General features: G+C 42.2%; 8 protein-coding genes across 10 annotated transcripts; 3 read left to right on the top strand and 5 right to left on the bottom strand.

The window, feature by feature from the left end:
* Positions 1-7,332: 7,332 nt before the first annotated feature.
* Positions 7,333-19,309, bottom strand: qtrt2 (queuine tRNA-ribosyltransferase accessory subunit 2). Of its 2 annotated transcripts, none has more exons than XM_020645151.3 (8): positions 18,900-19,309; positions 18,764-18,819; positions 17,049-17,125; positions 16,170-16,379; positions 14,253-14,452; positions 11,433-11,584; positions 8,294-8,408; positions 7,333-8,142 (listed from the first exon to the last, which is right to left on the bottom strand). In XM_020645151.3, the coding sequence occupies exons 1-8, from the start codon at positions 19,115-19,117 to the stop codon at positions 7,899-7,901; spliced, it is 1,272 nt and encodes a 423-aa protein (XP_020500807.2). In that variant the 5' UTR covers positions 19,118-19,309; the 3' UTR covers positions 7,333-7,898. The 2 variants fall into 2 exon arrangements, with proteins under 2 accessions (XP_020500807.2, XP_020500799.2); XM_020645143.3 differs by having other exon boundaries at positions 11,415-11,584.
* Positions 19,310-19,472: 163 nt separating this feature from the next.
* On the top strand, positions 19,473-32,183 carry ccdc191 (coiled-coil domain containing 191). The gene is made up of 17 exons (XM_020646557.3): positions 19,473-19,928; positions 20,934-20,972; positions 21,237-21,372; positions 21,492-21,647; positions 22,698-22,876; positions 22,988-23,211; positions 24,570-24,714; positions 24,815-25,005; positions 25,226-25,478; positions 25,996-26,417; positions 27,376-27,467; positions 27,705-27,787; positions 27,895-27,996; positions 28,081-28,224; positions 29,473-29,625; positions 30,403-30,557; positions 31,443-32,183. The coding sequence occupies exons 1-17, from the start codon at positions 19,854-19,856 to the stop codon at positions 31,582-31,584; spliced, it is 2,691 nt and encodes an 896-aa protein (XP_020502213.2). The 5' UTR covers positions 19,473-19,853; the 3' UTR covers positions 31,585-32,183.
* zdhhc23b (zinc finger DHHC-type palmitoyltransferase 23b) lies at positions 31,707-38,098 on the bottom strand. Its single transcript, XM_020646547.3, has 5 exons — positions 37,833-38,098; positions 35,233-35,386; positions 34,139-34,825; positions 33,547-33,714; positions 31,707-32,920 (listed from the first exon to the last, which is right to left on the bottom strand). The coding sequence occupies exons 2-5, from the start codon at positions 35,364-35,366 to the stop codon at positions 32,647-32,649; spliced, it is 1,263 nt and encodes a 420-aa protein (XP_020502203.3). The 5' UTR covers positions 35,367-35,386; positions 37,833-38,098; the 3' UTR covers positions 31,707-32,646.
* Positions 38,099-39,098: 1,000 nt separating this feature from the next.
* On the bottom strand, positions 39,099-51,109 carry gramd1c (GRAM domain containing 1c). Its single transcript, XM_020646639.3, has 18 exons — positions 50,880-51,109; positions 50,104-50,212; positions 49,675-49,798; positions 49,007-49,107; positions 47,624-47,719; positions 47,453-47,533; positions 45,431-45,549; positions 45,180-45,330; positions 44,914-45,073; positions 44,668-44,811; positions 44,427-44,545; positions 44,176-44,318; positions 43,985-44,088; positions 43,507-43,674; positions 42,189-42,255; positions 41,861-41,980; positions 41,330-41,435; positions 39,099-40,180 (listed from the first exon to the last, which is right to left on the bottom strand). Exons 2-18 carry the CDS (start codon positions 50,197-50,199, stop codon positions 40,112-40,114), a joined length of 1,968 nt encoding a protein of 655 aa, XP_020502295.2. The 5' UTR covers positions 50,200-50,212; positions 50,880-51,109; the 3' UTR covers positions 39,099-40,111.
* A 136-nt stretch (positions 51,110-51,245) lies between these two features.
* Positions 51,246-61,266, bottom strand: atp6v1ab (ATPase H+ transporting V1 subunit Ab). Its single transcript, XM_065948965.1, has 15 exons — positions 61,109-61,266; positions 58,631-58,733; positions 58,375-58,503; positions 57,690-57,904; positions 57,092-57,229; positions 56,850-57,001; positions 56,598-56,760; positions 56,406-56,514; positions 56,199-56,321; positions 54,967-55,081; positions 54,808-54,871; positions 54,515-54,718; positions 54,287-54,381; positions 53,757-53,928; positions 51,246-52,161 (listed from the first exon to the last, which is right to left on the bottom strand). Exons 2-15 carry the CDS (start codon positions 58,710-58,712, stop codon positions 52,069-52,071), a joined length of 1,854 nt encoding a protein of 617 aa, XP_065805037.1. The 5' UTR covers positions 58,713-58,733; positions 61,109-61,266; the 3' UTR covers positions 51,246-52,068.
* A 1,009-nt stretch (positions 61,267-62,275) lies between these two features.
* On the top strand, positions 62,276-66,534 carry naa50 (N-alpha-acetyltransferase 50, NatE catalytic subunit). Of its 2 annotated transcripts, none has more exons than XM_020644838.3 (5): positions 62,276-62,464; positions 64,297-64,430; positions 64,548-64,667; positions 64,755-64,821; positions 65,083-66,534. In XM_020644838.3, exons 1-5 carry the CDS (start codon positions 62,457-62,459, stop codon positions 65,258-65,260), a joined length of 507 nt encoding a protein of 168 aa, XP_020500494.1. In that variant the 5' UTR covers positions 62,276-62,456; the 3' UTR covers positions 65,261-66,534. The 2 variants fall into 2 exon arrangements, with proteins under 2 accessions (XP_020500494.1, XP_020500486.1); XM_020644830.3 differs by having other exon boundaries at positions 62,277-62,464; positions 64,294-64,430.
* Positions 66,535-66,796: 262 nt separating this feature from the next.
* Positions 66,797-76,133, top strand: LOC109992965 (basic helix-loop-helix domain-containing protein USF3). The gene is made up of 7 exons (XM_020645762.3): positions 66,797-66,903; positions 67,394-67,511; positions 67,611-67,642; positions 67,770-67,852; positions 67,968-68,064; positions 68,211-73,099; positions 73,762-76,133. The coding sequence occupies exons 2-7, from the start codon at positions 67,468-67,470 to the stop codon at positions 75,586-75,588; spliced, it is 6,972 nt and encodes a 2,323-aa protein (XP_020501418.3). The 5' UTR covers positions 66,797-66,903; positions 67,394-67,467; the 3' UTR covers positions 75,589-76,133.
* Positions 76,134-76,776: 643 nt separating this feature from the next.
* On the bottom strand, positions 76,777-92,116 carry boc (BOC cell adhesion associated, oncogene regulated). Its single transcript, XM_065948948.1, is given in 18 exon segments — positions 76,777-77,865; positions 78,908-79,059; positions 79,909-79,997; positions 80,088-80,299; positions 80,380-80,565; positions 81,299-81,521; positions 81,646-81,821; positions 82,173-82,382; positions 82,691-82,750; positions 83,594-83,759; positions 83,860-84,128; positions 84,216-84,494; positions 85,693-85,986; positions 86,268-86,411; positions 87,251-87,397; positions 90,947-91,219; positions 91,999-92,039; positions 92,041-92,116. Coding segments are annotated over 18 exon segments (3,156 nt in total). The 5' UTR covers positions 92,106-92,116; the 3' UTR covers positions 76,777-77,695.
* Positions 92,117-131,965: the final 39,849 nt, after the last annotated feature.

Consider the following 131,965-nt stretch of genomic DNA (forward strand, 5'->3'; position numbering starts at 1 on the left):
CAAACGCACATCTGACCTTCTGTAACATTTAATTAACCAGTAATTAACTAAGCATTAGACTTCTTTCTTACTTTAATCTGTGAAAAGATTTTTTCATAAGCTCCCTGCATAGTAACGCCTACATTTCACAATAACCATGCATTTAGGAACTGGATAACTGTACAGATGGATTATACCGCCCACAATTTAAAGCTGCCAAAAATGAAAAATGCTTGTTACCTCTGCGTCCTCGTGTGAATCTTCCTGCTATCGATCGGTTTGACAAATACATGTCAGAAAAGGCATTTAATTTAAGTCTAAAAAGTCCAACCATTTTTCTTACTGCAGAGTACCACTTTGCTGACTCAGAGGCGAACACTTCTCCTCACAAAATATGACTAACCTACACTCAAGAAAACACCGCTGTACTTTTTCTTACTCTGGCAGTCATTGAATTAGTGTGAGCACAGACACAGGAGTATGTATGAGTCAAAATAAGAGTCGGTGGGATTAATCATTAAAGTCAAGATAGAAGCTCTTTAAATCTAGTTTTCTTTGGCTCCACAAATTTGTAATTTTCCTTTTCTGTCATTTGTAAATTGAGTTCTCACACTATTTTTACCATCAGACATGTCAGTTGTACTGATGTTTGGATGGCTGTCTATTGGTCGATCAATCATTCACCACAAAGACAAAAATATGTCAACATCTTTGGATAATATAAAAATGGATTTTAATTGACACAGTCCAATTTTAACAGATTAAAAACAGAAAATCAAACTCTTCTATCCCTTCAGCTATCAGGCTGTTAAATTAGGTACAATTCTAATTGATTTACTGTATGAACTGCTATTATACACTTAGGTAACCTGTCAGCTCCATTTATTTATGTATCTGTTACTGACATGGGAATGTAATTGTCTGAATGCTGCTGTGACTCTGTTTGTTTCCTTTATATTGGCTTGGCTTCATTAGAGTGAGAAACTGAATTGCCTTTCTTGGATTAATAAAGTCGTCTGAATCCAAATCTGAATAAAACATTTTCTTTGCTTTTTTGTGTGGTTGATGTTCTTTCAGTGCAATGAATCTATTTGTGGCTTTGAATCTGCAGTATCTCATCTCAATTCTCTTTCTTGACCATGGTACTGGATGTCAATAATTCATTATTGTCTCAATACAACCAATACCTAATACAGTGTTGTTTCCACCCCCCGCCTGAAAACTTCTTTTTCTCGTTCACCTTATTTGCACATGCACAAATACGGTGTGGGAGTTTATCCATATTGATGCTATCACCTTTTTTTTTGCACTAACTAACAAATCAAAGTGAATAAAAGTATCGATTTCAAAGGTGCTGCCAAATTTAGTACACTACTTGTCCTATACGTAAGAGTCACTGCACTAAAAAAAAGACAATTCTACAATACATTATAGATTTTTCTTTCATGTTTTACAAGATTTTTTAAAGTCCTCAGTTCAGACCTTTATTGCCCCTGGAAGGGAAATTTGATTTACAGCAGTGGACACAAAAAACGCAACTGATAAACAGACATAGGACAGTGCAACACTTCCTTATTTAATACAACCAAGAAATATAAAAAATGTCCTGGCTGCTCAAACCAATTCAAAAGCACATCTGGTGTGTGTACATAATCTTCATACAACATACGCTGTGATTGCATTGAGCACATTGGTTCCACAGGTGGTGTTGTGGGTATAAACTTGATTAAAAGTGGCCTGTCCACCAACGTATAAACGGCCTCTGTTATAAACAGATGCATGTAAGACTACTCTTGAATATTTAGTGAGTGTGTGTGCTAGCCATTTAGAGACAGAGTAGGGAGGGTCAGCCCTTCACCATAGAAAAAAAACTGCAGCATACTACTGAATGTTATCAATCAATCAGTGGTGTGAATCAGAGGAGATTTAGACGTGGGTAAACCTTATGGAGACTGAAAACTAAATGGGTTTACCCTGCACTACACCACTGGGTTCCAGTTAGACAAACTGGTGTCAAACCAAGAGTACTTGATGTTACACATCACCTATGGGATTCTCGAACCAAAATCCAGTGAGCCGATTCCAAAAGTGAATAAAAGGTTGCCCCTCTAAACACTTTTAAGTTAGGGTGGAGGACAAAGATACCCTAATTTCACTTGTTTGTTTCAGAGCAAAGTGAGCTGTAAGTGACACATGCAAGCCTAGTAAGAACAATGTGATGTTTTTTTCCTCTTTTACAAAAAGTCAAGTATAAGATCGTGGAAATAGAACATGATGAGCGTAGCAGAGTTGCGTTGTCAACCAGACAAAATAAAGTTTGATTTAAAAAAAAAAATTTTTTAAAAGAAGCACACAGTTCAACAAAGTGAAAACGATCCTGCCTTTACTAGTTTTATATCACATCCAATTAAATTCACACATGACACCGGGGCAGAAGGTCATGAGGTATGTTAACCTATAAGAGTGGCGCTTTAATGAAATATGACCTCTTCTCTGTATGCCGGCGCAGTACTTTAACCTACACTTACACATTGTATAAGTGCGAAGTCACAGACCTGATATAGTATTCACTCAGGGTCCCCTCTGATTTAACACACTGTCAGCTGATGATTTATGTGCATAAACGTGTTAGGAAATACAACTGGGAGGTAACAAGGAATTTGGCCTCCTGTTTAGCGATTATTTATAGCCGACAAAGTGGCAAGAGTCACGGCTGCTCCTCGCTATAGTGGCCTGAGGTTACCATGGGGACAGAGGAGAGGGTCACTAGCTGAAGGGAGAGTTGTTGATCTGCTTGTTTATGGTTGTCTGATTGATTAATGATTGGCTAAAATGACAGAACAATCTCTTGTGTAATGTGACTGTAAAGTGTTTCATGCTGAAAAGGTATAGTTAACAGTTAGACTAATGAGACAACAGACTCCTGAGCACAGACATGACGAATAAGAAGCAGACCCTCACCCATGCAACATTAAACCACAGAGACTGAATTTCCTCTGAAGTGGTTGTTTGGTGTCTTTGAGCTCATTAGCATCTCTTCACAGCCATTTAGTCTCTCTTTCTTGTTTTTGTCTCTTTTTGAAGTTTCTGAGTATTTTCTTTGTGACCCTTCAATCTTACAAAGACATTCTTGGCACTGTTCTTTGTCATGTGTCTGTATGTACTTGTTTCTGTCATGTTTTGTCTCTTTGAAATGCTTTTAATAATAATAATTTTTTTTTTATCCTGCGAGGGGAAATCCACTTTTAAACTCTGTTTAGGCTGAAATACACACACAGGATCCCATGGAGATGCATCTCCAGAGAAGTTTTGGGATCCGATGCCTTGCTCAAGGGCTCAGGAAATGGACTGGCACCTCTCCAGCTACCTGGCCAATTTCCGTGCCGAGGCTTGAACCGGTGACCCTCCAATTCCCAATCCAAGTCCCTGCAGACTGAGCTACTGCTGCCCCCCTTTTGTATTCCTTTGTAGTCATTTTGTATATTCTTGGTACTTTCTAAGTATTTGTTATGTTTTCCTGAAGTTGCTTTTGATTCTTTTTTTTATTTAGGTAACAGTATGGACTTATTATGCGTATTTGTGGGTGTTTTCTGTCCTTTGAAGTCTTTTTGCATTACTCGGAAGTTATTTTGTTTATTTGCTGTTGTTTTGTTGTGACACTTGTGTCTCATTGAAGTCGTTTTCCATATCTTACTTTTGTACATTAAGTGTCTGTACCTGTTTTGTTGTTGCCTTGTGTCTGAAGTCATTTTGCTTTTTGTTTGTTGTTTGTTTCCTGACACTGTCACTTTATCTTCCAGCAGTAACTTTGTCTTTGCTTTGCAGTTCTAGGTCTGTACTTGTTTTGTTGTCATTGTGTGTCTTTGCACTTATACTGCCTGTTATGTATGTTTGTCATTGTTCTGTCATTTTATTGACACATTGTTTTTAATATTTGCTTGTCAATGCTTGGTTGACTCTTTAGCCCTGTTCTGTTCAAGGTGCGACATTAACACCACTGTGACATCACAGATTTGGTTAGTTTTGTGTAAAGGGTCTGTTTCCAGTCATGTTGCTTCTCTTTGCAGATTTGAGTACATTTGGTATCTTTGTCTGCAGTGATAATTCCTTTGAACTCATTTGAAAGCATTTCCAACATGGGGCGATAAACATAAACTCTCAGAGGGTAATGTATACTATTTCTTAGAGGCCTTAGAGTAATCAATCAATGGCTGTTGCTACTGTCACACATATGACAAATATGTATTTTAAACCTTCACACATCACTGAAACTTGCCTCTTAAAAGTGACTGCCACTCTCTCACTATAAGGACTCTGGATGCCCTTCTCTGACAACACGTCCCTCCCTGATAAAAACTCTTCTCTGGAAATCATTTCCTCAGCGGAAAAACCCCGGCTGCACCTCACACCGCTGCCTTTATTAGGCTTTCTGTTGTTGTGGCAGAGCAGCTGAGCTTGTTCCTTTTTGCTTGTTGTGCAGCAGCAACAACAACAACAGCAGATAACAATCCTGCTGCCATGTGAAGTGTGAGACAAATGTGTGGCTTGGCTCACGCTGCAAAACTTGTCCAGAAGAGTGGAGAGACAGAAAAGCAGTTTGTAGTGATCCAGCCTGAATAGCGCTCTTCATCTTTATAATTAGATGAAATGAGCAGTGACGGCCCCCTGCTGACTGCGTCTTTTACATCGACATAGTGCCAATGTCACTGAACGCTGCTGAGAACCAGGCACTCAGAAAAACAATCTACTCCAGTCTACTTCTCATACATATTCGACTCTTGAATGGAAATTATCTCTCCATAGAATCAAAATCAAGGCTAATAAACCATTTCAAGTGCTACTTCAGACACTTTGGCGTTTTTGGTAAAAACTCTGCTTTCAGTTAATTCAGCATTCAAATGACATTTTGGAACTTGATCCTCATAAACAGGGTGTGAACTGGACAGAGTTTGTGAAAAGAGCTCTGCATTACATACAGAGCAACAAGGGGGGGGGGGGAGAACTGAAGTGACATCATCCAGAGAATAAACATGACTCCATGTGGATGACAGAGACAATTATTAAATACACACAGATTAAAGTGGTTTCCCTTGCAGCGCTGCCATTTGATTTGATTTGATTGGGGATTAAACTCCTCACATCTGTCAGGGTGTTGTGGTGCAGCCATGTTAACCTGCTGTAGGGAGTTGTGTATAGTGTACATAATATAACTATTTTATTTATGAAACACATGAGATGCTGCTGTGTGGAGTGCATGGAGGTCAGAGTGAACAACTATTGTGTTTGCCTTAATACAAAGCTGTATCTTGTTGGATTGCTTTGACATAAACAATCCCTCTTAGAGAATGATTAGCACAGAAGCCTGAAGCAGAAATGCAACCATACATTTCATTTGCTTTAATTCCCCATGATAAGGAGCCATAATTAGGATTGTTTTGCCTTCACGTAATAAATTCTTTTACATCTTATGCCATGTGCGATTCCTTTGTCTGTCACTTATTTTGAACCAGTTTGTGATAAACGGGGTCTTTTTTCTTTTCTTTGACTTTTCGCACTGTTGTTTATCTATTTTAAGCATGGAGCACAGGAGCACACTTGTTTGGGCTGTTATGGGGCTTCATTTTGACACTGTATGTCCAATAAATAATTGGTGTAAGTTTAAGGTTTTGAGATAAAGAGAAACTGTAATTTTGTCAAATGTATTATAAATAAAATGTTTCCCAAACTGGTGGAAGCGAAAAAAATGTTTAAGGCGGTGACTGATGTCCTGTCCTCTCACTTACTTTGAACCAGTTTGTGTCAACCTTTATTCAACAAACCTGCTCTAAGCACTATGTTAAAGCAGGTGTGTGAACACTTTTAAACAAAGCCGAAACACATTTAGTTTTTTTCGTTTTCCATAAACTAAACTTGCTGCCTGTTTGCTGTCGCCCTGCAAAAGTGTTCTAGTTCAACTTGTACACCACCACATCATACAGCTGTGGTCCACAGTGCTGCAGAGATCAACACAGAACAGCTGATTTCAGATCTATATGGCTTTAGTTCAATTCCTGAGGGAGCACATCTGACAAATGTCCCAGTATCAACTGGAAGATGCAATCTCACCTAAACAGATGAGTTTCATAAGAAAACATGACATTTTATAGCACATTTTTCCCTATAAAGGAACCCAAATGACTCTTTTTTGCATGATATATTTTGGAGTGTTTCTTTTTTAGAAAATAACTATAACCATTTGAACTCACATTCTCATCTTCCTGCTACACCCCTCCCCCTCCCTCCTCCTGCTATTCGCTTATTGATATTCAAATTCATCTTGCAGTCCTCCATCTTTTTTTTGCAATCACTTATATTCCACATTATCTTACAGTTGAAGGTCACAAGCTTGATGAATGTCACACATGTGGCTATAACCAACAGACATGTCCAAATGAAGAATAAGCAGGAGTGCAGTTATACACACTTGCGAGCAATTTTTACTCAACAATTGTCAGCTTTAATTGAGCCTAATTATTGATATAACCAGGAAATCTTTCTTTAAAGTGAATAATTCAAGAAGAGATTTTCTGTTTGCTGCTGAACAACAATAAAGAACTACGCTGAATAAAATATCACCAGCAGCTCTTCAAGTAAAGGAAGTTCAAATCCATTAACAACCTCTTCTACTTGTTTCTGCTCTTGGAGTTCGTTCTTACAACCTTTAAAATGACTACAATCACAATAAAAACAGAATCAGACTCCAGGTCACTCACTGCTTTAATTCAGAGTTTAATTTGTTCAATCTTTAGTCTTCATCTTTCAGACTTGTTTTACTAACATTATTCTCAAGTATTTATGCAGCTCACCTACAATCAACCCTCTTCTAGCTGTTTTTTGCTCAGTGTGGTAAAGGTAATCCACAAGTACCACTTAAATCCTCATTGCTACACCATAATCCCACCACACTCTCCAGTCCCTCTCTCTCCCCCACGTCCCCCATAAACATCCACATAGCCTGGCAGTCAATTATATCTCTTAACCTTCAAGAACCCTGCACAGGAGGCGGAAGAGACCCATATCTTTATTTGATCTTTATCCTTCCCCTTCCACCACAGCTGGAATAGTAGAGCTGTCAGCACGAGCCTTCACAGTTAACCCCCCCCTGAAACCCACCAGAGACACCGACCACGGCATCCGTGTGTCTGATGCGAACACAATCTCATCATACACACTGGAGTCAATCTACATGTGTGTGTGAGATGCTTTCTCTATTAAGGTATTCAACTGAGACATGGCAAATATTCCCACAGCACATCACAGAGGCGGATAAATAATGTATGAAATGACAACAAGCACATCAAAGCCAAAAATAAATCACATTACATATGATTGGATTTTTAATATAAAACAGGAGATGATCAGCATCTATCACTCAATTTTACGCTCTTTAAAAACTCAACAATATTTTTTACTTTGTCTTTGCTGTTATGCTAATGAGTCCGAAGGATGTTAGTCAGCCGCTGACCAGCAATCAGACAACAACAGGAGGCACATGGAGACCCGCTCGAAGTCGATATTCCACCACCATCCATCACATTGTTTCTTTATGCAGATTCCTCTCGACCTCTCACCCTGCTTCTTTCCCTCTCTGTCCCCAAAAAGCCGCTCTCTGATTCCTGGCTATCAGCTCAGATCAATACATAAGCCCTCCTCAAGAGACAATCATTTTTCTCTTGTTTTTATCTGTTCTCTATACATCCACTTCTTTATTTTTACTCTGTATGCGACATACAGAGTGACTCGGTCTCAAGGGATCTGCCGTATCACAGTTGATCCTGAATGAACTGGGAAGAGCGAGATAGAGCTTTGTTTGCCTCTGGCGGAGTGCAGTGATCTTTTGAGGAACAGCTAGATCAATCATTCTGCTATCGTTCTCTGATTTATCCGTCCAAGTCCTTTCTCTCCCTAAGTACCCGTCTCTTGAGGAGGTCCATTTCATCAATGGCCAGAGCGTTTCTGAGGGCGCCAAAGAAGCCGTGATAGTGGGCCGTGTTGTGGATCATGAGCAGGACTCCAGCCAGCAGTTCATTGGTCACCAGCAGGTGGTGTAGGTATGCCCTCTGGTGGTTTTTGCAGCAGTAGCAGCCACACCCCTCCACCAGGGGTCTGAAGTCGTCATGGTACCTGGAGAGGGGTTCAAAGAAAGTTCAAACACGATTTACAAACAGGAAGCCTTAATGTAAATGAATTGTGTTCAATAAACACATGAAAAGAGATATTCTGCAGAGACTGCTGATTAAAACGGCGATGGGGTTCTATTATAGCTGCAACAAACCTCTTGTCGTTGAGATTGATCTCAAAGGATGTCATCTGTGTTTGATCATCAAGGTTCAGATCTCCGTTCTGTTGCTTATCCTCCATGCTATTCCTCTCTTCGTCCAGCTCCAGCACTTCAAATAAAAAGCATGTACACATGTCATTAATCCCAGCATACCATTTGCTTTTCACAATATAATATAATCCTTCAGCAGGAATATGTCACTACATACAGAACCACAGTGCTTATTAAGCCCTGCTAAGCATGTTCCCTACAGGCTGAGAGTGAGGATGGAGAAATGTATGTGAAGGATGCCATTCTTGTTAGCTGGAGGGAACACCTAATTATCTGGCTGGCTAGGAACACATGGGATTCAGGAAACATGAAAAAAAAAAGGAGAAAAGGAGAAAAAATAAGAAAGAGTCCATAGCAATTCATTTAATTAACAATGTGGATTAAGAAGCAACAATGGACAAAAAAGGATTGAGTGCAAACTGAAACAGCTGAAGCAGGGGGCAACAAAGTGTATGAAAAAAGCATGAAACCGAGGTATTAAGGGTTTGTGTGGTGGTGTGTGTATGTGCCATAAGGAGGGGCTGATAAGAGGGAGAGTAAAAAAAGAGACAAAATGAGGCTTGACCAGGAAGCAGGAACTTTTGCAGGAATTCTGGCTCTCAGAAGACAGAGAGCAGTCAAACTACAAAAACAGAGAAGCTGAGAAAAAAGGGTTTGAAGTTTGAAGGCTATTTATTCAAACAAACCTGTTTTGTTTTTTGACTAATCTATTTCCACATTATTGCAGACTGTCATAAAGTAAACAATTAAAACAAAAACATGTGGACACAGAATTCAGTCACCGGTCGTCTAAAAGTAGGAATGAAAACACATTTCAATGTGATTCTGTTTTAATTTTTCCCATTTTGTAACAAATGAAAATGTAATAAAATGTAATAATTAAAGAGCTTAACATCTTGAAATCACTGATTCAACACAAGAGTTGCTGCTTCAGAACCTTTAATGTGTGAAGCTAGTTAGCTAGTTAAGATAAATTAAGGTAGTTAGCTTTGCAGTTTGCTCGTGCTTTATCAAAATTTTATAACACATTCAACTATTAAGAGGTAAAGGTATTTAATAGAATAGAAAACAGTAAAAAAATAACAGCTTTGACTAAGGCTATGTCACCTGCTAGCCTTTACTAGCCTGATTTCTGCTAGCATAGCACGTAATGCTTATCCGATGAGCTAGGCTAGTTAGCCAAACAAAAGTGATTTACACTGCTGCATTTTTTTTTTATTCTTATCGCAGCTAGCTCATTATTTATCTATGTTGTTAGAAATTCAACTATTGAGAGCTTGTTGTATCGAAAGTGTTTTTTTCAAATACAGAAAACAAAGTGGGAACATAGAAGGACAGACTGCAGCAGTTTCATTTCTCCTTAGTTTTCAAGATCCAATAAATGTGATTATCTCCAACAATAAACAGTGCTTTGGAATAAGCAGATGTTATGGAATAATTCATTTTATTATTCCTCTTTGTGTGTTGTGGTTTAGGCTGAATATGTGGAAGAAGTGCAGCAACAGGAGAAAAGAAGATTTGGAAAAATAAAACAAAACGTTGTTAAGAGCTATAAAGAGCGTTTAAACGGTTAGGTTGAGAAGGAAAGAAAAGAGGAATGGGCTGAATTGGAACGAGGTCTGATGTTTCAAAAAGGGTCTTAACTGGAAAGTGAGGGTGTTGACATCCCCCCATGAGGCCCTGTAATTGGCTGATTAGGGAATTAGAAGTTGCACTTCAGGTTTGACACCATCACTGCCCTCACCCCCATTGAACTCCATTATGCTCCATGTGCAGAATTGATTAGCGCTGCCTGACACTAGTTACTGCTGGATACCAAACTTCACTCAGTCTGTCAAACAACTTTTTAATGAAGCACAAAGTCTTCAGCGGGCCCAAGACCAAAAGCTCTTATCATTACACGTCTCCTGGGTTCACTTGGGACACCGATGAGAACAACGGGACTGGACTTAATTGTGAACTTATCGGCACTGCCATGAGATTTTCCATTGATTTCATTTCAGCAGATGAAAATCTTTCTTCCAATTATTTCAATTGACCTGGGGCTAGAATATATCAGCAACATTGGCAACTTCACGCAGTCAAACAAGCCAACACATACTTTGAATGCAAAAGACTCTTTACTATTCATTATATGACTAGAGACTGAAAAGGAAGCCTTTTCCTCATGCTCAACAAATGAAAGTAGATGAAGGGTTGTTCATCCATGGGCACAGTCGGCAAGGTCCCATTTAAGTCTGGCAGAGAACTCTGTAATTAGACTCTGCTGTGTGCTGTGTTATGAATTCCCTTTTACATTGTATAAGAACCAGAAAACTGTAAGCATATCCAGCTCAACATCACAGGCTCCTCTTATGGAAATGAACACAAGCGTGCCGAGCTGATGATTGAGCTCCAATCATCAGCTCTGTGTTTTGATTAGTTACCCTGCACCCTTACAAATATCAAAGTGGTGCCCCTTTTAGAACATTCATACCACTCTGTTCTCCATCTCTCTGCATATTGATCATTATCTTTTTTGTCTCTTTTATGCACCAGAAATGATGCTGTGTACTGTATTAGTCAGACGAATCATATTACCCCACCACATTTAATTTCCATTTCATTCTCATCCAAATGCATCTTTGTGAGAGAGACCCCTTATCCAAATGACATCGTGACATGCCAGTTTGCTCTAGGCTATTATCTACTGAAAGCTTCTTAAGAGAAACAGTGTTTTCCATCTGTAAGGGGCAATTTGCTACGTAATGCCTTAGTCTACAAAAAAGTCATTTTCAAAAAAAAGTTGGTGCAGCTCAAACGGGAATGTTGGAGAAGCAGAACAAATTTCATATGTATCTCATTTTTTGCTCCATAAAATCAGTAATTATAAATGATCTTGTTTTCAGATGGACTTTGGTCCTTGGGCAAAACATATTTAAATGTATTGTTTAATGTATGATGAACCTAAGCAAAGTTTTATTCAAATATCTTTGTATGCCTGCCTGAGATGTTGATTTACCCTCTAAATAACATAAAATTGGGAATTTGTTCAAGCGTTCTTCAGCACAATTATCTACCACACCTTTAGGGGGCGCTCTACCTGCGCGCTCTGGATCCGGGGAGATATCAAAGCTGAAGACGAGAGCGCAGCCCCGCTCCGTCACCTGGAAGGGGAAGAAACTCTCAAACAGGTCCACGCCGGCCTCCACGCACGCCAGCACCTCATCAGGTCGTCCTACGCCCTGCAGCAGTCTGAAGGGGGGCACGACAGCAACGAAAAGCCAGACACAGCATTAAAACCCAAAGTGACCATTAACATTCCCTTCAATCACACAAAAGGTTGATGATATGTACTGCTGGACAAGAGGAAAACACCAGCAGAATCATGTGCCGGTGTGTTTTTGTGCTTTCTGGCTCCCTCTGACACTTTGCCTAGTGGTGCCAAAGTCAGGTCCAGTTTACGAAATCAGTAGTGACTCCTCTTGACTTAGAAGGAAGAAGCGTCTCCTGACAGCAAGAACTTCTTGGCGGGGCAGTATTCGAGAAGAGCTTATTAAAAGGCAAGCTTAGAGAAGCCGGCATGGAGCTCGAGGATACAGACAATCTCTCTGAACGGGAACTCAGAGCCACAGCTCCCCCATCACGTCCAGTAGAGGAGCACTAACGTGGGACTCCTCCACTCAGAGGTCTCTTTAAGGCTGGAAGTGAACAGAGTCTGGGAAACGGCAGATTTGGGAGAAGAAAGGAACTCCTTTCAATATCAGCTAAAGAATTATTTTTGGCAAATCATTTCCACAGGCGAAAAAATTGGCAAGATATGATTTTTTTTGTTCAAAGTGTCTCTTCAATTATAACCCCTGTATATTTCAGTGTTTAAATCTTAATACAGATTTAAAATTGTCAATTAAATTGAAGTGTCAGATATCTAAAGCTCCCCTGTGAACTAAACGATACCTTTAGTCTCTTTGAGATGGTTCTGTACATTAACATCAGTAAATAATAGTGTCTAACATGAAACATGAAACATGAAACTGAGAATAAATCTTTGCTGTTGGACATTTCTTTTTTAAATGGCTGTATAAGCAACATGTCATTCATTTTGTGCTGCTGCCTGACACTCTTGAAAAAGAGATTTTTAATCTCAACCAGTTTCTTTCCCGGTTTAATAAAGGCAAAAAAAAAAAAGAGAACTACCTTAAGTGCCACCTTCTCTTTGTTAGTAGGTAAAGTTTATATAAATAACCAGTCTTGTTACTGATCATCTCCTTTGCTTTTGTAGATCCTAGAGATCTATCAGTCTAAAAGTCTGTTTTATGATCAGTTGTTAACTCTTCACATGAGCTTTCAAAACAACTGAGATATTGTTTTTGTTTTTTATACAATGAGAAAAATGAAGTCTTTCATACGCTCCCCAGAGCCAAACATCACAGGGCTTGGCCAATGTTGTTCAACCAGCATTCCAAAACCAAAAGATATTTCATTTAAAAACGATATAACAGAACATCTGTAGAATACAGACGCTGGAAGCAGAAATGACAATTAATCTGATTATTTTAAAAACTGCTAATTCATTTCTGATGATCAATAATCCACAAATCCTCTCAGCTCCGATTCATTCATTCAAAGAGAAGAAAGCAGAGAACTCTCGAAGATAATATCACGCTTTCTCTGCTGTCTGTAACGAGGCATAATGTGGAACTCAACAACATTTATTATTATATCAGTTTAATATTATTACACAATACTTGTTATTATTGTGTTATCTGTTAGCCTAACAGTTGATGGTTGATACATTTTGTTTTTTAAATTTGACAAATGTCATGAAATGAAAAAGAATGGTCTTTCTTTGTAGACAGGGTTTAATCCTCAATGACTTTGACTCTGTACCATCTTTAAGTTGAAGCAGAGATAATGCCTGCTGACGGGCTGCGTGTGTTTGTGTGTGGGGTGGGGTGGGGTGGGGTGGGGTGGGGTGGGGGGGTGCAGGCGCTTCTTCACTTGTAATCAATCAGGACGGATAATTTACTGATTGGGCAGGACCCACTAACTTGGCCCAATTAGTCTGTATCACACTGTGTTGCTCACATCCTGCCACGCTGACATCACTCGGTGCATTTTAATCGACACTGCTGCACCAGTTTGATAACTGACTGAAAACGAGAGGAATTCTAATGAATGAATACTTCATTAATGTGATGCTCAGGGCTCATGACTTATAGGTCCCATATTATGCTTTTTCTGGTTTTATATGCCCTTTAGTGTGTTTTCCAAGTGTCCTGTGCATGTTTAGGCACATCTATGTGCAAAACTTCAAAGTCCGCAGAAACGCGGCTTCTCCTATAAAAATAAATAACGATGTGGCTTTAGTTAAATTTTCATTACTGAATTATTCTGAAATTGACTTTTAGTTGTTCTACTTTTAATGATCATTAATTAATAATTGATAATTGATTAATGAATTGATCATTATTGAATTCATCTGTTTATGTGTTGTACATTTTACAGAACTCATTAAATAGTTAGTATCTAGAATGTGATCATCAGACTGGTACAGTAAATTCTGACAATAATCTTTAGCTGCAGATGTAATTGACCATGTAAGCTGTTAGAAGACATCACTTTAAACACATTTATTGATTTGAAAATCATTCATTTTATCCCAGCAGGCATGTTTATTTGCTCTCTCTATAGATCCACTGCAGGAAACCCTTTCAGGCTGATGTTGATCTGCTGAATAAGCACTGGGCCTGCCTTTGTGTTTCATGTTTTCATTGAAGTCAAGATGATAATGAATAACACAGCCCCACAGAGGCTCTGTTGTAGACTTTCTTTTAATCAGGGATTGCCTTTCAGTCAATCTGATGACCTCTCTCTCTCTCTATCTGTGATCAGTGAACACATGTTGACAAGCAGGACTCACCTGGGTTTGTCCTCAGGCAGCTCTTTGGTCACAGCTGTGATGAGCTGGGTCCTCAGGTTCTGCTCAATTGCCCCCATTTGAAGGCCATCCAGGCAGAATCCAGCCACAGGCCTCTTGGCAGTTTCTCTGGCTGAGCGCAGCCTCTCTTCCAGGATGTCTCCCCCCTCCACAACCCCGAACACCTCCACTCCCTCCAACTCCTGAAAGGAGAGACAGTTCTTTGATTAAACAGCTGACGGGAAGAAATGCTGAGAGATAGAAGGGAGAGCGAAAAAAAAAAAAAAAAAAGACAGGAGAGGGAAAGAAAATCTTGGGAAATTGACAAGCAACATCTTGCCTAAGTGTGTTTAATCTTTCAGGGATATATGTTCCCATGTGCAGAAAAAAATAAGTATGACAACTGCCAGAGCAAATCAGACTTTTTTGGTATTTCACATTTCAATATCACGCGGAGAGAGGAAACCGGTCTCAGCGGCAATCGAGCAGCTCATTGGGCACAAAGTCTCATAAAATGTCTAACAATAACCTGTTGAAGAAATGTCAATCCTCTTTCAGAGCTTGTTTTAGCACAGAAACAGCCTCCTCAAGGTGACTAATGACCTACTTTTAGCAGCAGATGGGGGGGGGGGGGGGGGGGCATTTTAATTCTTGGTTTATAGAAATCCTCAGGTAAGGTCCTTCTGGTGGTTCAAAAACCAAGGCGCCAAGACTTAAGGCTGGAGGAGATCATGTTTTGGTCATCACAGCCGCTCAGCTTTATTTGGGTGACGAGGCGTAAGGCGAGCAGAATCAGTGACGTCTCTTAACTCACTGTTATAGACTTCCTCATCTGTGATGCTGCCTTTTTTCCCCATTCTTATTTATTTGATGCTTCCCTAATATTCTCAAGTTCTTTCCCTGGTTTTATTTATTTCCATTCCAAGGTAACTGATTTGGGTTTGGGCTCTTTTTAATTCATTCATCTGTTTTATTGTTTTTACTACCATTTATCGCTGTAATGATGTTACCACATTGAACTGTTTTCACTCTTTTTTGTTCTATTTCATGCTTTTATCTTTTTTTCCCCCATTGTTTCTATCCATTTGTATTTCTTTTATCTCGTTTGAATGTTTTTCCTTCTTGTTATAGCTTTTCTATCTTTTACTGATTCTATCTCTTACATTATTTCACATCTTTGCTCCTCCTGGTCTCAGTGTATGCAGCTGTGTTGTCTTGTGTTAATTTCATTGGTTGATTCTTTTGCTACTGGCTTCTCGTGTTGTTATTGGTGTTTTGTTTTTGTTGTTTGGGTTCTTATGTATTCTTCTGCTTGAATGTCAAAGCACTTTGTAAACCTTTGTGTTCAAAGGTTCTAAATAAATAAAGTTATTGCAATATACTTAGTCAACTTGTTCTGCGGCAAGAGCAATAAAATACACTAAAGAGTGTCTCATAAATAGAGCATTTAGTTGAATAATAATTCATGTTAAGACACAAAAAGCTGACACATTCACAGATCTTTAAGGACTAGAATAATAGTTAGAATATATTATCTCCACTGAAGCATAACTTAGTTAAAGTGAAATATGTCTCGCTCATGATGCTTCTCCTTCACCTCTTCATGTTGGATCAGCGTTTTCCTCTCTATCATGAAATGAAGTATCAACTGAGTGCTTTTAAAACACAGTATCTCAGTTAATTTCATTTGTCATGCATGAAGCTGAACCTTAAAAAACACCTACTGATAACGCAAGTACGCACTGCTAATGTGTGCATCTTAATCTCACTGTGATTCCAGCCGAGGCAAAGCTGCACAACAACAACAACAACAACAGCAGCAAACATCAATCCTTGTCCTTTGAGCATGTGCCGTGCATGACTGATTCCCCAACGTAAGAGAAAAGTGTTTTGTGTGTAGGCTGCAGGTTGTGTGTGTACCTGTGATTTCTGGTGCACGAGCAGACACTCGTCCAAGTGAGCCAGAGTTCGATCCACCGACTTGCGGACCCTTTTCCGGGAGGTGTTGCTCTGCCAGGTCTCTCCATCTGCCATGCTCTGGTACCAGTCTGGCTTCACAGCCTTCTGGAGCGCCATGAACTTGTCCACTGTCAGCTCTATTCGCCCACCGCTGCCCCACACTGACACCGTCTATTAAGAACCCAAAGAGGAGATCAATATGAGACGACACCTGAGATGATACACAGGAACTTAAAAAACATCTATCGACTGTCACACTTAGCTTATCAAAGCGTAAAGACCAGGTAGAGAAGGGCAAGACTTGCTCTGTATTAAAGAGGGAAGATTCCCTCTCCAGTCTCTCCAGAGCTCACTTTCTGACAATATGGCTATGTAGAATATAACTGGGGCTGGTTTTCTGGCAATTGCTCCCTGGCAAAAAAAAAACATTGACGGTATAAAAAGATGGACGTCTTAACAGCTCCCTCGGAATGAAACCAAATTATTTAGAGGTCCCCAAACTAAAACCTTTGGAACATGGCATGTTAAAATGAACATGTTAACGTTTTAAATGTTAAACTAACATTAACATTGTTGAACTGAAATGGAGGGTATTAACTCATTGGGAAAATGTTTATTGAGGTATTCAATCATTTGAGAAGGAGGTCCTTTTTAATTAACTGGTTCTGTACAATAGGACTGTAACTAAGAGGCTACCTCCACTTCTAATTAAAAGTCAATTTGACAATAGGACTTATGCCTCCAACAGTTCATAGATATCCATATCTAATTCTTGACATCATATATACGATTATTACCTAAAATGTGTCAGTTTTGTATGTCTTTGAAAAAAGGTCTCACCTTATTTGTGGTGTAACCTGTCGGGCATTGGGTCGCAGGGTCGTGCAGAGAGCAATACAACACAGTGTCATGAAGACCTGCACAAAACATGAAACACAAATTTACAGCTCCAACTTTAACAGAGGAAAAAAAAAACACACACAATTTGTTACAACCTACACAGGCCGAGCACGTAGCAAGGTGATGGGGTGAAATGCTTCATTACTTCATGTTAATGTGGAGACTCTACGTCTGAGGAGAGGAATGAGGTGTGGTCTTATCAGCAAACACAGCTGCAGCAGATGATCAAAAGGTGCAGGAAACAAAAGGCTTCATGGCAGAAAATACTCGTATTAATTCTAATTATTCAATCAATGCCCTTCCCTTCAGGGACTTAAGAGACAGAACAGTAGTAATCCTCTGACAGTTTACCACAAGTGGCGTTACAGTGATTACATTTCTAATTTCTAATGTCTTTGCCTGAGGCAGAATAAAGCTTACCGTTGTACAGCAAAGCCGAATGAGGTCGCACTCTGGGGCATTTTAATATCACTCAGAACAGCAGCGCTAATCAGCTTGCCAATATTGAACGAAACACTGTACATTTGGAGGCAATTTGCTCCAGCCTTTTTAATTTAGCCAGTACAAATGTATTCATACATCTTGAGCTCTGAAGAGTAAATTTACACAGTGTGCATGAATGACATTTACATCAATCAACGAGTCACACAACTGACTCACAAATATGATTACCGCATGGTGTTAAAGAATAATCGTGAGGGGACACAACAGCAAAAAAGGTTCTTTCAAAACAGTCCTTCTCCTCAGTGACAGCAAATGATATGGTTAGGACTGATTCTGGGCAGATTTTACTTCTTGTTTGAACATATCTTTTTGAACTAATATGGAGTAACACAGCTTTGAGAAACGTACCCTTTCATAATCTAGAAATGTGGGAAATATAGGAATGTTAAATCTGCAAAACGAAATGTGAGCGTGTGTATCACAATCTGATGTAAGGGACTTTCCCTTTTTCCATTTCTAACATCGCGCCTTGAAATGTCTGCTTGGACAAATTAATTATTAGAAAACTTTGTATCTAATTAACACATCAAATGATGTTGAGCTTGAAAAGAAAAACACCCCACAGCGTCCACAAAGTTTTAAAGCTTTCAATTACACTTCGAACTTGCAATTAAGACTCTAGCCTTTTTATGGCTGTATAAAAATTCTGCTGCATTAATGTAAATACAACAATGTTTGATTATAAGTTAGACAAAGGCTCATAACGAAGTGTTATTTTACTATTAGAACATATTGGAATATCTTTAGGAGACTTTTTAAATCATGTCTAATCAAAGCTATTTAATCTGATAGAACCGTGGTTCTTATCTGGTCTAGCCTCAAGACCAACCATCAATGGCTTTCTGATGTTTTTTAACCAATCGGATTAACTGAATGAAAAGAAATGGTTTGGACCTCAGACGGTACAAAACAAGTGACAGAACAAAGAAAAGGGAACATAACAAAAATGTTTACAAAGAGCTTCACAGACAGTATTCACCACTGAAAACACATGTTAAGAAACACTGAGTTAGAATAAAACTTCTCCTGATTTGACTTCATACTGCACAATGACAATAAAAGGCTTTCTATTCCACTGCTGATTCCTCTCTGGAAAACACTGACAGGGGACAGAAAATGAGGGAAATGTAATTTAACTTTAACAAATGTACCTGAAAACTTGACGAATCCGTCCTTAAACTCCTCCATCACTTCCTGGTGTTCTGCTCTAGAGGAGGGAAACAAAAGTGATGAGGATGGACGCTGGATTTCAGAGATACTTTTGTGTGTGTGGTGACTTTAGCTTACATGTTGGACAGGGTGACCTGTGTGACGGACGGTAGGTTGCTGAGGCTGTGCAGTGTGTCCTGGGTAAGGTGGGGCACCGTCCCGAAGTGTGTGTACAACAGACACCCCGGGACGTCAAGAGCGTGCTGTCCCGTCCTGCCAAGCCCCTTCAACACACCCACACGACTACCTCCCTGAAGCACTCGGGAGAGCTCCAGCTTCATCCTGTTGCCGGCCATGCAGTCGATGTAACCCAGCCTACGTGAACTAATGTTGGAAGTGAACACGTGAACTCGCCTTCCCCTTCCCCACTCAACGTGTTACCACTCGAGTCTTCCTTTTTGCCGAGAAAACAATACGTATAAAAACCGGTCTTAATTTATTTTAACGTTAAAAAAAAAAACCATCTTTCTAGCTTCTCTAAAAAAAAAAACTAAACTGCACGACAGATCCGCAAGTCGAGGGAATGTGACGTCATCACCAACTGCCCATTTCTACAAAACTACAAATGGTGCTATCTTTTTTTTTTTTTTTTTTTTCTTTTAAATCAAAGCAAAAAGTTATTGACCTGCTTTGTTAATAAACGGCACCAACCAATTCGATTCTTTAAGTTAACTATTTTTTGTTTTTAGTAAATCTAAAACACAATTTGACTCGCCGTTGCTGTGGTTACCAGAGAAGCACATGAACGACAAAGAAAGCGTGGTGGGACATGTAGTCCTGACATTCTCCGATAAGTCTAGAAATCGGGTTAAGCCACTACATTACCCAGGAAGCCATGTAACGAGGAGGGCAGTTTGGTGTTCAATTCTTGTGTTTGCTTTGGCACTCTGTGGTGACTTATTCACATGTTACGTTTAAATACATTTGACCTGGTTTTCCCTCTAAACTTAGCGTTTGGGAGGAAATGTATCTTAATAGTTGGTATTTGATTATAGGCTCGTAGCGGAGAGTTAAAGCTCTGTCGTCAAACAGATGGCGTTCCCAGGTCATAATCCTCACCTGTTTAATTGGAGGAAGCTCGGCAAGAGTGAAACAACTGCACACAAGGTAAATTAAACCTTTAATACTAAATCAAGAGTTATAAAGCGTTTGTAATATCTCTGAGGTAAAATGACTTTTCTAAATAAATAATTATATGGGGCGCCGATTGTGAAGTTGCGCACACTACAAATAACAACAAAATCACTTTTTATTCACATTTAGATAAATATTTGTGAACTTTGTCATATCTACTTTTGTGAATAAAAATGTAAGATAATTTCATTGGCAAATATAAATGTTAACTATTATATCTAAATGTTGAATGTTTTATCTAAATGTTAACTGTTATATATAAATGTTAAAAAATACATTCTAAATATTTAGCGACGTTTCTAAACATTTAGTTTACATTCTATATATTTAGCTTTGATCCTATATATTTAGCTAAGATTGTAAATATTTATAATCAAAGCTAAATATATAGAATATAAACTAGATATTTAGCTAAGACTCTAAATATTTAGCTTTGATTTCTAAATATTTAGCTAAGATTTCTAAAGGTTCTCATTTGAGAAGAGAATTTTTTCTGCAAATGTTAACTATTTAAACATTTTTCCTGTGAATATCAAATCCCCTAGAAGATAAAAAAAACATGATTGTTAAAAGTTCCCTATAGGATTTGTGAATTCAGAAGAAGCACATCAGTGTTATGAAGGCATTGTTCATGACAGCGGACAACTGTCATATAAATGGCCTCTTTCAGATAAACTACATCATTCCTGCATGAGACAGAGATAGAAGAATCACTCCCAGCAAAGCACAGTCTTCTGGACATCTGGGATATGAATTTGAAGTAATCTGCTGATTACAACAGCTTAGCTGTCCTGTGAAATATTTTGCAGACATTAGGATTTGGCTTTACTATGCACACTAGGTTTACAGCTCAATGTGTCTGCAATCTACCTGAGCATTTTTAAAGTAGGGTGACCATGAGAAAAGCATTTCAGCTGTCCTTTACATGCCCTTGCAAACTTAGACATACTCTTGGATTTGTTTTTCTTTTATGGACAGATATATGTGAAAAATGGCGATATCGATCAGTGGAGGAAGGTGAGAAAACATATGTGCTTGTGCAGCTGTGAGCTGTTATATTGTCATAATATATGTTTTAGTATTACTGTAATATGCTTTACTTTGGATTTTGGAGGGTTAGTGGACAAAGAAAACATTGAAAAGATTTAATTCAACTTGAATTGAAGGATATTTTCTGTGTTTTATTACCATTTATGGACTGAACAGTAGTTTTAATAATTATCTGATTAATTAGTAATTAAAAGTAACCTCAAGTTCGTACGTCTGTTTTGTTCGATGCAGCGTGTGGAGACGGCTTCAGAGTTGGCTGTATCCGAAGTCTTCTCCCAAAAGAAACCTCATTCAGGCACCAACAGCCTCCCCGTGCCTCTGCAAAGCTCTGACCAGTTAAGAGACCATGATGACGCTTACAGTGAAGGTAGGTCAGCCCATGGAAAAAAATAACAAGGCGCCTCAGGAGAAGTGTTATGTATAATATAAAAGGTTCAATCTGGGCAGCAGCAGGGTAAAAAAAATGTGGTTGGTTTCTTTTTGCAGCTCAGGCTCTTCTTAGTGATTGGCTGAGCAGTAAGTTGCGTCTGCAGCTGGAGCTGGAGGAGGAGGAGGATGACATGATGTGCTCTGCTGGGACGAGAAGCCCTGTTGCATTGGCTAGACCTCAACCTGCTGACCTGAAATACAACAACTTTGATGGTATGAATCAAGGACAGAAACTGTGTCATGTCCAATCTATCTGTTGTTCTTTGTTTGAATTCATCGAGGCAAGTTTCAGCTTGACTTACTTAGCAGTATATTAGAAAAGGAGATTTATATTTGGTATTACAAGCCAACATAGATAAGGCTTAATTATTAACAGTAAGATTTGCACTACATACTTCTTCAGTGGGTGCATAATGTCCTGTAAGGACCAGTTTACTGCAAACAAAGTCATTTTTAAGTAACTCTGACTCCAAATAGTACTACCAACACAACAACAATGAAACCCCATAATCCAAGCTCAGGATTCTGTCGATCAATGTTGTATTCATAGATTTTTTGCTTTGATAATATTATGACTATTTTTCCAATAACTTGAGATGAAACAATAGGCCACACGTGCATTTAAAAGTCTCTTTTTGACCAAAGCCTAAACAATTTAAACATTAGATACTTTTCAAACTATTTACAGTTTTTAGCTGATTTTATCCTATCAGTTTATCACATTTTTTTGAAGATTGATCTCCTCTTTTTCCTCAATTCCTTTATTTGAGTATGGTTGGAAAATATACAAGCAGGGATGTTAAACTTGCTTCAAACAAAAATTAGTGATCATTCAATTAATTTTTCTTTCTTTTCTTTGTTTTTTTTTTTGTTTTTGGATAATGTGCTCGCTTTTGGTATTTTGAGTTCCATAGTCCTACATACAAAGGATGCATACTGTAATCTTGTCACTTTTTAACAAGTGACTGTGAAATCTGAAATGTTGCACTAATGCAGTTGAAAACCTATTACATTCTACTCATAGTTAACAAAAGTTTTTTGTGATTGATTATCTTTCTCAAACACTTGTTGACTCTTGTTTCGATGACTTTCACACTGTGGTGAAATGTCCTGAAAAGGAAATTACTTTAATCAACACCTTATTTGATACTTAATAATGTGCAGAAATAATTTAAAGCACAAAGAGTGACGTACATGGATTAAAAAATGTAAATCTCTCACAAGGCTCTTTCAGATGTAATATTACCCCTTTGATACCCATAGATCTATACAATTGCCTGACAGAGGAAGAAGAGCAGAGCGCTGTTAGCAGCTTCCTTCAAGACCTGATGGAGCGGGAGGCGCTGGACTCTGAGATGATGGAGGAACTGGCTCTAGATGTAGGACAAACAAGGAAGAGGTTCAGAGACCCGATTGTGACCATGGAAGCTCGACACTTGCAGGTACGTGATTTCCTAATTCCTCAAGACACAAATGAGAAGTGAAACAACTGAAACAATGTGTGAAGCATAGTTGTTCTTAATTAGACAAATTTTCTGTGATTTACACTGAAGGTGCGGGAGAATAGGGCGCGGCGGGAGGCTGAGAGGCACAGGCAACAGAGAGCGAGGGAGGCTCAGCGGGGGGCCAGAGAGGAGGCTAAGAGCAGGGAACAAGAAGTGGAGAGGAGGAAGAAGCAGGAGGTGCGGAGGCAGGAGGAGATGGTACAGCAGGAGATGTTGAGGCTGCGACGTCAGAGGGAGGAGAGGAGAGGCCTGGAGCAGTTGGTTCGACAGAGGTATGGCAACAGCTCCCCTCGGCTGAAGTGGTTTCAGAATTGCTCAAAGCTGTGATGACCCTCAGCCCCCCTTTCCTTGTTGCATGGTCTGGTATTTGCTCCAATGGTTGACAGTAATCTCTTCAAAAGTAAGTCTTTGATGTGCAAAATCCATGACCCAAACTATTATTGTAGGAGTGTCCCTGTAGAGGGAAAATAAGCCCAGGGCCGGAACAATGAGACAGACGTTTAAAAAAAGGGTGAAAAGGCTTTTTTCTATGTCTGGACAATAAAAATATGTCCTATAAACTATCAATTATATACTTAACTATTGTTTTTTTTAATGACTTGGTGAATTTGATGCTTAAGCCCTTCACAACTACAGACCTGGGTACAGTAGATTAAGAGGAAAACTGCAATTAAGTAAATGTTAAAGACAAAATAAGCATGCAATTCAAACTAGCATGAATAATTTTGAGGGCTGGCTAGGTGGGGGAATGGGCTGTGAGGACAATTGTGCTTGGGCACGGGGCTTCTGGGCATAGCGTGAGGGCACCCTCAGAGTATCTTGGAAGGGTATTATGGTCCAAAGCACACAAATTACCCACAGGGGTGCCTCAAGGGTCAGTGACTGGTCCCCTTCTCTTCTCAGTATCCACCACCTCTCTTTATACAGTCATCCGCTCCCATGGTGTCTCATTCCATTGCTATGCTGACAATACCCAGCTCTTGCTGTGATTCCCGCCAGATGACATTACAGCCTTGGCAAAAAATGTCATCAGGTCTTGCTGATATCTCTAAATGGATGAAAGCCATCTTCAACTTACCTTACAAAGACTGAGCTCCTTGTCATCCCAGCCAGTCCCCCAATGCAACCACAGATCAACATCCAGCTTGGACCAACTAAACTCATGCACACAGTCTGCCTGGAACCTGGGTGTCATGATTGATGGCCAGCTAACATTTAAGGTTCACGTGGCTTAAATTGCATGGCCATATCTATTTGCCCTGTACAGTTGACAGGAAGCTCATCAGACCCTTTCTGTCAGAGCATGCTACACAGCTCCTGGTACAGGCTCTTGTGTTATCACACATTGACTATTGCAACTCCTAACTGGGGGTCACTACATTCAGTACAAAATTTTAGTTCGACCATCCAAGAATGTTTGACACATTGATTTGAAGCTTGGCTGACTGACCTTAGCCCTCACAACCATCTATTAGTATGTATGCTGCTAGCATAACTTTATTCTACAGCCATTATTATGGTATTCATACTTATGGATTATTTTAGACTTTTTTTTCACTGCAACCTTTGGCTATAACTTTAATCCTCTATACACTGCCCTGGTCTACTACATGCATTTTATTGTCAACAGGGAGAGGGAGAGAGTGGAAGGGCAGAGGGCAGCAAGAAGCCTCCAGTCAGCTCCTCCACTTCCTTCAAAACAGCAGCAGGGGGACACAGAGCAACTACATAAAGAAGAGAAAATTATGACCAAGGTTCACATGCATGACCTCAAGGTAAGAACCTGTTACTGTGTGTGTCAGTTTACTTTACAGGTTTGTACAGCAATTGTAATATTTTAGATCTGCTAAAATTCATTAGCATTCATGTTTTTAGTGCCTGCAGAAGCATTTCTCTGGATGGTATTCTGTAGTGTTGGATCGAAGGCTGCGTTTGGGTAAGGCCATGGCCCTCTGTGACTGGAAGAGGCAACTGAGGGCATGGCGAGCATGGCGGGCAGTTTTGTGGGCTCAGCAAAGGCAGCGAGAAGTGGAAAGGACAGAGGAGGAGCTACGAGCTGAAAACAGGCAAGAGCTAAAAAAAAAAAAAGACATAATGCTAAAGAGCCCTTAAAGCTGTCATTCTATAAACCCTGCATTTGATAAATGACACACAAGTTAATTACTTGATATTCTAAATTAAATTCTCAATTATAGCAGTATTCTTAGTAGACATTTACTGATTTACAGCCTATTACCAAGCAATAACTAAGGGTTAAAAATGCAATCACATTTCCATTTACTTTAGACAATGCCAGCGGGCTGCAGAGAGTGACAGGAGGCGGTTGTTACGACAATGTCTGAATAATTGGCAACTATGGTGTCGGATGGAGAAGGAACAACGAGAGCTTTTGGCCCAGCAGCAGGAGACAAGACGCAAGATGACTTCCTTAATCAATGCAGCAACAACAGGCAAACTAAAGGCCACAGGAACCCAAAAATATCAGCACATAATGGCCCCACCTGAGGCTGTATCTACTGAGCCAGAGAGGACAAATAAGGTGAGAGATGAACTCCTCATAATGCCAAAAGGCTGGGTCCAAACTAAGAAAAAAATGTTGTCTTAACACTGCTTGGGATGACCTGAACATTTCTCAGAAAGTCTACAGTAACAAAAGAAACCTGCATTTCCCTCAGGGATTAATAAAGGATATCAAAATCAAACTTTTTCCCGCTGAAAAATTCACACTTCTGGAAAGAGGTAGTAAAAAAAGGTATAAGGGATGGAAAGCTATAGAGCAGATAGAAAGAATTGTAAAGCAGTATAAGAGGCGTAGTGCAGAGCCTGAGGGGCAAAAGAAACATGAGCAGAAGAAGAACTTGCAGGAGTTCATGTTGAAGGGGTCAAACAAGAGCATTGCTGCTTATATGTATTACAATTCCTGGGGCTTAGTTAAGATTAAGGAGCTTAATACATTATCCATGTTTCTCCCCTTCAGCTTTAACTGGACTTTAGTTTTTTTTTTTACATGTCTTAAAGACACAATCTCCATTTTTGCTCTGTTTCCTCCTCTGCAGGAAGATCACCACATGTCAGGCACTTTAACCCCTAACACCTCTGCACCACATCAGAGAAAGGCCCCTGTGGGTGCTCTGACACAGCCCACTCAGCCTTGGCAGGTGACCCGACATCATGCAGCACCGAGTGCTGCTGAGCTCCATGAGGTACAGCGGAGAGGTGAGGGTGATGGCGTACCCTGTTTAAGAAGCACAGGGCCTCTGGGCAGCAGGTTTGAGAACAGACATGCCGTCCAGCAGCAGATCATCACGCAGCAGAGGAATCTGCTGAAGGAGCAGCAGGAGCAGATCACTCGCCTGAAGGAGGAGCAGAGTGTGGTGAGCCTGGAGCTGGACATGGAGAGAACTGCACAACTTACCCAGCTCTCAATACTGCGAGGCCACAGACCCAAAAGCCACAGCACTGACCCCACAGAGCAGAGGTGGACTCACTGAATATTGTGACAATTCAAAGCAACCAACTTCTAGATTGTTCAGTTCAAATATCACATACAAATATGTTGACAAAAAAAGTTTGATGATTTTCCTTAACCAGAAGGTCAAATGGTCTCCATTTTGGAAGTTAAAATTGTCTACAACCTGGCAACCCTAATGTTTTCTTTAGTTATGTCTTAATAGGGTTTAGATAAAACAGTAGTAACTTACTTTTTAACTGTTAATAAAGCCACTTGTTAGAAGACTAGGGAAGACTTAAACCAGTCCAAGTCCATGTACATGCCCAGATTGTACTCCAAACTCTCTACAATGAAACTCACTGAGGCTAGCTCGCTCCACTTTCAGCACTGCTGACTAATGGAGAATGATTTGGCGCGTCATTGTCTGTGAAAATCTCAATGGGTAATGGAGGGTTGAAAGGATTTTAACTAAAAAACACCCATTTAGGGTGATATCTCATACAGTATGTATGGAATAGTAGAGATTTATTGATTTTCAGCAGCTACAGCGAGGTGAACCAAGGTAAAAGTCATTATCCGTTAATAACCTTCCCTTTTGAATACAACTCACATCGGAGCGGATACGAAGAGTATGCTACAGAGGGATTTTGAAGCGAGGAGAGAGCTGAAGTCAGGAGGTTGTGAAAAATGTATATTTTTTTCCACTCATTGTTCATTTAATCATATATAATTTATGAGATTCCAAATGAAACAGGCTTTTGCATAAGTCTGTACAAGTCTTTGTAACCGTTCCTTTAAGTGAAAAAGAAAAAGTTTTGCACCTCATTGGAACTCTTTTATAGATTTAGGCCATTCTAACAAGGTTAGCTAGGTCGATGCCTGTCTAAATTGTCAAGTTCCAGACAATAATGAGGTACAGGTGAGGTTGTAGACAGTGTTATGAGCAGCCTGTGTTTCTGTGTCAATGGCTTTGTTTCTGTTGCAGAGCACAGAGAGCTACTGGAGAACCTGAAGGTTTCTGTGCACCTCGGAGGAAAGCTGTTTCACAGCAGAGATGTCCACATCCAATCATCACGGGTCAGTCTGAAAATCCTTCACTTAAAAGCATACACATACGACCCTGACTCACAATAATGGGGAATAATTTGCATACATAAAAGCCTTTAGGTCTTAAGTGATTCAATAGTAGTGCATGTGTGATGTCTGCTCTGACTTTGACGTACGTGTTCAGAGTATAAAGAGCCGAAATATAAAGTTACAATCAAATATTCGCTTAATATTGTGCTACTCTCACCTCTGTCCCGCTCCCTGAAGCCATGGAGGCTCGTGCACATCAACGGGCAGAGAGGAGGAAGGAAATTGAGGAACTGAAAAGGAAGAAGGAAGAGGAAAAACTGGTACAAGTTGTTGTCTTTTTGAACCACCACACTGTTTGGAAAGACAAGCCTGAAGCAATAATGTGAGAATAACACAAATTTAACGGCCATAAATGCATCTTTTCCAGGCTGAGATGAAAGCTGCCGAGGAGCAGAGGCAGAGGGAGGAAGAGGAGGAGAAACACTTAGCAGCAGAGAAGAAGAGAGAGGAGAAAAGGCAGGAAAGAGAGGTATTTATATCTAAGACACTCTAAGTGGCATAAAATGTCGACAAATTACACATTTAAATCATGTCACTGTCTTTCTGTGTGTAGAGGGAAGAGGAAAAAATGAGGCAACTGAAAAGGCAACAGGAGCTCCTTCAGCTGGCACGTCAACACTACCACAGAAACGTACTTCTACGTCAAGGCCTGGCGCCATGGATACGCCTCCTACAGCTCAGACAATGCAACATACTGGTAATTTACCTGTCAGAGTGTTTTTTAGGTCCTCTAACCCACCCACTATTGACCCAGGAGGTGGAATCGAATTTGGCATTAACTTTGAAGAGTACATCAAAATCCTATTTGAGCGAGAAACTGTGCAAAGAGCATGTCAGGCTCTCCGTCATCACACACACTCCTGCAACAACTGAATTACAATAAGGGGGAGGGAAGAAATTTTGACCTTCAATTGTTGAGCCAAGTCTAGAACACACTGAGGTTAATTTTGAATAATAAAAAGCTTCCTGCATGTTGCTTATACACTAAAAAAATCGCATGTAGTTTTCTTTGCTATCTTTCTTGGAGGCACTCACTTAAAGAGATTGTTGAAGGCTCTTAATCATTTATGTCTCCACAAATTACTAGTTGTTGTTCTTCATTCAGAAACTGGGGAAGCACATCACTGAAGTTTTAAAGCCTGTTCAGATTTCTTTCAAAAGAAGGTTACAAAGTCTAAATCTGTTCAAAGCAGATTTAACCGTGTTAATGTTGCCTTGAAAATTGTATTGCAGTTGCTTAAACATGGATGGCAGGAACAGACATGTTCAAGATATTAAACATTAAACAGGATTTAACATTAGAATATTAGCTCTTTATATATCTCCTGTTTGCTTCAGCTGCCACTTTGTATGCGTTCGTTAATTTAGTCTGTATCTATGTTGTTTCTGCAAAGACTGTTCTTTATTATCATTTCTTTATTCGTACTGTCGCCTGGTTGTGAAGCAAGCTTTGGAATGTTATGTTATGTGAAGTTAACCATTATGATAATAAGGGACCACCCACCTAATGACACCCAATCTAAAACATCTAACATTGTATTATTGAAGAAATGGACATACTGGATCCAGTAGAAATACGGTACTCAGAATCAAATTAAGCATTCCAAGCCAAGGCTATGAAACTTGCTTATACTTCTGGACACTCAAACTCAAAGAAGACAGAGAGGAACATATCCAAAGCATGTGAAACAACTTTCTTGCCACATTCTCTGATAGAATCAAGTCTTCAAAATGTTTCTGTGTTCGAAACAATACCACACAAATTCTCCTGTGCATACATGTAACATAGATAATATATAAACCCTCTGTGCTGAATGTGCGATGCAGTCGGAGACAAGCGGCTTTTCATTTGACACCGCTCTATTGTTTTCAACCTGGCACATACGATTGAGTTTGGATGCATTCATCAGTGTGTATCGACGCTTTTCTTTTCAATCCTCGCCAGCTGGCAGACCGTCACCACAATCTCTTCCTCCTGAGGCGCTGCACACAAGGCTGGCTGCAATCAGCAAGAGAGTCCCTCTCTGAGAGGGAGGCTTCTGCTGACCAACTGTACCAGCACACTTTGCTGCAGAGGGGCTTAAGCTGCTGGAAAAGAGTGAGTATGCACACACAATCACACACTCACAATCACACACACAAATAAAATATGTCATTAAAAAAATACAACTTCGTAACTTGGATGAGATTGAAATACATATTAAAGATAATAAAGATATGTTTGGTAACATCGAACTGGCCTTATTTGTAATTTTTCACTTTCATTCGAGTCTTAACTTTAAAACTTGAGCCTTTCTCTGAGGGAAGCCGCTTTTTGTCCCCAAAGTAAAGAAATAGATTCTGGCTCAATAATGTGTTCACACAGGGGGGCAGTCTCCCCATCTACTACCAGAGGTGATTTCCTCCTTCCTCTCTAATTTATGTAACCTCCCAGGAGGAGTGTTTTACAGCTTGTGAAATTGGCTAAAATTAATAGAGACACCTCTTGATGACAAACCAGATCATAAGCAACAAGGCTGACTGTTTCTAACTACTATTTTACATGTTTGAAATTGTTCCTGGGCAGCAGGTGTCAGAAAAAGGTGATAAACTGCACACTGCTAAAACAGCTTTTATTTTTTTTACATTTTCCCCTGCATAATGGACAACATCAGCAAAGAAATAAGAAAATCCCAAAATCTAAACAGTTCTAAAGTTCCTTAAACCACTTTCCTCCTCATAAGTGAAGCTAACTTGGAAATAATTTGATGTGGATTCTACTGCGAAAATATGGTTTGCGTGTTTTTCAGCATTCCCAAGGTTTAAAATAATTATCAAGTTTAATTATTGTACTTCAAACTATACCTCTCCTAAGAGTGACTGTTGTCCGTTTCAGCTGAAGGACTGGCGGATGATTCAAGAAGAGAGAGCGGAGCGTTATTATCGCACTTGCACTCTGAGGAGGTTTCTGCTGGCACTGCTGGACCATGTGAGCCAGGAGAGGCTGCTGGAGTGGGACCGTCAGGAGCTGTCTCAGGAGCACAATAACAGGTTTGCTACCTGTGAATTTCCCATATGTTAACTGTGCATATGCTGCAGTGTGTCCCCAAACCCCCCCCCCCCCCCCTCCCCCCTCCCCCGAAACATAACCCACTAACAAGGTGTGATATCAAAAATTGACCCAGTGGCTTGTCAAAGTTTAACTACGTGTTGACATGAAATATCACATCAGTTTGCAAGGGCAATAAGCCCTGAGTGCATTTGTTCAGGGAGTATCACAATGCAAGCACATTATTTAGCATGTTTCATGTTTAGCATGTTCACCATCATACTGTGGTTTATCATATGTGTATAATGCAAACATTCACTCATCAGCACCAACATTACAGCTAAGGCTGATGTGAATGTTAAAGTAGTGACATATGAGCTCCATAGTTATTGAAATATTTCAACACAGACAGAAAGGATGGACAGACACATTGGAACTGTTATTCTAAAGATCCAAGTGGCCCGAATGAATTAAATAATGTCAGCTAGGTCACTCTTTGGGAACTTTCCTCATTTGCATCTAAATAGTTTAATAGTAGAAACACAATTTGTTTTTCTAATGATGCTTAATAACAGCATATTATTTTGTCATCCTTTTCCCATTGTGATCAAAATGAACGTTTACTTCAGCCCCAGTACAACAATGATTTCATACTTATTGCCAGAAAATGTGAATGTTAATCAAGTTGAGCTTTTAATGTCAGTTTAACTAAATGACCACAGCCTGTAGGTGTATTTCCACTGGCTGCCAAGCTGCCATTATCAATAAGCCTCCAGTGACACCGTGTGAAAACTCATTAGGCCTCATCAACCCAGAGGTCTCTATAATTCATTTTTTATTGCTCACTTGCTTGTTCCCGTCTGCCCCTTCATCTGCCTGCACTTCAGACGGGTGCTGCGGCGATGCTTCCTGGCCTGGAGGCAGCTTCCGTGTCAGCTGCGAAAGGAAAGAGAGAAGGAAGTGCGACGGGAGAGGCTGGGCCGGAGAGTGACTGAGGTCCTGCCTGATTTCTGCTCCCATCCGCTGTAAAGACAACTGGACACTGGAAGAAACCATGACTGTCAGAGGAAAACCTCAGGCCCACATGGACAACGTCTCAGTTACTTAGGAGAGGACACATGTATGCAAATGTTAAGAGAACACGCTGCATATTCCTCACATTTATTTATTATAAATAAAGAGAATCAACACAGATAAATCCATACACTGTTCAGGATACCAATAAAAGACTTTCAATCTCTTTGACAATTTATAAAAGCAGCTATAATGAAAACCACTGATAACTTCTATAGCTGACATTATGTGAATTGTTTGTACTTGTTTTTCCAGAGTTGTTAAATACAGTTTTATGTAGTTTGAGAGTAAAAGTGGCTATTCGTCTCCTCATAACAAGCAAATCATTAATTATGAGAATGCGATAACACACAGCAGAATTGAATGAGCCAGATTATGTGATTAGTGATGTGATGTTTGACATGTCTGTCACAGACAACCACAACACATTTCACAAGTGAAGTAAGGTGTCCTGCTTGGTGAAGACTGTTGTGAGGAGTTTGTAGATGTGAAACAAATGATGTGTGCAAAGAAAAGAGCGTCCTTGAAATAAAGCGCAGTACATGCTCTGTGCAGGATTGACCAACTCCAGGATTAAGAGCATCAACAGACTAACCGTTCTCTCATTTTTTTTTTTCTTGTATACTGTCTCCAAGCAAGGCACTAAAATGTATGGGAGACATAAAGACAATTTAGACCAGGGAAGACCATCAGTGTGACGGAAACAGTGATGTTTGCTGGGCATGAGAGGAAATGAGGCAGCAGTGAAAGGCAGTTCAAGTGTGAGTGGATAAAGCTGCATGGGGGAGATGCCAGTTATCAGTGACATTAAGAGGAGTGAATGTATCTCACTGAGGTGTGAAATTATTGCTATGTGTCAACGTCAGGGCTTCAGAAATCGGGTAATTTCAGTCCTGGGGGCTCTCAGCCAGCAAAGGAGCCACGCTGCCATCAAGTGGACATAAACAGAACAGCAACAATGAACTCCAAAGTCTTTCTATTTTTTTTTTTTTTAAATCACAGTTGCATTACAGTCTCTCACACCAGGTCTGTTGGGGCAGGAGAGGGAGGACTAAGGTTTTCCCCCATGGTCATGAACTCTGCCCAGTTGTCACGGAAACCTCGAGAGTAGATGCCAGTGTCCACGACGAGTCCCCAGCAGGCGCTGAGAGCGGTTTTGTCTCGCAGGGCAACTCGAGCCTCGCGCTCGGTCACATTGTAGCTGACATTGATGACCTGTACCACCAGCAAGTGGAGCAGGCCACCGGTCACAATACTACAGTACCAGGCACAGGTGAAGCAAAGAGCGGTGCTGGAAGAGCAACAAATATAAAAGTTACTCTATTCTGCAGGAGAGTCACAATGAAACACAGCGCAGATTGCATGTATCTGACATAAAAGGCAAAAAGTGTACACATGATGCTAACCAGCTTGAATGTACCGGTAAATGGTACACTTTAAATTAAACTACAATGTGTCATGTACTTTGCCTTGTAAATGATTATTAAAAAAAACGTATTGTATGACCAATTTAAAATCCCTTACAGTAAAAAAAATTATATATTTGGAAGTATGCAGGACATGATGACAATGAAGACAAGTTCTGAGTTTAGTAGTCTAAGGTTGATCTAACTGTGCTTTGAAGGTTGAAATTCACTTACAGTATAGAGCTACCAGAACAGATTGTACTAACTGTCTTAATTACACTCTCACATTGCTGAGAAAAAAAACAGCCAGTCTTTTTACAACAGCTTGAGCTTTCTAAGACGCTCTTAAACACAAATACAATTCAGGGATGTTTATTTTTCTCCAAATAAGATTAATCATGTATCTTCTTGCATAATAATATTGACAACAATAAGGTGTTTGGCAAAGAGGGAATACAGTAACCCAGCCCTGAGTGTACCAAGTGTGAACATGTTTGTTCTTAGTACCTACCTGTACTGGTTGTAGACCCCCGGGCAGTAGAGCAGGGCCGTGAATAGGCGTTGTTTGGGACACACACTCTGCAGCACCAGGCTGATCCCGTACAGGGACGTCAACAGGAACAGGACGAGTGTAAGCAGGAAGCTGCGGTGATTGGCCTGCCCCACACAGCTGTTTATCCTACTCAAGCACCGACAGGAGGGGACACACAAACACAGGTACACACACAGGTAGACAAAACATTGAACTGAGACCACAGGGTTACATTACTGTACACACATGCAGGACCAGACATATAAGTTTATGAACAGATATATATATGCACTTGTTGCTGTAGTTAATATGTCATGCTGACTCGACAACATACAAATAACGTCAATGAAGAAACCGGAATTGCTAACACTTAAAAAACACTTGTTTCCTGGAAAGAACCTAACTTGTTGGTATTGTTTTGAAATTTAAAGGCTGCTTTGTACATTTATTGAATAGTTTGTGTCGAAAAACAAGCATGAGACAAATAAGAACACCACAGCATTTGAGATGTGAGACAAAACAAAGGAACAGTGCTGACAAGTCAGGTGAGATGAGTTTTGATAGGACCCACCAGACACAGTGGTGGTCGAGACGCTGCACGCAGACGCCACAGATCCGACAGTGTCCGGCCCTCGGTGGCTGCACCACTCTGCACACTGGACACCAGTTCCTTTTGTTACTTTCCTTCAGCTCGTCCCCCACCTGCTCCATCAATCCTGCCCGATTGGATACCATCGTCACTTCCTGCCTCCCCCCGCTGACTGCCGGGTCTCTGTCTGCTGGAGGGGTGTAATATGTCACTGTGCTGTGGACTGCTTCCTGATTTGGACGCAAGATGCCGGGATCTCTTTTCGTGTAGATTAGGGCTACCAGGGTGAGTAAGACACCTACTGTTACCACCGTTAGCTGCACGAGGCCAAGATCCCCATTTGGGAACACCTCTGTGATGAAAAGGTAGTACATGTACGACAGGGAGAAGAGGGCCAGGCTCAAGAAGAAGAGCGTCTGTCCCTTCTTGCGGTGTGTGAAATAGTAGTACCACAACACCAGGCCAGGCAGAGCTGTCATCACCACCATGCCGAGCAGGTAGTGGAGAGCAGCAAGGCGCAGCAGGACAGGAAGGAGAACGAGAGGAGGGATGATGGACAAGTCCACTTTTCGGGCTCCACCCCACAGCCAGGGCACACGCAGGCGGTCTGTGACCACTTCAGCCACCTGTGACATGGATTCGGATTTCTGAGGCTCCCTCTTGAGAAACCTGAGGAAGTAAAAGAAGGTTTAATCCTTTTACTTTAGGGAAGCAACCTCTTAGATCACAGGTGTGTTGTCTTCAGCAGCATCTATGGCATTAAGCTGTAAATGCAGGGACTTTGTCTTACAGGGGTTCAAGCAGTGCACTGGCTGCATTCAAATATATCCTATACCTGTCTGTTTGACAACAGTAAACGGTTCACTACAACTCAGCGGTGACTTGAGAAAAGTGGTATACAAACTTAACTAAATAAACAAAGCTTGCAGCTCTGTGAGGCTGTCATTTTGTACAGCTGTGCTTTAATGACAAAGACTCTTTGAACACTAAAATGTATCGTGTACCTGCCTGGAAAGAAGAAAAATCGTCAATCAAAATAATCATCTATGCAGGTTTGTCAAATGATTGTTTCTCACCTGTCGCAGGCATCGTCCAGGTCCTCGCAGTCACAGAAGCAGGCGGCTACATGGCTGCGATCTCCATGTCTGTTCACATACTCACAGCAGCACAACCTCTCCTCCTCCAGCACCTTTTTGGATCTCTTCTTCATGGCAGACAGTCTATCTGAGTCTAAAAAAAAAACTGAACTTTAGTGAGCATTAGTGTGATGGATCAAACTGAGCTCAGTCTCAACTAATGCAGCAGATAAAATACTGCTAAAAGCCCATTTGCTGTAATGACCTTTTTCACACAGCAGCAGCTTAACAGCTCTGTGAGTGTGTTTTAGATGGTGGAGGTTTTCCAAATACATTCTCACATCCCAACACTGCAAAGTAGGCCCTGTTCATTTGACCATACCCAGTCCACCTCCCACCCTCACATCTGTCCCACATCTGTCAGGCCTTAATGATTTCACAGCAGCTGAGCTGTCTCAGCCTGCTGCTTGTTTAAAAGGGCACACATGGATTTGGGCTGAGGTCAGCTTGGTAGCAGCATTTATAACAACTGCAGGCTTTTTACTGTCCCCCTCATCAGAGACAGCAAGACTGAAAGATACTCTGTAAGGCACACAGGGTGAGATTAATCCTTCATTTAAATCTCACTCTGAAGTGAACTATCGCGGTTGAGGGCATTGAACTAGTCTCTGGTAGCACTAAATCATGGCATGACATGGTGTGTTGTGTTAATAACAATTTGCTAGCTGCTGATCTAATTGGCAGCATAAAAGCTTCATCAGGGTCAGGAAAGGTCACCAGCATCTAACCGGTGAGACACTTCGGGCTGGCCTTGTAGCCCAGTCTGTACGCTCATAAAGAGAGGGCAGATTGGGCTAAATGAACGGACATACTGCTGTGTCAGTGTGCGCAAGCAAAAAGCAGCACATCTGCTCCCTGACAGATAAAAGGAATAATGCAGCACGCATTCACAGCATGACTGTGGTGCTCAGCAGGCGTCCTGTGTCCTGTCCTGTTTTTACACAGAGAAGTTTCTGTCCTGCATATAGAACTGTTGACTTGCAACGTGCTGCAGGAAAATTGAAAAGGTTAACAAATAAACACTGCATTTCAAGGCAAATAGGTAGCAGCCATGATTACATGCATGTCCCGAAGCCATAAAACTTACAAGATAAAATCAGCAACAACATAAAGAAAAAGGTACAAATTGTTTTAAGTTGTTTAGCCAGCAACCAGGAGACTGTTAACTAACTGTAGCATAGCTTTAAGATTAAGATTTACATTATTGATCTCCGCAAGGGGAAATTTCTGTTTTTACACTCTGTACTCATGCAACACACACCTAGGCTGAAATATACACACACATGCAGAAACAGGATCCTATGGACATGCACTAATGGAGTGACCGAGGTGCCCACTGCGGGCGCTCCTGAGTTGATGGTGGGGAGGGGGTTTGGTGCCTTGCTCAGGCGCATCTCGGCGGTGCTCAGGAAGTTAACTGGCACCTCTCCAGCTACCAGACCAACTTCCATATTTGGGCCGCACCGGGACTTGAGCCGGCGACCCACCGGTTCCCAACCCAAGTCCCTACAGACTGCCCACTTTCTAAGACAAAGGAAACAGAGAAATAGCTAGCCCGGCTCTACTTTATTTTTTATTTTTTTTAAAGGCCCACCAACACCCCTAACACTTATGTTGGTTTTCTAATCATATCCAAACAGTGCAGAAGAAGCAACAGAGGTTTAAAATGAAATGGATTCCAGAGAAATCAACATTTTTAAGAAGACAATGCACAGGGTTAACATCAACACAGGTAGACAGTAACAACAATAATGTTCAGAACTGTTTAAGAGTTGGTAACACACGTTAACATTTCAAAAGGTGTCTCAACCATTCACGCAATGCGACTGACCTTGTATCACCTCACCATCAATTTTAATTGTCCATCTCACAGTAACAGCTATGATAATTTCTCATTCACCATGGAGGCAGTTTAATCACCAGAATAACTATTTTTTAGCAGAAGAAAAAAATAATCTATTGATTTAATATTTTCTGAAGGGGGGGGGGCACAAGGAACCCACTGTGAGCATCTTGGCACACTCCTGCTGTTTTATTTGCAATAACCTCCCCCAAAAGACCAGTCATTTGGGATTATTAATGGAGGTTATCAGATGTCATTGACATTTATTTTACAGTTCATTTGACAGGTTTTATTGGCGGGCATCAATACCGGATCTTTGAAAAAATATAATAATAATAATAATAATATTATAATAAATAATCTTGGACAGTAAAGCTCAGTTTAAGGATTTTAAAGGGACTTTACAATACAGTTCGCCCATAAACTACATGACTTGTTGTATTATTAATGTGGAAATAAAGTCTCACTGTCACTCGCGGATGTTTGTATGAAGTTAATTAGTCTTTAATTGGCTGTAATCTGTTGAACACTGCAGGTTGTTGGTCTTCTGATTCATCACCGACTCGCCTCAGTTCACCTACCTGCCATCAAACACCGCTCTCCCACGGGGGCAGAATACCGCATACAACCCTTAAATTAAGACTAAATTATATTACGGGATATAAAGAAGAGCTGCCGAAACACAGCCACGACATACCTGAACACTGAGTGGCTACATGCCGACTGTTTCCCTCCGCCTGGCTCCTGATCGGAAGTCTTCTCGCGGTGTCGTATCCGGTGTGTCTCACACCAGCGACTTAACGCCCTGTTTTCACCACAATAAAAGCATATGCACGTCAATAACTGTGTGTTTAACTTTCCGAGTTTACAGGAGTACGTCTCTGTAGGGGTCCGGGTCCGGGTTGTGCCGTCGAGGGAGACGTCCTGCGGCTCTGCCCCTAAACTGAGCACACAGTCCCCCCCCTCTCCTGACGTCAGCTGATGTGGACTGTCCCCGCCCAGGACACATTATACACCTTAAGGAAGCAAGCGGATATCTTAAGTCCTCTTTGTCAAATTACACAACTTTTTCTCACTCAAATGTAGGCATACATGTTATTTGTATATATGGATAGCCTACCTGTAATGATTTGTCATTTTGGATATCTCAAATGTAAAAGGTGTCTTGTAAAAACTAAATTTTAGGCTAGATATTTGAAAAAAACAATAGTGGAAAGGAGGCTAATTGTAGTCTAAATGTTGTGCACCAAAATACAGAGACTCGTTCCTTGTAGGCTTATGTGAAAACTTCATGAAATACCTCTTTGTGGTGGCTACATTGGGGAATTTTAATGTGCAAGGCATTAGTGCAATTTTATAATGTCACTTATAGCTATAATTGGCTCCTAAAGACTTTTTTGGGAGGATAACAAATGAAGAGAAGATTTTGAAGATTGTATTTTTACAAACAATCTTATTTGATAAAGTACCCAGGGACTAAACCTGTAGTGGAGTTAATAAAGTATTTACCTTCCAATTTTAGATTAGTAAATTATATATATTTCATAATATTAAAAAGTTAAATACTATTCCAATTATTTGGTATAGCCTATGTGGACTTCCTTTGCATCTCTACAGTATACAACAAGTAACAGGGTTATTTCAAAATTAACTACAAAGCTAACAATGTAATTCTCAACATCATCTAGTATAAGAATACTACAGAAGAAATCTACTGCTTTCTATTGAAGTAAAAACTGATAGACCACGAGTAAATAATTAAAGACAGTCCCAACAGTATTGTATTTCACCTTTGAAGAGGAACTAAGACACATGGCTTTACCTCCATTAAGTTTTCTGCTTCGGTTTCCAGCAGCAGCACACAGTGAACAGTTGCTACAAGTATTATCTGTAACCTTTTGTAGTCCAGCTCTTGAAGTGAAATCATTTTGCTCAGAATAATTCAAGCGTCATGAACAAAAAGGCACATCCCTGAGTACTTTATAGGTAAACATTTACATAAATACAATTTTAAACACATTGACGACTTAGCAAGAACATACTGTATGATCAATGCAAATATTCTTGGCAGCCCTGCATTTAAAGTTGGTAAAAACAGTACTGAGATAACCCAAGTGTCTCACTGACACAACAGAGAGGTAAAGTACTGAAAGTAAACCGTTTCTTACTAAGCTTAATATGAATTTAAAAGGAAGAGAGCATGAAAACACACGTCACTTATTTAAAATGTACAGCTGAAGAAGACAAATCATATGGCCTGCTTAAAACTACAAAACATTCCCTGATATCAGCCCCGGATAAAATCAACAGATGAATTCATCAAACATATGTTCAAGATGTCAGGGGCACTTTATCATAATTTGACCCTTAAATCTTGCAACCACTCTGGAGTTTACGAATGCAAAACAATTGTGTTTTCTCATTGTACACAACAGGACCAATGTGGAAATTTGAGTAACAGATCCTACCATATTTATTTGAAATAATAAATTCCATAAAGATATCTAAAAACACAGACTAACCTATGAGGCGCTTGTGCAAAAATTAAAACTGTGCAAGAAAATCCGACAGAAAATAGTCATTTTAAATAAGAGTTATTAATTTCCCTTCAATAATAATTTAAAAAAAAAAAAAACTATTTACAATAGCTCTTTTGGTCTGGCAAGAGGCTCATCTGGATATAGAAAAGGCACATCAGGACAAAGTTTTCGGGAAAAAACTCAAAGGGAACAACTAAGGGAGCAGACAATGGCACCCTACAAATATTTAAACCCGCGGCCCTCTTTGGGGCTGACTTAAATATAACTTTGTGCCAGCAGCAGTCAGTCCACAGCTTAAAAAACATGGCAATGTCACTGGATAACAGATATTTCCTCAGAGACTCTTCACAAGTGCAGTTTTCTCCACAGGTTTCCTCTGGGAGGGTTGTGGGTGGGGCGGGGGGGGGGGCACTCTGTGGTCGCCAGGTGTGGTGTGTCACTGTGGTGCTGCTGTACGATTGGCCAACGCAAAGTTCTTCTGCAGCACCACCAGAGAGTTGCGGAGCTGTGAGAAAAATCACAAACACAAACAACACCCGCTTTATGTTTTGAAACCTTTTGACAAACGAGATGAATTTATGTGTTAAAGGAGAAAAGTGATAGCAGAGGGGCTGTGCCGTCTTTGATGAATGACACTTCACGTCCTTCATCCTCTAAAGCATAAATAGATTGCACCCACTCCTGTTTTCTACAACACAGCACATCACTTATTTGCCCACTGTTGGAAAGTAAAAGGTATTTGTACATGAATTATAAGGTGAGCTTACATTTAGCCTAGCTAGACAAAAAGCAAAGTGTAAACACATTGGTTTGTATTTTTCGAGGATAACTTGCTAACTTGTTGGCTCTGAGCTGTAAGACTATACCAGCCAAGACTGAAGGAAGCCCAGTCACTCCCTGAAAGAAATAATTAAAAAAGACTTTGAGGAATTAAATCAACAAGATATGACCAAGCGGCAATCTCCAATGATGAAATGAAGCCAATGCGGAAGTGCAAAAAACTTTTCATCGAATGTCCACTTGAGGCCGGCTGCAGAAGCCCCGGACGTCACATACACACTCATTCAAAAAGACAATTTTTACAGCATAAATAATTGTGTTTACAGCCTGGTACAAAAAAAAAAAAAAAAAACGAAATTGTTCTTATAAGCTCTTGACTTTCGCTCTTGTGCTTTTTTAAATTATTACTCATCCATTTTGATTTTATGAAGAATAAGCGTTTAAATCCTTATCAGGTTTTAAGCCCCCACTTTAGAGATGCAGAAAACCTTCTGGCTCCCTACCAGCAGTGAAGCTCACAGTTGGCAGTGCCCACTTGAAGTGAAAGCTAGAAATCTACTGAAGATGGGAAACCAAGCATTAAATGACACAGTTCAAGGCACTTAAAGTCTCCTTCAGAACTTAAAAACCTGGCCGTGAAAAGACGCAGCCTTTGCGCTTGTCCTGATTTCTGTCCGTCTGATATGTTTAGTTTGTTTGGTCCAATTAATGTGTCAAAGATTTATATTGTAACTACCAACGCATTTTTTCTAAATATATGCAAACAGATCATGACGATGTACGGCACTCTGCACAAGTACAACAATCAGTGCTTGATTCAGAACATTTTTTTTTTTTTATGTAGTGCATTCCTGTTTTAAACAGCCCATCCTACCTGTTCTAAAAGGTTGATGGAGTCCTGCAGAACAGTTTTCAGCAGTTGCATGTCCTCTGTGGTTCTATACCCAGGTGCCTGTCTGGGGCCATATTCAGGGGTCCAGCTACCAAACAACAGAAAGAAGATTTTTTTTCTCATGTGCACATTTCAGCATTTATATTTAAGGCAAAAAGGTAGTAGAAGACATATAAACACAGACAGACACAAAGTCAAATTGATGTTAGACGGGGACTTAGAGTGGAGGAGCACTGATGTAAGACTGTCACTTACATAACCCTATTTACTGAGGCAGACAAACAGGCCGTTTCAGTATTGTGAGTCATTCACCAAGAGTTCTCTCGAACCCTATTTTATGTGGGCTGCTTGAAGGACAGACAAAAAATACCCAGAAGTACTGACCCCTTCACTCTCTCTCTCCACCCACACAAAGACTGCTGCTTTCTGAGCACTGAGCAACAGTACCAGTCCAAGACAGACAGTGATCAATAGACGATGTGCATGTTGCATAGGAAGAGAAAGTTATCCCACCTGGCCACACTCCTCTCCCTCAGCCGATGCTTTGTGGTCAGGTACATGCGGTTGGCTACATCTTCCATCGCCCACAACTTGAAGAACAGACCCAGGTTCATCATCGTCAGAATCAGCAAACTGAAAGAGACAGTTCAAATCTGTCAACATGGTTCAAACATTGACATGAGAGCATCATGGCTCCAGAAATGACCACTCATACTGTTCAAACATAATTACTTTTCTTTATAACTAAGGCAGTCTTCACCATGAACAACTGCACAATGGAATCCATTCTTATCACTCGGTACAAACCATGTTGTTTCACTGTTGTGTTTCAGAGACTTACATCACACTCATCCCAGCCACTATCTTTGTGGTGCTCCATCTGTGCGTGCCTCTAATTTCTATGGGGCCTGTAAGACAGCAGGACACATGAAATCAAAAGGTATGAGTCATTAAAAAAAATTCACCCTCCCATACAGTGTGTGCCCGTGAGGACAATAACTAATCGGACCAATATCGCTCTTTGTACCAGGCGATACTGATTTTTTGATTGAAATACAGATAGTTGCCTGGCTCCGGTTGAAGGTAACACATGTCTAACTAGCTGGCCATAATATGTAAAATAACCTTTGTACTTTAATTGTATACACTGCACAATAATAGGAGAACAAAACCAACATGATTTAATTTCTTACTATTACGAGTTGTGCCATTTCTTGCCAGGTCAACTGTTTTTCTAAAGTCTAATCTAAAATTTTCAGGCAGGCTGCCCCTGAAATCTTCCTGGCTTTGTTGTTTACACATGCCCCTCACAGCGTGAGAATATCCCTATCTGACAGGGGGAAGGTCTCAGGAAGTAAGACATGATGTAAAATGAACAATGTGAAAGTGGCGGATTAAACTGATGACAGTTTTTTTTTTGCTTTTACATCAATGCTCTGTGTAGATAGACGTCAACAAAAGCGCAGAGAAGAACATGCTGGCAGACAGAAAACATAATGAAAATGTTTCACTACGTGCACGGAGATCACATAGGTCACATGCTATACTGTCTATGGTCATGCTCCTGTTGCAGGATATAACATCATCACCTCCTAAATATTTCCTGCTGCATTCAGCGGCGTCAGCTCAACCCGACTTTACATCGTAAATTTACTTTGGGGCTTTTTTTTTTGGGTGAAGTAAGAGTGAAAAATTCAGCTTTTTGCATTCACACATACATCACACCCAAAATTTTATCAGGTAGATTCAGGACTTTTTTTTTTTTTTTTTGGGGCTTTTCATGCCTTTAATGGAGAGATAGGGCAGAGGAAGAAGCCACAGGTGGGATGTGAACCCGGGCCGCCTGCTTGAGACGACAGCCTCCATACATGGGGCGCGCGCACTAACCACTGCGCCACCAGCGCCCCGATTCAGGATATTTGTGCATGTGGGAAAGCAGCATAAGATAATGATTGGCAGGCTAGCAGTTTCTCCCAGCTTTTAAGCTACATGCTAAGCTAAACATTTCCTGGCAAAAGTTTACATTAAACAGAAACATTTCTGAGCAGGATAGATCTTTCAAAGTATGACGCAGTATAAGGGGAATCTGTGCATTCCCCAAAATGCTCTGTCAAACTATTCCTTTAAAGCTGTCATGTTATGGCAGTTATGTCATGTACCCATGATGCTGTCTCGGTCCTGCTCAGCGTCCTGCCCATACTGCGTGTTGAGGTTCATGTGCTCTGGCAGTGTCCTGCCAGTCCGCCTCCTCCTACGAAGCCCACTCATCTTCCCAGAGTCTCCACCTCCCTGGTTCATCTCTGCTTCCTCCTCCATCAGTTCAGCCTCTGTACAGGGTCAATACACAGTCACAAACAAACAAAACAAATACAAGTGTGAGCAGGGTGAGAAGGTGGGAAAAACACTTTTTAGCTAAATATATGTAAAAGGTTGGTGAAGGATTCCTGCAAAAAACTGAGTGCGCTGTGCACTTAAAAAGGACAAATCTGCCCTTTATATTCCGCCTCTTCTTCTTATAAATGCAGCTGTAACATGAGTCACTGTTGCACAGTCTGATGTGTGTTGGAGGAAACCATTCATATCAGATCAGGGGTAAAGACAAGCCACAGGCAAAGGAATGAAGACGGGGAAGCTTACCGAGCTGTCTGAAGTTATCCTCTATACCGCTCCAGGAGTTTTTGGTGATGAAGGATTTGATCAGACCCCAGGGCTGCTTCTTGTATTTCACATCAGTGTAAACCCTGGCAGAAGAACAAGGGAACATTCCCTCCATGAATATACAAAACTCAACAGACGATCCATCTGAAAAAAATGATCAAAACATTTACCTGAGTCGACACTTCCTCTTCGAGGTACGTATGATGTAGTATCGAGTCTGAGTGTAGAAGTAATCATGATAGGGAACGTCGTGAGTGAACACCTCAGAGTCCACAAGGTAGTAATGACCGTCCCTGGATTCTTTGTACAGCGTCTAAGAGGTAATTGGAGTACAAATAAGCATGCAGTCGTAAAACACACAAAAACGTGTTTATCCTGCCATTTGAGCATGCAAACAGCATTTACACGGATGTAAACACACCTGGTTCTCTGTAGCGGTGGAGAACTTGCCTATCAGAGGGTTGCTGATAGTTATTGTGTAGTTCAGACATCTTTTCATGTTCCCCGAGGCGTCTTTTTGCCAAGCAGTAAAACTAGAGTCTGATAATCGAAAGGAAAACATGAATTTGTTACATGGAAGTTTTTATGATTTAGAACAAGTAGACAATTGGTTTCAGAAATGTTGGAAAGGTACTAGATTAATTTACAGTTTTAATACTTACTGGTTGTTTTTCTGACATTCATGAACCTTCTGATGAAGCTGGAGTCCGTGAAGAGCATTTCAAACATCTTGCTAGCGCTGATGTGGAAGACCTTGTTTAGATAAAGTCGACCCTGCACCGTGGGCAAACCCACCCGCTCCTCCGCTGCGGAAGCAAAAAGAGGAGAATATTAATTCAACAATAATACCAAAAAAAATATATGAATTTAACCAATTCAATTAATTCTAAACCTGAGCATTCACCCACCTTCTTCGATGCTGTCTGAACCGCTCTGCTCAGACACACCGTTCTCGTTAGCGTTGAGGTCGAGAGAAAGTGTGGAGCGCTTGGAACCCCGTTCTGAGGCGAGGCGGTCCAGTAATTGAGCAGGACTGCGCCGCTGAGATGGGCTGCTACGGGAGTCATCCTGCATGGGGGGGGGGGGTGTGACACAAAAAGATAAACTTTTAAAAAGATAAGACTTGCACAACCAAAACAATGATGAATAAAAGAAGAAAAAAAAAATGTAGTACCGCATTGATCTGTAAGCCGTGTATGGAAGGCAAGTCCTCCCCCTGAGGCGTTGAGGTCTCTAAAGGCGCATGATCCACCCCAGGGAGGCGTACGGAGGAGGTCCGCTCTAGCTTTCCAACAACATCATCACCACCAGGCCTCACAGTCAGGCTGCAGACAAACAGAACAGGTGGTTATACATTACATAACAGTAAATTAAAGTGTGCATGTGTGTGTGTGTGTGTGTGTGTGTGTGGGGGGGGGGGGTTACCTGGTCTGCATGCTTGATTCTCCTGACAACTGTAAACTCTCCATCTCTTCATTGGTCAGGCCCAGATAATTCCCATAATGCTGTTTGACCATCTGCCACAACTCCAAACTGGTCAGAGGCTGAAAACATAAAGTGCAGGACCAGTTTGTTATCGTCTTCTAAAAGGGTTTCTGCTTTCATTGGCAGAAAAGTATCTGCAGGTTACTATAGGAGACCAGTAGTAAAGACGCAGAATGAGTCAGTCTTATCTCCATGGTTGATCCAAAAACATTTTTGTCTCGATATTTATCAGACTTTTTGTTAACCCTTGAGACCAGAGACAGATCATCCAAGAAATGTCACCAAAACAATAGATAACTGAGTTAAGTTATTCCTTGGGGGGGGGGTCACATTTATGGAGGCAGGTTCTTAAAGGAATTAAAGTGGTTAGTCGATTTTCATATAAAAAATAAAAAAAGAGGCAACAAAAACAACATGTTGTTTTGACAACACACTTCTTATTCTGTCAGGTAATTAACAGCAAGTCAAATGACGACCTGTATGCCATTTGGCGCTAGAGAAGTTGTTATAGCGCATATAAAACAGAGAGACAGGTCAAGTTTCGTTCAAGTTTTACTTACTTGACAGCGGACATTTCCCCGCAGCTGTGAGCTCTGACAGACCGTCCAACAGTGATCTGTAACCTGCACGCACTCACATTCAGGAAGTCCTGGATCTGAGCGCAGCGGTTGCGTAAAGAAAGCGCCGCCCAGATTTCACAGCGATTAAAAAAAAAAAAAAAGGTAAATAAAAGCTCGCACAACCCGTTGTTAGTCCGGTTTACTGACAATCCGGACACAGAAAGTTAGTTGTTATCGTGTGATTCCGTGGATAATAAGAGCTCCGGCTTCAAGTGCACTCTGTGTGGATGAAGGCAGAATGTAAACGAGCCCTCGTGGCCACACCTACAGCAGGGGTCAATGAACTTTCACGGTGATGTTGTCATACAGGTGTTTGTGCTCCGGATCCCTGCAGACTCGCAGCCCCGTGGGTAGACTACGCTGCTATGGTGCCTGTCTCCTACAAGTGGAGTCTGTAAGTAATTTAAAGGGGAAGTAAAACAACGTGTTTTTGCCTAAACTGAGTTATTAAAAATTAAAAGATGTACATAACACCTTGGTTTCTATATTGATCAAATGAATTACATCTATTTGTAGTTTAATGGTCAACCTCTGTATAGCAAATACATGTTTTAATAAAGATGGTGTCTAGATTTTCATGAAATCAAACCGAGTTTTCTTCCAATACCGAACCAGAATCACGATTGCCTGTTACTGACAGGCAACTATGTTACTAAGATTTTAAAGCATTCGCACTTTAATTATCCCCACATTTGATTAAAAAAATGAAAATTTCACATGCTAAAAACTTCCTAAAGGGAAGGTTTTCCATCTGTTTGCAATGTTTCTGCTGGAGATTTTGATATAAGCAAATAAATTAATAAATGCTAAGTTACCTAGTCTGATGGTCATGATCCCTTTAACTTTTAGACTTGGGTGAACTAAATAAATATAGCTGTCTGCTACTCCTGTCATACATGTATGTAAATTATTCCTACCTCTGTATGTGGAACAATAAACAAAAGCTTCCATCTGTCGTACTCCAAGGCAAAACCTGCTGCGCTGCTCTGTGCAGATCTTTACCCAACATGCACCAGGAGAAAACACTGATAACCACTGAGGAAGATAGTCTGTGGCTGGGCCGGCATGATATGTACTCTGGACCGATTAGATAAGTGCTGCAGGATGGGTTAAAGTCACACAGCTGCTTCAGTCACAGCATTAAAGTATGTTAGAGTTAATGACAGTCATTTGTGATACATGTGAAATGTTTGTCTTGAGGACATGTTTTTTTTTTCTTGACACATGTCACTGAGGTATGAAATGCATAACACATGGAGTATCGAGATTGTCCTGACGCAGCACGTGTTTGTAGTTTGGTGACTTTATAAAGAAACAGCAGGTGAGTGAAACAGGGCCTTACCTTGTCTAACAGCGTGTTCTGCCACATGCGGAAAACTCCCAGGTAACTTTTCTCTCTCGCCGAGAAGGAAGTGAAGAAGTACTGAAGGGGAAGATATCAAGAAATATGACTTAATCAGTCAGTTTTAATCAGGCTTTGAGTAAGCTCTTACTCTCTTCTAATACAACATACCTTGTCGGTGCTCGTGCACACCTGGATGGCGTTGGGAATGAGCCGAGCGGTTTTCTCTCTGGTCATAGTAACGACGTCTTTTAGTGTCAGTATAATCTAAAAAAGAAAAACACGGTGAAAAATAGTTAGTGCACATGAAGGAATGCTTTACAGAGAAATGCCATACAGAAGGCCCAACCCGACATGCATCCATACATTTTTATTGACTCCATTTTTTCTGTGAATTTTAGTTTTTCTGGGGTGATCTTGTCTTATTGATCACCTCAGCTCAACATAACTGTTCTTTTGTCCCTGAAAACGGATTCATTTTCCTTTTCACCTCAAGATAACAAAGCTAGTTTTACCAGAGAATTGGGATCATTTTCTGGTGATCTAGAAAACAAAGCAAAAGGGGCGCCGGATAAGCCGAGTGGTTTTGTGGTGTGCCCCATGTACAGCGGCTCTAGTCCTTGTCGCTCTTGGTTTCGAATTCGACCTCAGCCCTTCACTGCATGTCATCCCCCTCATTCTCTCCCCCAGAACATTCCCTGGCTGTCATCAGCTGCCCTATCCAATAAAGGCCAAAATATAACAAAAAAAAAGAAAAGAAAACAAAGCCAAAGGCTGGTCACTGGGATAGTTCAGACCACTACATGCCATGCTGCCATTGTCCACATAGTTCAGTTACTTAAGCCTACTGCAGTTTGTTTTGTGCTTCTGCAACTCTGGGGATACATGAAAAAGTCAAACTCCAAAGAAAACAACCAGAAACCATTAGTTATACTGGGAAATGGATGTAAAAAAAAAAAGGGAAATGTATGGATGCATGTTCAATAAGGACTCCAGTAGATTACATCAACAGGAGTTATTTTGTGATGAGGACTTTAAATAACTTCAGAAACTCCTCAAAAGAGTGTGAACTGACTTCTAGCAGGAGTGAATTAGTCAGACATTGTTGCATTTGACAAAAGGTCCAATGAGTCAGAATTACTGTAGCTTCCTCCTTATTGTTGTATCAAGTGTGTGTCTCTCTCTGCAATTGCAGAATTTCTTGCTGTTAATTTGCAAGGAATTGATATTGTCCAATTATTTATAAAAATTTAGCAAAATGTTTCTTTAGAATAGCAGAAAAACATCAAGAAATATAAGCCAATACAAGAAATGTAATCAATTCTCTTCAGAGTTTCCTTTAGGATTTTGGACTTCATTGATTAATATTCTAATGAGTGTGAGCACAGATACTTAAAAGCATTAGAGCCGTCACTGTCGACATGTTTAATGTCTCCAAATTAAAGAGAAAGAATACAAACAGTTCAAATACAAATATGAAGAATATATTTGCAGGAACATGAATGTACTTTTATGACTTTACAGCCTCCCATTTCCCTTTGTCGTTCTTATTACCTTGGTTCCCCGAAACACGTTGCTATAGAAACAGAGCCAGTTTTCTGAGAGGTAGAGGCGTCCCTGAAGGAGGATGTCCCGTTGGAGGGCACACGGGTAGTCTTAGAAAAAAATATAGAGCAGGAAAAGCATCCATACAAATTAGTTTGTTTCACTACATCGACAAAGCAGGTCATCGTAGAGAAGACGTCGTGATTTACGCTCTTTCAGTTCTCTTTGGAGACTGATGATAAGTAACAACTCATAATGCACCGCTTCAGTCTTAAACTCGTCAGAAACATTTTGTTTCCAAAGATGGTAATGTGCCGTGCTCACTCACAGGGTTGTATGTTTGAACATACAAACATGAACAATAAGAAATGTTGAAACTGTCTTAAAATGAATTTAAGGAGAAAGTTAAGATCCATTTGGGATCCTCAAATGTCACCTGATTATAAAATAATCCAGAGATGTTATCATGCTTAATTTGAGGGCTCTTCTTCCTCAGACCAGAACTGCATTAACACATCTTTTCTTTCTTTTTGTAAAATGATGACATCTTGGTTGAACTCCTGAACCCTCCCCTGTTACACAACCCTTATGGTTTCTTCCACCTGTGTCATAATTCAATAGAGGAAAAATGAAGCAAAAAAAGTCAAATCAAATGAGAAGCAGCTTTTAGGACTCACCCACTATGAGTCTTTCTGACTCCGGCAGTTCTTTGAACAACTTCTTGAATTCATCAAACCTTTGTTTGTAGGTCGGCAGAGGAGCCTGTGGGGCTGCAAGACACTGTGCCTGAGGGTCGGAGGCCTGGTGGGCGAGAAGTGGTCATTAGTGATTTAAAACTAAATACTCATATGGTTGGGCAAAATTAACAGCACATTGGCCTTGCACAAGATGACAAAAGGAAAGGATCATATCTGTGTGTCACTGACATCATAAAATGATCTACTGTGAGGTGAAGCAGATGTTAAGCAGCTTTGTGGGCCTGGTTTGGGTTTAAGGAACTCCAACGTGCATGAGGTGAAACATGGTGTGAGCAATCTGAGGAAAAGGTTTTGTGTAAGTCACACATTTAGGAAACTTTGGAAAGCATGGTGTTGTTGTCGTTTTACCTCTTCTTCAGAGGAGCTCCACCTGTCCTCCAACACTGATGCTGACTCATCTGTAATCTCATCACTGCCCACTGACCGGTACGACACCTGGTCCATCTGCTCTGCTGCGCTGCTCACAGGAACAAAACAAAACAAAAAAAAGACGTGCTTTAAGTAACTCTGCTGCAAAATGACTTTCGACTCATGTCATTGTCTACAGCCTTTCTCAGCAGAGACAGTAGGGAGTGTTAAAGACAGAAATTTTAAAAAAAAAAATAGGCCAGGCGTATTCGATTATTTTTAGTGCAACTTTAAAAACAACTTCTTATCCTCGGAGGCGGCAAACTTCATTCAAGCAGCTCCGCAGGTGAAGCCAATCTGAGTGCAACAGAACTGGTTTGACTGGGAGTGGGAAATGTAGTCTTAACAATCAACAGGAGCCTTTCCGCACTCGTGAATTACATTTCTGTAAATGTTTTTTTATGTGGATGAACGCGTTTGTGTCAAAACCTCCAAACATTTACTGCAATGTTTAGCCTGCATTAAATTAAACATAATGACGACAAGTTCACATCACTAGCAACACTTCCACACTCATTCTGGGCACTGTAAGATCGTTATGGCTGATAGAAACTATCACGATGTCAGATCTCGCAAATCAAGTTGAAACTGAATGTATCTGATTTGTTTAAACATGCGACTAAACACATTTACGCACGCCGCCAAAGGCGCACACGCGTCCTGCTCCATGAGCATGTGGGTGGTTTAAAACTTAGCTGGTTTATCAGTCCACTTACCTGACACGTAGTGGACCCAGGATCTCTGCTCCTTAATGCAACCCAGTTAAGAGAACACCCCGTGTTTAGGTTCCACTCAGCTCTGACGCTCTGTCGAGGACTTTTTAATGTTGTTCTCACGCGTCTTTGTTGCAGGTGAATCTCATCTCGGCCAGGGAAACATACCTTAAGGGAGTTGTCATCTCACTGGTGACGCTCATTGGTGTTCGCATTAGCAGCTAAGGACTCCTAAATGACCTCTCCCTCCAGTTACTCTTGAGTTCTCCTGAGAACGATCTGGTTTTCGTTTGCATGAATGGTGTGGTTTTTTTTTTCCTTCACGGAGTTTAACTTGTTTAAGTTACAAAATCATTTCAAGGCACTAAAGCGCATCAATATCATTCTTTATTAACTCAAACCCCTTTGCTTTAGCGTTGACCTTTAACCAAAACAAATGAAGAGGTTAACAGAATTTCCATGGAAGTAGGCAAGGGTGCTGAGGTATGCAGAGCGACCAGTTCAGCAGCACTGACAGCATCATCACAACTAAACACCAATCAAACAAAGACATCTTTCTTCCTCTTCCTTTTTTTTTTTTCCCCCCATGTTTTTAATTATTCAGGAGTCACATGATGAACGTATTGGACAGCATTCACACGGCAAAACTTTACAACACTGCACAGTGTGAAAACACAACCATAAAAACCAAAAAAAGAGAAGAAAAAAAAAGAGAGAGAACAACAAAGCCTTAACGTCAAAATGCTGGCAATAAATAGACTGATCTTATTAAATTTATATTCAATACTCTTCTGTACAGATGGTCTGTGAATTACAATACATCAACCCGAACAATCTCCTTCAGGAAGAGCAGCACGGCTAAACACGCACAGAAATCATGTAAACAGAGAAAGGAAAGAAACAGTGGGTAGAGATCCCTCTTTCACTCACTCACTCACACACACACAATCAGAGGTTCCAGAGTAGGCCGATATGAGGCAACAAATAATAATGAATACAGTACATCTTTTCTCTTTGCCCTCCACATTGAAATGCACACACACAGATACACACAATCACTCACACAAAAAAGGAGCACAGGGGAGCACGCAGGTTTCAGGGGGGGGGGGGGGATAGGAGGAGGTGGAATGTGGCTCTTCAGTGGAGGGGTCAGAGACAAAAACCCGGCAAAGGCTTGACGTGGTGGGGGAGCCTATTCTTCCAATGTGCGGAAGGCGTTCTGCATGTCCTCCACTAGCTGAGCGTACTCGGCCTTGATCTTGGCCTCGCCGTCCTTCACCGGGTCCTGTACAAGAAAAAAAAAAAAAACAGTTTAAAGAAGGTGAACTTCTGTATATAGGCTGCTGAAGAGCTTCAGAAATGACCCTAATCCTTCTGATTAATATCTGAACTATTTCATTCCTAGGGATGGGAATCGGTGGATTTAAATTCCTTTTAAAAAAAAAAAGTTAAAGTGCCGGATTGATTTAGTTATTAACTGCAGTTTGGTGTCTGTTCCACCACTTATCATGCTCCAATCTCAAAACTCCTTTTCATCGCTGCCTGATGTTATCGAGCCAACACCTACTTCTTCTGTTTTTCATCCCGCCTTCTTTGGCAAATTAACTTGCATTCATCATGGTACATTAATTCATGTCATAAGGGCCACCGAGGAGTCCTGAGGTAGCGATGCAGTGTCTGAATCCAAAACCCCACACTCACAGACTCTGAGGCGCGTTCCTGTGCGAGTTGCATAGCGCCGTCCCGTTGTGAAATCATCGTGTGTGTGTGTGTGTGTGTGTGTGTGTGTGTGTGTGTGTGTGTGTGTGTGTGTGTGTGTGTGTGTGTGTGTGTGTGTGTGTGTGTGTGTGTGTGTGTGTGAGTGAGGACTCTGACTCAAACTTCTCAATGGCAAATTACACACTTTCAGTGAGTCGGATATATGTGCAGACTTTCATTTGGGACATAAAGGACATGATCATCCAGCCCCAACAATTGTGAACAATTGTTTGCACAATTACGCAGTATGAAATAAAATCAGAAAAAGAAAATGACATTAAAATAATCAAAGGAAACATAGACATGGTGGGAAACCATTACTCATTTTTTTTTATACCATGTCGAGCCCTCGTGGACTCAACGCACCAACGCACTGCAGACCCGACGCTCACAGCTAATTACTTTAGATCCTGGACATGGAAAATAGTACTATTGCTGATTATATTTCCTTCTCAATATATTTGTTTTACTTTGTTTTAGTGATTTGGAATCTTGATAATTGATTGTAACTGGATATCATCTTTTCTACTTGAAGCATGTGACCCAGTCAAGGAAACGATCTTTCCACTCCCTTATTGTTACTTTTTTAAACTCTTATTGCATCCAGTGTAAATAAAAATATGTTCTAAAGATGTATCTACATGGACTACAAAATTTAAAATATTCCTCTCAAGATACGTAACCAGGTCACTCGTACCAACTCTTCTTACTTTACAGGCAGACTTCCTACCACACGTTACAAACAAAGACTACTGTTTGTGGATGAGTCACAGGTTACACATGACATACACGGAAAGTGTGAAAAAAAAATCCAAATATTTTTGTTTTTACAGAAAAGATAAATAAACAACTAATTTCTGCTTTTTTTTTTTTTTTAAACCAGAAAAAACACAAATATACCAAAGAGGACATTTATCAAAGCCTTAGCACACACACACACACACACACACACACACACACACACACACACACACACACACACACACACACACACACACACACACACACACACACACACACACACACACACACACACACACACACACACACACACACACACACACACACACACACACACACACACACACACACACACACACACACACACACACACACACACACCTTGAATTTCATTGAGCTGATCCTGTAGAGGATTTCTCCCAGGTGCTCCTTGATCATGGCCCAGGTGATCTTGTTGTCGCTCTGAGCTGTGGTCTCCACCGCGTGCCGTGCCATGTCATAGAAAGAGATCATGTTGGAGAGGATGCCCACCGTCTTGTAGAAGGGACAGAACCTGAGGACAAAAGGAAAAGCAACTTTATTTAAAACTAAGTTTGTACTGAACATGGAGCAAATCAAGGTGCTTTACAGAGTTCAAAAGAGAACATGAAGCAAAATAAACATGACGTCAAGCAAAAAGAATACATTAAAATACAAAATAAATGATAGTAGAAGATCAATAAAATAAATAAAAAGTGATTCAATCAAAAGAATGAAGTAACATCTTGGACAAATATTGTTATCAGCAACCATTAGATCAGATTCTCTTTACAGCCATTTTAGATATGACTTTAAACGTCACTGTGTCTGGTCCAGCATGTCTTTGAACTCAGTGGTCAGTGATTGAGTAACAGTGCTGAGGATGACGTTACCTGTCATAGGGAGTGTAACCATTCTGCTGCAAGAAGTCGTCTTTGATCAGTTTGGCCACCTCCAGTGTGATTTTATCTGTTTCAGCCAGCGATGCCTGATTAAAGGATGTGAAAAAAAAAAAGTGTTTTAAAAGGTTGGAAAATAGAATATAGAAGAAATAGGCATTTGTTTTATGTATTTCCAGCTCTGAAACTACAAGACAAATCAGCGTTTGTTCAAAAGGTTACCTTTCCGACGAGCTGCACAATCTCAGCCAGGTCCTCCTCCTCCTGCAGGATCTCCTTGGCCTTGGTACGCAGGGGTACAAACTCGGGGAAGTGCTTGTCGTAATACTCGTCCAGAGCACGTGTGTATTTGCTGTAGCTGATGAGCCAGTTCACAGAGGGAAAGTGCTTCCTCTGAGCCAGCTTCTTATCCAGACCCCAGAAGACCTGAGAGAGAAAACAACAGGAGCATTATGAAGTGAAAGCACCAAACATTTTACTAGAATGACAGTGAGATCTGAGTTTTAGTCATTTACCTGTACAATACCCAGAGTGGCTGAAGTGACAGGGTCAGAGAAGTCACCACCAGGGGGCGACACACTTGGGAAAAGAACAAAAAGATTTAATTTCACGCTCACTTACAATCTTCATGTGCAGAGAAATGTCTCCCCCTAGTGGTACGAAGCTGTACTCACGCTCCGACGATACTGACGCTGCCCTCCCTCTCAGGGTTGCCCAGACACTTCACCCTTCCAGCTCGCTCGTAGAAGGAGGCGAGACGAGCTCCCAGGTAGGCAGGGTAACCGCTGTCTGTGGGCAGAAAGAGAAAACACTTTTTGTAAGCAGTCGACTGGTGTCATGCATCCAAGTAGGTCAACAAGATTCCATGAAAAGAGGTAATAACATAGTACGCCTACACCGGCTCTATGTCAGAGGCTCTACTATAGTCATTTTAAAAGTGAGACAATTGTTCAAAACATAGGAATTCTTAAATTATGGTTAGCTTTTTTTACAAAGAAGAGATTCACAATGTATTCATTTTAATCGTCTCATAATTTCAGCTGTAGTTTGAAAAGCAGATTTTGTAATTTATTGGTAAATTGCGACTCAAATGTCTTCGATGGTTTGTCGCATGTTCGTCGTGTGAGGAATATTTGTTTTTTAATTCAATGTATGCGCCCCCCCCCCCCCCCCCCCCCCGTGGAGAATCAATCGTTCTAAACTCTCTACTTTTCTTGTACTGTACATGTGTAACCCTCAGGAGTGTGTTTTCTGATGGAAAAAATCTCCTCCTGCTTTAATATGAATGACTAAAATGAAACTCACAATGACTCTCTGGTGTGGACATTTTTCTAAGGAGGCTGTTTCAGCAACGTGCTGTTAATGTTTCCTGTGGCAGTAGTTACAGGCATTCAAAATAACTATATAGACGTAATCAGTCCTGTCCCTGATGGTCTTCTTGGCTTTGTAGTTTCCAGAGAGTCGCTGGTATATGGTCTGTTTCACAACCAGCTAAAAATTCTTCACAGGAGCTTTAAATAATTATCCAGCAAATATTACTTTCTTCTGAAATCGATGTAAAATGTAGAAGGCAGCCTATTCAGAAGCTCTGTTAGTTTGTTAAGCAGAAGATCGTTTACATTTTTGTTAAAGTGGCAGATTCACTCCTTCCTCTTTGAATAAACAAAAACATACAGGTCACTACAAAATACTTAAATTACAATCATTCTTTAATTTCCTGCAAAACCAGAGCATGACACTAGCCCTGAATTCCCCTTCAGAAAGTCAAACACTTCCTGCTTGATGTTCTCAAGCATAAACCAGTTTCCCCATTCACCCCTCAGTGTCCAAATAGATAAATACTGGGTTCGTTCAAAATGAGATTCTACAAGTTCTGTATAAAATCTCCAGCTGACTCGAAACTCACCCGCAGGCATCTCAGCCAGACGGCCAGAAATCTCCCTGAGAGCCTCGGCCCAACGGGAGGTGGAGTCGGCCATCATGCTCACATTGTATCCCATGTCTCTGAAGTACTCGGACAGCGTGATTCCTGCCAAAACAAACGGAGTCAGAAAGCAGTGCTACACGCAGGAAGTAATCAAAGAGACATTACAGTGTGTTTTTAAACAGATACCTGTGTAGATGGAGGCTTCTCGGGCAGCTACAGGCATGTTGGAGGTGTTAGCCACGAGTGCTGTTCTCTTCATGATGCTCTCTGTCTTACCATCTACCTCCATGGTTAGCTGTTGGCGAGAAAAAGCACGGTCAGAACAGCACTCAGACTTACTCCAGCTGTGATGCAACACGCGCCCTGATCGTCACCCACCTCCGGGAAGTCTCGCAGTACTTCTGACATCTCGTTACCTCGCTCCCCGCAGCCTACGTAAACGATGACATCGCTGTTGGAGTACTTCGAAAGGGACTGAGAGATGACAGTCTTTCCACAACCAAAGGCTCCTGGGATGGCTGTTGTTCCTCCCTGCACACATCTTCATGCAAAAAAGGAAAAGGTTCAAAGAAATACTCCCAAGGCAGAATAACACTGCGAGGAAGACATTTTTAAAAAAAGAGACTTTACGGGAAAAGGGCATCCAGCACTCTCTGTCCGGTCAGCAGAGGGTGATTGGCGGGAAGCTTCTCTGTGACAGGACGCACTTGTCTGACGGGCCACACCTGCACCATGGTGAACTTCTCCTTCACCCCCTCAAACTCCAGCTCCATCACCACATCCTACGACAAACGCATAACACCATCAGTAGAATGTAAACCCAGAGGCGTCGTCTCGTCACAGCTTTAGTTCCCGAGGCGTGGAAGACTCACGGTGACGTCGTAGTTTCCAGGTGGAGCCACGTAGGTGACGGTTCCTCTGTTTTTGGGAGGCAGCATGATCTTGTGCCTGATGAGGGAGTTCTCGTGCACCATGCCGTAGATGTCTCCTCCTGTGATGTGACTGCCAACCTAATATTGGTTCAGATTTTTAAAAAAAGGTATTAAATGAATCTGCTCATTCAAACAGGTTTATACTTATAGCTCAGTGGTCGCCTTCACCCGTCCTGACCTCTATATACTTGTGCATTGGTGTGTTTGTGTAGCTCTGCAATACTACGCCTAAAAACACTCGTTGGAAGTGCAATTTCTGTCCTAGGCATGTCACCAGTTTTCAGTTCTGTACCATTCTCTGCTTGTTTGTGTACAGGAAACCACGACGACTGAAACAAGAGCGTAAAAATGGATTTGGAGGGTGATAAGTGGCATTCTAGCTTTTTTCCTGATGCAGAATTTTGAATATGACAGCCAGATTGGAAATGTTGTGTTGCTGGAAATAGGACGCTACGCAGTGGACCAATCAAAAGGGCGTCGATTCAACGCAGAAGTATAAATCAGGCCTGAAGCTGAGGGTCTGAAGTCGGATACGCACCCGCAGGCTCTTGCTGGGAATAAACTCCCACTTGAGGTCTCGGTTGAGGGCGCCGATGTTCACGCCTCTGGGGATGTAGATGCTCTGTGTGAGGTCGTTAATGTCCTTCAATGGTCGCTGGATACCATCAAAGATGGAGCCCATGATTCCCGGACCCAGCTCCACAGAGAGAGGCTTCCCCGTCCGCAGCACAGGATCTCCGACGGACACACCGGCTGGACTCAAGCTCAGGGAAAGTTCAAGTTTTGCTGGAAAGAAGGGCTGTTTCTCTTTTTTTTTGTGTGTGTGTGTGTGTGTGTGTGTGTGTGTGTGTGTGTGTGTGTGTGTGTGTGTGAGAGAAGTATTTCATTTTTAACTTTAACCCTATTATCATGAAGAGATCACTTTAATCCCTATAATGAAGATTTTTCCTTTTTTCAGTTTTCAGAAGTTTGCTGTGATTGATAAAACATTTTTGGCTTGTAGTTTAATGCATCAAATATATCCACATGTATCTATTGACTCCATTTAATAGAGCTAGTTTTATGCAAAGTTCACATGAATGTTTAAAAAACAAAAACAAAAAAAAAACCTGATGGAGCAAACACAGATGTAACTGGTGATGCATGATCTCTCGTGTGTCTTTTTTTCCCACACCAGACTGTGACATTCTTTCGGTCAAATGATCACATAGTGGAAAGGATACATGTCTCCTCGTAGACCTGGATGGTGGCCATGTCTCCCTCCAGCCTGATGATCTCTCCCACCAACTCACTGTGGCCGACACGGACCAGCTCGTACATGGCCGCTCCTGCCATGGCCGTAGCCGTCACCACTGTCGAAACAAAAAAACATTAGCTATCTCAAATCAACAACCAAAAAGCAGTATATGAACTGCAGTCTGTTTCTTGTGTCCACATTTATATGGCAACTGTAGTGTTTAAGCCTGTGTGATAGCCAACCTGGTCCAGAGACTCCATGAACGAATCCAAACTCGCTCTCTCGCTCCTCATCCCGGATCTTGGGCAGCTTGGAAGTGTCCATCTTCACAGGTTTTAAATCTCACTGAAAGGAGAGGAGAGCAGAGCACAGAGGGTTCATGGGAAGCAGAGAAGAAGAAAAAAAAAACTCAAGAGAAGCAAAAAGGCGAAAAATGAACCTTATGGCTGCAGGAGAGACAAACTACTCCTCTGTCATGGTCACGCTGAAACAACATGACTTCTGGTACCACATTTTACATTTTGATAGTGTTTATTGCAGGCCCTAACAAGTGCTTTGATGACTGCTGTTACAGTTCTGTCTTATCCAAGAGGAAACAAATTACAAATCAGAAAATAGATAGATAAACAGTCAAGATTTGATTGTAAGAATCCCCTTGTTCACAGACAAATGTTGGACTGGCACTGTTCCCGGTATCTTGGAAGTGACTCCTCCTACTGTAACTATGGAAACCACCATGAAAATACAGCAACGTCCCTCCTCACGACTCAATATTTCTCAGCATCACAGGTCCTGATCTAGGCCATCTCCTCCTGCTCGGGATCAGGTCCAGTCTTACAGTCGGTGTGTGACGCGTCAGACACACATCAGAGGGGAATCCCACAGTGCAGCACGTTCCTCTTTTTCCTTTCACATTTGTAGTGCACAGCTCTTGATTGATTACCGAGGTGCAAATGTCTCTACTGCTTATTGTAGATGTTTTTCCACGTCATTTTTTTTTTTACAACACATATCTGCTGGAAACTACACTAAAGCCTTTGGGCTTCATGCAGGAGGGGAGAAAAAAGCTCAAGCTGTCATCAGTCGTGACATAAACCCATCTGACTGCAAAGGCTCTGCACACATTCAAGAGCAGCTTTTTCTGAATCATTCTTTTCTGTATGCATCAAACACACATGCTCACACTCAGAAGACATTCCTTATTTTCTACCAGACGATCCCATCACACATAGGGTGCTCTCTACATCCATGCCCTTTTCTTGTCCTTCTCACTGATACAGATCTTCCTGTTTACGCCAGGCTGCTTCGCCCATCAGTGCAGGAATATGCCAGCTCCACCAACAGGTCACAAAGAGAATTACATGTAAAAAATAAAAAATAAAAAAGCCTTCATCACCCTGCCAGGACATAACAAAAAATGACCTGCTTACAACCTCAGTACCCCTTTAACATTTACATGTATGCCTGAATCAATGTGTATCAGAGTGTTCCTGATGAAAGGCCTCAAAGAGGAGCATACAGAAGGAAGATAAGCTCTACTGTTCCAATGATTCGTTTACAGATCTTCTCTCTGCCTGCTTGATTAATCCTGATTCCACAAATGGCATGACACATGAGATATACAATGCAATAAAATAAATCACTGTGAATAAAGTTCAAAAGCTGTTCAGGTCAAAATCATAACTCTGGCCACTACAGCAGACATGAAACTTGGTCATATGATCCTGGCACATGACTGGCTCGCCTTGCTGTTTGAGTCTCTTTCAGGAAGTGGAAAACTAGCATGGTGCAAAACTGGGAAGTACAAATTAAAACTGTGTGTGAAACACTAGGTAGGAAAATGTATTCCATAAGCACTACCTTCAACAGAAAATCTGCATGGAGCATATTAAAGATATTTTACCCCCTTTGTTAAACTCCAGACCTTAGATCTTATGTGGGGATTGTTTTGGTAAAGCCAGTTGTGGATCACCATCTAGTGTCACAATAATTAAGAAATAAAAAATGAAATCAATTCAAATCAGACAGAGACATGTATGGTGCATCTGTATTTTCTGTAATTGAAGGCTGGGAGCTAACCTGTGGTCTGTCAGTGGTCATAATTTGCTATTTGGACGAATAGTGAAGACTGCAGGGTGAGGTATATGTAGTTTTGTCTGCTCAGACACAGGCTTGGAAATGTTACATGTAAGTGAGATGAGGACCAAAAACATACTGACACACTGATGTTAATTGCAAACCTACATTCAAGCAGCTTATCACATGAAACTCAGCCGTGTTACATTATTTTACAGGAGAAAAAAAAATAGTAGTAATTTAATGACACGATAATGACCAGGTAGTAGTCAGTAAATGGTGCATGATGACTCTGTGACATTGCTTTGAACCTGATCTCGTTTCATTTCAGTTCTACAGCTTTCATCGAAACTGTACAACCCAAGAGAGCTGACATGTCAAGGCAAGAAGAATCGGAAATCCAGACGATAAATCTTGACTTTTGATCTTAACTTCGCCTTGTTTTCACAGTGAACACGATGTTACCTGGCTCCGTGTGTGAGTCTGTATTAACAAATGATAGGTCTCTCGGCCTGGCTGTAATTTGATGGTTCTACAGCAACGATAGGAAGCTGATAGATTTCATAAACAACACAAAATACAGCCATTGCCTGTTTGGTATACAGAGAGTATGCAAGTCAGATGAAGAAAAGTAGAATAGTTACCGTCTGGTTGTGAAGAGGTGGTTTACAGCCTTGCCTAAAGAGAGAAACGATGAGGGCTGCGATGCGTGACAGCAGACTGAGAGATCAGCTGACTTCATTCACTCGCTGCTCGGTTTTTACTGCTGGGCCGCTGCAACTGCCGCCATTTTGGCTCCGCCCGGGGCTGCCGCAAAGATATTGAAGTGGCAAGCTGGATGATCTTTAACTCGGGACCTCGGTGTAGTCTACAGCCGTCACGACAACAAGGCTTTACACAATGATTTGTCATAACGCTTATGCATTTGTGAATGCTGATCTAACGCCATATTATGCTGAAATCATAATGTAAAAGGCATTTCATAGTTTAAAGTGATAAACGTATGGTATAAAGGTTAAATTGCATTCAATAGCAGTGACTGCATCAGCAATATTGTGGAAAATAGCAGACATATGCCATCGCATTTAATTAGCTTATGTCGTACAAAGCGGCTACTTTTTGATCAAGGGCAAATTAATTAGGTACTGCTGTCCCAGTCTTTAATTCTAAAATAAATCATCTTTTTTTAACCGTCCAGGTGAGGAGCCTATCTTTCACCACTCAAACATCTTTACAGCAACGTTTGCGCCCAAATGGAGGCGCTATGACAATTCTTCTGTGATTAATTATTTCCTTCTTCTAAGTATTATTCTCAACAAACATGATGTTATTTTGCGATGGAAAGAGAGGGGAAAAAAACCCCGAAATAACGATATCCAAAAGTTTTATAAGAGGTAGTACCCTTGTAAAGTGGACTGGCCATTAGTTTGATGGCAGTGTTTAGAAAATAAACAATAATTATTCAAATTGAATGCAATTTATTCAGTTCAATTTTGTTAAAAAAAAGGACAAATTTCTTAATAATATGTGATAATATTTGTGCCGCCAGTTTTGTGTAAAAAAAAAAAACAAAAAAAACGTAAAATTATGTATTAAACTAACAATTCGTGATTGAAGGATGCCAATATGGCCATCTTCATATTCTCATAGACTGTAAATATATTAATATATTAACATTCTAAATGTAACCAATAACATTTTCTTTGTGGATGTTGCTAGGTAACGTTAAGTCATCCTGAAAGACCAGACCCAGGGTACTAAAACCTCCGGCGACGTACGCAGCAGTGCTTGTGCGCATGCGGGGGTCAGGGTTGACAGTATCCACACAGTCGTGGAAGGAGTGCTAAGCTAACTGCGACCACCGCTACGAGCTACATGTGGAGGGTAACACGGGAGGCATCCCCAACCCTAACTCTGTCAAAATTCCTTTTTTTACCCAAAACAACTCTAAAGTTCGGCCTATTCGAAAATAAGGAATATTAACTGTATACAATGAAAGGGTGAGTGTAAGCTTTTGAGCCTCGAATAAGTAGCTTAGCACGAGTAAAGTTTTTCTTTTCAGTTTTTTTTTCTCTGTAAGGAGAGGCGGGGAGGAGACGGCGAGGCTAGCTAGCTGGCTAAGCTACGTCTATTTACGGTGTAGGGACTAAAGCAACAAACATCGACAGCTCATTCCTTGAATTATATCGTGAATGATATCCTCTCTCACTGAAGCAGCTTGTCGGGTCGTTTCGGTCGCGAATAGGTGAAGTTAAGTGGCTATCTTCAAGTGTGTGAAGCTGAGTCAGTAAACCTACTTTAGCTTTAGCTGGTAGATACTGGATGTCAAAAGAACCTGAGTGTTCACGCCAAACGAAGCTTAACTCAACCTCAGCTGCAGGTTCACAGAGTCAGTCAACTCCTTAAACAAGTTAGTAACGCGGAGATGTGAAGTTGGAGACTTTGTGTGAGTTGTTGTAACAACGTCTACAGTGACAAGAAGTCAAAGTAACACCAGCTCTGATGCTCCATGTTGTCAGGTCTCTGTGTTCAGATTATAATTTAACTTCATATAGTTCAGATAAGGTTAATGTCTGCAGTAAGGACTGACTGACTGACTGTGTTTGCTGATGAGCTTTTGTTTTAGATGTTTTGTCTTTCATAAATACCTCAGTGAATTCAACCTGACTCCTTATTTATGTTTATACATTTATTTTAGTTGATAAAAGGCTAGAACATGATAGATTAAAGTAACTCTTGTCAAAGGAAATACTGATGGCAGGGAACCTTGTGACATGTATAGTAATAATAATAATATATTGTTTTTTTTATTATTTATTATATGTAATTTATTATTATTATTATTATAATATAGTGTTTTTTATTATTTATTATTTTTGTTTATTATTATAAATGTTATAAGGTTCCCTGCTAACCTTGTGACATTTATAATAAATATATATTTGTTTTTCACTATTATAATTAATACATTTTTATATAAATTAGTATTTTCTTATTATTATTATTATAAATGTCACCAGGTTCCCTGCGAACCTGGTGACATTTATAATATGTTGTTTTCTTATAGCGCTTTTCTAGGAACTCAAAGACGCTTTGACAAAATATAAAACCGTTAAACAAAAAAAACGAAGAGGACAGTACAACGAAGAAGAAGAAGTAATGTAAGGGGGGAGTTAGTGGTTGTAGGCAGTGTTGAAGAGGTGAGTTTTGAGGGATTTCTTGAAGGAGGTGAGTGTCGGGGAAGTCTCTGATGTTATTTTTGGGAGTGAGTTCCAGAGGGTGGGAGCAGCAACAGAGAAAGCCCTGTTCCCCCCCCCCCCAGGACCGAAGGTTGATCCTGCAGGGGTCATTGGCACTGCTTGTTAACATCTGTAGTAGTTGTCCTTTTATTCAACTCGTCAGATGCAATTTTAGGAAGTTCAGATTTAAACTTTTTTAAGTTTCTCTTTCGGATTCTTTAGCGGGGAACTGGCAATGACTGGATGATGAATTTATGTTTAATGCTCACAGAAAGCTAACAGTTTGCCTCCAAACAGTGTTTTACTGTTGTTGCACTGGTGCTTTTGTCATATTTTTAACTATTTATTTGAGCAATGAAATACAAACATTTCACGAATAAATGGCAATCATCATTTGTATGGCAGAAGATAACATCATCTTCATTAGACATGTTTTTTTTTTTTTGGTTTTTTTTACCACTGTCCTTGACCAAAACATTGTGAGATTAATTTGACACCATAAAGCAGCACACCACTGTCACATTTCAGAAGCTTTAACTGAAGCACATTTCACATTTCTCAGCTGTTTGACCGTTCTGCTCTTGTTCCAGTAGCCGGATCGAGCTGGGGGACGTTACGCCCCACAACATTAAGCAGCTTAAACGCCTGAACCAGGTCATCTTCCCTGTCAGCTACAATGACAAGTTTTACAAAGATGTACTGGAAGTTGGAGAGCTTGCAAAGCTAGGTAAGAAGACATCCCTCATGCATCATACTCCCAGATACTCTATGTAAAATTAAATAAATAAAAAGCAGGAAGTAAGGATTCCTGTTTCCGGTATTTGCAACAAATGTCTTCTTCCAGCATACTTCAACGACATTGCAGTGGGCGCTGTGTGCTGCAGAGTGGACCACTCTCAGAACCAGAAGAGACTGTACATCATGACGCTTGGCTGTCTAGCACCCTACCGTAGACTTGGAATTGGTGAGAGCTTAGCATTTTTTGTAGAAGTAGCAGTGCACTCTTGTCTTCTGTGTTGCTTTTCAACTTTGGCTTTATCTTCTCCTCAAGGTACAAAGATGCTGAATCATGTACTAAACATCTGTGAGAAGGACGGCACTTTTGACAACATTTACCTGTGAGTGTCTAAATAAAGGAGCTGTATGAGGATATTTTCTACACTTCAAACACTTGTTTAAATTATCGTAAGGTGACTCCTTATAGGAAACGATTAGGAACAATAAAGTGTATTTTATCGTGTTGTTTATCAGATTGATAATTTGACAGATTCTTTTAGTTTAAGTTTAGACATCTATTCTATCAATCCATTGTTCCTTTTTGTGTCATTTTTTTCAAACTGTTCTACAACTTATAAAATTCCTTCTTTCCCTCTCAACAGTCATGTGCAGATCAGCAATGAGTCAGCGATTCACTTTTACCAGAAGTTTGGCTTTGAGATCATCGAGACAAAAAAGAATTACTACAAGAGGATAGAGCCAGCAGATGCCCATGTATTGCAAAAGAGTCTGCGCAGCCCGTGTGCACCCCCCACCGGAGAGCTTCAGAAGGCAGAGTAGGGGCACAGTGTTTGGGAAGAGCACTGATGTGCCAGCCTCCACAGAAACAGAACTGTGACAAATGCCCCACGGTTGACACATTCAACACTTTCTTCAAAGGACGCTAAAAAGACATAAAGAAATTTAAAGTACAAAAAATGCTGCATTTATTTTGCAAGGGGGTCCCCTTTAATTTAGCATATTTTATTGCTCCCTTCTCCTCATACAAAAAATTTAAAATGACAAAAATCTCACTATTCAAAAGTGCTCCTGTTTACAGAATTGCCAACGTCAGACAGTTTTAGACTTGTTGGAGGGGGAGGTTGTGGTGTTTGCAAATCATACTGTTTTTGAGTTGTTTTTAAGCGGTTATTAAGTTGTTTTGAAGCTGTAAAAGTGTTTGAAAGACCATCACTGACACAAAGTTCAAGCTGGTTGGTTTGAAGTGATGCTTTGAGTTGTTCATGAAAGAGTCATACCTCTGTTCCCTTGCCATCTGAACTCTGGAATTTATTGGAAATGTGTCTTAATTGGTTTGTTGACATGTCATTAACACATGAGGAAAGAAGAAATGTACCTCCTTGATACAATGGTAAGGAAGGCTGAACGGTTTAGAGGTGGTGGGGAAATTCTGTCACCACTCGTACTATCTGAGTAACTTCATTTTCCAGCCTGTTAATTTAATTACCCATCCAGTCGTTACTTTTAATTTTCACATCAAGATGGCAAACGGTTCAGACGCTCTCCAGGGTTTACTATTAAAGAGTGAAAATTATTAGAAATGAGAGAAACAAAAATATTTTATTGAATGTTTTTCTGTGAAGGGCACTCAATGTTTTTTGAGGAATGTTTGAATAACAACAGATTTGGCTGATTGGGATTGGATTGGGAATTATTTTTTTTTCCAGCGGTTTAATAAAAAGGTGTTTGAAGACATGTTTCTAAATGCATGGAATTGTTTGAGACATCTCACCTCTAACACCAATGGCACCTTATTTAGCCAACTAGCAGAAATGGTATTCTCAAACTTCCTTTCTCAGTCAGTTCCTGTTGTTACCGACGCCTTCATTGGGGTTTAGGAGCCCCTGCAGATTGTTTGGACATTTTGGTATGGTCTTTTTGGAAAGTGTTTCACCCCAAGGGAGCTCTGACCCCTCTGCATGTGAGGAGAGTTGTGTCCTCTCCACTGTAGTATAAGCATGTTTTTCCTTTCTTTGAAGAATTTTATCTTTTCTGGAGCTCTATATTGTAAGACTTTTTAACGTCTAAATAAAGGAATTACTATTTGCAGTAAACGTGTTAGTTATGGTCACATTCTTTCTCACTTACACATTAAGTTAAGGGATTCATTTAATAAACATCTGTGAAAAATTATTTTAGACCTACTGCAAAGGAGCGTGAAAACCATCCGTGTTTGGTTTACACGCATTGGTTGTAAACCTATCCCTGGGGAAGCCTTTGTAAAACACCCTGATTGGCCGAAAACGCCCGTATCTCCAACGCTATTGGCTGTCAGTTCCCCGACAGCCCGCCCATTCCCGCATGAAGTTAGGCTGCCTCGGATTGTTGTGAGAGATGAGTTGAATGCCTTGCTAGCTCACAGTTTGCCTCCAAACTCAAAGTTTTCGCAGGAACAGACAGTCTCCAAAATGCCGAGGCTGGAGGTCAGTGGAAACGGCTTTTTATTTGCATTCTTACATCAACACGGACGTGACGAATTCCGCCGTTAATTCGCTTAACAGCTGGCTCGGCAACGGGAAAGCTTAGCTCGCTGGCTAACAGCTAACATAAAGCTTAGCTGAATAATTAACAGGCAGTGTTGCTTGTTTCGTCTTTTAATGTGGGGACGAGATCACTGTATGCACATTGATTGATGTCAAACTTAACAACATTTCCTGTTACTTGTTGAAAAGTCTGTAAGTATGATGTTATTTGAAGGTAATTTAGTAGGTTTACTGTAAAGCTACACCAGCTTGTTAGCATCTAGTAGTTGTGATGAAGGTTTGCTTAACAAGGGCTTTAAATGCTTGACTTCTCATTACACGTCAGTCTTCCTGCAGGGTTTTTTTTTTTTTTTACATCTGAATGTGTTTTTGTCATTGCGTCATGGTGCTCAACATTGATCCTGGTGTGGATGTTTTGATTTCATTGCAGGCAGAGCACAGAAGAGGTTTAAGGTCAGTCTGTTGAATGTGTTGACTTATCAACCAGGCATCTATTGGTGCAGGATGCCAGAGATGACTGAAACCAAAACATCTGGTCGTAAAGCCAAGTAAGGATGCTTGATCTGCTCTGTATTGTTGTTGTTTTTAACCAAATAATGAGTCAGGATGAACACAGCTGAATGTGAGTTGTTTATCCGCTTTTACAGAAAGAAGAAAAACAAAGAATCTCACAATGCAGGTGAAATAACATTTCCTCTTGTGCTTTTGCTGCTTAGTCAACATATACGTGTTGTCAGGAGTTTCTAAGGCTGGCGGTGACTTTATGTGTTCGGAAACATTCAAGTTTGCTTTCTTTTTTTTTCTAGTTGAGAGACACAGAAAGGAGAAGATCAATGCTGGAATAAACCGCATTGGTGACCTTCTGCCCTGTTCCCAGGCGCTTAAACAGGTAAGAGACAAGCTGGGCGTTACTGCTGCCATTAGGCTCAACTTACAGTTTGGTGTTGTGTTGCAGTCTTGTAATATCTAACCTTTTTTTTTTTTTTTTTATCCAATTTCTACAGAGCAAAAACATGATCCTAGACCAGGCTTTTTGCTACATCGCTGAACTGAAAAAACAAAATGACGCGATGCTTCTGGAAGGAGGAGATAAAGTTCAAGGTGAGGTTTAATTCTCTCATTGATGTTTACATTTTTAATTGTACTTGAAGTTACAAGCGTGTGATTAGACAGTATGTGAGTTTTGAATAATTATTTAATGGCTAAATTCACTCTGTTGATGATTCATTTATGCTTCGTCTCTGCAGGGGAAGAGATCAGGCGGCTCCGGCGGCAGTTGGAGGAGCTAAGGAAAGAGAGTGCTCACTACATCGAGCTCCTCAAAGCCAATGATATCAACATTTTAGAAGACCCCACCATTCACTGGAAGGGAAAGCAGCGCTCCGCCAAGGTGGCTAAGGTGATCCCAACTCACCAACTTCCAAAGGGGATCATCGTCTATTCCAATGGGAATGTGATATGCCCAGCAGGGAAGGAGAGTAGTCCAGGGAAACAGGCTTCTAAAACCTTAAGTCTTCAGCCACCTTCTGAGGTCTGCACAAATTTAAGGGTTAACGGTACCGTGCTGCAAGTCAGTACCTCTTCTCCCACCCCTGCACTTCTCCCTGGTTCAACTGCCACACCCACCCAGTCTACGCCAGGCTTGAGAATGATAGAGCAATGTGTGGTCGAGACCTCGGCTGCAGGAACTTCTTTGCCACCCTCTGTGTCTTATATCACCCTTCAGATCCCTGCTGCAACCACAGCCCTTCCCCAGCCAACACAGCCTGCTGTCCCAGTCCAGACCCTCACTGTAGCAGCCACTTCAGCCTCACAGATCCCCTTTGTAAGCCCCGCTCAGCCAACTCCCACTCCTACAGCTCTTACCCAGACTTTAAATACACCAAAAGCAGCAGCCTCGGAGGCTGGCTCGTTGGTCACACAGGACACTGCCATCAGGACTGTAAGTTACACTACAATCCCTAACAGTCAAGCCCTTCTTAGAGCAGGGGCAGCAGGAAGCACACAGACTACTTGGACAACGCTGCAGATGGCAGGGAACACAGTGCAACCGGTGTGTCAGAGTGTCCCCACCCCAGAAGTCATCACCACCAGCCAGGCTGTGCAGCAGGTAACGGTGTGTCCACTGGGTAACAAACCTTCTGTTCAGCCCATCCAAATACAGATGCAGCCACATGTGCCCGTACAGCAAGCCCCAATAACAGCTCACATTCAAGCACAGCCCTTTCAAAGTCCACCCCAGCTGCGGCCTGTGATCCTGAACCATGCAAAACCTCAACCTGTCATAGCCCCCCAACCGCAGTGTGCTGTCCTCCCCCAGCCAGCTGTCGTTGCCCATCCTCATGTGTCGCAGCCCCAGCCTGCTATACTAACACCAGCATCATTGGTTCCACATCCTCATACAGCTCTTATTTCTCAGCCTCAGCCCCTCCCCCAGCCAGCGCTGGTTCCCCAACCACAGGCCACAGTGCTACCCCTTCTTCAGACCATGCAGGTGCTGCAGGTCAACCCCACCAGTGGGACAGCCTCAGGTGTATCAGCACCTCAGAACACCAACAATCCAAGCGTAGTTTTTCTTCAACAGGCTAGTGCTTGCCCATCCCAGTCAGTTTTAAGAGAGGAAATTACCAATCAGACACCCTGTCAGCATATTGTAATTATCCAGGCACCTAATCAGGTTGCGCCAGCCCCCCAGACTCCTCAGGTTGGTGTGGTGCCTGCTGCAGTTCCTGGTATGCCCACGCAAATACCCACAACCAGCAGTACAACATCTTGTACTGCTTCAATGCAGAGCGTTGGGGGAAAGCAGCTAGTGCACATTCTGCCACGCCCTATTCAGCCCCAAATGAACCATCCCCTTCAGGTCCCCCATGCCTCCTCCTCTTCCCCACCAGTTCCTCCAACCCCACAGACGATTACTGTAAATGGTCAGGTGTTTGCGCTGCAACCCATGAAGACCTCTGACAAATCCAACTCCCAGGGTGGCCAGACTACACTTCAGCTGGTCCAGCCTACCACCACAGAGGAACCAACTACCAATGTGGCTCTCAACAGTTTAGGGGCGCTCAGCAGTCTAAATCAGAGCATCTCTCAGGGCCTTCCAATTCCCATTTCAACCCAGAACAATGGTCAGCCCCAAGCTGCTCCACTGTCAATAGTCCAGCAGAAGAAACCTCCTCCTCCGGTGTCCGTCACTGGAACCACACTTGCTCTTCCTGCCCGACAACTCCAAGTCCCTTGTTTGAACGCAGTCAAATCAAGGCCGGGAGTTAATGCCTCGAAGCCTAAAGGAAAGAGGCTTCGTACAAATCTGAATTCAAAGAGTGCAACAGCAAAAAGGACAAAAGCAGCGAAGAAAAAAGAGCTCAGTGAGGCACAGCCTACTGTTGCTGCTTTGGATACGCCCATGGCTGCTGCAGGAGAAGATCAGACCGTTCAAGTTGCGACATCTCAAGTTCTACAGTCCTCAACTGTAAAAGTCACAGAAATCCCCCCCTCTTGTTCGACAGCTGTCACAACTACAGATTGTGGCGCCGCTTTCGAAAATGTCAACTCTATTCAAAACACTGAGGTAATGGTTGTGTGTAGTTCTTCTAATGAGTCAAATGCTGTAAGTCAAAGTCAACCCAATCCACAGAGTAAAAACTCTGTAAGTGAAACTCAGACTGGTGTAACTACTAACACCAGTGACATAGCAACTGCAGTCACAACGGTTTACGCCCCATCGGTTAAGCCATCAGCTAGTGCAGCTGTGGACACCAAGAGTAAACCAGCTGTAGTTTCTGGCGGCGACTCATCTGCCTCTGAACCCTTAGTTCCAGAGGCTAACCAGCCAACCGTGAATAAAACAGCTAGCACAATACAAATAAAATCAGCTGCCACACCTGCTATTTCCAGGCAGAGCAGGCCTGTGGTCGTTTCCGCAGATGCTGCTGAGGCCCTGTTTTCTTCCACCTCCGTTTCTACTGCATGTCTAACGCCAGTGTGCACAAGCACTGTCAAAGTAACTGCCCACGTGTCTTTAGATCAGGGGTCCCAGCAGAGTACAGTATGTGGTCCCCAGGTATCGAATACCCACGCTCCTCTGTCCTACAATACATCTGAATCTCAGCGCACACCTGCTCAATTGGTTTCCACAACTGTTGCTCTCTCATCACATGCAGCAACATTTCCTGCACCCCTAAGCACTGCTACAGCCCCTTCAACAGGTTCAGAGTTTAGGAAAAGGGTAACGACCAGCAGGGCTCCCACCCAGCAGAAGGACATGCCCAACGATTCCTCCTGTCAGCCAACTGAAGACAAACAACCCCAGCCCCACAGAAGAGAAAAGGAGGCTCAGAAAGAAAGACAAAACCAATCAGCAGAGAAAGATAGCTTGGTGGCATCAACCACTGACACTTCCTCTAGAAAGGATTTTACCCTTTCACAACAGGTGTTCACCAACCTTGACGATCAAACTATAGAGCATCCCATGACATCAAGCAGACAAACTGATTCTCCCATATCTACAGTTGCTGGGGGAGGCAGAGGGTTCTCTGTGGCCTCCATGCTTCCTCAGGGCCATAGTATCAGTGCCTCATCCGGCTCTTTTGGGACATTTACATTCACATCGGAGCAGGCAGAGATGCTGGCCTTGGCCATGCTGGAACAAGACAGTCCAGGGAGGCGGAGTGGGGACAGTGCTGCTTCAACAAACCCTTCCACAGCCACGTGGGAGCCCCCCAAAACCCCACCGGTGTCTAGTGGTAAAGAAAGGGGCTCAACTGGACAGCAAACAAAAGTGACTAAACCCATGGATTCACTAACTGTCAAACCTGCTGTCCAGGTATCTGTCAGTGGGCCCAGTGGAAATAGACATCAACAAAACATCACATACTCGCAGCCTCAGTCTCTCTCCCATGTCCAATCTCAGAGCGGCACTGTGGCCAGCCTCAGTGTCAACAACCTGATCCGTCCAAGTTCCAGCCAACAAGCCTACCCTGGTTCTCCCAGTCTGGGTGGTCAACAAGGCTCACTTCCCTCACCTGCTGGAACATCAGCCCACATACCCCAGCCCTCAAATAATGCCCTCTCCCCTTGCTCAGGTGCAGCTCAGCTGAATGAGTACACCCCCTTAAAAACTGCATTAATGAGGGCTCAGGCTGGAGTCAGTGTTGGAGAGCGACAAGTGAAGATCATCTCCAAGAGGCAGGCCCAGGAGGAGGTGATGCTGAACCCCGGTAAGCGGCCCAAGCCTTGCCCTCCATCGGCTCCAATTGTAAGCCACATGGATGTGAAAGCAGCGGACCACAACCAGTTGATGTTGGGACAGCTGCCCCCCACGTCCTCAGCCATCATGACAAGGATTAATACAGAAAGCGGAAGCTCCCTCTTCTCCACAAACTCCTTCATGAGCTCTGTAGTTCGGCCCACAGATGGCCACTGCCCTCCTCAAGCACCTCCTGAGCAGAACCAGTCAGGTGTGCTCCATCTGCCCCAGAGTCATCAACAGCATGTTGCAACCCAGCCTGGCCAGCACCTGGGAGGAAACCTTTACATGAAACAGCAGCAGCAAGAGCAACAGAGACACCATCTGTATCACTTACAGCACCACCTGACGCAGCCTGACCCCGCACAGCGCCACTCGCTACACCAGAGGGCACTGCAGGAGCAGCAGCAGCAGCAGCAACATCAGCATGTGCAGAAGAAGCGGGGACTTGTCAGAGGAAGTCAGACTGGCTCACCTGCTGGCCTGCAACAGAAGCAGCATCACCTGGAAAAGTCTGGAGTTCAGCAGCAGCACACACATCAACAACAACAACAACAACAACAACAGTCACAGCATCAACAGCACACACAGCAGCATCAACAACAGCCGCATCAGCAATCTCAACATCAACAACCAACACATAACCAACAGTCTCATACCCAGCAGCACCAACAGCAGACACACCCACAGCAGCCCCAAACGCAGCATCAACAACACCAACAGCAGCAGCTACAGCAACAGCAGAGCTCCCATTCCAGACACCAGCAGCATTTGCAGCAGCAGATCCAGCAGCAGCACTTTAGACACCAGGAGAAAAGCTGTGAGGCCCAGGCCGCAGGATCCAGGGGACACCACAGCAGCCACCTCACCCAGCAGGAGCACCTTAAGGTTTGTGTCACATGAAAGAGAGTATTTAACAGCATAAATTGGAAAGGAAGTTCAGCAGTACACAGAACTTGGTTGATCTGTTTTTCTTAACTTTCTATTCAACTAGCAGCTTCTGTGATGAAATTATGAGTTGATTAAACATTGCAAGGTCTTGAAGAGCAGACTAATATGCCAAGTGTTATACAGAAAGAGGTTTATAGCGACAAGTGACAAATTTGATCAGTACATTTTAATTTATCATTTAACCATATCAAACATTGTCTTTTCTCAACTTAATCTGTACCTCAAATTGTATATAATTGTCACTTACCTGGGTAATTCTCAATTGTATGAATTTATAACCAAAAAATCTTAAAAGCTATTTTTAAATGCTTCAAATTAGAAACAAATGTCAAATAGAATTTAACTTTATTAGTCCACAATGCGGAAAATTGTCTTTGGCTTCTCAAGAACCAAAAACATAATGAAAAAGAAGACAACATTTAAGTACAGCAAGAGATGAGGAGAGTCCTTGACAACATCACTGTGGACTTAGTTTGTAAATATCCATCCATCCATGTAAGAAATTATAAATGAATTTATTTTTAGGGTAATCCAGTTGATTTATTGATAGAACTTTGAGAATGTTTGAAAAAACCTTTCTATCCTTTTGTCTTTCCCAGTCTGGTCAGGACCATAATGCTATGCAGAGGATGATGAACTCTAGGACTCTGGACCAGCAGCTCATCTCTCCTCCCAGCAATCCTGTGTCCCGGTCTTCTGATCTGTCCTGTGCTCCATCACGGCAGGAACGTCATCGTGTTTCCAACTACTCAGCGGAGGCACTCATCGGTAAGAGTTCAACCAGTGGTCAGCAGCAGCAGCAGCAGCAGCAGCAGCAGCAGCAGCGCATGGGTCTCCACCTGCAGCCAAGCCGTGGTGCCACACAGGAGCAGCCAGACCTTCGAGGTTACCTGGATACATCACGAGGGAAGGCAAACGTTGCACACAACCAACAGAATCGCCTCCCCTCAGACCATCCAGGGTCTGCTGATGTCCAGAGGGTCTCTGAGTGTCCACCATTTAAGGCCATGGGAGGAGGAGCTCATCAGCTCGGCGGTTTCGAGGCTCAGGTGTCTCGTGGGACTGATATGACGCCAAAGTCGGGGCCACCTTCTCAAAGGGGCCCTCAGGGGCAGCAACAGGGGGGCTTCAGGATGTGTGTTGGCCCTGCAACAGACGGCAGGAACCGTGGGGGCTACAGTACTGCTCATCCTGGCTCACAGGGAATACAGGTCGGGCCGGCACTCCCTCGCGACCAGGAAAGCTGTCACCAGAGTTTTATGCAAAGCCTCCTCTCCCCCCACATGCCTGAGCAGAGCAACCACCAGCGAGCGGTGCAGTGCTGCCCCCCGGTGAGCATGGACTATAGCTGTGGGCCTGGAAGTTCTTCAGGAGACATTCAGGCCAAGAATTCAAGCCCCAGTCTGCCTCAGACTCAGAAGGCCCCAGCTATGCGCCTCGGGGAGGGCAACAAGAGCCACATTTCTCAGGTCAGCAGTAATATGCATGGAGGTGTGCGCGCAGGTCTCCCCCACCCTCCGACGGCACATAACAGCTCTGAGCCAGGACGTTCCTCTGTCCCCTCCAGACCACCGGCTGCTGTTAGTCAGCACTCTCGCCACATCCCCCGAGATACTCAGCCTGCCAAGCTGAGACTCGGAGACCGGCCTCGATCAGGAGCTGTGAGGCAGAATAACCCCTTTGAGCCTGAGGGCCACCTACCTCTGCCCTCGGGTGGAGGTGTGCTGCTCGGCAGACCTCAGTCTGGAGGAGAGGCACGCCGCAGCACAATTGTTCGCTTTATGGCAGACAGTGGTCAGGTTCCTAACGACAACAATCTCGTTCCTGAGCAACACCTAACACAAAACTTTGGTTTCCCCTTTATTCCTGAGGGGGGGATGAATCCACCTCCCATCAATGCAAACTCCACTTTCATCCCTCCAGTCAGCCAGCCGAACACCTCCCGTACCCCCTCCTTACTTCCTGTTGAGCCCCAGAACACTTTACCCTCCTTCTACCCGTCCTATTCACCCGCTGCTCACCCCAGCCTCGCCAGTGATGTCACCCTCCAATACTTCCCCAATCAAATGTTTACAAGCCCGAGTGCCGACAAGGGCAGCGCTCCACAACTCAACAACCGCTTCGGCTCCATTCTCTCCCCGCCTCGCCCAGTGGGTTTTGGACAGGCCAGCTTCCCCTTGCTCCCTGATATGCCGCCTATGCCCATTACCAACTCATCTGGAATCACTCCTCACATATCCAACTTCAGCCTCACCTCGCTGTTCCCTGAGATCGCCACAGGCATGCCCACCGATGGCTCAGCAATGCCCATGTCCCCCCTGCTGTCCCTCTCCAACACCTCGTCTGCCGACTCAGGCAAACAGCCCAACCGTCCCGCCCACAACATCAGCCACATTCTGGGACACGCCGGCAGCTCGGCTGTGTGAAGAGGGTCCTGCTGCTTTTTGAGCTGAAACCTCGAAGTAAAGATTAAACTCTTTTGAAGAGTTTAATTTTTAATTTGAGATGTGTTCTATTTAGATGCTTAACATGGTGTTTAAGCATGTCTGTCTACTGTTTGTTTTCTCTGTTTACATCATCACAGTTTCAATCTCAGATTAATTTCCTCTGGCACAATTATGTCAAAGTTATGATTTATGTTACTTCAGAAATCTTTTAATTTTAATGTGACAGAAAAATGTGATCCTGTTCTTTGAACAGTTGGTTAAAGTGACAATAAAACAAATCAAGTTTAGGTTTCGAACTTGAATCACTGGTCACTTGAAGTATCATGGGGTCATTAAGAAACCTTCTGAACAGTAACCTACCAATGTAATTAACTAACTTATATCAGGTTATACTGTACAGAATGAATTTGTTTTTTATAAGAGCTATTTTGTACATACCAATGTTTCATATCAGAATTGATAGATTATGTATGTATTTGTAAATACAAAATTGTTTAATAAAGTTTATAAGGAGACATTTGTAATTGCTGCAAACCAAAGAATTATGTGTTTCTTTCTCCACTAGATGGCACTTTTGATTTATGTAGGTCTGAGGGTCTCGGCAAAACCAAAAACTAGAAGAAAAACTTTTAAAAATATTTTTGGTTGTCACAGAAGTTGTCTACTCACTGCTCCTGTAAGGAGTTTATCTGGTCATGAAACAGGTTGAAATTACTGGTACTAGTGATTCCTCTTTGTAGGCTAAGAAAGCAATTAAGACTGATGTACTATTTATTTTTATAATTTGTAATGCCTGAAACTGCTGCTACAGGATTGATGTCAAACTGATGAGCTGAATGTTGCTTAAACAGAGCAGTTTACTTTTTCTATGGCAAAGATTTGCAGATCTATTCTTTTTAAAAGACCGTACACAGTTAGGGGTTTGTTTTGTCGGAAACGTTTCAGATACTCAGGCAGGACAAATCAGCAAAGAGAGAAGGTTGTCCATTGTCCACAGGGGGTGCTAAAATCAGCATAAACAGAGTTCCACTCAGGAAGTTAAGAGCAGACCTTTAAATTGGCCTATCTATTGAAAGAAATGACACTTCACATGTCTCAAGTGTTCAAAGTAAAATGTTGCAATAGTACACAGATATACTAGGACTAAAATGATGCGCCAAAAACGTATTAATTTCATAAGCTTTTTTTATTTACATGCAATAGTGCTCCAGCGTGTGCAGCCACAAGTTGGCTCCACTTGTGGGAGTGTAGATTCAGGATCTCCTTCATTTCGATCACGTACGTCTCTGGAAAAGACTAATACTTATGCAGCAACCTGTGAGGGAGGAATAATACTAACACACCTGTCACAGCGCCCTCACCTGCCACGCATTTTGGTAACCAGCAAATGAGTAAACACAGAAGTGGTTGGAGGATAAAATTCAGCTTATCTATGACTGAGTTTAAGATATTTTCCAGAATCTCTCCCATTCAGTGATTTAAAAAATAATATATAAAAATCACAAAAATAAATAACTATACAATATATAATCTCTTGTACACTACTGGACAGAATGATTTATGTTGCATACACAAGTTAATAGTATGTTAATGATGAACAATGCATAAAACACATTACAAAATGACAATTGTTTGAAGATGTGACATAGCAACGGGTCTAAACAGCAATAAAGCACCTCATAATTACAGCATCAGACTGGTTTGAATGGTCCCTTTGTTCTGGTTGTACATAAAGCTAAGTACCTAAGGTCCAAACATTACGGATGGAGGATTTTGTGAGGAATGACACAAGGAGGGTGAAGTGCTAAAGTGAGAGGAATCCCCTGCAGATTTAAGGCCCCTTGACCGATCTTCTTCAACATGAGGAATCAAACGTATTTCCCCTCCCAGGAAAACACAAACAGCATGACAACATGGTGCTCCCTTTCTCCAAAGTGATGTATGAATAAGAGTCTTTTTCACTTTAAAAAAAATACCTTATATACAGTACAGTCAGACACTTATGTACAAAAGCATAAATATATAAATATCTGTGATACAAAAATAAATATTTTCTCTGGTTTTCTTCTGCTTGTCCAACAGTCTCTTATGCCTCTGTTGTGTTCGCCGTCTCTGTGTTCTCAAGGGATGCTTCATTTGGGAGGATGTTCACTTCCTGTATTGGTGTGTCTTGGGATTGTGGTGTTGTGGCTGCTGAGGATGATGTGGTGAAAATGCCTTCATCCTCTAGAGAGAGAAGAGGAAAGGACGATATTTCTGCAGGAGGATGGAGAGAGAGAGAGAAAGGACCAGTGAGAGAAAATAAAGATGATTTTGTAATATTGAAAATGGAAGCAGATAAAATGTCTTATCCATAATCATACCTTGAACATGGCAGTTACTGATTGAGCGTTTAGTCAGTGTGTGTCACAAGTAACACCCAACTCAAGGTCAAATACAAATGTGTTTTTTTCCCCCCAGCTTTTCACTATAGACTGTAAAGAACATGGACTCAGACTCAGTGACGTCACTCGTTGATTCCCGAGACACATTTTCAAGCTGGACAAAGGTAATTGCCAATTTGGAAATGCTGTCTCTTTGTAAATAAAGAAGTGGAGCTGAGGCGGCCCTTACGCCTCCTGGCCAACAGCAATAACATGCCCACCTGTCAGTCAAATCAGCCAAGCCCCTAATGATGTATAAACTTAATGGCTAAATCTTTACCTTTATATCATCAAACGGGGAATAAAGAAATCATTTAACCCCTGTAGAGTTTGTCACTAAAGAAATGAGCTATAGAGAGCTGTCCTTTTTACCAGGCTGTTATCATGTTTATTTCTGCTGTAAAAAATGACATTTCTATATTGATTCTAATGGGAATTTAAGGGCTTTTACAGTCAGCATCAAGTGAACACTTAAAGGATTTGCATTTTTTTTGCGCTTCAGTATTTGCTTCTATTTCAACACCGGAGGCTGCCACCGGCTTCTAACCAGCAAATGTAAATATCCAATGCCAAAGTGTTATCTCTAAACCACAATATTGGTAAAAAAAAAGTTAAAAATATAAGATGACAATAAAAGCGACATTAATTTTTCCACATATTAATCCTTATCGTGTTCTTCTACTAAACTACTTGAATGTCTGACTTGCAGGAAAAGTTGAAAAACAATAGATCCTGACTGTAAATCTGGATATATACATTTAATTTGAATGTCCCTCGGGATCAATAAAGTATCTATCTATCTATCTATCTATCTATCTATCTAACTAAAAAAGAAACATGTGAACAGTGAAAACAGTGAAAGAATTGTCACTTACTTTGAGTGATGCTATCCCCTTCTTCGTCTCCACAACAGAAGCTGCCATCATCATCCAGCTCCTGTGAAGCGAGGTGCTGATGGGAGGAGTGGAGGAGCTGCAGAGTGGAGTCATCAGGAGGACAGCAGCTCTGTTCATGATGATCTGAACCACTGAGGAACAGGAGACAATGAAGGTTTATAATCATGTAAGGAGCTTCAGGTAGGGTTTAACATACCATAACACGTTAAGGGCATTTCTTCTGTTTAACATTCTAAATCTACAGCGAGTGTTTAGCTTAACTCAATCCTGAGCATCTCACTACTGCTGCTGCTCTGCTAACACGCTACTTAAGCTATTTGTCCTATGTAGTTTAAAGTGGGACTTTAAATTACACTTACAAAACAAAAGATCAATCTCATCACATGTAATATAAACATGGCATTTAAAAAGCAGGACCAAGCACAACATTTGGATTTTCTTTGACTTTTTCCCTCGTTTTAGAGTTATATAATTAATCTTGAAACAATAGTTTTCTGTTTGCTACTTGATGAAATAATTGTTTGATTTGGTACCAGTTCAGAATCAGAACCGGTTTTTATTGCCGACTACATTTACACATACAAGGAATTTGTCTTGGGTTTATTGGTGCAAAAAACAGTTAACAAAAGGAAACAAAGCAAACATAGCAAGAACTTAAATAATAAAATATGGAAGCAATTACAATATATAATATACAATTCAAAAATGTAAAACTGTAAGAAACACAAAATGTACAAAATGTGAAATTAAGTATCTGTGCAGTTTGACAGAATCCTTTTCTTGTTACGTACCCTCATTAAATCAGAAATATCAATAAAGTCAACAAAAATGCACATTTCAGTAGCACCCTGAAATGGTCCGCTGTTTGGGTCTATCATGAGCATTATCTTTTTTCACAATTATTAAGGCACTACACCTTTATTCTGTCCCTCTCACACATTTGGGCACACACCTTAGAGATGTTTTATTTGTACACATACCTGCTGGAGTAGTGATAAACAGGCACATGTCCATTTGAAACTGTCTGAGGCAGCAAAGTGTCACATTCCATATCACAGTCCACGTCCTCCTGCAAAAACAAAACAACAGATCATATATTCAACACTGTAAGACTGTTTTTATATATTTATGAATAACCTTTATTGGACTGTGTCTGTACCTGCTGCAGCCCCGGCAGGCAGTGCGTGGGGTGATGGGGCTTGCCGTTCAGTGTGTATTCTCCATTAGCAGGATACACGCTGTGTGGAGCCGTCATACGACCGTCCAGTGGGCAGTGGCCTACCAGAGCAAGTCCCTGAAGAGGAACCATGGTGTACTGACACGACGACACCGGAGCGGCCACAGCAGGAAAACACAAGTCTGACGTTTGCTCTGGAATGAGCACAAAGAGAGATTAACACAAATTCATCTGCAAATACTACAACTTCTGAGAAGACGTGAGGAGCACTCACTCTGTTTGGCCCAAGCCCTCCAAAGACAGAATGGGATGAAGGCCACGATGATGAAGACGAAGGCTCCCAGGACAATACCAACTATGAGGTAGGGGAGGTCGCCGGGCCGAGGCACAAGTCCGTGTCCGTGTCCCAACACGTGGTCTGGGGTCTCTGATGGGGTAGGTCGTTGTTGATTAGGACGAGCTAGGGGATGAAACAGAAAAATATGTTAAAATTAAAGATTAGAATTCTTCAATAAGAACAGTATCTGCTTCTTGATAAGGGGTGGGACAAAATATCCATACAGCCATGTATCATGTGCCTGACTCTTCTATTATCAAATAGCTGTTGCCAAATAGTGATACTTCTCTCAAAACATGCTCAGCACATCACTACTTCATGACTCCTCACTGTGGCACTTATGACATGAACGAGGGTAACATGAATGGATTATTAACTAAAGATAATGAAGAAGGTTATAAAGTCGAACAGATGAAGCAGGATAATACGTGTTGTATCATATCGCATTGGGAATTTTCCTGCGATTCCCACCCCTGTTCTACATACATCAGCGTGTAAGCTTGATTTTATTTTATTTCGAACATTTAAAAAACAAAAACAAATAACAAACAAAGAAATTCTGTAATTAAAAATATGTTGAAAACAAAAAAAATATATAACCACATTACATGCCCAAAAAGGAGGAGGAAGAAGTTTAAACTTATCAAGTCCTAACCCCCTTTAACTAAAATATATCATATAAATACAAGGTATTCATTTGTATTAATTATTTAATAGTATATAATGTAATATATTATGAAATAATTACTGGTATGACATTATCTTATAATCTAATTACACCAATAATACCTATTTCCATCACTAAGCTCAGTGACCACTAACCACTAAAGTCAAGTCTCCCAAAAGACGACCTCACCTTTCGTTTCCAGGATCACCACATTGCCAAATTCACTCTCTCCCAACTCGTTGAAGCTCTGCATCTTGATGTCGTACGCCGTCTCGGGCTGCAGGTCGGTGATTGAATGCCAGTATCTGTCTCCCTCCACCACATCCTTCTTATAGTCACTGTCATTATCGCTGTCTGTCGGCCGGTAGAAGATGTAGAAACCGTAGATGGGAGTGTTGTTAACGGGAGTGTACTGTTGAGAAGGAGATAAAAATCACATATTAAAGAAGTACTGCAAACAGCACCATTACTCTTGATCCACAGCAACCAGAAATATTGATTTCTTTTTTTGTGTGTTATGTATTGGGGTTCCTCACCGTCCATTTGAGAATGATGGTTGTCTCATTAATGGCTTCGTTGTAGGTGATGTAGGGTCCATCAACAGGGCGCTCATGGGGTCTCCCGCCCACTACTGTGTAAGCCTTGGAAGGGGCACTGGGAGGACTGGAACCAATTACGTTCACCGCCACAACACGAAACTTGTAGGACGTACCTGCAGGGAGAGGGATCATTAATGCTAATCTGTCTCTGGGGGCTAAAAGCAGCCTGGAATGAAGCTTTATTCTGTTGACTAATGTTTGTTTTCACTCTACTTTATGTTTTTCTTTCAAGGCAAATGGGACACAGTTATGGTTTGATTGATGGCAGCAATTACTAAAATGACTGTAACAACACCCATTCCACTGATGAATCTACAGGCCTAAGGGAATGTAATTATGAAGGACATCATCACTGTAATTATACAGTACGATATCCTCCTCCTCCCCCCGACTCCACAAACTCAGAATAAAACTGCGGTGAATAATAACAACACTGTTTAAAGTGCGCGTGAAAGATGGCCGACCTTTCTCCAGGCCTGTGATCTCCACCGAGAGTCGTGACGGGGGGATGTTTTCAACGGCCGTCACCCAGTCCTCTCCTGCCTTCTTCACCTTCTTGTACTCCACCCGAAACGACTGGATGGGGAAGCCGCGGTTACCGCGAGGAATCCAAGTCACGTATGCCGACGTTTCCGTTGCCGTGGAGACTGTGGGTTTGTCGGGGGCTTCCGGAGCTGCGTTGAAGAATTGACAGTGTCAGATGGAGGACAAGAAGCGACACCAAACCCCAGGACAACTCTGTAATTATGACAGCGGAGGAAAAACATGCTACATGCAGCACTTACTGAGAGCTCATCCTTCAGATGGAAAGGAGAAAGAGATTGAGAAATGTCTATGTTAGTCAAAAGCAGAATGGTTAGAAGTTCAGGGTCTTGCTGATTATTAATATACTTTTCTAGCTGTTTTAGCGTAAGTGGTTGTTTTAGTAAGTTTAGTTAATTGGAGGTAATATTTAGAAGTACAAGATTGGACGGATACTTACGAGAGAGGCTTGGTGAAGGAACAGCGGGAGTTTTAGGAGGGTCGATTTGTCCTTTGCGGCCTTAAAACACAAAAGCATCAACAGTAAGATCAAAGAATTGTTTTTTTCAGCTCTATACAAACTTTATTAAACCCTTCTCCAGAGGACAAACAGCATTTGAACAGCTTTGCAAAAGCCCCTCTTTGGACTATTAGCACGGCTTTGAGCTTATCAACAAAGTCAGCGTGTTAATGTTTGCCTTCGAATTTGTTAAATACAAATTTACCTCAATAAAGTTTTGGGAGAAAAAAAAAAAGAAGGAAAAATCAGAACGCTAGCCTGCTGGCAATGACTCAGCTGAAATTCTGTGTTAATGTGAATGTTTGTGTGGCTGAATGAAAGAGGGTTTGTGATGTTCTTCTATTTAAGAAAAGCACTGCAAATGTTTTCATAAAATGTGCAGTGACAATAAAGTTATTCTGTTGTGTTCTATTAGAATGAGGATGTTTAACAGGTTTGTTGTTAGCATGGTAAGATTTGCTAATCTGCACTTAACATGTGCTATTAAAACTAAATGTAAAGTAATGAGTTAGTCAAAAAAATAAAGGGTTGGCAATGTGATGATTTACATTTTTATCACATTTAAGAAGTTAAATTGTAATTAAAAGGGGCTGCCATATTTCATATAAAATCATAACTGTAAGGGAAATTCAGGAGATCAAAAAGAGTCTCTCTCTGGGAACAATGAGTGTTTACATGATTTAATTTTTGCTCTATTTAAACAGAAATAAACATTTGAGGTCTGACAGAAGTTGTTGCTACAGCCACACAGCCATGGCCCAATGGCCACCCTGCTAGCTGAGCTAAAAAACAAAAACATCTTCATCTTCAAAAACTAACGCTGTAACTATACAGACATTGTACCTTTGCCAGTTCTGAAGGTCATCATGGCAGGTTGTCCCAAACCTGCACAGTTTTTGGCAGTCATCTCCACCTCGTAGAGGCTGCCTGGCTGCAGCTTGGCCAGGATGAGCTTGTGGAGGGCCCCTGAGATACTGCTGGAGGTCCACTCTGCTAGAGGGTCTCCCACCTGAGCGAGAGAGAATGAGCCATGAGTCACTTGTATTGAAAAGTTGACAGGTTTGAGATAATATCATTGATACACTTTAGCAGTGAGCTGATGGCAGTACCTTTCTGTATTTGACCAAATACTCCAGCACGGGTGGTCCTTGTTCATGTCGGGGCCTCCAGGTGAGTTCGTAGTAGTCGGCCTTGCCGGTGTGCGGCTGGCTGAGGATGACGGGGGCTTCAGCAGGAAGGATATGTCCTGGCAGTTCAGAGCAGTCCATTGGCAGCATGGCCCCAGCGGCTCCCGGCCTCACAGGCGGCTGCTCCCTCAGGACTTTATCTGGGCTGAGAGGCCGGTAGAGTGAGGGCAGCCTCCCTCTGGATGAGATCCCTGCAGAGAAAAGACACACATCATGAAATCTAAAGGCTACAAATAAAAGCCTCAAAGTCGTGAGGAATTATCAGTAGTCTGACTTACCTGTTGACACTGTGATGAGGCGAGCAGAGGCCTGTGAGCTGCCCACCCCGTTCTCAGCCATGCATTGGTACAGTCCGTCATCCTGAGGGCCCACGTTGGTGACACGCAGCCCTTTTGAGGTGAGGCGGTGGCGAGGAGACGGCGCTAGAGGATGGGCGTTGTGGAGCCACATCACGGAGGGTGTGGGTTTACCGCGGACCTGGCAGATGAAGCGAACCGTCTCGCCGTACACAACCTCCTGCTGCTGCTGCTGCAGCTCCACAGTCACCTGAGGAGGCTCTGCGGGGGAGAGAAAAGAAAAGTCAAGAGGCAGCTCGTTTGGAAGGTTGAATGTTTATGTTGGCATAGGCATGCTAAGGGTACAGACAGAAAGTTACTGTTTTTACCAACAAAAACAACAACTTCAATATTCAGTTACCATTTTGAGTCATTCTTTAAAGAAAAAAATCCAAACATTCTCCTGTCTGGCTTCGACATTGAGAGGATTTTCTGCTTCTCTTAATGTTGTAAACACATTAGCTTTGCCCATTTTTCCCCGACTGTTGATCCAAAACCCAATTTATAAACCCCTCCTTGGCATCAAGGACATTTTCAGTTCCAAAAGTTTTAATTCCAGTGGTCAAAAATGAAAAAAACTTTCCTTATACAATTAAGAAAAACAGAAAATTTACTGGAACCAATTCATGTTTGACATCTCTCACTTGATAAATGCGCGATTTGTTTGATCCATTATTAAAATAGTTAAAGATACAACAATGCCACATGTGTATGAGCCTGTGTGTGTGTGACTTATAATACAATTATGCATGTGTGGGTGTGTCTGAAGGCTGGATGACAGCGAGTTGAATAGAGTGAGGCAGGCAGGGCCAAGCCAGCTAGTTGATGGTTGGCTGCTTGTGAATCAGGGAAAGACAGAGCTTATTACAGCCACAGCAGCTCTCTGGCTTTAATTAGAGCCAGCTGCAGAGAGACAAGCCCTCAACACACACACACACACACACACACACACACACACACACACACACACACACGCTCACACCCTCACAGAAAATCACTGTAAAAACAGTCATCCATAACCTAGACATATTCAGTCAAGTCCTGCTACAGAAAAGAGAACACTGTCTCCACAAAGTCTTTCTTAAAAAGAAAACACCACCCAGGCTTCTCACACACAGATTCAGTGTAATTATTCAATCTAAGACACAGAAAAAAAAAAAACTACTCATGCAGGACTCTCAATATGATTTCATGTTTTTATACCTTGTAAAAATGTCTAAAGTTCTCCTAAAGACTTTTTAGTATGTCTGAATGACTCAGTCTACAATACATACTCTGCAAGCTAACTCTGTTTACTATGAAAAGACACAACAGGAGCCTTAATAAAAAAGTAACAAAAAAAAAAAAAAAAAGCCCAAAACACATGAACAACAAAACAGCACACTAAAACAACTTTCCCCGACTCTTCTAGTTGACTCACCGAACACTTGTACGTCATACAGCACCGTCGCAGTGCTCGCTGAGCCGATCCCATTATCGGCTCTGCAAACGTAAGTGCCCGAGTCGCGCTCGCCCACCGCGTCGATCAGCAGGTTGCTGAGTAGAAAGCGGGTGTTGTTGTGGGAGCGCAGGTCCTGCCCATCTTTCGCCCACCTGACCTGCGGCGTGGGGATGCCACTGGCGACGCACTCCAACACCAACCGCTGGCCTTTGGTCACCATGATGGAGCGAGAGGCTGGAGGGTAAATGATGCGAGCTGCTTCTGAGGTGGAGCCTGGGAGAGATGAGGACAGTCGAGGAATCAGTACTCAAAAAGAGTGTGCACCCTTCTCAAATTACTCAACACACTCTGATCCCTGCTTCTGAAGAAGAACGTTTGACCTAACTGGTACTAAATGTGGCCAACTAGTAAAAGTCTCACTGAACTAGTGATTGTCCCCTGAGCCCCCCATGTGACTACAGAAATAGTTACAATGACCCTTAACTTCTGTTAATCATTTTTGTATTACAGTGAGTGATTTGAGAACACAGAATGTGTCAGAGAGGATGACTCACGGCGTATGCGCAGGCGGTCAGCAGAGGTGGATGTTTTGACCTCCTGAGTGATGGGGTTGTAGGCAGCACACTTGTACGGCCCCTCATCCTCCTGTGTGGCATTGGCGATCTGCAGGTTCCCTGATGGCATGATGAGGTAGTTCCCTGAGAGACAGAAGCATACGTCAGCTCTCGCTCTTTGCACAAAGAAAACTATCAATAAACTATCAATTACAACTAAGGCCAGGTGGTAAAGGGTTAGCAATTGTTACAAGAGTGAAAACAAAGATTAGAAATGCTAAACGTTTAAGTTATCAATATTTGTAGTTACTTTGAAAATTCTATAGTGTAGGGTGTTGGGCAATTTTCAGAATGCGAAATAATGAAATACACACATAGCATTTCCTGATTATTAAATAAATAAATAAGCTTGTACATTCAGTGCAAACATTTGAATGCAGAGCCTGGTGAAAACTCAAGATAGTGTGAAATTGATAGCCTAATGGTGAAAAAAAATTCAAGTTAATTCATTATTATGGGCAAGACACAAGAGAAATAACGTCCATGCCATCCAAAAACTGTGTAATATGAGTATTTTAATGACATTTTATTGCACGTTTGCATTATCGTCAGAGACCACAGGGTGGCGCCCCAGGGTATCACTATAAGTCAGTGAGTGCCTTTCAATGTGGCGTTCATTTCCTCTGAGATAAGCTGCAGATATCAGTACCTACAGCTCCCAGGCATCATCAGCATACCATCCACAAACCACTGGAGCTTTTCTTCTTCTCTTCCAGGCAACTTAGAAGTAAATAGTTTCAAAAATAAACAACTGCATTCCCATGCTTCAACATTCTCCCAGATAAAACCCTTATCACTGGTTTTATGATGGGCCAGATAGCAGGATTATAGCATTCCGGTAAATTATAAAGATAGTATGGGAATCAAGAGGGAAGCAGGCAAAGATTATGGGGAAACGCTAATGAACTGAAGCAGCTCAGTACCTTTGGAGGTTTCCAGCCACTCCTGTTTGACGCTGTAGCGGACCTGAGCCTTGGGCTGGCTTTCCGGGAGGTGACATTCGATAACAGCCGTGTTGCCTTCGTCCACCTCGATCTCCTGCTGGTCATCAGGCTCAAAATCCCGCAGCTCTGGAAAACACACAGCCAAGGCGAGAAGTCAGTATGCTGCAACACAGTTGGGCTTTCTTTCATCACGCTAATGCGCAGTGTAAATCACATCCAACAGCACATGTATACAGTCAGTCCTCAGCTTTAGAAGGAGAAAACCACAGATTCTGAGCAATAATAAACTGTTGTTTCCATATTGGATTTCTCTCACATCAGCTTGTCCTTATTGTATGAAAACTACACTCTTTTCTCTTTGAAGGCTAAAACCTCATCTTCTTCCTTTTAGTCATTTCTGTCCCACTGTTTTCCTGAAGTCACAGCAGTTTTGTTCTTTTACTTTTTTTTTTTTACATCACTCTGGATAAGCAGAGAAGTGGCGTCTGTAACATTCAAGTAGGAGTCATTGATCCTGTCAAACATTATACTGTGACTGGAGCCGGTTCAGACTGTGTGGGAAAGGGGAGTGGGAATTACTGAGGCCATGTGCTGCGACTGTGTCCCGCAGACACACAGTCTGCACAGCACAGACACTCATGAGACCTCTGACCCCTAACCTCCTCGCACACCCCCCCCCCCCCACCCCCCCCCCCCACCCTCCTCCTCTGTGCCTCAGCGGCATGGAGGCCTGGCCACGGGGGTCAAAGGTGAGAGGGTGTCCGTGCTATGGAGTTTCAAAGAAAGATATGCAGTTTTGGTTTGGGAGGAAACAGCATAACTGGGCTCTTAAGAGGGGGGGGGGGGGAGGAGGAAGAAAAACCCACAACAACAACAAAAAAAAACATTTTATAGTTTTGAGGCAGAAGGAAAAGGTGACTGAGAAAAGGGGGAAACCAGTACAGGATGGTGGGGGGGGGGGCAACAACTAGAGACATTTGTCATGAGGGACTCCAACAAGAGTGAAATGAAAGATAAATAAAACCACTACAGGAACGTAATTAAACGCCTACCAGCCTTTGTTGATTTATTCTTAACAAACATGGCGTCTCTTCATTCTTTCCAACGGTGCTATAACTGCTGTGTTTTTCCTTGGACTGGCTGCTCTCCCCCCTCTCTCCAGCAAGAAGCTGCTAGTACACACGGTGAGACTTTGTATACAGCTCTAATTCAATGAGTGACATTTAGTTAAGGCCTGTTTCTACTGATAAAGACATCAGAGAGATTTAACCAGCGCACTCAAAAAACACATTCCCTGATTTATTTAGCACTCATATGTTGGACCTCTGACTCTGTTTCTGTCTGTGTCTGGAGGGGGGGGGGGGGGGGGGGTGGGGGGGGGGTTAGTGGAAGAAATCAGAGTCAAACACACACACACACACACACACACACACACACACACACACACACCCTCCTCTGACTCTTTTTTAACTCTTTTTCTGAAAGATGAGAATCCAGCCAGAACATGTCAAGCTAAGTGTTAGGGGGACTTGGAGAGAGACCGTGTGGCGCTCCATTTGCTAAATCAATCAGGTGTTGTTTTTACAGCCAACTCCCTCCCTCCCCTCCCCCCCCCCCACCCCTCCCCCCCCACATACATCCACCCATCCCACCTTCCTCCTCTTGCCCGCTTCTCCCGAATTCCTTCAGTTACACCTTTTAACCCCCCTGAAAAAAAAAAAGGCCGCCCAACATTCTTTACAGGAAGAACCCTGCATGGGTGCATCTCAGGGTGTGTGCGCACTGTGCATGCATGTGCTGTGTGTGTGGTGTGTGTGTGTGTGTGTGTGTGTGTGTGTGCTGCTGTGTGTGTGAGTGTGTGTGTGTGTGTTCGTGCGGTAGGGATGCAGGATTGATGGTATTCATAAAGAGAAGCAGACCTCCCGCACCAGCAGTGCTTGGCAAAGCCGACTTGAAATATTTCAAGAGAGACAGTGCATTCATCATCTTTATGTGGAGCAGCAGGAGGCCTGTGTGCGTGCGTGTGTGCGTCTGAATTATAACATGTTTTTGCAACGTGTTGTGCGTACACGCTGTGCAGATACATGTCTGTTTTCTGCACAGAGGGGAGGTGATTGTCTGCACAAGAATCCAAGCGAGGAGCTTTTAACTTCTGCCAAAAAAAGAGCAGATCCTCCAGAGTCGGATAGCGCGGAGGGTCTGGATTCAACCTATTCTCATCCCAAAATAACATGTGCGTACAACTAAGAGGGCTCACATGGAGAGACAGGCACGTACACACTCCCGCGGAGCAATTCCTTAGGCACTGTGGGGGATGGCCGTGTAGGAGAGACCGTTATTAAATTAGAGACGTTTTTTTTTTTTTTTTTTTGTGGGGGGTTGGCCGGTGTGAAAGTTTCTACCTCCACATGAGGTTATCTCAATATCCACCATTTGAACTATCACTAACTTTTTACTGCCATTGTAACAAGAAAGGAAAGGAAAAATACTAGACATGAAGTTGATGATGACAAAAGAGGAGGCATAGTAAGAGATAATGAAAGGAGTTTAAAAGGAGAGAAAGTGACAGGGTGAGGAGTGAAATGTGTGAAAGTGTGTGTGAGGCAATGAAGGGGAGACGGAGAATGTGACATCACGTCTCATCTTGTGTGAGGATCTTGTCTCGACGCGCTTAAAACACCTCCACTTTCCCCGGCTATAGCAGCCTCATACATCACATCCCTGAATGTAAAACAATACACTGAACAACACCCTTTTCTTTACCTAATGGTGTATCCTCCGTCCATACTCACACACACATTTACACACACACACACACACGGCACCCTTATCATTCCCCCAGCCCTCTAACCAATTACGGGGCCATAATTTCTAGCGAGCCCTGCTGTCGGGCCCCGTGGAGAGGAATGTGGTGTTGTGGGGAACAGACGGGGCCGATGGAAGCAGGGGGCCCCCAGCCTGCCTGAGTCCTGGTCCCTCTCCACAGATCTGAGCAGCACCCCCCCCCCCCCCCCCCGAGTCCCCTCCATTCCTCTGGTTCAAGTTACACAGCTACAGGCCCCCCTCTCGGTCCCATGATGCATATCAAATATAACCCCGCACACTCAAGACTACAAAAAACACCAGCAGTCAGAATAATTCACTTTAGCTGCATTAGATGAATATGACACCACACAAAAGCAGCTGGCAGTAGCAGTAACAGTAACAGTTGATTCAACTTTGTTAGTATACGACTCAAAGCAGTGGGAGAGTACAAAGTGTTCTGTATTGGTTAAGATTTAGAGGTAACAACCGGTACAGATATCAGTATTGGTATCATCCTCTGTCATAGACGATAGGTGTTAGGTCAATGCATCAATACCATACCATAACTTATTAGCCCAAAAGAGTCAACTGATTTCACATGAAGCATCATGTGAGAAAAACAAACAACTGAAAGTGTTACTTAAGTCACAGATAGATAAATGTCAGCACTAAGTGTTGTATATTATTTAATTCCACTCGGTGCTCATTATTCGGTCACCACTTATTATAGGTGTCTTAATCCGTATCAGGAAAACAAAAAAAATGGTATTGAAGCATCTGCAACTAGGAAATAATGAAGTCAAGTAAAGAAAAGTGACAAACCATAAAGAGGCCCATTTGTTTGTGTCTGAGCTTAGAGTGTTTACTTACTAGCAGCAGTGACGTTAGCTGGCACACTGGCCAGAGCTCCCGCGCTTGTGCTGGCCACACACTGGTACCTGCCCAGGGTCAGGTTAGACAGCGCAGGGATGAACAGGCTGTTGGGTCCCAGGACTACACCCAGATCTCCGTCCGCAAACTCCTGGCCGTTGAGGCGCCAACTGATGTTGGCAGAGGTGGGTCGGGCACTGCAGCGCAGATTCACGCTGCCGCCCAGTTTCTGCACCACGGACATGGGCTCCTCCGTGAACATTGGCACCTCATCTGAAGACAAGTTGTACAAAACAGTCAGACACAATAATATTACTACATTAGAAAAATAAATAAAAATAAGCTCTTAAAGACATGACCAGTTACTCCATGTCAAACAATGCTCTGCAAGGTGATAGCTTATGACGTACATGTAATTAGACAAACCAAAAGGAGCTCCTGTGTGTTTGTGTCTCAGCTTTACTGAAATTTAACACTGTTCTAATATTTTCTGGATTTAGTAAAACGTTTATAAAAAAAAAAAACTTGATTCTTGAAGGTCTCGTCCAACCAATCACAAACTCCAAAATTAATCACAATGTCAGTCTAAGAAAAGCCTTTTCTGTCACTTTGTTGGAAAATGACTTAAACACTGAGAAATAGTTTGCCAATAAATATTTTTTTCAATCAACTAATCAATTCAAGAGCTTTCTGTTCCAGCTCCACACACACACACACACACACACAACACTTCTTTTCTTTTTCAGTTTTTTTTTTCTTTGGCTAGTACAGCTCATGTGAACTACCCACTTCTTCATTTCAAATAAACTGCTGTTACTGCTGCCAGACACGTAAAACACCTCCCACCTGTGACTGAGCCAGAATATTTAGTCCCTGGCAAGACTTATGGTGCACCAGGTGTTATAAAAGACTCAAGTAAAGTCATTTATAAAGTCAGCATTGGAGTCGATAGTAATGAACGTTTCAGGGAGACTTAATTGGAAATGTTCAGATTTCATTTTACAGATTGTTCCATTGAGCAAGCCAGTTTGAAAATCTCTGTTTGTACTCACCAGTGACTGAGGCGCCGCTCTGCAGACAGCATAGTAGCACCCAGAGCGCACAACACTGGAGCCCTTCTCTTTTTCATCCAAGGAGTCCAGTCTCTCTTTCCAGACATCTTCCATACACTGCCCCCTGAAATACACACAGAGAAGAAGAAAAAAGGTCAGAGGGTCATTTACAGAATCTGTTCACTCTAAACAAACAGAATAAACCACTTTCTTCTGACTGAAACAAACACACAGCCACAGAAGTCCATGGAAAACAAAACCACCAAAACACAACTACATCATCCATCTAAACAATCTATCTTGATCCATACAAAAACTTATCTGACGTACACACACGTACACAAACAGGCAGACATTAGTGAAACACAACCCGGGCAAGGCGCTGCACTCTGCAGCACCCTCAGCAGAAGAAACTTCAGACACAAATAAAGCCTTTCTTTTCTGTCAGCCCCCATCTCACTTCTGACCCCATCTTCCCCGCCTGCACCCGCACCCATCCACAGCGCGTTCATCAAAGGGGCGCCCTCATTCTGCAGGCCGTAACCCGAGCCATCCACCTTCCCGCTCAGGTGTAACCGATACAGGTAGAGGGTCCAGGAGGAGGAGGAGGAAGAGGGGGAGCAGGAGGAAAGGGGAAGGGGAAAATACACAGGGTGCATTCAGAGTTGGGACAAAGAACAACTAATGAGGGGCAGGACGTGGAGGGCATGGGGGAGGGAATATATACCAGTGGTGCGGGAAGTGTGCATGAGATGGAGGAAGGATAGTTTGGGTAGAAAATGGAGAAGAGGATGGTTAACGGTCAGTCTATTAACAGTTAATGCCGAGATGGGAGATTTTCTCTCTCCCTTGTCGCCTGCTGCCAAGTTTCCCAAATTCTTTCCTGTCAGGTTAAACTAACAACTTCCTGTCAGGATGAGGAGGGTGGTCCTGCAAAAAAAAACTGAATCTCTATTACTCCCACTCGCTCTCATACACATGCATGTTACTGAACATGCACAAACTCAAGAGCATCCTGCGCTGATAAAGTAAAAATGGCAGCCCTCAACTTTCTCATACATATTTGTCTTGATCTTATTTTGGCAATGGGATGATTAATGAAGTCCGGAGACGAGGGACTGCTCTAAAAAAAACACACACACACACACACACCCATAAGGGGCCAAAAGCAGGAGAGACAGAGAGTGGAAACTCTTGCAGTGCACCTTCATCATCAAATGGCAGCAGTGAAAATGTTAAGCTGCCTGGCACGTTTATTGAAAAATGAGCAACGCAGCAGGCCGTTGGAAATAACGCCGTTAACTTTTCCAACTGTCACACACGGCCACACATCTCTCTGCTTCATTTTAATTGCACATTTTGAATGTGTGTAAACAATTGCAGATCGTTACTTCTCAGGACATGAACGGCAATTTACAGAAAGTCCCTAACTCAAACAAACACAGCGCAGGGTTTACTATGTATTAAAGCTGCTTTGTCTGGCTTCCTTGGCCACCAGGGGCAGTAAAACAGGCTGTACACATTAATGTGTTCATTCCATTTGATCTCAGAAGTCGGAAATTCCGAGTTGCCAGTAGAATACCTCATCAGACACAACCCCCCTGAAGCTGGAACTCCGACTCTGAAACTTTGAGGAACTTCAGTGGCCCAAGCTAAAATACAACATTTTGCTTTTTTTTAACAATTATACTGATAGTATCATGCAATTTGTATCTTTGGACATGTTGTCACAGACACTTCTTGAGGCGTCCATGTTGCTTGTCCGACTTGTTGCCAACTTGTTACTAGAACGTGGATCTCCTCTGGACAGTCTGGAGCGACATCTGACTTTCAAGGTAAACGAACGCACCAAAAGTCCCTTTTTCACTCTTCTTTAATCTCTGTTTTGGTTGCCAGGAACTCCTTAAAGAAATATCTGGATGCTAAATGCTCCTCGTCATTGTTCAATAGCTGGCATAATAAGCTCGCCGACTTTTTGTTGTTGAACCACTTTAACAGAAATGTGAATCATTAGCTTGCAACAGCTACAAACAACAACACTTAACATACAACAGTGCAGCGCTAGCGAAGAGTTGTGTTAGTCCAAGCTGGAGAAATGACAAAAAAAAAAAAAAAAACAACAAACAAAAAGAACAAAATGTAATATATTGAAGAAAAGACAATGTGACTTGTGTGATACAGTCACTGCATCACTGTTGCCAAATAAATATAGTAGAAATAAAAAGACGCTCTTAACGTGTTATCTTGACATTGATAAAAGTCAGACAGTGAGGATGACATGACAGTGGGATAATGTAGGACATCAGGAAAGAGAACTAAAGAGATGAAGCGTGTACTTGACTTTTTAGGGGCGTTTAATATTCTCCATTTTATCAGACATCGTGATGTATGATTGCTTGCAAAATGTCAATTATCCCACATCTGCTGTGTTGTGATATTGTCAATACTTAGGACCATGTATCATATCTTATCCTATTTTATTGTGAGTTAACCTGCAATTCCCACCTCATAAATCAGTGTTTTTGACATGACCAAGACATGTCTCAATGAGACAAAAATGCTATTGGCCCATCTATAATGGTGGGAATTTGCTTTTTCTCACTTGTGTTATTGGGGAAAAAAATTTAATGAAAGAAAAATATATTGCAGCTTTCAGGGGTAAGTTGGAGCCGCTTAGCTCGTTGGTCTAGTAAGAGAAGCCAATCAGTAGAAGGCTCAACCAGTAAACACACAGCAAGCTACTGTTGAACCAGGAGCAAATTAAAGCTGAGAGTTTGTGGCCTCTGAGGCTGCTCGCTATATGTACATGACTCGGGACAGCTGCCCATAAAAGACACATACATCTGTATGGAGCACCTGTCCCAGCTGTGAGGACTCTAACTGTAAACCACAGCAGTCTGCCTTCCAACTGGACACAGCGGGACACACCGCCTCGCCAATGAACACCTCTTACATGTCAATTTTTCTGTACGCGAGACAGGAGGAGAGACAAGGCACAGAGATAAAACTTTATCATAATAGCGGTTTGAGAAGGCTCCTCATACATCATCACTCCCTGAAAAAACAGCCTCCCTCCTCTGAGCGTGTCTGTCTGTCTGAATCATTAGTCAGCCGGGTCCTGTGTTTGCTTAGCGGATACCCTGCCTCAAGATGAAAAGTTGTTCCTGACATCTATGTCCAACGTTTTCCATCCATCCGTCCCAGAGAAGACGCAGGCAGAGAGAGGGAGAAGAGCCTCCTACGCATCAGCGAGACTGATAAAAAGCAGAGCAGAACACACAGACAGCTCCCCTAAATCAAGAAGCCAGAGAATGCGTGTGTGTTAGTGTGAGCCTGGGACTGTTTTGTTTCAGTCAGGAACAATGCTGCGTGGCACAACACTTTGTGGGAGCTGCTCTGTGGTATTAAAACATATTTCAGTGACAGTGGAGCGGAGGAGAAGTGTGTGAACTGCTGAAATCTGCCAGTTATGAGCAGAAATATGATTAGAGAAGAGTCGAGCTGTTCCTGTTACCGTGATGAGGTCCTGATGATGGACTACAGTGAAACAGGACTTTTCTTTAGACTTGGGTCCTAAAAGATATCCCTTGAATATCACTTTGTTTTGCACATACAACAATTCTGTATAAATCATGTTACACATTAATTCATATATTTTACTGGGTTACACACTGATATAAAAAAAAAGTATATATCCAAAAGGAGTCTGCCAGATATTTCAATCAATCAAAACCATTAACACCAAAGTTATGCCAACTTAAATTATTAACTTTCTCTTCTCATTTAGCCAAATCAAAGCAAAAGCAAGCAAAATTCAACAGTAATCAACCTCTGAAACGGGGGGGGGGGGGGGGATTGTTTAATTAGAAATATGCACAGACAGTTTTTTGTCGATGTATTGACACTTAACCATTATTTCTACAGCAGGTCTTTGCCCCGTGTTTGCCTCAATTAAAAGTGTTTCAATGAAGTGTTCCGTGCAGGTTAACATTGGTAGACTAGTGGCATGACTAGTTTTTGCTTTTAAGGACTTAGAACTTGACTTGTCCTGAAGGACCTGGTACTTGACTTGGACCCAACACAAAGTAAACAGCTCTCACTACAGGTGTGTGTGTCCATTTTTGGTGTGTATTTCATGTAGAGGACTTTTGGGGGGGGGGGGGGCAGAACCAGCTAAGCGTTCCAGCTTGCGGCTGTAGTGTGCAGGCATGCATCAAGAGTGTAGGTATGCAAGTGCCTTATATGTCGCTGTGTGAGAGAGTCACTTGACAGAAGTTCATTGTGAGCGTGCTAAGTAAAGACACCGGGGCCCCTGTTCTACGGAGCCACTGCCAGTTCCATTGTCCCCCTGCCTCTGTGGATAAATTCATTTTGACAACCCTGCTAATTGGATAAAACCAGACTGGAGCCTCCTCCCCGAGCACTCACATTCCATCTGCTTTCTGGCATGAAGAGGACACGCGGGAGGGGAGGGAGGATGAGGGTGGAGGTGGTGGAGCGGTGGCAGGATAGGAACTCCTTCTGAGGAGCTGAGCTGTTGAATATTTATCACCGCGCCAAAGTCCCCTCCCTCTCCGAGTTTTACGTCTTTTTACACCCCTCCTCCTTCTTGCCTCGGGGTTCTCCAAACACCACAAAGCCCCCCCCCCCCCCCCTTTAGATAAACACATGCGGTGTCAAGTGTGAGGAGTGCCGGGGATTCAAATGCCCCCGCTCGGGCCTGCGGACCACAATGCCATTCTGCATAGCTGCCATGCGGGAGGCCGGTTGCCCTTGACGACGCTAACAGGCAGAACGCACCTTAATAGAGTGGAGAGTCATTGTAAAGCAGTGAGCCGGCGCACGGACAAAGACCCCGTGGACCCCTGGAGAAAGGGGAGACGCTACTCTGAAGGGCCAGGGGAAGAGCTGATGGGCCCTGCTCAATGACCAAGAGTGGGGGGAGTGGGGGGGCTACATGACCAAGAGGTTTGAGAGTTTGGGGAGCAAGAGAGGGAGAGGGAGAGGAAGAGGAGGAGGGAGAGTTAGTGCCGTCATGGATTGATGTGAGATGGGTGAAGGGGGTTTAGGGGGGGGGAGGTTGACTGAGAAAGCAGAACGGCTACTTAAATTAATAGAGAGGATGTGAACTGGCGGGCGAGCAGGAAGAGAGAGAGCAGGGCCTCGTCAATAAGAGGGTGTGTTTAAGAGAGCGTGTGTGAGAGCGCCGCTTAATGTCCCAGCATATTTTCCCCTCACTCCCTCAATCTGTTCGCCGGCCGCTTGGTTTGGCCCATGGTTTAAGCACAGTGCAGGAGGATGAGGAGGGTCACCAAACAACAACAGCCCTGGTTTACCAACAGACCTCCACACAGGGGGAGGGAAACAAGGCGGCAACAAAACAGTTTTATACTAAGAATACCGTTGTAGTGACGATTTGACCTCCTCACTCAACTGAAAAGCAAAACTCAAAATCAAACTGTCTACAGGGAAGAGGAAGAGAGGATTGTAAAAAAGGGGGTATTGGTCTTTTTAAATCTTACTCAATCTACTCAAAAGTAAGTGAAAGGCATTGCAGGATGATGTGTCAGGTTCTAGATGCTTTGACTGATGACTGCTCTGTGACTCTTGTTTGGTTGATCTGGGTTTTGAGCCTGTAACTTGTGCACTGTGATGCTGCCTGTCAGGATGCTCACACAAGTTTTCTTTGGTTAAATAAAAAAAAAAAAAAAAAAAAAAGAATCTTTATTTGCAAGGGCAGCTACCAAACACTTAAACGGATGAATTCTCTGAACATAACCAATACAATTTTCTGGATCATAAAGGTGACACCTTGAAGTTTTGTGTCCAGAAAATATTCCATCTCCGTCTTCAAGTGTCAATATTTTCATTATCAATAAATCCGACCTCATTTTCCACATTCTTTAAAAAATTTTGATCCGTGGGTGTGAACAACATTACGTAGTAGTCGGTTGTCATGTTTTGCCCAACCAGCAGTCAGAAACATGAAATACTTGATTTGATATGGTGGTTTGATATAAGAGCAAAAGAAGCTCAAAAACAGACAGAAAAGGATTTCAACCAAAAACCTTTTTTAAGGTTTATATTCTTCTCATGATATTCTTCTAATGAATGTATTGTCGGATCAACCAGTTGTTTCAATGTGCAATGACTTCATACAGAAAAGTGTCATATGTTCATATTATAGAAGCTGAAGCCACCAAATGTGTGCTTGACAAATTATTTTCAAGCCATTTTTGGATAGCCAACAAATGTAACGTTGACAAAAAAGAAAAAATGTATTCAACAGGTAGTTCATTGTTATAGTTCATCAAGTTATCAACATGATATTTCTTCATAGTTATGGCATGACTGGCATAGGGCAAGATCTGTGCTTTGTCAACTATTATTCTGGCACATATCATCTACATACACTTGGAAAAGAAATAACAGAATGGACTACAGAATATTGCATGATGGGCCTGTCTCCATTTCAAAGTACCATTGATAACACAGACTAAAGAGAAGACTCTCTTTAGTTCTCAGTTGTTTTTCACAGATACAAAACCTTGGCAGGGGAAAAAGTCTTAAACCTTTTCCCAGACACAAGAGAACCTTCTGGAGTCTTATCTTGGCATGAAAACTCGAATCCAACAGGTGGAGAGGGGGCCAGTCCAAATCCTCCAATCCTCCACTCGAGACATCGCTCGTTCTCATGCCATAAAATTACACATCAAAGCATCCCTAACGAGGTTGAGAATTCACCCCATCCTCCTCCTTCATCACACACACACACACACACACACACACACACACACACACAGTATTAACGAGCTATATGCCCCCCCCCCCCCACCCTGATCTGACACTAACGAGCTACAGAGCGTCTCAAGGATTAACAAGAGCGATGTGGACAGGACGGGCGGGCAGAGGAGGGAGGCGTTCTAATCAATTAGGCACCGAAGCATTTGCATAATTTAGATAACGAAGCAGAATTAACCACGGAGAGCTAATTACTGCACCACGCTGAACACACACACACATTCCTCTGCCTGGTGAGGGATGCCAGCATGCACACCGAGGCCATGGGAACAGCAGAGGATCATCAGGTCTGTGTATAGAAGGACCTGACAGTCATGAAGGTGCCATCAGCCAATCAGATCAGAGGGGTGGATGGAGGGATGGAGGAAAAGGTGAAGAAAAAGGAGAAGAGAAAGAAAGTGAAGATGCAAATGAATATTAAAAGAAAGGAGAGGAGGTTGGAAATAAATAAATGATGGGATGAAACAAGGTGAGTATGAGAGAGAGAGAGAGAGAGAGAGAGGATATAGATGGATAAAAAAAGAAAAACATGGATAGAGGGCTTGGTATAGTTTATCCCATTGCACCCACACATAGAGCACAACACGTTAAAATCTTGCAGATGGATTGATGGGAAAAATCATCAATGAACTTATAGAAGGAAAGACAGAAAGATACGGGTTGGAGGAAGAAGAGGAGGGGCAGATTTACAGAGGAAAAGAGGAGAAAGGAGATGAAATTAGGAGGGAAGAAAAGACTGGAGCAGAGGATGACAGTAGGAAAAATTTGATGGAGAGAATTGATCAGTTGACGCATAATGGAAGGATGAAGGACAAATGTGAATGGATGGAGAGATAGTAGGACGCTCAGAGGGAGATGGATGATAGAGGGATGAGTGGCGGGACAGACGGAGAGTCAAACATGTTAATGGAGAAAGAAAGATGAAAATATGGGCGACAGAAGGAAACAAGGAGGATAGAGATAGAAGGTTTGATGAAAGGGAGAGTTGGATTGGCTGTGATGGATGCTGTAGTCAGCTTTTAAAACAAAAACAATGAAAATGACAGTCTAAACAAAACATCCAATTTTAAGACATCCAATACAGAACTAGGAAAGCTAACTAATACACATGCTTTCATAGCACTATTTAGAAAGACACACACTCAGTTACATATTTCATTTAGCCACAGCCATTCTTTCCCTCCCTGTGTCTTCTCCCCTCACACACACACACAGACACACACACACACACTGGATGACACATAAGCAAGCAATCACGCAAACTCCGATTACATGGTAAAAGTATACTCACAGAGGCACATAAATATGCAGACCTCAGGAAGTTTTTCCAACGCGCAACAAAAAAAAAAAAAACAGGGACTACCACTTATCTGCAGCCGGAGAGATAAACTGCATCCACGCCGCGGCACCCGTGCATGCTAATATAGACTTTCATCGCTGTACATACACGCAAGCCTGCTCTCCTTGTGTGTTCCTGCATCGTAGCGCGGAGGGAGGAGAGAGAGAGAGAGAGAGAGAGAGAGAGAGAAAGAGAGAGAGAGAGAGGGGTAAAAAGGGGCCCCCAAACTTCTCTGGCAGCTCATGCATCAGAGTGAATGGAACCAATTATAAATCAAGAGCAATTTCTCCCCATTATTCAGCAGGAACCAGAAGAGGGAAAGAGAGAGAGAGAGAGAGAGAGAGAGAAAGGCCCTAGAAGTCTCAGTGGGAGACGAAGGAAGGAAGAGAAAAGCAAAGCAGAGAGTGAAATATTATATGAAAAACAGAAACGAGGGCGCATTAGGAAACTGAGATAAGGCAGAGAGGAGGGCGGATAGAGAGATGAGAGAATGGAGAAAGGCTGTAAAGTAGAAAGTTATGGGAAAAACACATGAGGAGGAATAAGAGAATGAAACTGGGGAGGGGGGGGGGCGCACAGGGCGCGAGATGGTGAAAGTGACTTTTGACTGCTAACTCCTAAAGCTGCTGTTCTGAAAGAGATTCTTAAGAGCAGAAACAGCTGGAGGAGGCTCATTTCAAAGAGTGTTAGACACTGGATTTGTGTGTGTGTGTGTTTTTATGTGGAAAGCCGCCATTTGTCCTGTCACTCAAAGCCTCAGATGTGCGTTATATCTTCAAGAAAAGGGGGGGAGGGGGCTCTAAAATATAAAATTAAACCTCACACACACACACACACACACGTACTTACACGCGATTTGGACAGAATACAGAAGAGGGCTGTCAATGGAAAATTCCAGTTGTGATAACCTCAGGGGCCCAATAACGAACTAATCTGGAGCCCGGTGATTTATTCTGTTGTATCATGTCTTCTCCTGCCAGTTTGACATTCTTCAATGATGACTTTCTTCTCTCTGGGGCAATACTTTAAATCTGATTATTGGTTAAAGCCCTGGAACACAAGCCAGATTCCTTTACGTTTTTGTCTTTCTGGCACTTTTATTGTTCCGTTCGCACACGCTCAAGACGTGAATACACCCTGCAGTTATTAACGCAGTGTGTCCAAGACATGGTGTGCACTTTAAAAAGCTATATTTAAAAAAAAAAAAATGATGCAGCTTTTAAGTAAAGGGAATTTAATTCAGCCCCAGTCATGTTGCAATCTCCTGCCAGTGTGTGAATGATCTATTAGAGTGTCTGGGTTGCTTTTGGCCCGTAATAACACCCCGTAATCTTTGTCCAAATATCTGCTTTGCACACACAGGGCTGTTTGTCTACACACACACACTCACTGCTTTCTTACCCGAGTCTGGAGTTGATCAATGATCTTAACAGCGCTCACACCGGCCTCACAATGCGTGTGTTTGTGTTTGTATGTGAGACAAAGAAAGAGAGAAAGTATGGCCTGGGTAATGTTATTATCCAATCAAGGGCTTCTTAACTTTGACTTTAAGTAGTGGAACAATCTGCTCAGCTGGTTTAAAGGCTTTGGAAAGTCTCGATTAGGCTGCTAAGACAACAAATGAATGAAAGATTATGTTAATGATACAGATACGATCTAGAAAGGCATCTAATTTAAAAAATAAAAAAAAAGATGTTCTGCACACATCTCTATTTTTACTCCCTCGCCTCCTCTAAATCCAATTAATCTTCATCCACTACTTCATAATCTCCCTCTGCTTGATGGCCGCCCATTTAATCAGCCTTTCCAACCCTCTGTCAGAACTTTCTCCTTCACTTTTCCCTCCTTGCATTCCTTTTTTCCTCTCTAGTCCCGCTCTCTGTGGTCTTGGCCGACGGGGAAGGATCAGGGGGACGGAGGTATGCAGCCCCAGGGGAGGGGCCAGGACCCTGGCCACCTGCCGCTCCAGGTGTCCCTCTCTGCTTATCCGATGTCTGGCCGGACACAGAAACCCTCCCAGGGGCATGAGGCCTGAGCCGGAGAACTCCAATCTGTCAGTGCTTTGGGACTAATGCACTGTATGTCAACGGGCCAATTATGTCCAGGGAAATTAAGCAGGCTTATTCGGCAATTTCACTAGTTTATGACAAAACTCCAGCTGAAGTTATAAAGTTAAAGAAGAAGAATAGTCCTTTTCATTTTCCCACACACTTCTCTTCTAATGCAGTAATCTTTAAATGGCCATGCAGGTGACGAGCAATACATTCCAGTGCAAAGAGATAATCCAGATTGGACAGGAACTATCACTCAAACACACCTATATGTGCTGCAAAGGCCCTCCGTTTCTGCCTGCAGGCTGTTATGACTGCATTAGTGTACCCGCTGTCATAGAGATGAAAGCATGCCCTCAGGACGGAGTGTTTTCCCCTCCATTGTCAGTTAACAGCAATGTTACACCCTTATAACAATGCTGCTTTTTTAAGATCCACAGTCAAAACTTAAGGACTCAAAAAACTCAAGATCAGAGCAGTTCCAGCAGTCCTCCAGGAACACATGGAAGACTATAATCTTAAAATTGTGCTTTGGAATTGATCTCAAACTTAAAACTCTTTAACATCCAGATGTGAAAACACTGCAGCACTATGTCCTTTCATACATACATCCCACTTCAATTTTAAAATATGAGTGAGAAAGCTCACTGCTATTGGCTTCAAACCTAAATCCACACAGTAACTTTACTTTAACGGTTATTAACACACATGAAAACTCAGGTCCTACACACTGGCTGAAAAACTACCCTCCTGCTTGCGGACAAATAGTGGAAAGCTGGCAGCTTTTTGTCCACTCGACATGTCCGTTTGGCAGGTATCCAAGATCAATCAAATGTGATTTCAAGTTTAGATACTCTGTAAAAGATCCAGACAGAAAAGGTGGCCCCTAATTTCTGACACCTATTGGACCCTGTCGTAAAGTAAAAAAATAAATGAAGTTTCCTCTATGCACGTATTGTGTTGATTTTAATGGACACCTTTAAGGCGTTTTTTCCCTCCTTTTCCAAGTAGTTATAGCCTGCAGGCTGCGGCCTGAAAGAGTTTCATTCAACATTTTTCCTGTTTAAGAAAGTTATGAAATTATTATACTTGGAGAGGGACTCCATGTGGACCTGTGGTATTCAATAAAACAATTCAGATCTAGGCCACTTTAGTGCAGTCTTGCCCTGTAACTATTTAAAAATGTTCAAATAAGAAGCCCAACAGTATCTTTGTTACACTCCTAAGAATTACATCTTTAAATTGCTTATGTGGCCCAAGAAAAATTCAGACAAATCCAAAAATATGAAAGTGTTGATCAACAGGAAATTGATGGGTCAGTTGGTAACAAAAGTTTGGTACCTCTATCTGCTGTACTTTTGTATCTCTGTATTGAAGGGTGCTGATGTCCTACCAGACAAAATATGACTGTTATGGCCATAGAAAGCACCCAATATTACATCCTAAATAAAAAGAAAGGTATGGAACTGTTTGAGGCATGTCTAAACAGTTAGGCTATGACTTGCTGCAGCTGCTTTCATTCTTCTCTGATATAAGCGTGAATGTACAAACGATTGGTTATGAACTCCTATTGTTTTTCTCCAGGCTCCAAATCAGTAATCAAAGGAGGCCGAACAGTGTGAGAAACAAGCAGATAATCAGACTGGAATCAATTAGTCCAACTTTGATCCAGCCGCTTGCCAGAGATAATCAACAACAACAACAAACCCTGCAACCAAACAACAAGAGGCTCCTTCTTACTGAGACCAATTAATTCGCTTATAAGCTGTGCGCCTAATTGGAGGAGGCCAGGCCATTCGTTTCGACTTTTAATCCAAGTGACATTGATTCAGCGGGAACAATCGGGCCCTCTTGTCTGATGCCATGTCTGTCACTGGTTCCTCCATGCGAGGCAGCGGAGGCAGAATGTAATCCAAACAACAAAACGACACCTGGGGCTGGAAACTTGAGCCCCTGCGGCTGTTCTTGCAGGCACTCCTCCGTGTCCCTGAACACCCCTCCTCTACTCCTGTGCCCCCCTATACTCAGTGAGTGACACCCCCGGACCAACAGCTCATTAGCTACACTGGGATTAAGACAAACATATTCTCATTAAAAGCCGACCTGAATGAATGAGAGAAAGAAGAATACCTGCAGAGACTCTCCTGATGCTGCATTCCTCGCTGCTCCGAGCAGCTGTCACTTTATGGGAGGCTTTAATTAGGTTATTCTGACACCAGACTTTGCTGTGAGGGGGAGTGGGACTATAGAAATGCATAGTATTGTTGTGGTTTTCTCTATAGGCTATCAAGAATTACATTTACGCATTTAAGCACTTTTACGCATTAACCCGATAAACATCATTTCTGATCTTTTTTTCCTAAACTGTTCTTCTGAGTGTCGTAAACGCTGTTCCCCAGCCAGCCACTGTTTTGCTGCACTCCCTAGTGATAATACGGGGGTAAATCTGGCAGAGCTCACCATGTCTGTTTTCTGTTACCCTATAGCAGCGACTATAGGCTGCGGCCTTCAAGACGCAGACGACTTTACCCTCAAAAACTAACCTATGTCCAGAAACACAACGAGAAATCCATGCAACGTGTCACGCAATGCTGGTACCTCCTAAAACACAAGCACTGTGTTGTGTGTTGTAAGCAGAAAATGAAGTAAAACTTGGGGAAATATGGACGCAGAGCTCATCCAATCAACAACAGGCTACGTCGCGAAAGCAAAGTTAACGTTACTTAAAAAGTAAAGCAAACCAACAGAGGCAACACACAAACATTCAACGAAATGCACGAAATGATGGATAAAGACAGTTTGTTGGAGAGCTACTGTGCGTAAACAAGCGAAAAGAGAAAACTAAACACACACGGCTATCTAAGTAGTAACCAGAATGAACTGGAAATCTAGAACAAAATTCTTACTTTTTGGAATAAAAAGTGACCAGACGTTGGTTTCGTCTTTCAACAAGCTGCAAAACGCGTAGAAAACCTCCACAGTTGGTTAAAAAGTAGTTAAAAGGAGTAGTTACGGAGCGTAACACCGTAAAAACATAGACCGCATGATGGGATACAACTTACCCAAACTGCTGTATTTGGTGCTCACACCTCGCTTAAACCGACCGAGCTTCTCCTTGCCTCGCTTCTGCGGTGAGTTTAAGTCCCAAAAAACAACCGTTTTCACTTCGCTTTTCCCTCTAAAGCCTCGCTGCACTAGTAATTTACTGCGATGCTACCGACATTTTCTTCGTCTCCCCAAGTTCTCACATTGAAAGGCCGTTTTTGGATGACTGCGCTCTCAAACAATTCTCCCTTTTGCGACGCCTTTTCGGGTCCTCCCACTTCCCAAGCAGGAGGAGGGATCTGAACAATAGGGACTGGCTCCCAAAATCCCAGAGCCGGGTAGGCCACTGCACCGCTTTTTCTCTAGACTACAGATCCCTACTCACGGCTAATGAGGACTTTCCAGAGTTTGTGCGTAAAACTACAACATATTCCACTGTTTAGGAAGTAGCCTATAAGATGTCAAAAAGTCCTGCAAATTTGATTTCTTATAAACTACGGTGTCCCATAGGAGAAGAGTGCGCCCCCTCCCCCTCCTCCTGCTCTGTTCCCCCTGATTTGGTATGCGTTGGTCCCCTCAGAGTTTGTATTGACCCCCGTCCATGGAGGCCTGCAGGCCCTCTAGTGCAGCTGTGCAGTGCTGTGCAGTGTTGTGTTGTTGTGAATTGAACGGGCTCAGTCAGGACTGTGTGGCGCGCACACACACACACACACACACTCTCTTATACACACTCTCATACCACAGTGATCACAGCTCAAGCCCCCCTATGTGCTCACTCTGGAATTCTCTTCTCCACTTCAATCAGCACACTTTGTAAGGTGGGGAGCCAGTCCTGTCCAGTTCATTAATAACTGACTATTCCCTGATCACAGGGGCTGATAGCAGGGGGCTGTTGGTGGGAAACAGGCCGGGTCTTCCCCTCTGAATGCAGGAACTCCCACCATGATGTTACCTGAGGGGTTATTGCAACCCAGCAGGGCTGCGTTCACTGACACGCTGTGGCTTTTAATGACACCTGTTGCTCTTGTTCAGGTAAAAGTTGAGGACCAGACTCTTTGGATTTTGATTGCTTTTTTCTTTTTTCAATCAATGACAGAGCATTACTAATGTATCCACAAGCCAGACTAAGCACGTCATAACCAGAAAGTTATTCTAGCTTCAAGATCTGCTCAAGGACTCATTAATTGTGGGTGTTTTCCAGTGTTGTTCTGCAGTTTGCCAGCAAATCTCTGCCAATGTTTTGGTGTTGTTGCTTCTGGGCGGGGGCTCTGTGTGTATGTAGCTCCCTCACTAGCGCCACCCAGCACAACACTGTAGAGTAGAAACAGAGAGGGAGAGAGAGAGAGAAAATGGGAACCCCAAAAACCGCTCCATGCTGCCCCTCCCCCCTCTCTACCTCTCCACGCAGTGCTGGATGAATTAGCTCGGGACAAAAGGCTTTGTGGGCCGGCCATGAAAGGCCTATTAACCATGCTGCATCCCCCAGAGGACACCGCCTCCCAGAATGCCACTCTCTCAGCAGGCCGCAATCCCAGCATGCACCGCTTTCCTTCAGTGCTAACCCCTGTCACCCCAGAACCTCACCATGGAGCCCCACACAGATTGTCATGTAGATGATTATAAATGTTGTTATGAACGTAATAGGGAGTGAGAAGCAGAGTGGGGGGTGTCAGAGGTGTGTGTTAGTGTGGTGTGATTTGTGTGTTTTTCCAACAAAGATTCAGAGTAGGATGGAGTGAGAGCGCAGGGTGTTTGGGTGTCAGGTGTGCGTTTATCCGGTGTGTCTCATTCCTGAAGGGTGTATTGTTCATCAATGAGTGTGTGTGTGTGTCTGTGTGTAGTGTATGAGGTGTTTTTTTTTTTCTAAGAGTCTCAACCATGCAATGCAGTCTCCTCTACGACCTCCTCACTCCATTGTTTAGCTGTTCACCATGACAACGACCCACTCTCTCCTTCCCTCTCAGTATCCTGCTGACCTTAGCAGCTGTGTCACTTCCTCAGTGTGACAAAACCAGATTGAATCACACACACACACTTGCGCTTTGTGTTGTATAAGAGGACTAAATCAGCACACTTTTACCCTTAAATTGATTGAAGCAGGGCTGAAAAGAAATCTCTCTCTGATAGGTCATCAGCCCCTTCCCTTCGCTGTGAATTTTCCTGAATATTTCTGCTGCGTTCACACTTCGGCTCTACCTGAGTTTGTGCAGAAATTTTACGAGGGTGCTTGCAGGAAAAAGTCAGGAGGAGAGATTTGGGTGTTTGCATTCACACAAAAAAAGATCTGGAGTGCAGTGCACGTGTGAAAGGGCCTTTGATAGTATGACTTGACCCGCTGACTGTGTTTTCTCATCCCACTGATATCTGCCATCTCTAAGCACTCCGATCACCCAGTAGAATGGAAAACAAATCATGCTCAGTTTTTAAGGACTCAAAAAAAAGACATGGACAATGTCTCATTGATGTAACCCATTGATTTTTGAAGAGGTGCTTTGAAGCCTAATGATGGTGGTGGCCATATTGGAAATGTTGACTAATGCTGAAGGAGGTGGAGTTGAGGTGGGCCTTAAGCCTCCTTGGAAACAACTAGCATGTGACCACCTGTCAGTAAAGTAAGTAATGCCCCTGATCTACAAACTCATGCAAAACTCTAAGCATTTAATACAAATAAATGAGTTATAAAAATAAATTCACTCCTTTAAGGTTTTTACACAGAATGAAACGATCTGTAAAGCCCACCCCAGCTTGAAAAGCGGACTGTAAACCTGTTTATTATTGGTGGAAAATGAATTTTAATATTAGACCTACAGAGGATTTCATTTGCTTCTGGACCCAGCTCGGTAGGACACTATAGGAACCACCATTTTCTGCTTGACTTCTTTTTTTAAACACTGGCAGACGCTGCTTAGTTAGCACACAGCCAAATTAATTAATTTGAACTTGAAGTCTCGCCTCTGAGCAGGCAGATCGCCAATCAAAGTTTTTGAGTTGGCAAATGGGTTGACCAATCAGATTTCAGAGGGGTCAGGCCACCCCAGGCCAACCAACCATAGAATCAAGTTTTGACCGTGCGATTAGCTCAATATGTTTTATAGTCATTGTGGAGATTCATTGCCAGTGTGGACTGGAGGAATGATAGCAGTGGAAATAACTTTGTCCATGTACATATACTAGGTTTAGCTTTATGAATTAAGACAACGTTGAAAATAATCAGAACCTTTTCTATGTAGTGAAAAACTGAAATGTTTAGCTCTGTGGGAGTTTCAGGGTTCATCATAGTGACAGGAGCACTGTGTTGCTGGTCCCTGCAGAAACACCCTCTGGCTCACCTAACTGACACATTCAAACAACAGGTGTTTCTATCCCAACCCAAGGGTCATTCTATTAGGCCTTACCATTCAGGACACATAATACCATTACAGAATCTGAATAAAAGATTTAATGAAGCATGGTGGGAGGTTGAGTCAACAGTACAGTGGTAGCAGTTCCCCATCTTGTTGTTTTCAAAGCACATTCACCCAAAAATGAATCATGTGAGTGACTGAAGAACAAATGTCAGAGCTGTCCAACAACAGATTCAAGAAGGGACTGTGATTTTTTTTTTTCTTCTGAATTTCTGACTGACATCCGAAGACCCAAAGAACAGACGTCACAAATCCCTCTGTCCCAGGTGTCTGAGGCACTTGCGGGCATAGCCACTGTGAATAACTTTCTTTCCAGTCCATCTTAATGAAATCAAATTAAATGAAGTCTCAGAAGGAGCATATTGGGAAATGTCTCCATAGAGAACTAAATGATGGTGTTTTATGACCTTTGAACTACAGCTTTATGCACATGATTTATATAAAATCCATCTGAAAACATGAATTAAATCATTCATTTTTCTTAACAGCGCAAGCCTAACAGTCAACATTGTACGTAAAAGAACTTCGCTTTTGCAACTACAAGGGACAAGTTAAGAGCATTTCATTCACATGAATCATCAAATTTGGCTGTTTTCATTCTACATGCAGCTCACCCGAAAATCTTCAGGAAATGTTTAGGAGTGCAGTGCACAGTTGAAATCAACATTTTAAAGTATTTTAACCGTCGATTGAGTCGTCTGCGGATGATGCAGGATATTTCTTCTTCACAGGGCGTTTTGATCCTGTAATCATTTGGACCATCAGTTTGTTAGATCAACAAATAACTTATTTATAAGAAGTTCACATTTCCCAAGAGAAAAATAAGACCGTTTTTGAAAATGCACTTTTACAGTACATTAGTATTTTTGTTGACAGTAAAAAGAAGACATTTATATACAATATTTTTGTACACCAAAAAACTAAACTAACACTGTTAGCCTAGCATAATGACTAGCTACTGGGAGATACAACTGGCCTAGCCCTTCGGCATAAATACGTTGGTTTTTATTCAATTTTATTTTTTTGTATGTTTATTACTCAACACAGCAGGATTATCAACAAAAAAAGTATTCTAGTGAGTTTTTGTGTGTATTGCAAAAAAAATCAATCTTGACTGTGCAAAGTACAGCCATCAGATAGATGTAATGAAGAACAACAACGTTTTAAAATGTACAAATATACGCTAAACAAGACGCTCCTATTTGTTAGCATGTCTCAGGTTTATAGATGCGCACACACGCTGAACTGTGCCTACGGCTCATATCAAGACACACAATGAAAATTCTCTGTAAAACTCAAGGAAGAGAGATTTATGGTGTCCTTCATCTTCAGAGGTCTTCCCTTAAAGCACTCACACTCAAAAAGAGGGAGCATCTTGTACTTAAGCTGTGCTTTCTTGCCCGAGGAGCTTTTCATATCCGGAGATTTTATTGTTCTTTTCATTTGTACTGATGTAAAGCTCACTGTGTGTGCATGTGTGTGTGTGTGTGTGTGTGTGTGTGTGTGTGTGTCAATGGGATATGGAGAGTAATAGGCTGTTATTGGTTCTCATTCCAGTGAGATTGTGCTGTTGAGACAGAGATCCAGCTCAGGTGGGGTTGGACCTCAGGGGGAAGGTGTGTGTGTCATGATGTTAAATGTGTGTGTTAGTGTGACGTGAGACTCCTGCAGAGGGGCCTCGTATCTCCACTGAGACTCCATGACGGTTTCATACTGCAGCGGAATTCTGAGCGGTGACGGCATCTGTTTGTTGAGATTCATTTGGTTTATTTTATTTACTCTGTTTACGTGTTTGCTTCAGATATTCAAAAACCTGATGTTTTTCCAGGATGTCAACATCCCTCGTCTTCACCGCTCAGAGCTGAAATCTGTAACTTTCCATTTCTGTTTTAATCCTGTTCCACTCATTACTTGTTTCCACTGTGCAAATGTTTCTGATCCAATAATCATTTTTGCTCTCTCAGCAATTTCTATTTGGCATACTCGATGCTCCCCTCAGAAGCTCCTTTATTAAATCTGAAGCTGTATTTAAACAAGCTTTCTCAAAAAGGTCTGAAGCGTTCAATACAAAATGTGAAATGGTTGAATTCAAAGTGAATGCTTGAGCCTCAGGGTCCTTTGTCAGTGCAACTTGTAGCCTGAACATTATACTACAATCTATCATTTATTTTTACCACTGTAAACCAAAGGCTCTTATATCGGCTAACTGTATCATCCTCAGCATGTTATTATGTTGTCAAATGAATGCATGAAAATAAAATAGTGCACTAAAAGCCTGAAACTCCATGGACACTCCATGGTCAGTTTTAGGACCCCCTTGAAAAGGAGATGCTGCATCTTAAGCAGCTATTGAGGCATTTACTTATAATCTAATGGTGACCCCAGGAAGAAAAGCTGAGCTCTAAGGTACAGCTAATGAGGACCCTAATAAATAAACTATAAAGCCTATAAAGCCCAACTATGTATTTTAAATGCCATCTCAACATACAGTAACTTTTAAAAACAGTAACAGGTAAAGAAGTGGAGCTAAGCCTCCAGGCAGGTTTCTATTGATAAAACATATAGAGAGTATAACCATTTTTTTGTTTCTGTTTTGTTTGTTTATCAGACTGTAAACATGTGAAGTGATGCTGTTGAATGGGCATTTTAATATGGACTCTAAAGGAAATTCTTTGCAATTTGGAGCCAGCCTCAAGTGGACAATCAAGGAACTGCAATTTTTGCAGTTGTGCGTCTATTTCATTTTTCAAATTGGAAGTTACTGCCTGGTTCAACATCAAGAGGAATGTGTATAATATTAATTGTCTACTTTAACACCAAAAAAGTATTTCATTACGTTTCTGCTTGTGAGGAAATTATCTTTTTTTTTTTTAAGGTTATTCTTTCCTCATTTCAACATTAGATAAGTATTGCTGCTACATCCTCATTTAATATGGAGTTATAGGCAATATAAGCTATACTCATATAGATACATATTTCTCAACTTCGTTACTGAGTTTGGCATCAAAGTGAAAACCTTGTTTAATTGAAATCTGTTCCTTTAAAAACAATGTTTCCCTTTTATTTAGTGTCTCAAATGAAACTGATTGGATGAAAAAATGTGGGGTGGAATCAACCACATTTTTTGTCAGTAATTGTGAAAATGCTCAAACAAAACTAGCAGCAACATGTGAGAAAATCATCTTATTGACTCAATCTGACCGACCTCCATCCATCTCCCTCTGCCCGCTCCACTTTCTTTTGCCTTATCAGAGCAGCCATGTTTCTACTGGTGCAGAGCAGTAAATATCCTTTGCTCTTTGGGGTACAAAGCCTGTGGAAAGTCTCACAGTTGTGACTTTATATCACTATTAGACTGAAGTGTGAGTTTTGACTATGACTTGAACTGTGTCCAGATGTGGTAGACAGTCATAATTGGACCTGGAGCCGGTTAAATCCTAGCCCCACTCTGCTCGGCTCAGCGCAGCTCTCATATAGCTGCTTGGCTTGACTGTCCTTACAGCACTTCACATTTTACAAGTAAAACATTAATATCTGTGCCTTGCAGTTTGATGTTTTTACAGCTATCTTTTCTCTCGAGGGAATAGGATGAAGAACGGCCAACAGAAGAGTCACATGCTACCAAAGGTTTGGTAGTAAAGTTAACTTATAGGCACAAGTCGGTGCTGCTGAAAGCTCCTTAGGGTCAAACGAAAGCCGAGGTCAAGGAGTGTAAGCTGTATATCAGAACACAGGGAGTGAAAGCCAGCAGACAGAGCTGTGGAGGGAAGAGAAAACATCCACACACAAAAAAAACGACATTCCACCTTTTATCAAGCACCTGGTTTTATCATCCGAACCCTCCCAGCATATGGTTTTATTTGGATCTGTCTCTCTATCACTCCCCCATCTTCTCTCCCCTTCTCATACTTTTCCCTCCTTCCTCCCATCATCCATCTTGGCTTTTGCTTCTCCTCCCTTATTTTGACTCACTTTCTCAAACTCCTCCACCCTCTGCCTCCTATCATCTATCTACCATCCCTCCCTCTTTCCAACTCTCCCTCTCTGACTTCCTGCTTTTCACCCTGCCAGACGGTCATAATTAACGGGGAAAAACGATAGTCCCCCTGGCCCTCGGGAGCCCTCTACACTGACTGCCCTGAGACTGACAGACAGACAGACAGACTGTGTGTGTGTGTGTGTGTGTGTGTGTGTGTGTGTGTGTGTGTGTGTGTGTGTGTGTGTGTGTGTGTGTGTGTGTGTGTGTGTGTGTGTGTGTGTGTGTGTGTGCACTGTTTCCCCTCATACCTCCAGACTTTTGGCCTATGGTCTGCACTCAGCTCAATGCGTCTTTATGTTCAGTGTCAGCAGCGAAGCATGATCTCAGCCCCTCCGAAAAACACAGCAAATGACTTACAGAGACTCCAGAACACAGGCTGCAAACACAGACCGGTCTGCTATCCAAGAGCAATAACACACACACACACACACACACACACACACACACACACACACACACACACACACACACACACACACACACACACACACACACACACACACACACACACACACACACACACACACACTATACTGTACAAGACTATATAAGACGTTCACTGGCAGTAACTCTCATTATTACTAATTCTTACAGGAAAGCAGGAGAAAGTGGAAAAAGTGAGGAAGAAAAAGTTGTGTAATAAAGTTGTTTTAGACTGCGCCCTTCTCCTTTTTAGCAATTTTAGTCACGTCTGGGATGCAAAAACAAACAAAAAGGAAACAAACAATCAATATAACGCCACCTGTACATACATGTGCTTTACTGTGTGGGTCTCTGTGCCCTCTTGGCATGCCCCCACCTCCCTCCTCCTCCTCCTCCTCCCTCCTAGGCTACAGTGCTGGGAGGCAGATCCCAGATCAGAGACGAGCAGGGAGCTGATAAGGAGCTGCACTGATGCTATCTGTCAGTCACAGCCAGAGGGCGGGGCTAAAAGCCAAGAGGTCAGGACTCTCACAGTCCCTTGGCTCTCCCCTCCTTCCTTATCTAAACAAACTACTTCTTGACATGCTAGCTCTCTCTCACACACAAACACACAGGCATGGTGCATAGGCGTTAGGCCTATTAATACTTCAAATTATGGCCTCATATAGGATTGTAATAAAAATCATTGCCACTCGTTGCACCTGTCTAAATCTGCAACAAGTGATTATTGTTATTATTAGTAATTTAACCAACATCTTTTAACATCTTGTACTTAAGTAAAGCATTACTAAAGCAAAAGTCAACCTATACAAGTGCTCAATCCACACACACTGTAGCATAATAAAGCAAAAACACCCACTATCTCCACAATCTGTGTTGTCTGCTCAACTTAAACTATGTTTTTCAGATACTGTTTTCATCCTCACAAACTCTCCACTCTCTGCATGTGTATATGATTACATGTCAGTGTTCACCCCTGAGGGTTTGCAGGTATATGAAGAGTGAGCGTCTGTCTCTGTGGATGTGTGTGTGTGTGTGTGTGTGTGTGTGTGTGTCAGTCCAGCAGTGTAAATATTGTGTTGTGCTCTAGTAACAGCTCTTCCTCTGGCTCTGCAGTAGCTGCACACTCGGTTGTTTATTTTCCTTCCTGACGGACGACTTCTTATCAAATAAGCAGACACTGCCTCCTCGCCTGCTGTCCAACCACGCGCTCCCACAGGATATTCCGCCCACTTTGTCCTTGGTCATCGTGACTGACATCTCAAGGAACCGCTCACACTACTGCAAATAATCTCTGCAACATGTCTCAACTCTTAAACGTATGAGCTTGATTTACAATGTGTGCTAACACGGAGCAGATGTGACAAATGACACAGTGTTTCCTTTCCCGTTGCTATGACAACCCCCTCAATGATGACAGAGATAAGGGCCAATGGTGGCTGCAACAATAGGGGCTTTTATGAGTCAATGTGGATCTGGAGAGTCACTCCAGACACTTGAATGAACACGTTTTCTAAAAAGGGCTTTTAAACAGCAAATTACGATCCTTCTGGTAACAGAGGTCAACATCTGCAGCAGTCCTGGAGCGTCTGATCCTGTTAAATTATCTTCATCAGCAGAATTTTCCCGATTGTTGGATGTAAAAGATTTGGGTCATATAGCCTACACTAATAAGCAATACCATTGGAGTATTTACCTTTAATAGAAAGGTTCGAAACACACACCTCATAAACTTTTGGTAAAGTTTTGAAACATATATGAACTAAATTTACAGAACGAAGCTGCCATTCAGTTTGGAAGTAAATATTTCAACATCAAAAGAAGAAAATATGCTTCTTAAAGGGAATCCAAGTTTTTCCGCTGTATGTCCTTATTATTAACACGTCTGGGCCTGTGATAACTTTTGCATTGCATGATCAGTGGTTTTTAAGTTAAGTGAAATAAAAACCTAAGCGTTGGTTTAGGGGCGTCATATTTTTTTATTGAACAAGAGCTACAAACTGGATTGGTGGAAGCTTTAATCAGACAGAGGAGGATCTAAAAAACATCTTCCAGGTTGCATTGCAAAGTTGAATCTCATCTCATTACGGGAAGCATTCAGTGTTTTAAATCCAAATTTGAGGCTATTAGTCGAGATATTCTGAGGTGTGTTGGTCTACTAAGAATTTAAAAAAGAACTCTTATTATATCCTCAAATGTAAGGAAGTTCAGAAATCATCTAAAGTCTTGAAAGGCTTTAAACTGAAGAAATAAACTAACACTGAATTTCTTTCTCTTAATTTTGCAGTGTGCCACTTTTTGTTTCAGTGTAATGTCACTGTACTGTAACACACGAGAACCACCCAAGAAGAACATCTAGGAAACTTACCTGGCCAAGAAAACTAATTCCCTCTGTTTTTTCCCCCTCTTTTCTTCAGGTAGAGTACATCCTAACTGAAACCACCTGGCCATTACGAGCCCGCTCCTCTCCTCAACCCTCCTCCCATATGTGTGTCAGAGTGTGTGTGTCATAGTGTGTGTGTGTGTGTGTGTGTGTGTGTGAGGAGTCGAGAGCAGTGAGAAACTGGTCCATGCATGGTCCTGATTACATGTTTATGTCCATATTTGTAAGTCTGCTGGAAGGCGTTAGCGTGTGTATGTGTGTGTCTGTGGTGCTGACGACAGAGTGTGTCTCCATGTGTATGTATGTGTGTGTGTGAGAGAGTGAAAGTGTGTACACTGTTAGTTGTAAGAGTAAATAAACGCAGTGCAGCAGGGACTCACGTGGCGTTATTATCAGAGCTCAGAGAAAAGACAAACTGTTTTTTTTCTCTCTGGTTTGATTCCTCCCCACCCTCTGCTGCCCCTCTCTACGACCCACTGCAGCACACACACACACACACACACACACACACACACACACACACACACACACACACACACACACACACACACACACACACACACACACACACACACACACACACAAGCACCACCTTGCCCCCACTGCCCCAAATTCAACACATGGCTCCAATCACAGGATTATTTTTAGCACATAAGAATTCTAATCAGTTGTATTGTGATTGTTTTCAGTTTATGCACTCTGTCTGAGTATGTGAATAAAGTTTTCAGCTCCAGCTCTACAAACCGTCCCCTTATAAGTGTCCCAGAGGCAGATTCAGGATCTTTTGGGTCATTTTGGCCTCTTTTTTTTTTTTTATAACTGATGCTTGATTGTAATCACACCCTGGCTGCCTTGTCGTGATTGGGGAATTCTTCAAAATGACCCAGATGCAAAGCCAACCTTCTGTGGAATCACTTACTTTGATGATCTCTGAAAAAAAAAAATCCACAAAATAAAGTTTGGTTTGGAAACCGCGGATCAAATACACACACACGAGGGCTTGTACGCTTGTACAGTATGCAAACACACACTCACAATTTGTGGTACACTGAGGCATTCTTTCTCCTTCTTTCTCTCTCTCTCTCTCGCTCTCTCTCTCTTACACACACACTAACTTACACTCATTAATCTGGGCAGACTCAGGAAACCGCTCCAGCGAGCTGGCTGGAGGCCCTGGGAGGGGTGGCGGGGTTGAAGGGGTGGATAGGGGACGAGAAAGGGGGGGATCAAAGCCAGGACGAGAGCAGCAGACTCGCTGAAAAGAAACAGCAGAAGAGGGAAGAAAGGAGAAAGGAAAGTTTGGAGACGGAAGAAAAGAGAAAGGAAAATTTCCTTTGCTCTTGAGCTTTGAGAATACAGGAAGGAGAGAGGATCAGAAACCCTTCGATTTAATGAACTGGGAGTGTGTGTGGGTGTGGGTGCATATGCGTGTCCATTCTACACTTCCAGGATTTTCATGAGAGTGTATGTGTGTGTGTGTGTGTGTGTGTGTGTGTGTGTGTGTAAAAAAAAGTCATGAATAACAAGTTCTGAGAGTGGAGAAATAAAATCTGCAGAGTATCTTTGACAAACGAACAAACCATTGAATAAAATCACGGCTGAACACACACCACACACACATACTACTGTACACACGCACACGCACACATGCATTTCTCCCCTCAAAAAAAGCTCTGCAGGGAGGGTCGACAGTCCTTAAGAAAATATTCCCCAAAGCACTAATTAGAAAAACGATGGAGCTTGTTAATAGCTACCCTACCCCCCACCCCCACCCCCCCACACCCCCTCCCATACACACACACACACACACACACATTCCCCCTCCACCTAAACCCCACCCTCACCCCACATCACCCCACTGGTCTTGCAGAAGAAGAAGAAAAAAATACACAAAAACAAAACAAAAAAGATTCTGGCAGGAGGAGAAGGAGCGTTCCTCTGGCAGGCCTGGGTCAAGGCCTATTTACCTACCGCAGCACTGCTCTCTTTCTCTCTTTCTCTCTCACTTACAGCACCAAGCACCTCCCTTCATTGCAGAAACCTGACCCTACATCTCACATACGCACACACAGGAACACACATCCACACAAACCCACCAAGAAGTGGCACATGGTCATGGTTAAAGCGTTTTTTGGTTCCAAATGAAACCCAACCTCGCGTTGAGTTATTCCTCTCATTTCTGAATCTTCATTTCAGAAGATGTGAGAGAGGAGGAGAAGTCCCATTTCCCCCTCCTTCTTCTTGAATAATTCCCCCTCTATTGTCCCCGCTTTTCGTCTCTCGTCCTGATTAAGTTGCACAGTAAAAATACGAGTGAGAGTTAAACACCCAGAGGGTTTCTTGAGGCTTTATTATTCATCGCTGGGAGCCAGTTTCGGAAAATTGAGACAGAGGGAGAGGAACAATAGTGTAGATTTTCACACGGTAAAGTAGTTGAAAAATCGGAACGAAACACACACACTTATATACACGCACAAACAACCAAACGCTACATAAAGTCAGTGCAACGAAAGTGTCTTCACACATGTCTCAATCAGAGCAAATGAGGTGGCAATTTCAGGGAATCAATTTGTTTTCTCTCCGCTCCCTTAGCTTTCTATCTGTTGCTGACATTTCCTCCCTCTGCCGGAGCCAACCCAACCGCCCATTACTACACCACACAGGCCCTTATTAAATGTATATATAGTCACGCTTCAGCCAGGACACACTTTCTCACACAAAAGCCCCAAAAAAGTGGCCAACACGGGGTCACTCAACAAATTTCTCTTATGAAAGAATACACAGAAGTTGAAGTTTGACCGAGATCCAAGATGGCCTTGGCCTGTGTCGGTGGATGAATATAGTCAAATCCAACATGCCCAAGTCGTGTTTCACATTGTCCCCCCCCCACGGCCACCCCCCTCCTTCCCCAAAATGTGTGCCTCCCTGTCATGCTCCTCTCCAGCACTCATTAGAAACATCTCACTTAGAGTAACGGTGTTATTTCAGTGTTTGTAGCTCGTTATGGGAGTGTTTTTCCTGCGGCGTGGACCTTGTCGTGTGTGTGTGTGTGTGTGTGTGTGTGTGTGTGTGTGTGTGTGTGTGAAAAGAAAGAGGGAAAGCAAAAAGAGGAGGGGGGGGGCAAGAGAGGGTGGGCTTCTTAAACACGGGGTGAGAGCGTATGAGTGTGATTCCAGATGTGTTTTTTACAGCTCTGGCAAGGATGACAGGGCTGTAAAGAACCTCTCCTGGAGTCGCCTGGAGGGAAAGAGAGGGAGAAAGGGGGGGGGGGAGTTATGGGTAAAGCTTAAAGCTCGGCGGCTAAAGGCCCTGATGGATGAAGCCAGAGAGGAGTTAGGGGAACAGGAGAAAGGTTGGGGTATAGGGGTTCTCAGAGGTTTTGGGAGAAGTTAAGTACGGGACAGGGTTTGGGGCCTATAGGGGGTTGAAAAATTGGCAGTTAAGGGGGAGGTTGAAATATCTTTTCCTGGCAAAACAAAAGTCCCACTTTATTGGCTCAGGTGTGTAGTGGGAGAGTCTGGTAATGTATATTGGTGACAAGGGATATAACTCATTGTGTCATACAGCAAAAGAGGTGTGTATGTGTGTTTGCATCCATTAATGGGTAATGGGTGCAGGAGTGACGAAATATGAAAATGGAAAAAGAAACAAGAGAAAAAAGCAAACAGCCATGACGGAATAATAAAAAACTAAAAGCAAGTCAGCTGTAATGTTCATTCAGATTGTTGAAAATTTGGGAAAAACAGTCGTTTTTACCAAGCCTTGATGTTGGTAACTTGCGCATGGTTGTTGTTGTTTTTTTTTTGCATGGACGCACATGGATGTACATGGATGCACCCATTGGTTTCAGAAGAGGCATTATGAAACCCAGCAATGGCAGTCACCATATTGGAAAAACTGACACAAACTTACTTCTGGCTTCATAAGAAGCAAGCAAACAGGTGAAGCTGAGGCTGCCCACATTAATATTGTGGTTTTGGAAACATAGCTTGTTGCAAAATATGAAAACAAAACAAACAAAGCCGACAGTTAAACTTCAGTAACAGGATTTAGCTGAAGTAAAGCCTCCCAGCAAACAGCAACATCACATTGGCTTGTCTATCAAATCAAATATGCCCCTTATTATGGAAATGGATGCATAACTCTTAGCCTTCACAATTAAAACCGTTGTGTTAGAAATAAATTCAACCCTAAAGAAATGAGCTTTAGAGACACTTAACATTGTTTTTGTACCAGGTTGTAAACATGTTTATTTGTGCTCTAAAAATGGCATTTTGCCCCGCTGCATTGGCTTTATTTTTTAATTGTCCCTTGGCCTTTATAGCTAAAAAATAGCATGTATGTGTAACAAACAAACCAAGATCTGTGTAAGGATAATAACGTGACCATCACTCACTTTAAATTTCTATGGATCAAAAAAAATAGACATAAAATGTTCACTTCTGAGCTCGTGGTCATGAATTTAGCAAAGACATTTCACTTTTTAATGAACTTTAAGACATTATACCTCATAGGCCCAGAAATAGATACAGATAGAGAAACATAAAACCATAACCCAAAGTACAAAACATATTGAAGTCAGACTGTGAAAGAAAGCTACAACTAAGAGACCAGGAAACAACACAACAAGAGAGTTTGAAACTGTACCATGCAGGAGGTATGATGTAGGAGTGTGTGTTCACATATGTAATGCGTGTGCACAGTGGGATCAAGCTCTGCGGGTCCTGCAGCTTGTTAGTCATGCTCGTTAATATGCGCCTTTTTTTATGAGCTCTGTTCAAAGACTGACGTGGTGTTTCATCTCAACCTTACCTTCTCCTCGTAGACAGAGACAGAGGAGAGTAGGAGGAGGAGAAGTCAGGGGTCAGTGGAGGAGGAAAGGGGAAAGAAAAAGAGGAGTGGGACTTGTAGATTAGTGTGTAGAATACGTTCACAAGTCATTGTAAAAAAAAAAGTTTAGTTATTGTTTTCAGATTTCAGAAGAACCGCTTATTCAGTTTTTGCTCAGTATCGTATATATATATATATTATGTATGAGAACAGTTAGCTTAGCTTAGAATAAATGCATTTAGACCAAAAAACAAATCATTCATTAATTCATTCAAACAGGGGAAACATCATCCACGGTTCAGACGGATGACTTCACAAAAATACTGGTCCAAGAAATTCTCCAACACAACAACTTTCAAAAAGACAATTCTCATTCTTAAACTCAGTTTTTTTTTCTTTTCTTTTTTTACAGATTGAATTAAAGACTTTTTTTTGAAAGAGTGAGTTTAAGAGGTAGTGTAGAGGTTTTGGATTCTGCCACCTTCAGATGGTTGTAAAGCAGTTTAATCCCCATTTCTAGTCTCTATGCTAAACTAAGCTAACAGCCATAACTTATTCAGGATGCCGTATGATATCAGATATAGAAAAACTTGAGATAAGAACTTGCTTAGGCCCTGAAATATAATGTGAAAGAGGCAGAAGCGGAGGAGGAGGATGTGGCTGTGAAAACACGCCATATTGTACCTTCACATACTGTGTGTGCGTGTGACCGCTCACTCGCCCTCTCCTCCCCTCCCTTGCAGTCCTCCACAGGCACGCCAGCACCTCCAGGTCCGGAGAGCAAGCCTTTCTGGGGGATCAGAAACAGATGTGCCTCCTGCCCCCTTCTCTTAACTCGCACAAAAACACACACGCTGGCTTGTACACACACATGCTGGCGGCAATTCAGAACCGGCACCAGGACCCAGCCGGAGTGACGGGGCAGCGTGGCCCTGAGCTTGACCCAGGCCCGCAGCCCCTCAGACAGGAAAGGGACGCAATTGGCTTCAGCTGTGACCCTCCGCCCCCTCTCTCCCGCCAGCCCCCCCCCATCCCTTCTCATTAAGACAAACTGTTTTTTAAGGCAAAGCAGCTTTCACTACCACTAAAGCCAACACCCTGGAGCATGAAGAGGGGCGGCGGGGAGAGGGGGAAAAGACGCAGGGAAAGTAAAGAACAAGAAACAAATAGAGCTGGAGCAACGGGGGTACTAAGGAGGTAATAAAAAAAAAAGAACAAAAGATCAAGGTAGAGGAAAAAGTTAGAGAAAGGGGGCAGAGTGCAAGAAAATCTGAAGCAGGGAGGGAAAAGTCAGGCATACATATCACTTGCAGCTGTTGTAGGCACACATTCCCAGAATCCATTGCAACTTGGAACAGATTTTCTAATGCGAAAGGGCGGTGTCATGGTTACATTAATATCAAACATCCAAAATAACAGCTCTGACTTGGAGAAAGAGGCAGAGAGAGAGAAAGAAAGAGAGATGAAGTCAGCTAATAATAATGGCAATAAAATGAGAGGCCTAATTATAAACAGCACTGAGACGTTTTTGTCTTGGAGAAAGACTTCTGAGTGTACAAACAACATATTTGTTTGTTTAGGGATGTACAGCAAAGACAGATGGAAAGAATTAGACTTCATTCACTTCCATTAAAAAAAACGTTGTTTTTTATTCCGCTTGCCTCTGCTTTTGTCGTCCTCTCTAATCCATCAACCCCACCAAACTCCCCCGAAACACCCACATTTCTCTTCCAATTTTTCTTCATAAGAGCGAGTGTTGTTCAGACTCAGTGGAAACTGTGTGTATGTGTCTGTCAGGTCGTCTGTTCCAGGTCATAATGTCTGTAAAAACTGCTGAAAACATTTGCATATATCATGTTTGGCAATCTGCAATGTCCAAAAAAAAAAAAGTGAAACTAAAGAAAACAAACCACACAGAACTGCTTGTGTGTGAGTGTGTGTAAGTGAGAGTGGCAGGGCATGCTGAGGTAGATTAATACCGCTGCTCAGGAGGGGGGTTCCTCTATTCAGGGCTGACTGATGTGCGTCCCAAATTGATTTATGAAAACGGCCCTTAATCAATTATGTGTGGAGAAAGAGGGAGAGAGAGAGAGAAAAGGATAGAGGAAGAAAGCGGGGATCTTAGGGGGGCTGAGTGGGAGTGGGAAATAAAGAGGATAGAGAGGATCAATCTGCAAAGGGGGGGGAGTGTGTGAATGATGCTGCTCTGCTAAGGAATGTGTGTAATGGTCGTCAGTTTATGCCACAGGTGTCCAACACGGTGGATGTGACCGAATGTCAGGGAGACACAAAGCACTGTGGCTGATCCTGATGTGAGAGGCCGTTTCTTTAGGCGACACACTGAGCACGCTCTATCCATAGCATCGATAACATTTATAGGACGGGCAAAGGGCTTTTGACACAGTGCCATGGAGATAGATTGGTGTAGATTGTCCACAGAGAGAGAGAGGGAGAGAGAGGGAGAAGTTGCTAAATCACACTTGTAAAGGAGAGTGAACGGAAGCCCGAAGCATCCATAGATTTCATTTACTCCATTCTCTCGTGATAATGAGTAATTCCAGGAGGTTTTCTCGATATCTCAACTTTTTTGCTCTCGTTATTGCAGGATAACGACGCTGCTTTTCCTATTATAACAGAGTTGTTATATAATGCTCTTGAGTTGACAAAGTCCTCTTCTCGTAAAAAAAAGGGGACAATTTTAAGGCAATCTAACAAAACAATAGGCTGGTCAGTGTGATAGGCCACTAGGCTATATCTCATTCTGCCACCGCCCACAGAAGCGAGGTAAGTTAAGCCTATACTGCGATAGCCTTTTTCACACATCCTGAACATTTTTAGAACATTTCAGGACAGGCTGCCCCTGAGGTTGTCCTGACTTGCCTGTACACCTTCTCAAAGTGGGAGACTTTCTCTGTCGGATGGGAGAGAGGGTGGTCAGTTTCTAACTTTTATATCAAAAAAAGAGTAGAGAAGAACATACTGGTGAGCAGAAATGAGTATGAATAACTTGATTTACAATTGCAACACTCGCTCATGAGCTATGAATGTGATGTCAACGTCATCACCGAGCATGCCCGCTTGCTGGCTGTGAATTAAATGAATACCTGCTGCATTCACCGTCACACATCGGTCTGCCACAAAGCGCTGTCAAGAAGCTCCGCTGTCATTACGCCTTTGACACATTCACGTTGATTCCACAGTGGCAAAAATGTTGGTGTCCCACATTGCATTACGGCGTTGCTGAAGCATGAGAGAGCACAGAACAGAGGGAGCTGCACATACACACGGAGACAAACATGCACCCACACACAGCGCTGCGTTCCGCACTGGCCCTGCCAATCCCGTCACTCACATTCATAGTGAAGGAGAAATGTAACGGGGGACGTAAATATCGCACCCTTGAAACGGCCGTCTGAATAGGCTATCGACTCATCTCGACTTGCGGAAATTTTCATCCAGAGGACTTTTTTCATTCAAAGTCTAAGGGAAGATAGGGTGGAAAATCAGATGTTTGCGTTCACACATGCAGCTCAATCTACAATTTGGGGACATTTTCATGAGTTTTGTGTAGGCTGTGTGAGAAAATACTTTTGTGTTTGTTTTATACTTTTGCACATCTGGGGGTAACAGATGTATGGATGTTTGTGCATTTAGGGGTTCTGTAAGAATGTGTGCAGTAGTGTCGTGTAATTTCTGGTGTGATAATGGCGCAGGTTTTGGCCAGGGAGGGGGCAGTGGAGTAGAGAGAAGCTGCAGTTGTTTAAAAAGCCTTTCGCCTGCCTTGCCCATTGTGCCTGAGACAGGGGTGTGTAGGGGGGAAGTGGGGGGTCACGCTGAGAGCTCGTTTCTCCTGCCTGTCAGAACTCTATCTGGGCTCCAGCCGGAACTAATCAACTCCAATAGGCCTCCCCATTACCCAGGGTGCAATGGGCCACGGGCTGGGGGCTGGCCGGTGGGAAACAGAAAGGAGGAGAACGAAGGGAGCCCCCCCCCCCCCACACACACACACACACACACACACACACACACCCTTCTTACACCACCACCAGTATCACCACTATCCCTACACACGCACACACTCTCCATACACCACTAGCCCGTGCAGCGCACACAACACTCCCACTGTTTCACACTAAAGCAATAATAAACACTTGCAATAATATTTTCACTGCAAGCAATAGCCTGCTTCAGATCAGAGCCTAACACAGCTGTGGAGTACACACAGAGGCACCCACTCAGGCACCCCCCCCCCCACCACCCCCCCACCCCAACCCACCCCATCCCACCCCCCCCCACAAGTGGTTTTGGAAAACTTGAAAAGTTGAAAAATAGTTTTACATTCACTTGTAAGGAACTCAAGTAAAGCCACTGTAGCACTTAAATACTGCCCTCTAGTGGCATTATAACAATGCTGCAACATTTAAAAAGTGAGGGAAAGTGGAATTAAAGAAAATAAATTGTCTTTATATTGTTAAATAATCTGCCAATCAAAAATCCGAAAATCATTTTGAACTTTGCTGCTTGGCACATTACTCTGCAAAATTGGAGCAAGATTTTTTTTTTTAAAATAAAAAAATAAAAAAATAGATACTTTATTGATCCAAAGGTAAATTCAATTAACTTCACTAACTTCCCTTCAAGTAATCTACACGTGATTTCAGGCCATGGGAAACTAGTGGGTCCAATGCTTAAATAAGGAATATGGATTAAAAATAAAACAATCAGGCCTTTTTTAAATCAACAAGTTATTTTTTTAGGTAGCTTTGTGTATACAGAGCATCTGACAAGACAAAGCCAACACCAGTTTGGACCCTATCAAAAGCAGTAGTGAGCCAGTGTGTGCACAAACTTTAGTGTGTGTGTTTTTCTGAGTGACTTCATCCTCCTTCACTGAGGTGAAGTGGGGGCAGATTTAAATGAGTAAAGAAAACTACCTCCCCCTCCCCCCCCAGGTCCCAGCTACACCCCTCATGTCATTGTGTGTATGTGTGTGTCTTCTGCCTGCTCTAATCTCATGTAGGCTATTTAAAAATTTAAAGGAAAAAAAAAATCTAATCATAGAGACAGTTTTCTCCCTCCTCTAAAATCTATATTGCATGATGCATATGATTATGTGCGTATGAGGAGTGACGAAGGTGCTCTAATGCTGAAGAGAGGCCCACCTAAAGGTGAGGCAGAGAAGGGGGGAGTCAAATGGGAACCTTCCTCAGGCCCTGCAGTAAGGAAGAGGGTATTGAGAGGCGCTGGGATGGGGTTAATCCCCATTCACCCCGTCCTTCACTCATCCAGGTCAGGCACAATAAGCCCCGCCTGCTACCCCCTGGGTCTCCTCAGTGACCTTTGACCACACGTTTATGGCTGCTGCCCCTGGCCCCTTTATGCCTCCATCTTATTATTATCTGCAATATTTACTCCTTTTGATTTCCCTGCTGGTCATTGTCACTGCCCACACAGCACTCCTGACTGGCTGAAAAACTCAAGTGCTCTCCTTCCTACTCCAGCATCACCCAAGACACATTAACATTAACTGCAAACACTAACTGAAGTGGAAATGAGTCAGTTTATGACCACTTCTTGATGGCTTTTTGATTCCTGCTCACAGAGGAGCAGTAGAAGAATGTGCCAAGTCAAAGAAAACTGTTACAGTGACCCCTTGTGGTCAGAAGCATCACATGTGCCATGGTGTTGTATGGTATACACTTCTCTCAAACTTTGCTCTGTGTGTAGCTGTAATTTAAAAAAACAAAAACAAATGATCATTCATATGCAGGTCCTTTACTCTGTCATCTCTTTTTAATGCATGTCCATGATCCGGTTTGTGTATTTGTGTGTATTCCTGGCCTCATGTGGCATGTTCTGTAACAAGGTGGGAAAAAATGAATTTCCCCTCAGGGATAAAGAAAGTATGCCTTCTTTCTTCTTCCGTGACAACCTTGACTGTGACATCGTTTTTATAAAACAAGCATGAAGTAGTTATCACTAAAGAAACAGATGACAATTTTTGCTTCACGAACTGAGCAAGTTCCACAACTCAACTAAAACTGTTCGCATGCAACCCATACATTCCCCTGCATCCTTGCTACTCGGTGGACACATTTTCCGGTAGCCTAATGAACATTTATCTGTCTGTTTTAATGTATCATAAAAGTAAGTGACATACAAGTCTGCTGTGTTATCCAGAGGTAACAGCAGGATCAAAAAAGGCAGACACAGGGGCACTTGTGGGGCAGTGGTTAGTGCGCGTGCCCCATGTATGGAGGCTGTGGTCCTCGAAGCGGGCGGCCCGGGTTCGAATCTGGCCTGTGGCTCCTTTCCCGCATGTCATTCCCCAATTTCTCTCTCCCTGATTTCAAGCTCTATCCACTGTCCTGTCTCTCCATAAAGGCATAAAAGCCCAAAAATAAATCTTAAACACTATGCTATGTTAACACCATTCTGATGCAGCCGCAGAGTAATATAGGCCTACATGCATGAAAAGTCACAGTGATAGTCTATAGCACTCATAAATCTATCCTGGTGCTGGTAATATTGTTACTTGAAGAAATACACAATGTATCCAGAGTGCAGTTGCCTGACAGATCCGAATTAAATTGCTGTATGAAAAGCAAAGTCACACATTATCTCCTGTAGGTATACTCACCGACTGTAACTGAAACCCATGAAAGCACTCCCGCTCGAGATATTGCTTAACTAAAAGGTTACAGTGGCAAGAAAAAACATGATTTTTAAGAGGCAGATATCTTGGGCAAAAGCAGACTTTTGATGAACAGCCATCTGCCGAAACTGCTTGAAAAATGGGATGGGGGGAGATGGGATAAGATGCAGGGAGAAGAATAGTGACAAACAGGGAAAGGGGGGGGTTCCACAGCAGCAGCTGGCAGTCCCCAGGTATGGTCCCCAACAACAATCCTGTGGAACCTACGAGACATGAGAGCTCAGGAGCTTTCCATTTTTGGCCACTTGGGAGCGTCAAAAATCAGGCTGTTAAAGCTCCAGTGAAGAGTTTTTAGCTGGTAATGAAAAATACTTAAATTAATAATGATGCCACTTTATGGACTGCAAAAGCAAGCACGACCTTCAGCAACTAACCGATTATTATAACCTAGTTATTACTTGCCTTTTCCACTGCTAAGTTTCTCGATGAGTGATACATTGATTTGACTGTTAAAAGAAAGCAGGATGAGATTATTTATTCAAAGACGCCACTAACACATGTATAGAACATAACATAGCAAAGTGATTTAAGTCCACAGGGGTCACCATAATCATCATAAACTAAAAGTTCTTCAGAGGAGCTTTAAAACAAAACTGACACATTACGACTCCGGGATCATTAATTATATTGATATATAGGCTATAACAGAAGCTGCAAAGTAGAAATACCTTGGTCCAAAAATACTCCATCACAAGTATCAGTAAGGCACCAACACACGAATTAGGATCTGCAACATTTTAATTCTGTAATGCAGCAAAAGGGCACATAAAAGTCACAGTCTTTCTCCCCATCACAGAAGCATTCCCATTTTTTTTTGTATGCATCAAAAAACAAGTAAAAAAGAATAAAGAAGAAAAGCATACTAAATAAAACAAATACACCATACGGTGTTATAAAATACTTGGAGTAGAACCAAAACAAAATATGTACTGCTTAGATAGATTTCTCCCACAAAACTAGAACAAACGAACAAACATATTACACAAAGGATATCTATTTCTATATAATTAGATTTTTTATTAAATGCAGGGCATCTATAAAAGTGCATTAAAGTACAAAAGAAATTTACACGATTCATAACGCAATGGGCACACAAAAGTCACACACACGGACAGTGATGTGGTCTCTCTCTCCTGCAGCGAGTCGAATAACATGCAAATGATTACCGACGTTTTCAACATAATTTACTGTCTTTTTTTATGGTTAAACTCATCTACATCCTTACAACAAACTACCGTTGAAGTTTTACACCGTTTGAAGCAAGTCTAACCTATTTTGCAGTCGCTAGTTTAAAACAAGAAGAGAGCATCACAAAATAATTCCGTAGCGTTATTCCCACTTTGAGCAAATTCATCACTAAAGTGTCTGTGGGCAATGTGCATCATTAATTTGATGAAAATATTCATATAAAAAGGCTATTGTTACATAGAAATAAACCGTATCAACTTGTATGTCAAAGAATATTACGAATATTATTAGGTTTTGGAAAGGTTCACCTAAATTCAAAAAATAATAATAATTAGTGAAATATTTACTGTGCTACAAGAGCAATTTACTCATGAATGTTGAAGTTGAATGACACGAAAAGGCAAGACGAAGAATGGCTGAATAATCCCTCAGTTGTTTTCTTTTAAATAAACACAATACACGTGGCCACATTGATATTTTCAGTCCACGGTTACCATGGCAACTTGTTTAAAAATGTAAACATTGTATGACGCTCGGAATATGACGTCACAGGCTCATTGGATGCCAAAATCCATTCCCACACATGTATGTTACCAACTTGGCTTCCTCCCATCCTCATAGTTCTGGGTTCTCTAGTTGGTGTCCTCTCCCCTCCTCTCACTCTCAGCAGGTGTTATCAGGACTCTGGAGTCTTGAGTAAGAGACACTCGTGTAGAGGCACTTCTGGGTTACAGAGAAGAATGTTCCTTTAACAAACGTGTCAACGTCACAGAGTCTGGAGCAGGTGGGGCAGATTTTAAAAAGCTCCAGGAGCCAGTCCTCATACACCAAGTACTTCAGCATGTATTGCACTGCCTTGGCTGGTGCTCTGTTGAGAAAGAAAATAAAAGACAACAAAGTATTTGTCACAAAGTGCTAATATGTTCCGTTCATACTTCACTGACATGGCAGACAAATTTCAGTCATGACAGGCAAATTAAAAAATGATGAGGAATAAATTAACCCATTAGTTCTTTTTTTCAATATCTACAAATATCTAACAAACAAAGTGAACTAACTGTTCAGTGATGGTGTCAACAAGTTCAGAAATACTGGGGAGGTAGGTGGTGTCATCAGGATCTGCAAAATTGGAACTGTTGTCACGGAAACGCCAAGAGAGGGCGTTTTGTAGGTGGGCTGTCAGGTGACGCAGTTTTCCACTTGAGTGGAGTAGATGAGAAGAGCGGAAGAACTTGGGATGCTGTGCTTCCCACAGCAACGCTCCTGTTGGCTACTGTAGCTTGAAAACCTGGAGAATACATGTGCAAATAACAATACAATTGTTGGTGTGCACTGTATACAGAGTTGCAGCTATGAAGTTAGAAAATAAATCTTACATTTTTAGCTGCACTTTGACCATCAATGTTGCAAGATTTTGTCCAGCCCGTATGGTCTTCTCTCTCATGAAAACATTAGTAAACTGTCTGTCAGTAAAATGTGTAAAATACTGTATTTATTCTGTCACTATTTCTTTTTAGGTTTTTACCACAGCAGTAACATCAGCATGTTGCTCATAAAATAACCGTGACAGACTCAACATGATGAATATTAATTTCTATTAATGTGTTGTACTTATTCAAATCTTTGAAGAATATAATTTAAGCAGTGTTTTCTTTGATGTACATATAGTGCATATCTAGAAGGTTTGCCTTAACGTCATAGACATTCACAAAGACCTTTATATCTCAACATACCTGTAGTTTTTCTGTTGCCTAGTGTTCTCCAAGACTATTGTGCGGCCCCTGTCCTCTTACCCACAGAGAGGTCTGTCCTCTCTGATGACTTTCTGTATGTTGTCTCACTGGCACCCTGTCTCTCTTGTTGTTGGAGGAGACTATGTGAAAACTGATAATAGTTTAATTTGCTTGCTAATGAAATATACTGTTACTGATAATACTGACACGTATAATAATCTCTAAACTACAGTAAAATTACGTGCAGTACTCGGTCAGAGAAAGGCGTAAAGGCGGTCAGGGACGTGCGTAAAGGCGGTCAGAAAAACGCGTAAAGGCGGTCAGGGACGTGCGTAAAGGCAGCCAGACACCGGCGCGGTGGCGGTCGCAGACGCGCCGTTTCAAGCCGTCTCTGTCTGGTTATTTAGACACAGAAGGTATCATTTACAACATCAACAATAGCCGTGCTACTAGCGGAGATTTAGAAAAAAAACCCGGCTTCTTGCAGCGCGGTCATTTATGTTGCTCTTCCCCCAAAATAACCTGTTGATATGACCGATTATTATTATTATTATCTTACACACAGATTAAAGTTCTCTATCATATTTGATTGGAGCTGGATGCTAACTTTAATCTTACACCACACATTCCCTCTCTCTCTCTCTCCCAACAAAGAAATGTGAGGCATCCCTTCACCTAATAATCATAAACTTGACCACATTAGATATGAAAATCATGCTACGCAACACAATATAATCACGTTATATTATTTCACTTGCCAACAAAAACTTTGATATAGATTAACTATTAACATGCAGCAAAAAAGGGAAACGTACACTCACATGCAGGCATCCACTGTCCGTGAAGGAGCCAGGTGTGTCCGAGGCGGGCAGGTGACGGTCAGGGGGGAGAGACAGACGTTTCGGGACCACTAACCAGCCAAACGCGGTTAACCAAGTTGACAAAACCGTCGGGGGAAAAGTGGGCACTGCAGAGGCGGGTGATATTAGTGAACATCAGCTCTCCATCGTGGTACCGCTTCACAAAGTTAATCCACCTGTTCTTCATCCGGGGAATTTGAACAAACAGACCGCGCTGTCCCTGACATCCAGGGAAGATACACTTGAACATTGAGATGAAGGGCCGATCTACGTAGATAGGCCCCGACTTAGCTCCGCCCATTAAAACCTAGAACTGAAACTTGAGAAAACCGTAAAAACGGTCAAAAATCGGAAATCAATCAAACATAGTTGTCAGTCTTTTCACATGTTTAAAGCTATCTTCTTGCAACATATTTAGCGTGCTTGGAGACGTATTTCTGATTTCACTTTACAGGGACTTGCATGTGAGGAAAGTTTAGAAAAACACAGCTCAATCTGCAAAGGAGAGAAGTAACACAGCTACAGTACTTGATATAACACGTTTTAATAGCTAAATGAATTTGCTTCTAAATTAACTCTGAGCAAATTCAATCCTAAGCAAAAAATGTCTCAAGAAATGAGGTAAAATAAGTGTATATACATACTGGACACACAAATGGCTCTAACACTGACCCTATTATGAATGATAAAGATTCAACGCATGCTTTCTGATATCATATCGCAATTTAACTTGTTATAGGTTTAGAAGTATGTTTTAGACAGCTTAAACCATGTCACGTCACATGTCGGACTAACGTGTGTAAGACATAGGTGTAAGGTCAGTTTCCCAGCATTTCTTTTTTTCAGAAAAATGGCTGATTAATCACTTATTTGTTTTCTTTTGAATGAAGCATAGCGCTGAACAGTCACGTGTATAGCACACGTGACCATGGCAGCTTCACTGTTTAAAAAATGTAAACATTCTATGACGCGTGCAATATCATGACGTCACAGGAGCGTTGGATGCCTTTGATCTCTGGATCGTTTATAAAGCCGTTTCAAATTACCTTACGGGGTCAAAGCATTTGGATGCGAGCAAACACAGATCAATCTGCAAAGGAGGGAGGTAACACAGCTACTTGATATAACAATTTTAATCGCTACATTTATATGCTTC

Source organism: Labrus bergylta, chromosome 20 (assembly GCF_963930695.1).
Source record: "Labrus bergylta chromosome 20, fLabBer1.1, whole genome shotgun sequence".
NCBI lineage: Eukaryota > Metazoa > Chordata > Actinopteri > Labriformes > Labridae > Labrus > Labrus bergylta.

Excerpts from the sequence above, each read along its gene's own strand:
- qtrt2 (XM_020645143.3), bottom strand. The coding sequence starts at position 19,117 with ATGGCCGGCAACAGGATGAAGCTGGAGCTCTCCCGAGTGCTTCAGGGA. Across the intron at positions 14,453-16,169 it reads TCGTGCACCAGAAATCACAG|GAGTTGGAGGGAGTGGAGGT; the intron begins GTACACACACAA and ends CTCTCCTTTCAG. Across the intron at positions 8,409-11,414 it reads AGGTAGAGCGCCCCCTAAAG|TGCTGGAGCTGGACGAAGAG; the intron begins GTGTGGTAGATA and ends TTTTATTTGAAG.
- naa50 (XM_020644830.3), top strand. Across the intron at positions 64,431-64,547 it reads TGGAGAGCTTGCAAAGCTAG|CATACTTCAACGACATTGCA; the intron begins GTAAGAAGACAT and ends GTCTTCTTCCAG. Across the intron at positions 64,822-65,082 it reads ACTTTTGACAACATTTACCT|TCATGTGCAGATCAGCAATG; the intron begins GTGAGTGTCTAA and ends CCCTCTCAACAG.
- gramd1c (XM_020646639.3), bottom strand. The coding sequence starts at position 50,199 with ATGGACCAGGTGTCGTACCGGTCAGTGGGCAGTGATGAGATTACAGAT. Across the intron at positions 47,534-47,623 it reads TGTGCACGAGCACCGACAAG|TACTTCTTCACTTCCTTCTC; the intron begins GTATGTTGTATT and ends CTTCCCCTTCAG. Across the intron at positions 44,319-44,426 it reads CCACCGCTACAGAGAACCAG|ACGCTGTACAAAGAATCCAG; the intron begins GTGTGTTTACAT and ends ATTACCTCTTAG.
- atp6v1ab (XM_065948965.1), bottom strand. The coding sequence starts at position 58,712 with ATGGACACTTCCAAGCTGCCCAAGATCCGGGATGAGGAGCGAGAGAGC. Across the intron at positions 54,719-54,807 it reads CCACTCTGGGTATTGTACAG|GTCTTCTGGGGTCTGGATAA; the intron begins GTAAATGACTAA and ends TTTCTCTCTCAG. Across the intron at positions 53,929-54,286 it reads GGTTACACTCCCTATGACAG|GTTCTGTCCCTTCTACAAGA; the intron begins GTAACGTCATCC and ends TTTTGTCCTCAG.
- ccdc191 (XM_020646557.3), top strand. The coding sequence starts at position 19,854 with ATGGCGTTCCCAGGTCATAATCCTCACCTGTTTAATTGGAGGAAGCTC. Across the intron at positions 20,973-21,236 it reads ATATCGATCAGTGGAGGAAG|CGTGTGGAGACGGCTTCAGA; the intron begins GTGAGAAAACAT and ends TGTTCGATGCAG. Across the intron at positions 27,997-28,080 it reads AGAAAAGGCAGGAAAGAGAG|AGGGAAGAGGAAAAAATGAG; the intron begins GTATTTATATCT and ends TTCTGTGTGTAG.
- LOC109992965 (XM_020645762.3), top strand. The coding sequence starts at position 67,468 with ATGCCAGAGATGACTGAAACCAAAACATCTGGTCGTAAAGCCAA. Across the intron at positions 67,512-67,610 it reads ACATCTGGTCGTAAAGCCAA|AAAGAAGAAAAACAAAGAAT; the intron begins GTAAGGATGCTT and ends CCGCTTTTACAG. Across the intron at positions 68,065-68,210 it reads AGGAGGAGATAAAGTTCAAG|GGGAAGAGATCAGGCGGCTC; the intron begins GTGAGGTTTAAT and ends TCGTCTCTGCAG.
- zdhhc23b (XM_020646547.3), bottom strand. The coding sequence starts at position 35,366 with ATGAAGAAGAGATCCAAAAAGGTGCTGGAGGAGGAGAGGTTGTGCTGC. Across the intron at positions 34,826-35,232 it reads CTGGACGATGCCTGCGACAG|GTTTCTCAAGAGGGAGCCTC; the intron begins GTGAGAAACAAT and ends TTACTTCCTCAG. Across the intron at positions 33,715-34,138 it reads CTCGACCACCACTGTGTCTG|GATAAACAGCTGTGTGGGGC; the intron begins GTGGGTCCTATC and ends GTGCTTGAGTAG.